Source organism: Ammospiza caudacuta, chromosome 16 (assembly GCF_027887145.1).
Source record: "Ammospiza caudacuta isolate bAmmCau1 chromosome 16, bAmmCau1.pri, whole genome shotgun sequence".
In the NCBI taxonomy this organism is placed as follows: domain Eukaryota; kingdom Metazoa; phylum Chordata; class Aves; order Passeriformes; family Passerellidae; genus Ammospiza; species Ammospiza caudacuta.
In genome coordinates this window covers 8972425-9115631 of record NC_080608.1, presented here as the reverse complement: position 1 = coordinate 9115631, position 143207 = coordinate 8972425, and the positions used below count along the sequence as shown (strand labels likewise).

The following is a 143207-nucleotide window of genomic DNA, read 5'->3' as shown; positions in this document are numbered from 1 at the left end:
AGTCCTGGTTCCTGCCTTTGAGCACAGTGAGACTGAGCTCTGCCTGCCCTCAGTGCCCGGGAGGGACTCATGGATACTCAGCTCAAGCTGAGTGTGCCCTTGGGCAGCCCAGTGCAAACCCAGCTTTTAACCTGAAATCTTTTAGGACTGCTTGTTTTGGGCATCCGACAGGCAGGTGTGAGTAGCACCTGCATGACCACCCTGCAATTCAATATGTGGTGATGGGGCTAACAGGGAATGTTCCTTTGCCAGTGAAAGAGCTCAGCAGTGGTAACTGATGCCACAATACATCACCAAGGATGCCAGGAGCTCCCTCAGTAAGTTCCCAGTGCCAGCTGAAATGCCAGGAATTTTGGCACTACCATTTACCAGTGAGATTAATGTGTCACTTCATGGCCATTTCTCATTCTTTTGCCAAACCTGAGATTTTTATTAGTCAAATTTATAACAGTGTATTTTTTATTTTCTATTATATTTATCTTATGCAGAACTCCAGGGAGAATAAACAGTTTAAAATTATATTTTCAGAGCTTATGAGGTATTGGATCATTTGGCTGATCCAATTCAGTGAAGCTGAAAAGGGGGAAGAAAGGAAGTTATGGACAGGAAAAGGGATAGAGGAGAAGAACAGTAATCAGGAAGAATAAATGCTAGCTTTGATGTGAAAAGGATGTTGATCAAGGAGAGATATCACAGGATGCAATGAAATAGACGATGAAAAAATAAAATTTATTGTTCAAATAGAATCAATCAGGTTTTGTTGTTACTGTGATCACATGGAGAGCAGGGGAGCTTGTTACAGCTGGAGGGAGGTATCTAATATTCACAGGATTGATCACCACCTCTTCCCAACATTTTTCATCCTTCCCAAGTCACATGTGTTTGATGGATTATGGTGAGGAAAGGTGACACAGCTCATGGCTGGAGGGATAAATGGTCTTAGCTACTAAAAATGGAGACAGTACTTTCTAAATGAACACAATGCTAATGTCACTAATGAGAAAGCTCAGGTTCATCAAGTTGAGGAAGCTCAGGTTTATCAAGTGCAGTTATATCCACCTGGAGTTATTCTCTTTCTAAGTAATTAACCATTTTGCATATATTTACTATTATTATATATTTACTATTATTACACTCACAAATATTTGGACTGTCATTGAGTTGGAATTACCAGCAGTTTCTGCTCAGGCAATTTACCTAAGGATGCTTGTGACTGACAACACAGGACTCTGTCATTCCAAAGCACAGGCAGTCTACACATTTTTATATTAATTAATATCTTTGTTTTGATTAATATTAAAATGGCCCATCAAAAAAAGAAGAGACAGTTCTATCCAGATTCTGGATAACTCAGCTACAGTATTGCCAATAATTTCAGGTTGCTACAGCATGTTCTTCCACTCCACACTTAAAATAAACTTTTTGGTGAGAACACTGTTATGTAAGGCTGCAAACAACATTTGGAACAATAAGAATTATCCAACTTGCCACCTATTTTTAATACCTAAGATGGATGGCACTGAAATTCTGAATGAGAATATGCAAAGAGCAAAGTACAGCAGTGAACCCACCTATTACAATTAGATCTGATTCAGTATTAGGTTAAAAATAAGGTCAGGTTCTTATTTGTAACTAGCTATTGCAAATAACCCAACTGTTAACCACCGTGAAGCAAAATCAGGATCTAAGTGTGCCTGTGCAGTGAACTTCTCCTTTGTCCTTTAGCACATACACAAAGAGATTTCACAAGAAAATTTCCTTCCCCAGGCTCTCTCTTCGGAGGAAGCATTGAATCAGCAGCCAGCACTGCTTGGAACTGGGCTTGAGAGCTGATGCTGAGATGGAGGCCAAGGCAGCAGTTCAGCCAGGCCATTCTCAACAGGTTGTGTGGACCTGTTTTGTCACACAAGACACTTGTGACATCTCCAAACCAACACGGATATCATATGAACATGCACTAGCAGTCATGGGTACTCCCCAGCTGAGTTTATGCTCCTTCACTACAAGGCAGAGGCAGTGCTATGAAAGGAACACACAGTCACTGGGCAGGAAAGTGAGGGAGCAATAACTCAAGTTTTCTTGCTGCAATTCTTTTGTGCAGCCTTTCTGTAGCTTAACTGCTTGGCCCAGCTCAAGGTCATTATGACAGTAACTGTAATGTAATATTAACTGATGAGTAAATATCAGGGAAAAAAAGCAAAAAGAAGCAACAGCTATAATATACAGAGAATCTCCTTCATTCACCCCAATAAACAGGTACAGAATGGCTCCAACAGTCAGATGTTGCCTGGCTGAAGTGCAGCAACCTCCAGGACCAGACACGAGGTGCAGAATAAAGGTAAGAATGGTCAAAGTGCACAATGAACTACTTTGCAAGGGCACAGTCAAAGAGTAGAAATGTTATGATAATCCTAAACAAAATGTCACTGGAATTTATAGACATTTAATAGGATAGCAGCCTCATTCTAAGGATAACTATCCTCATTATGGCCCTGAAGCCTCCCCAGCTACATTAGCCAGCTGCCTTCTTTTGGATTAATTGCTACATTTTGGCATAATTCTGTGGACCAAGATGAGGAGAGAAAATACATCCTGCGAGGTTATAGCCATAATTTGGATGTTGCATTGTATTTGAGATTTCACAGAAATTAGTTGTTCAGCCCCTTTTTAATATGTTGCAGCTTAAAAAACCCCACATCTTACAAGTCCTACATTTTTCATGTTCCTAAAGCCAGCCATCTGAAAGGCAGAAGCAGTGGTTTCTCCATTGGGTATTGGCATAAAAAGCAAAGATACATATCTGTCCCATATCTAACACAGGAAACATTATGTAGGAATTGTCCATACAAGGCATGTGGGATGTGCCAGGTTTGTGCCACTTACAAAAAACGCATTTGGGATCACATTATCTCCATGACAACTGCTTGTACGTATTAATAATTTGTTGTGCACTTAAACATAGCTTATGGAAAGGACTGAATAATGGGAGTTTTTCCAAAGAAAGCACTTGTAACACAAGCTGTGCTGATCAGAGCATTACACCAGCAATCAGCAAGCCTACAGCCTCGCAGCATGAGCTTAGCAGGACATTTCACAGATGCTTATGTTATCTGTTTAAAAGGAAGGAATTTAAGGATGGGCACAAGTATCTATTGAACTGGGGTCTCTACTCTCGACTCTCAGTGCTTCTGTCATGTTTGGAAAGTGAGTTGATTTCAGTATCTGTTTCCTGATCGGGCTGAAATCATGTATTTGTCCATCTGGTGATAAAGTGACAGTATTTGTCCTGGCAGAGGTAGTGTTTGTCAAGTATTCTAGAGATTAAAACTGGTAGATGATAGGTAGGAGGAACGTGGCCCTGTGCTGAGGTGCACAAGGATGTACCCACTGCCCCAGTGCTCCCACCCAGCCAGGCTGGACACAGAGTTCCTGCACTCACAGGGAGAGAGCAGGACATAAAATATTTGTAAAATATTAAGCCCCCAACATTCGAGAATCAGCACTCTATTCATAGCTTTTATAAGACTCTTGACTATGAAATATCTGTAACCATAGTGATTTGAAAATGTGATTTTCATGGTTACTCTGTAATTTCTCCTTTCAGTAAGGCACTGCACTTCCTGCTTTATCTACAGCATGAGGGTGAATGATGAACTAGCAGATTTCAGTACAATGTTTTGTGGTATACAAGGTGATTAATACTGAGATTCTATCTTTTACAGAAGCCATTCCATTGAAGTGAGTGGGCCACTGTTGATAGTGGTATTACTGATGTCACTGATTTTGTCACGTACTATTTGGACTCTGAAATTAGTCAAATACACAGAAATAGTATTTGTGATGATGTAACAAATATCTGATGTAAAAGTGTTCTGTTTTTCTTTCGGTCTTTTGCAATGGTTCTACTTAAGATGACAGGCTTATCTGATTTAATGGGACTATCAAGACACAAAACATATATTTTACCCAGTAGTGGCCAGTACCTGAATATGCAAGAGACTACATGGTGTGTACTTCTGAATTTATTTGATCAGAAGTCCCTTTTCTCATGGAGGCAGTTGACTTCCACACTAATGTACCAGTGTCTATATTCTTTGCTTGCAGAAATACATGTGTTAATCAAAGTTGGCAGCCCTACATCTAAAGGTGGCAGCTCATTGTTACACTACTGTATAGCTTTTAAATTGTAAAGTATAGTTTTATATTGTATTGCATAGCCCTTTAATTCTGCATTTAGTATTAAAAAACCATAGCAACAGACATTTTGGACATGCATTGATGGATAATTTAGAATCACTAAAATATTCAGAGAGAGTCAAGTGTGAAGAAACCAATTTACGTGTTCCTTACTCTACAATGCTAAGTTGACAATACGTTGTGTAGTTGGACGGTGTGATATAAATCTACATAAATCTGCATTTAAACACTGATGTCTCATAGTACAATGGAAATGTTGGTGTTACTGATAAGAGTATTGCAGTTGCTGACACCCTGGTCCATGAGTTTCAATTAATTTCAGACTAGTACAGAATGAGTTGGCACTATAGGCTAGCCTGAATAACCTAGAGCTGGATGTGTGCAAACACAAGCGCAGTCAGCCTGACCAGTTCACCTCTCCCCAGAATGCCACACATGTGACACATTGGTCCCTGACTCAGGTGTCAGCACAGCAGTGTGGCCTCCATACCCCTGACTCACCGGGGCAGCCTCACCCAGACAGCTCCCTAGGTACAAACCACACACATGCCTGGCATATATTCACATACTAAATACGATTTATTACTGCCATCACACAGGTTACAGTTTAATCTTACTGTGTATCTGAAGCCCTGACAAACACCCAATTTATGCAACACAGCACGTATCCTTTCATTATTACATTCTCCTTTGAAGGCTCAGATAAATATCTAAGAAGAGCAACTGTGATTCTCTAAACTATTGATTGTCATTCCCAAGTCAGAGAGATGAAGGAGATCTGATTTCTGATTCACATATAGACAATTCAAAAGAGTACGAGGATAAAAACAGAGCAAATGCTTGGAATGGAGATGGAAACCAAAGCTTTCCCCTTCTCTGTGAGTGTCTAGATAAATGGATCCTGAATTTCCTCTGCAGAGTCCTGAATTCTCCTGCAGTGAGTGGCACAGCTTCAGCTTTCAGCAGCAAGCAGGGAGCGCTGAATCACTGACCCCTTCCCAAGTGGAGTTTGTCTGAAAACGAGCTGTGACTGAGCCTTTTCAAACAAACGTTCCTTTCTTTACCACTACACTCCTGGGAACCAACAGTGGGGTTGGGAACCATCACAAGTGCTCTGAAGACAGCAGTGGTTGTTAATATGTGAGGTGTCCAGCCTGATCCACACTAGCTGGAAGAAACTTTAAACTTGGCTTGTTTGCCTACAAAACTGCAACTGAAATCCTGCCACATTTTACCTGGTAGGTGTGAGGAAAGCACAGCTTGTGTAGATGGTTTGCAGTGTGATCCTCAAACATGTAACTATGCCAGAAAGTCAACAGTTATTAAAGAAAATGAACTCTAGCTTAGCAAATTACACAAGAGTTGATGTTATTGTTTCATATTCTTTGCATATATTTGCTCAAGACCGTTTTGGGAAGATGTGCTACAGAATGAATTCTTGAAACCTATCACTTCTCAATGAATGGTACTTTTCCTTCTACAACTTTAAGCACAAAACTAAAGTCATCTGAAGATGGGAACCTGTGTAAGAATGGCCAAGTTATTTTGGAAGATAAACAAAACCTAAGTCAGGCAATTCAAACCAACTTGTCTAGCAGGAGAGTATGACATCAAGAAACCGAGACTGACCCATGAAAGCAAACATTCCTCACTCCTTGCTCACTATGGAATTCTTAATTTCCTTCAATAGTAGGCAAAGAATTTAACAAGTCAGACTCCGTATTAGGCAAGTGATGACCAGGACAATTAATACAAATTAACTAGGAAAAGTCATTGTGCCCTCTTGAAATTAACAAATCAATATTTTATCAACATTTTGACCCATTTAAGTGAAAAAATATTAAACTGATAATTTCATGCCTTTTGTAAGTTATTTAGGGGAAATCTTCCTCTATAATTTAAGATGCAGATTGCAATAAAATACGTAATTCATTAGAAATTGGTTCTGCATATTTCCTATATTCTTTTTTATTGCAAGTTATCAGTGTCTTACTGACATACTTTCCCTTAGGTAGCAAGTGTCTGAGCACAGTAAGATAGCTGAGGTCACCACTAGTTTCCTGAAAAAATACCATCTTCCTGAAAGTTTCCTGAAAGGTCCACCACTAATTTCCTTTACTGAACACTTACGCTGCACTTCATGCATTACTTCTGTCTAAAAAGGTCATAATAAACTGTGGACTTCCACAAACTCATTCAGTATAAATTGTTTAAAGAAATCCAGCACAGCCTTTTTAACCTCAGCACTACCTGGTGGTACAATTAAGATAATGTTTAATGCCCATGATTTAGAACTGAAAAGCTTTATTTCAAAGTACCCAACACCAGCAAGCACCCCCCACTTCTCTGACAGACACGGTAACCGGGCTCAGCATCACGGAACTGCTCGTGTTGGGATGGAGCTCTGAGACCCCCAGTCCGACCATCGGCCAGGGCCGGGTCCCCTGCAGCAATGACACAGGGACGTGTCCAGGGCGGTTCTGAAAGCCGCCAGAGAGGAAAACTCCACGTCCTCTCTGGGCAGCCCGTTCCAGTGCTTTGCTACCCACAATGTGAAGTTCTTTCTCGTGTGGTGGTGGAACTTTTTGTGTTTTACTTTACGGCGAGTGCTCCTCGTCCTGTCACTGCAAGGACCCCGGCACCAGCCTCGGGGACACCTATATGCATTAACTGCAAGGAGAATCACAAACACTGCGGAGCGACACAAAGCCCCTGCAAACATCGTCTCCCAACCCCACAGCAGGCAGTTCGCAGGCGAGGAGCCGGCGCTCAGCAGTCGGGCACAGGAGGGGCTGGCACCGCCATGCCGGCCACCCCTCACGGCAGAGCTCTGTTTCCCGCCTCACGGCTGCGACCGGGCGGGGCTGCGCCGCGCCCCTCAAACGGACACCGGCACGGGGAGAGCGCCAGCCCCCAGGGGTTCAGGAGAAGACCCGGAAAGGAGGACCGGGACGAAGCACAGCCACCCCGCGCTCCCGGGGCGGACAGGCAGGCGGGCATGGCGGGCGCGCTCGGCGCCCTCACCCGCCCCCTCCCCTCAGAGCGCACTCGCGGCCCCGCCCGGGCGCCGCGCAAGCGCCCTCAGCTCCCGCGGCGTCCTCCTCCCCGCGGTGGGGCCGGGGCGGTGACGTCAGCAGCGGCGGCCATTACACGGTGCGGAGCGAGGAGCGGCAGCGCTGCCGCAGCCGGAGTGCCCCGGGCCGCCCTCTCCCCGCGCCCGCCCGCCCGCCCGCCCTGACGCGTCGCGGCCGCCGCCGCTGTGGGGAGCGCGGATCGCAGGGGCCCGCAGGGCGGTGCGGCAGCAGCAGCCGGTGAGGACGAGGAGGAGGAGGGGGAGAGCGGGATGGAGGAGAAGGTCTTCACCAAGGAGCTCGACCAGTGGGTGGAGCAGCTCAACGAGTGCAAGCAGCTGTCCGAGGGGCAGGTGAAGAGCCTCTGCGAGAAGGTGAGGAGCGAGGGGCTGCGGGCGGCGGCGGGGCCGGGCAGGGCGCTGCGGGCGGGGCGGTGCCGCTCGGTCGGGCGGGCGCGGGGCCTCGGGCGGGCCGGGGGCTTGGCGCGGCCCGGCGGGGGGAGCGGGCCGGGAGCCGGGGCCGGGCGAGCCGCGGCCCCTCGGCTGTGCTGGAGCCTCGGCTCCGCCTCCCGCCTGCTCAGCGCCTCCTAAAATGGCGCCGCGGCCGCGATGGATCCTCGGGAGAGACCCCCGAGAGACCCCCCCCGGTTAAAATGTTAAATCAACCCCCCAAAGCCTGCGTTATTATAGTGAAAAGAAAGGCTTCTGTTAGGTGCTTGGAAATCACACGCGGTAAAGAGCTGCTGCTTTGATTTATTTCTTGTATTTTTCGTGATATGAATAAGCGCAGACGCGTTTATAGCTAATTGAAGGATAAATTAGCTTTGGGGCTTTGGTTTCTCTCAATAAGGTTCTGGGTTTCATGAAATTCACAGGATAAACATTCGAGTTCCTATATAACTGCATATTTTTATGGTGTTGGTTTGAGACGTGGATGTTACAGGGCAATGTGTTGCTTGAGACATTCATAGCTTAGAAAGGTTGTAAAGCCAACCTAGGACAGATTGTGGTTTGGAAATTCGGGAAAATTTTCTTCTGGTAGCATCCAGAGGCATTTTCCACTTGACTTTAATTCTGGATGTAGTCTCATAGCTGAGGGTTGTTGGTGGTAGTGGCTCTTTTTTTTTTTTTTTTTTTTAGTTACTGATGGTTTTATGTATTTCTTTCTAGACTGAAAGATGAAATATTTGTGAATTTCTTGGGAACTGGATATTAAGGAATACATGAAGTTATGGATGTCCTGGCTTCTAAAGAAGCCTATGTACTTGCCACAAAAAGTCCCTAGAATATTTTAAAATAGGACTCATGCTTTCAAATACTACATCAGGTTGTTTTGGAAGCAATTTTTTTAGAGGACTGTCTATGAACTTAATAAAGAACTTGCAGTGATTTTGGCCAGACTGGCTCTTGCTCCAATACAGATTTTAGTTCACTTGTATTCCAGCCACTCAACACTGTTTCCATTTGATCCAGGCTGTGTATTTTAAAGGCTGTTGCAAGCAGGCAGTGTCACCGCCTGGCTGTGTCCCCGTGCCTCTCCAATGATGGCAGTGCAGCTTCTTCCTTGTAGTGCTTTATGTGAGAGGCAGGTGCTTCACTTGCCATCGTTTGTGAACTGAAGGGTGCTGGGTCCTGAATCCCACAGGAGTGGGTGCATATGGGCCCATTTTGTGGGGCTGTATGGTAACGTGCAGGACCATGAGGGAGGTAGAATGTACAAAAAGCTTTCTGTATATTGGGGTTTTGGTTCAGTGAGAAGCAGGCATGCCACTAGAAATTCCTCACAGAAGATACGGTCCCAGTCATCAGTGTTGCACAAGATGACATTTTCATTTTTTCCCAGTGAAGAATAGAAATGAGCTGTATTTATGGATAAATGTGTAATGCTCATCAGGATAATGGTAAAGGAAAAAAGAAAAGAAAACTTTGTGTCTGACTACCGTGTGTTGAGATGAGAGACCATGAGAATGGCAGATTTCCACAATCCCAGTATTATTTAGCAGGAGCCTTCATGTTGGCTGGGCTGGCTCTGGGGGAGCTCTGGGTGGGGTGACAATTCTGTGTGCTGGGTGTATGGTCAGCACTGTGCAGAGTTCAGTCACAGGGTGCTGATGTTAGGGAAAGTTCATTTGTTGCTGATAACTACAGGTGGATTTACTTGGACTTTCTGCTAAGAGTAGTTCCGTTTCTTCATGCTTGGTGATGGAGGGCATTGGAAATAGGCCCTTGAACTCTTGAGTTTTCCATCTTCTTGTCTCTGTTGTGTTCATGGAAGTGAGGTGAGAGCTCAGCTCTGTACCTTTGTGCTGAGGGACAGCACTTGCTTTAATGGGTTTCCATGTTCCCAGCACTGACTTTGAGAAACCTCACTGGCTTGTTCTTTGTTTGGAATGTTTGAGTAGTTTTGTGGATGTAATCACATCATGATTAGCTTAAGGACGTGCTCAAATGCAGCTATTGTTCCAAAGGACAGATAAAGACCCTACTAGGTATAAAGTGTTGTTCTTCACCACATTGAATTGCAGCTAGGGCTAGTTAAAATAAACGATTTTTAAAAATTAAGGGCTTTTCCTGGTACCACTGTTTGATTGGATGATCTCCCTGACAAGTATTTCTTGATCTGCTGGGGCTTCATGTGTGCAGACTGGTGCCTGTCTAATAAGAATAAGCCTGAGGGCTCTCTTGTATTTCAGAATTGATACCTGAAGAACTCAACAGCTTTTTGTGAACATGATAATTGTGTGGCCAAAGCATCCCAGTTACTTTCTTGGTGTGTCTTTCAGTGAGCCTGGTTACCTGGGTGATGGTGGTGGTGGGAATTGGGCAGAAACATCTTCGATGTCTAGAAATAATTTGTAACCATGAATAATACATTATACTTTCACAAATGATTTGAAATAATCAACCTCTGAGTGGCAGTTAAATTATTCTGGGCTTGGTACGTGCTGTGTGTTTAATGCTCCATCAGTTGAGTGACCCATTGTGCTTTGCTTCAGCATTTGAGAAGTGCAGGTTCTAAAGAAGTGCTCAAAATATACCCAGTCCAGTTACTGGTACGTGTCAGCTGTGTTTGTCCTGTTAGTGCTGGATTGTTTATTGGCAGAGGTGAAAGGAAGTCCTTTATTGCCAGGTGAGAGTTTTTCCACTGGCCATATTGAGTGGAAGGATGCTGCTTTAGTTTCTTTCCCCTACTTTGTGACAGTGGAGGGAAATGTTCTTGTCTCCTCTGTATAGATGTCCTTTATCACAGGAACTGGGGGTGTGGCACATTGCTCAGCCTAAAATTGCACAGAGGAATGAGGTGAATTTTTGGGTAGAGTTTGCTTTGGTTGTTGCAGAAAGTATCTAGTGCAGGTGTAGGCAGAGGTGTCAGAGCCACTCCCTCAAGAACACTACTCTGTAATTTAGTGAGTTTGAGTGTGGCATCTCCAGTTTTTGGAGAGAAGGAAGAGTATTTGTTCTTATATACTGTATAAAGCATTTCAGGGTTCTTGAATTGCTTGTGAAATACTTTGAATAGATAGTGCTGCTAGCCAAAATATTTTAAACTAAGTGAAGGGCTGATGCTGGTAAAGGCATTCAAGAAACCTTGATTCAAGGTTTGACTCCTGCAGTTTTTGATCTGTAGCAATGGTGTTGGTTACATTTGCTTTTTGATTTGTCACCATTGCTAATTTTTGTAGTGTAAATGTGTTTCTGGGCCTGTTCTGTGCTGTTCTCTGGTATGTACCTTGTTCATGGTGTATTTTTCTAATTTTTTTTCCTGTTGTAGAATTTTCAATTTAACATCTGATCTGCCAAATTGGATGTTCTGTAACCAAAAGTTACCCGCTGCAGCTGTGTGAGTTATGCAAACTCATTTTGCTTATGTTGAGTGACTTAATTCTGAGAGGACATTTCTGATGAAGCTTTCTTTTGGGTCAAAAAATGCCTGTGCAGTCAAAGTTCAGTTCCTGTAATACATCAGACTTACATGTTCTGTGGATCTCACTCCTGTGTTTTAAGCTGAGCTGTCTGTCCAACCTCTTTTTCTGATGTCCCCTTCTGCTTCCTACATTCCGTTCTGTTCAGGAGTTCCCTTTCTAAGCTGATTATTTTGGCCAGAAGTGGATGTTTTAAACTGTTTCCAGCTGCATTTGCAGGGGCTTTTCCACTAGCTAGCTTTTGCATTCCTATATCCATCATGTATAACTAACTATTCTTCAGACTAAGATGGTTGTGAACATTATTATTCCTGTCTGAACTTGCTGTAAATCAGCCAAGAAACCTGCCCCAACAGAATTGCCAGGTGCTGAGAGTGTGCTGTGCCCTGTGTGGTGGGCTGTGCATTGGGCAGGTTCTGTGTTCCCCTGGCACAGGAGGAATGTGCAGCGTTGCAGTTGTGCCGTGCCAGTGCCCTGGCTTCTGGATTCTGTAGCCAGGGAGCTGCTGCCAGTGGCAGGAGGGCCCTCAGCAGCTGTTCCTGGGCTCTGGGAGACCAGAGGGGTTCAGGGCTCCTTTGCTGCTCTGTTGAACATCCCAAGGGATCAAGTCATTGGTGGTGCCATGTAGTTACTCCTTCTGTGTCTGAGAGTTCCAAGCGTAGTGTACAAAGCCTTTTGTAATGTTTAAATTACTGTTTTAGATTATTCTTGAACACTTTAAAAAAATTGTTTGATGGCCAGTGTTCTGATTTGTTGTGGGATTTTGTTTCCTAGTGGTTTGTTTTTTTGGTTGTTTCATTTTGTTTGTTTTCTGTTACAGTTGATAATGAAAAATGGAAATTGTCTCTTTCACAGAAGGCATTTGAAGAGTCAGCCTAGCCAGCCTTCTCACCTTGTCTGGATTCACATACAACATCTTGATGTACATATAGAAATTTAGTCTTGAATGTGCCAGTGATTGTACCATCAGCAGCTTTCTGGGTTTGCTTTTTTTTCAATTCTAGTAAATTCTGTAAAAATTGAGTTGTGCTAGCAGTGAGATGTTTGGCTTTGGGTTTTTGCTTTTTAGTTGCGATATTATTTGTGATTAAGTAGGAGTGAAAGATACTTGTGTTGTTCTAGGCATAGTTTAAGCTAACAGTAGGAAGCACTCCCAATTCAGAGCAAATTCCTACTTGAGTTCTGCCAGTTTGAGGCTGAAGACCTGGACAGGGCTGCAGGACTGATGTCCACTTCCAAATCTGCCTGTGCTGAGGCTGTTGCTTCCTCAGATGTGATGACAGTGCTGCTCTGTGACTGCTTCTGAGCCATTTCCAGTTACTCACCTGGGTTGCCTTCCCCAGCACAAAACCCAGACCTTTCTGGCTGTGTCTGACCTTGTACAGCAGATCTGTGTGAGGAGAATCACAGGAGCAGGGATTGAGTTTACACTCTGGTTAGGGACCCTTGAACACTACCCTGTATTCAGTAATGCTGTTCTTTTCTTTCAGGTAGTGTATATTACACTGGAAAAAGTTTATTCCTGACTAAGGAGTGAATACTAGATCTCAGTTACTCACTAGGTCTCCAATATTTCTGCTGAATATTTTGAAAATGCCTTCCAGTTTGGATGTTTCTGGTTTGCTGGTTGGTTCTAAACTCTTTTCTTGAGGTTTGACCTGCCATCCTCCAACTGGTGTCCTGAACTGTAGCATCACTGTGCCAAGCTGTGTTGGAGTTACTGGAACAAAAGGGTTGAGAATTTTCTGAGTTCATTGCATGCAGCTGGACTTGTTGATATCAGGCACAACTAGTTTGGGAATAGGTTTAGCCTATTTCTTTTTTTTTTTTTTAAAGTGAATGTAATGATTCAGAATGAATACAGCTTGTTCTACAAGGAGGACTGAAAAACACCCCTGTAAGTGGTCAGCTTCCTGCATTGCTGTCATTGCTGTGCTCCTTGGAGCTCCATGAGGCAGGGAAGGCATAAGGGTTCCTGAGTTATTTCACTTATGTTTTTTAAAGAAGTTTTTCCTAGATTATTTTTCTTCAATTTAAAGTTAAAGATACTAAGATCTTCTGTATGAATGAAAATAATGGCACTGAGTTCTTTCAGAAGACCCTCTTCCTATCCTCGCTGCTTTTGTCAACTACTGATTGATTAACAGCCTTTCCCCTTCTTCCAGCTTTGCCTCTGAGGGCAAGAATGCTGCTGAACTTTTCAGATGGAAATGGTGAGGGGACTATCAAGGTTTCAAATGCTGTCAGTCCTTTTGTAATACAAAGGAAGGGAGGGTTATTTGGCAGAAGTTTGTTGCTTGCTTGTTTTCTTGTAGGGCTTCTAGAATTTACAGGCAATAAAGGATTGTCTTATTTTAATCTTACAGCAGTCCTGGCATTGGGATTGCTCTTTTGGTTGGCTGATATCTTCTATTTAAACTGGTCTGTCTTCTCACTGAACAGAAGAGATTGGAAATGGAGGTGTAGGTGCTAGTCACAAATCCAGAGAGAAAGCAGATGCCTCAACTTCTGTCCTGGCAAGAGTATTTTGCTGCTCAGTATTTCTATGTGGATGGAAATCCTGGTTTTACTTTGGAATACTAAATAATTAAATGTTGATGGGGAGCTTTGTATTTTAATTTTGTTCCTGAACTGAACTCCTTAGTGGATTGCATAAATCGGTTTCCCATTTGTGTCATGTGTAATCTGACTGCCATGCCTCCTTCACAGCAGGGTGTTATTGGAGGCTTCATTTATCTAGTTTTGTTTAAAATGTCAGTGAATTAAAACACCTTTTGCTTTTAAAAAATAAGCCCATCTTTTGTCTGAACCTGCTCTTTCCTCCTCTTGTGAGGAGTGGGGAAATGTTTAAATTGAAAAGCATTGACTCTGCAGAAGAATTGCTGACTGTAATGGATGACTTTGCTTGGAACTGGAACCTTTTCCAGGTCATGATGGAACAGCTGAAGCCAGTATTCATCCCAATTAGCTGATCATTGTGCCTTTAGTCACATCCTGTGCACCTTGGTGACAGGAAATTATGGGTGTGGTTGAAGTCTTCAATCTCATCAAAATATCTTTATGGTAACTACAAACAACTATTGCTTGGTTCCAGTGGGTGCTTGTCATGACACACTTTGCTGGACAGCATGGTGGGCTCAGGTGTGAGCTCTGGTCTGCCAAGAATGACATTTTACCATCTGCAACCTGACTTTGGGGCTGTGGTGTCTAACCAAAATAATGGTTGTATTTTCTTTACTGAGTTAGTAGTGGTAATCTTTTAAAGACTGGTTCATAGTGCTGCTTCACGCATTGATTTACAATTCTACACAGATACAGTGATGTTTACTCTTTGGTTTGGGTCTTATTTACTGCTGTGTGCCCCAGAGTTTCTCATGGTAGATAATTGGGCTGACTTGTCAGAGCTCATGCTAGAATGTAGGGACCTAACAAGGGGTCAGAGTAATTAAGAAATATCTGGCATATTCTGGAAACACAGAGGAATTTGGGTACAGATTAATTCAGAGGATTTTGTAGAAGTGGATCACTGGAAATTATTTCTGTAGACAAAGTTGATGATGCACACTGCTCATGAGGGAAGCTTGCATGTCCTCAGCACAGAGTGAGTTGAGGAACTAAAATTGGTGGATCATGGCTTTTATGGCCCTCGACTCTGAGCCCTAATTTGGGGCATATAGGATAAAAAGATTTGGAGGGAGCAGGGGAGATAAGAGCTACATCTGCATGCATACAACCTGTGCATCTCATTAAATAAACTGAGGATCTGAAAATCATATGGTAGTGACTTTGTCATCTTTTTCAAAATTCTTATCTATGGCAGTTCATACACTTGGATCTTGTACTGTCTGAAAACAGTGAGGCTGATATTTGTGTTTTATGACCAACACCTTGCAGAGATATGCTTTGTAACAGAGCCACCAGAACAGCTTGGTGCTGTTCAGCTGGGCCTTTACATGATGTGCAGCAGGCCAGGAATGGTTTAATTCTTAAGTACTAGTTGAGTTTTTATGCAGTGCTGCTCTTTTTATAGTAAAGTGAAAATTGGTTGTTTTCTTGTGTGTTTAAACTAATATTGGTTTTATTCTTGTTAAGTTTTGGGATTGTACAAGTTTTCACTTTACAGAGAAATGACTGAGTAAGCCAGTATCAAGTCAGATGAATTCCAGTCATTATGACTAAGCTGAAATGTATTTGATACTTACTGCTTATTGTTTGAACTTTGTTCTGAGTAAAATATATGACTTTCCACCTCAGCAGTAGTGTTTGAGAGCATTGCACTTGGTTCTTCTTACACTCTTCTCATATAACTGTCTCAGAGCTGTTTGTTGTCTTTGACTTCATTGGTAATTGGCTGTAAAATTAGCATTTATCAGCTTGAAGTAATGTGTTCTTTGCAGTCTTATTCTGTATGTGTTTGCACTTTATTTTGAAATTTGAGAGTGTAGTGCTGAAAAAATAATTAAACTGATTCAGAGGCAGGGTTTTAGAACTGTAATCTGGTAGGTTGTTGATAACAAGTTTTTGCTTAAGTATCCTGCACCACAGAAGTTTGACTTGTGGTGGTATTCTATGTGAAAAAGTTTAAGTGTTGGAGGTGTAGAGAAGTTCAGGGCTGTCTTAATAGTAGGAATTGTTGAGAACTGAAAAAAGGCAGAGATACAAAAGAATTAATAGGTGCTCAGGAAAATCTGATGATGAATTTTATCATTGTTTTTCCTGATGATAGTCAGTGAAGCCTGGATGTTTCAAAATGTTGATGTCAAAACACTGCATTGTTGCACTATTGTCCTTTGAGGCAATAGGTCCCAGGGTGTTTGAAGTTCAGGCTGTGATGTGTGTGTGTGTTTCCTAGTTCTCCTCTGTCAGATGGTTGGATCAGGGAGTTTTCTGCCTTCTGCTGAAGAGCTCTGCTGCTCCTCTCCCTGAGGAAGTGTAGGAGAGCTGTTGATGGGAAGTCCATTTGTTGGAGAGGGAGTTGGGTAGGGGGAGTGAGCAGCACCTTTAAGAATCAATAAAAAGAGGGAGTGGAACCAGGTGGAGTTGCTGTGTGAGATCAGTGCAAGGTCAGGAGCACAGATCCTGCAGGAGTAGTATTAGTGATCACAATTTGATATTGTGAAATTGTAGTGTTAAATGTACTGTTGTCTTACCAACTTGTGTTTGTATTGTGTTATGGTATATTAAAATTGCTTTTTTTTTTACTTTACCTTTTAATAGGAATTTATTTGGGGGATAGTAGACTGCTTGTTGGTGGCTTGCTTTCAGGATGTTATTTTTTCTACCTTCAGCTTTGCTGAAGCTCTTTTATAGAGCTGAGTGTTTAAGCACTGTGCCACTTCCAATACTGTGGGACAGAAGACTGTAAATGAACTAAACAGTTCATAACACAGTGTTGCATGAAACTGCTTTTAAAACATGGAAATGTTGGAATCCCTGCACCAGCATTCCTCCACTGCAGGATTTAAACAGAGGTTGCTGTTCTGCAGATTGACCTGGAACAGTCTTTTCCCATCAGAGTAGCTGTCTGACTTCTCTGTGCTTGGTCATGTGTGTATCTGAGTGATTTAATATTTCAGAAACTGAGGATGCAACACCTCCATTGCTGAGAACTCTGCCATTCTCAGCACAAACACTGCATACCTTTGATGAAAAATGAATGCTGCATTCTTTGTGCAGTGCTTCAAGTGTGCTAAGAAAATCCAGTGATAGAAACATTCTCATTACAGAGTAAGTTTTATATATATATATATATATATATATATATATATATATTGAAGTGCTGTAAGCATCTCTGATGTTCTCTGTCTAAAGGAGAACTAAGCTGGCTAATGCTTCTGAATGTAGGAGAGTATTAGAAGAGGCTAAAGCTGTTAAAACACCTTCAAAACATCCGGTCAGTGTCACTGCATTAAAATTAACTCAAGTCAGGCTATCTTAAAATACATCTGCACTTTAGGCATTGACCACCAGCCAGGAAAGACCTATCTTTAGTACTGGGCACAGTGCAAGTGGAAACTGTCATATGAGACTGACTTTTATGTAAATGCAATGTCTGCAGAGTGACATCTAAAGCTTTGTGTTATGCAGGGTGCTTAGCCATGCTGTATTTTTGCATTTCTTTGCAGTGAAACATTGAATTTCATGAGTTTCCATCATTAAACTTAGGTGTTGCTTCTGTTTGAAGTGGTGACCATGGTGGTCAGCCAGGATGGTGTGTGGGACAGTGACACCACTTTTGGGTGGGAGTGTCAGCCACTTTCTTGTAGACAACTTGGGTTATAGAACAGAATATAATTTTTATGTATTTTCTTGTAATTGTGTTAATGAGGTAAAAAAGGATCCTGTTTGAATAGGAGCATTGACACTTGAAAAAGAGGGAAGTCTTGGTAGATGGTAACTAGTAAACTTGTTACTATTTATATTTCTAATAGCTTCTAGATTTAACAAATCATTGTGGCATGTGTCTGGTGACTGTTCTGAGAACAAACTGTAACCACTGTCTTGCATTATTTCAGAATTACCTTTCTGGTGCTATATTTAGCCTGTGCTTCTTCATACAAATTACCTTTGTCTGCAACTTTTATATACACAATGTTTTTTGGGAAAAAAAGTTGATTACAAACATCTTAGCCAGTTTTGGTTTATGAAGACACAGCTTGATGTTATTATTCTGTGTTTAATCACAAAACTTGTTGAGAGAACTCGCACAGGTAATGGCTCTGTAATTGCTGGTGCCTGTAGGTGTTTGTTCTCATTCTGCTTCATGCAGGAGCCCCTGCCTTTGCAGGTGGGTTGAAGATGTTTGTACAGGTGAGTGCCAATGTACTGAAGTGTTTTGGCTGTGTCTGAGTTTGGGCTGTTGGAAGTAAGATGTTGGCAGGATTTTTAGATTTCCATTTTTCAAAATACTTGAAAACTTTTAAAGTTCCAGCAGTGATGGTGATTGTTCTATGCTTCACAGAACCATTTCTGTAGAAAGTCTGAAGTTTTGCTTCAGATGCTGTCCTCAAGGAGGAAAAGCAGCCGTGCAACTACTAATCACTAATACAAGGTTTCATAAGGTGAAATGCTGTTTTAATGGCATTTAAGTAAAGATAAACTTCTCCCTCAAGTGCTTCAGAGAAGGAAGGGACAAAAGCTCCTAAAGAGAGCAGGTAGCAGAGTTGGAAGTGGTGGAGTGTGCCTTGAATAAAAAGCTCTTCATAGACAAACTCACAGTTTGTGCTTTTTTGCTTTACAGGCTAAAGAAATTTTGACAAAAGAATCCAACGTACAAGAAGTGCGATGTCCAGTCACAGTCTGTGGAGATGTCCATGGACAATTTCACGACCTCATGGAACTTTTCAGAATTGGAGGCAAATCACCAGACACAAACTATTTGTTTATGGGGGACTATGTTGACAGAGGATATTATTCAGTCGAAACAGTCACATTGCTTGTAGCTCTTAAGGTAACTTTTCTCAGCTTTACAGTCTTGTATGAAATATATCATTACTGTCCTGACTACGCTTAATATCTGTTATGTTTTTCACTGCATTGGTACTAGAGCTACTGAAACTGACTTCTTGGCTTTTGTTGTTTTCTAAGTCACTTCTTAAAATTATAAAAATGTTCAGGTGCAAGCCTGAGCTTTATCTAAAATGAGTGTTTATTTTTACTTACCCGAGTAGCAATCTTTAAGAATTTGCTTGGAGAGATCAGCTTAATGCACAGGTATAGCAAAGTTCCTTAGTAATAATAAATACAAATTGTAATTAATCTCAAAAGTAATTGGCAGTTGAAGATTGGAATGAATGAGTCCTTTTTTCCCTTAAAGGTTATTATATAATCTTCAGAATGGTTTATTGTGTGGCAGGGCTTGAGGATTGCAAATTCTGTTCTGGGGAAAATTGCTCATAGGTGTGCTAAAATCAGCTCTTCTGTTTAGGTCCGTTACCGTGAACGCATCACAATTCTTCGAGGGAACCATGAAAGCAGGCAAATCACACAAGTTTATGGCTTCTATGATGAATGTTTAAGGAAATATGGAAATGCAAATGTTTGGAAATACTTCACAGACCTTTTTGATTACCTGCCTCTAACTGCCTTGGTGGATGGCCAGGTATGTTGATATTTGACCAAGTTGAGTGGTTTTGATTGTAAAGGGAGTTCTTAACATTGCATTGTGTCAGTTCTCATCTTTAAGGGAATCTCATGCAGATTTTCTCATAATTTATTCAAAACTGTTCAAACTGCACTGATTAATGCAAATAAACCTAATGTTTCCTAACTCTTGCAGATTTTTTGTCTACATGGTGGCCTCTCTCCATCTATAGATACACTGGATCACATCAGAGCACTTGATCGTTTGCAGGAAGTTCCCCATGAGGTACTGAAAAATAATTTTCTAAGCCAATGAGATTGATGATTCAGCATGTATTGGGGGGTTAAGCTTGCAGGCTGAAAATGAAATTCAAATCAACTTAACAATATTAAAGGGCCTGTTGTCTTCCTGTTCTGGATTTTTTAAAAGGAAAAATGAGGGGCATGTCCTTGCTTAAAGAAACAAACGTATTTAGTGTCAAAGAGTTGTGCAGGGGTCATGCAAGTATTTTTGGGTTTTGTTTGCTTTTGGTTCTTTGCACTTCCCCTCTGAAACATCATCTACATCTCTTGCAGGGTCCAATGTGTGACTTGCTATGGTCAGATCCAGATGATCGTGGTGGTTGGGGAATTTCTCCTCGAGGTGCAGGTTACACATTTGGACAGGATATTTCAGAAACCTTTAACCATGCTAATGGCCTTACGTTGGTTTCAAGAGCTCATCAGTTGGTAATGGAGGTGAGCAGGACATCCTGTGTGTTCAGACTTTGGGCTGTGTCCTTGGTCCATTTATTCCATGCTCTGTGTGTCAGAGATGTGCATATGCTTCTGTGACAGGTGATGATCCAGCTAAGAGTATTCCAGAAACTTGACCTTGGCAGTATTCATATGCTACTAAAGGAATTTCACAGTGGAGTAACCTTTTTTTGGCCTTGTTTTCCTGAAAATTTACAGCAGTATCTCAAACCAGGCTTTGGTACTAGATGTGATTTCTGTGTAGATAAAAAGGTTTTTAAATATGTGTCTATTGGAAAAAAGTTGTAATTTTTCTTTTTAGATTGGATTTGTGCTTTTGTTCTTGGTCTCTGGTTATTCCTACCACTTCAGATTTTTAAATGTATGTCTGGAGTCTGGTTTTGGTGATCAAAGTTGAAGCTTGAGTGGATTGTGTACTTCAGAATTGCTGTTTTAACTATTTAATGCTAATGCAATGGAGAAATATTGCTAGGTGGTTTGTTGTTTTTTTTTTTAATACCTAGCTCATATTTGCTAGTAGGAAGCAAGCTATGAAAGCCAAAATTCCTTTTTACCCTTTTTCTCTAGAAGAGGAAAAAGATCCAGCCTTAATCTTATTTAAAGTAACCCTGCAAATGCCACTGAGGGCTGTGCACATTAACTTGCTTGTCTGAACTATTTTTTCCTTCCTCTCCAGGGGTACAACTGGTGCCATGATCGGAATGTAGTAACAATTTTCAGTGCTCCAAACTATTGTTACCGTTGTGGCAACCAGGCTGCAATTATGGAACTTGATGACACTCTAAAATACTCCTTGTAAGTATATCTAAAAATGAGAATTATGTTGCCTGTGATTTGAAGATCCCATTTAATTATGTTCAAGTATGGGGTTTTTTCCTCTCTCTAAGCTTTTGGGAGGTGGAGTGAGTGTGGAATTGTTGGGTTAGTCACATTTAAAGTCTTGGAGTTAAGCCTCAGTTGCTGTTGAGATCTTTTCTGTCAGATTAAAGTGAGACTCCTCAATTTTGCTTTGTATAACTACCTGGATTTTAATGACTTGCTGTGTAGGGATGTGATTTGAGAGCAGGAGTAGTCTGTGACATCTAAGGTAATGCTTTCCTGTCAGTCTTGGGCAGGAGACTTTTGGCACTTTTGAATTCTTCAGGTGTTGGGTGTCAGTCTTTAAATGACATTTCTAATTAACTACTGCAGCAGCAACTTCACTAGTAAATGGGCAAAAGCACTGTGCATAATAGTTGGAGACTTTAACTTTTTGATAGATATAAATGTTCAACCACTTTGAGTCTTAAAGCTAAAATTAATTTCATGCTAAGAAGAATTTAAAATGCGATGGTTAAAAGTACATACTAACAGGAGTGGAAGAGTAGACTTAACTTGGTTGATGAAACTTGCAGTGGCTCACTTGTGTTAAACCAGTGCTGTAACTCCTGGCTAGAGTACCTGAGTGAAGGCTGAGCTCTCACTGTGTCTGTGCTCTCAGTTTGCAGTTTGACCCGGCGCCGCGCAGAGGTGAACCGCATGTTACTCGTCGCACCCCAGACTACTTCCTGTAAAGAGATTTTAGACCTGTACAGTATTGCCATGAACCATATGTTGACCTAAAGGAAATGGGAAGAGCAACAGTAACTCCAAAGTGTCAGAAAATATTTAACATTCAAACTTTGTTTTCACATGGACCAAAAGACGTGCCATATTCAGTACAAAGCCTCTTGTCATCAACAACTGTGACCACTTTAGAATGAACCAGTTCATTGCATGCTGAAGCAACATTGTTGGTCAAGAAACCAGTTTCTGGCATAGCGCTATTTGTAGTTACTTTTGCTTTCTCTGAGAGACTGCAAATAATAAGATGTAGACATTAACACCTCGTGAATACATTTAACTTTCCATTTAGCTATAGCTTTATTCAGCATGACTGTAGATAAGGGTAGCAGCAAACAATCATTGAAGCTTAAAGAACATTTTTAAAATAAGTACCAAGGCCTCATATTTGTTCTGAAACTGTTTGTTTGTTTTATTTTCAGGGAATACTGTTTAATTTAATTGTATTGATTTTTTTTTTTTTTTTGTCTGCACTCAGTTCCCTTTTCCACTCTGCCCTACCATATTGTCCCTTGTAATTGTCCAAGGATAGTGAATTACTTTGAACAGAACTGTTTTTTTCTGTAAAACAATGTTACTGCAGGACAGAGCTGCAGTGTTTTTCATAATAAACTTGTGAACTAAGTATGGAAAAATGTCAAAATTCTAATTGCATCTCAGGTCAACTGTGGTTTAATTAAACTAACATGTAGCTGGATGGGTTTTATAAACTTGCATAGAAATTTCCACCTTATAACTAACTAAAACTGAGGTGATTTGGAGTGTGCTGGAAAACTCTGACCTTCTGAATCCTGTCCCAGGAAGGTGCCTGGGTCTGTGTCTCACTTGCTGGTTACTCACATGTTGCTCTTTCCCTCTTGGTGCTCTACTGAAATACTGAGAAATGGAAGAATATAAGTTCACTTAACTGATTGCGTTGTGGCTTTATTTCAAGTGTAAATCTAAGTTTGAGTCATTTACAATGTAGGTGCTAATACTTTAAACCATTTTTCTGAAAAACTAAGAATAAAACCAGTTTTGTAAATATTAAAGGAAACAACTTGAAGTTTAGTGCTACGTGTATTTGCCCAGGCTTCCATTCTGAAAAACAGTGGTATGTGGTTTATGTTAACTTCTGTTTAAGTATTTCCTTTCTACTAACTTCCTCAAAGTTTGAACCCAAATTTGATGATTTGGTTCAAAGCAGAAATTCAAATTTTATGCCTTCTTAAGGCTTGTGTGTGAAACTTCTTGGGTACATCTAAATAATGTACCTGGCTGTTGACTTAGTATAAGGTCTCTTAATATTCATATTGTTTGAGACTTTAAGTTTCTTGGGCACAGTGTAGATTCTGTAATAACATGGAGGCTTGTTTTGTAAACTGCTTGTTTCTAAGGGAACACACAGAAGTTTGCAAATGTCCAACTCACCTGGAGGTCTAGTCCTAGACATGATTTTCTGAAAAGCTGGAGGACCACTTAATTCTTTAACTTGCAAAGAAGATGCTGCATTTCATTGAGCATTACTTCATTCCCTTTCAGAAAGGCTCAAGTCATTGCTTTTCCTTCAGCAAAATCTGAGCCTTGTCCTGTAGGTTGGGTTCCAAGTGGCTCCTGGAGACCTCAGTGCTGTAGTTTGATCTCTTACAGGAAGAAGTGCATGCTAAAAATAAGTGCATCTGAAGTGGCTTTTTTTAGTATATTGGGAGCTTTTGCTTTGATCACTATTAAAAAATCCTTTGCTGAGAGTAGTTCACGTTCCATTCCTGTCGCTTGTCTTTCTCTGTGTTTGTGTAGATGAGACTTTGTGCTTTCATTGACACCATTCCTTCAAGAGGAATGACTTTGCCCTATTTTCTGCTTTCCTTGTTGCTTTAATTGGTGTGACTCATCTGCTCTGGCAGGGAGCAGTCCTTTCCTTGCTTCAGTTTCTGTACACAAATCCGAGTGGTTAGTAAAGTCCATGGACAATGTTGGAGTCACTCCAGTTTTTGTGCTTTCCTCTATAATTATGTTGTGATGGTCTGTGTGAAGATTCCAGTGCAAAAACCACATTGTGAAGAAAAGGTACGTTGCTGTGATGGAGCACTACCCAGCTGCACTCATGTTTAGAAGATGCAAGAGAAGAAACAAAGATACAGATAATTGGGGTTTGATTTATTCGTAGCTGATTGGTACTTGCAGAAAACTTCCTTTACTTCAGCCTGTGACCATGGTGGTTGCAGACAAATGAGCAGGTTTTGGAGCTCACTGGTAATTCCTCCCATCCCCACAATGCCTGCCATGCAATACAAACTAGAGGCACAGCTGGAACTCCTGTATTGTGGTGGTTCAATGTTGAAGGGGAAATGTCACACACAGTCCTTAGTGGGGAGGGCTGACATTGGGGTTTGGGTTTTCAGAAGGCAGTTGGGAATGAAAATACTTTTCTATGAGCTGTTCTTTCTCTTTTTACTTCTTTCTCAATACTTGAATAGAGCCAGGAGAATATTGATGGACAAAGGAGGAGGGTTTTGAGCTTCCCAAATTCCATTTTGCATAAGTCACTGGCCATGTCATATCAAAGTGAGCACCCTAAACTGCTGCAGGCCTGTGCTGAACTAAGGGACCGTTAAATCAAAAACAAAGAGGCAAAATATGTATTCTATACATACAGAGGTGTATCAATTTGCCAGATTTTCCCTCTTTCACCTTCTTTCTACACCTTCTGCCTATTTCCACCCTTGTTCCTCTATTTACGGCCCCCTCTTCACAGATCCCTGGAGTTTGGGGCTGGCTGCTGCCCCAGTCCCTGCTCTGTTGCTGCCCAAGCTGCTGCTGCAGGTGGATTTTTGTCCAAGGTAATGAACGTGTGTGACTCTCACCTGGGGCTCATTTTGGATTGTTTTAGCTGCTGATGCTGCTGTACACATTCCGTATCCCTGCCCCAAGTGCTTGGGCAATGTTACCTGGTTTAGGTCTTTGATGATACCCTGGCAGGATCCTGGATGTGTGGGGTAACGTTGCCTCCTTCCCCAGGTGTCTGTAACAGAACAAATTCTGCTCTGTGAAAAAGGTGCTGAGGGGACATCCTGCCAATGGAAGCTGTGACATTTCACCGGCCTCTGTCTTGGTCCAGTTCCTGTCCAAAGCTCCTCTAGTGACAAAAATCTGCTGAGAGGTGCCAATACTACCAATGCATGTTCCATGGGATTTATTTTGATTTTTATAGTAGTAAACTGAAGCACCGAGTCCTTTTTAGAAAGCAGCTGTGTTTCAAGGACCTTGGGACAAGTCTCTGCTCTGACAATTTAAAATTTTATCCTGACTCTTAAAGGGTTTCCTCCTGTACAAGAAAAAACCAAACTGCTATGATAGTACTGGGTTTATTTTGGGCCTTTTTTCATAGTTCAATAAACACATTCTTAGCAATACTGGAGTGCAGTCCCTGCTCTTGGAGGAGCTGTGACCTTGGGAGGGGGCTGAAGAATAAGTACTCAACACTCATTCAAGAAAAATGGTTGTAAGATGCAAGTGTGATCACAATTTTGAATTTCAATTTAAATGCTACTCCAAATTCAGTGAGTTGAAGATGTGCCTCCACTCTGATTACCTCCTTATGCACCTGTTCCACACTCATTTATTGCTTTAATTGCTGCTTGTTTTGTCTGGATTCAGAGCACTCCTGGAAACTCTTAATGTATTTTAAGGGTTGCTGTGTAGGTTAGAGCAAATTTTGCCTGAGAAATGGCTTTTTACATGTTCCATTTTTTGCAGTAATACTCATGGTTTGTATGAGCTTGGATTTTTGGAGTGAAATGTCTGCAAGCAGTGATTTTTGAATCCTTGTAGAAGGCATTGGGTGCCTTCTGTGTTCTGTGGCATCATGACACAGAGTATTGGTTTTCTGCAAGTTCTTCTGGGAGAAGGTTGGAAACAGGTAAAGGGTTTAGTAAAAATCACACTGGACTGTGTAGAAATCCTTCAGTACCCATGAACACACCAACAAAGCTCTGCAGAGTCAGCAGTTCATGAGTCAGCCTTCTGTGGTTTTACAAAAAGTTATTTTGGTGCTCTAATTCATTTGGCTGTACTCCTTTTGGATGGGAATAAAGGCAGGCTGCTTTCTTGAGCAAGGGACCAGAGTGCTTTGGCATATAGACAGGGAAAAAAGGCTGAAACAACACTTTTGGTTTTAAATTAAGCACTGCTGCAAGTTTTAGTCTTTTAAAACCTGTGCTGGAGTTTAAAAGCTTCAGTCTTTGAGATGAGTTGAACTGCTGATCTCTTAATTACTCTCTGGTGAACACAACTTTGAGATGGAGACTAAAATGATTGCTGCTGGTATAAATAATGTATAAAACATTAGTTGCTAGTAGTACTTGGGACTGCTAATTGGAGGAGGAGTAGCATGATCAGGGTGAGCATCCTACACGAGAACTTGGCAGGAAAGTGATTTTGAGAACACTCCATTTTGCATCTACTCATATCACTGCCCAAGGTTGTATAAATTAAACTAAGTCTTTGCTTTTGGTTGTCTTGATTTCTGTATACATCTTCCTCAGTAGATTCCCCCAAATACATCTGGGGTTTTTGAGGTTAGATCCTTTTGGTTTGTTTTTTAAATTTCAATAAATCTATAAGCTGTTTTCCAGATTATGCATTTATAACTGAAAATGTTGAACTGTAAAAGAGGAGTGTCCTGTTTACATTGATAATTGCATGATCGATTGGGCTGAAAGGCTTTAGCCTGCCTTTATTTTTCAGGAGTTTGAGAAAATATTCCCGTGCAGCCAGCCTAACCCTAAACCTTGCTGTGAAAAACCTTTATGGTGGCATCAGTGCAGGAATTGGCAGTGATGGCTGCTCTATTCTGCTTCTTTATTTTATAAGGAGAACGGGGGGTGGGGGGGATAAGCACACGGCTGGAGAAGCCCTGCCTGGGAGTATCCTGTGGTGGGTGTTTCATTCCACGCTTGACCCACTTTTCAGGCAGCTCTGCTCCTTTTCCGCCGCTGTGTTTGTCCTCGGGGAAGAGGAACACAGCCGGCTGCTGCTGGAGCAGGGACAATCCCAGGGGAGGGGGTGCCACGGCCTCCTGGGAGAGAGAAACGCTGGTGATGGGTTCTGATTGTCTGGTCATGAGTTTATCCAGCTTTAGCTCAGCCATCTCAAAATGTTATTGGACTGTCCCTTTTCTCCCCTGGAATCTCTTTTTGAAATGTTTTGAATGCATTTAAAAATGCTGACTTCTGAAACACACTGTATTTATTCCCATGGACTTTGAAACCTCAAAGCAGCTGCTCATTATCATCTGTGGCATCAGAACCAGCCCAGAATCTGCTTTTTGGACTTTGAACGGCTCCGGCGTTGGAGACCAGCGCAGGCAGCCCTGTAAAGCTAAGCCAGTTCCCTTCCCCTTGTGTTTATATCAAGGATTTTTACAGTTTTATACGGTACCACTGAAGGTCGTTCTCAAGGCCACCTACAGAAAGTCTGCGCTTTCCATTTTCCCGGGAATGCCCGGGAGCGCCTCTGCGGGGCTGAGCTCGCTGAGTTCCCGTCCCTCGGAGCGAGCCCCGGCGCCCCCGCGTGGCGCTGCCCCGCCCGGGCACCGGGCACCGTGACCCGCCTGAGCACCGTGACCCGCCCGGGCCGGGAGCCGCTCTGCAGTGAGCCAGGCTGACATGGACCGGCTCTAACGTGGGCAAGGCTGACATGGACCGGCTCTGACGCGGGCCAGGCTGACATGGACCGGCTCTGCAGTGGGCCAGGCTGACATGGACCGGCTCTGACGCGGGCCAGGCTGACATGGACCGGCTCTAACGGGCTGCAGGTGGGTGACTGTTGTCATCTCATGGTAGGGGCTCCATACTGTTGTCTCCTATCACAAAAGTTCCAAACCTTCTTGGTGTTTCTTGTGACCCGCTCCTCAGAGCACTGACTCTTTCTTCTTCACAAAGCACCCAACTGTTCCCCTCTCACCCAGCCACCCCACTCTTTTATAGCACTCTGCTTCTCATTGCTTACAGCTGTGGCCTGTTAAAGTCAGGCCTGCTCCTAATCTTTGATAATTGGCCCAGCTGCAATGCCTTAGGGGTAAGATTACTTTCTACACTCTCTTTATTTTCTTATGTTCTATCCCCCTACAGGTCGCCCTTGCCCTCGGCAGCCAGAGGATGCAGGCTTGGCTCCTCCACAGTGCTCCCAATGATTTCAGAGGATGCCAAGGCAGAACTGGTACAGAAATCACTGTTTAAATATGGGGAGGTGGAGTGAGGGTGAGATTAGGAAAGAGGTGTTGCAAATAAGTTTGAGGTAGGTATTTCTATTTTCAGTCTTCCTCCTCTTCATCTTCAGTTTTTTAAACTATCTCAAATCCCCATTGTTATATAAGGGGAATAGGAGTGCTGTTAGAGGAAGGAATAGAAGCTGATAAAAAAATCTCACTTGGTGTGTGCCTGACAGGATTTGGTTATTGGGTTTTGTCAGTCTGGGATCCCCAATATCAGAAGGACATGGAGCTGCTGGAGCAACACCAGAGGAGGCCCTGGAGATGCTCTGAGGGCTGGAGCCCCTCTGCTCTGCAGCCAGACTGGGAGAGTTGGGGATGCTCACCTGGAGAAGGGAAGGCTCTGGACAGACCTGAGAGGCCAAGTCTCAGTCCTGTGCCTAAAAGGGCTACAAAAGAACTGGAGGGGGCCTTGGGACAGGGGCCTGCAGTGACAGGACAAGGGGGAATGGCTTTAAACTGAGAGAGAGCAGGACTAGATTGGATGTTGGGAAGAAATTCTTCCCTGTGAGGGTGGTGGGGCCCTGGCACAGGCTGCCCAGAGAAGCTGTGGCTGCCCCATCCCTGAAGTGCTCAAGGCCAGGCTGGATGGGACCTTGAGCAACCTGGTCTAGTCCACAGCAGAGGGCTGGAACTGGGTGAGCTCTAAGGTCCCTCCCAACCCAAACCATCCGAGGATTCTCTGATTCTCTAGGCTGGACTCTCACCCAGGTGCAGGGCTCTGCCACCCACCATTCTGCATTGCTGGGTACAACTTCTGTGAAAAGTGACTCTGTCTCAAGGATGCTGCTTTAATGCAAGTTTTGATGAAGTGGAAATGCAATAATTAGCTTTTTATATAATTAGCTTTTTCAGACTTGTACTGAGAACAAGAATTTTCCTCTTCTGTTGCTGTATTGTTCCAAGACTGCTTTAAAAACAGTGGCCCAGGCCTTTGAGCTCAGCAGTGTCCTTCTACCATCTCTCTCACATGAATAATTCTGATGTTTTCTGGTTTTACACTGAACCAATCAGTTCAATTATTTTCAAACTTGATGTGGCTGCTTGTTTTAAAAAATGCTCCTCATCTTTTGTAATCCTGAAAAAAAAGGATGATTTTTGCAGCAAGTCTTATTCTCCCCTACATGTAGATTAGGTAATTTTTCAGATTCTGTAGTCATACCTGGCTCTCTCCCTGGCTCACTCTCCCTCAGTGAATTCAGGATGAGTTTTGTGGATTTTTTCCTGTGGATTTTCCCAACTTGTTGATGGAGCAAAGCTGAACTCTTTCAAGCCTGATTGTCATTAGATTTTTGACAATGCCACATCACATTTGTATTGAAAAATAATCAGTGTGTTATCTCCATAGTCTCTAAATTACTACCAGCAGCTAAAAAAATCCTGTTTCTCTGTCAAAGTGGAATGTGAGGTGCTCTGAAGAGTGGGGGGCACATTAATTTTTGCCTGAAAGAAGCATCCAAGAAGGGAACATGAGGCTGTGGAGCAGATGCCGTGCCCAGGAGGCTGCTCCTTCACGTTCAGCATGTTAAACTCCCTCCCCCTGCAGCTGCATGGCTGCTCAATCCCTGCTGTGCCTGCAGCCCAGGGATGCTGTGAATATGTAGGTCAGGGCTCTTCTGGATCTGATTAAGCATTAAATCAAGCTCAGTTGCTCCAATCTTTTCAGGTATTTGCTTTGCTGTTAAGCTGCTCCCTTCCTCCTCCATGTTCTCAGTGGCCAAAGGCCCTTAATTGTAACTTACCCTGGCTGGTGCTGGTGTGATTGTCTGCACTCAGGGGAGCAATGCTCAGCTTTAGGATTATTTGCAGTGCAATCATTACCTGTGTGCAGAACAATTGAAATTGGGCCACCCCTTTTTGAAGCAATCTTGTTTTTGCCTTGCAGATTAACCAGGGCTGGGGTTTGTGCCACTGCCACTGGCTGGCCCACAGGAGCTGGGCTATCACTGCTGCAGCAGCTGCTTGCCCCAGCAGATAAGGGGAGCAGCTGCAGGGGCTGGCCAGGGTGGTTGTGTAGGGCACAGTGGGAGGTGCTGTGTGTGATTATTGCATATCTGGCACGGCTATCTGCCTCTTTTGGGGCTGTGGGGTGTTTTTGCTGTTTTAACTTTCCCAAACTTCTAATTCAACAGTAGATTTCAAAGTTCACTGAGGATGGAATTTTCTCCTTTGGAAAGCTGTAGAGAGCTGTACCAAGTATAATCAGCAGTATAATTTTGAATTAAATTTATCCACAATTATAATTAACATGGAATTTAGCTTTCTGCCTGTTCCTAGATTCCATTAGATTTGTCTTGTGTTGAGAGCAAACCCCATCCCCCCTTTGCTGAGCTTGATTTGCAGTCTGTGAGCTTGTGCTTGCTGGTCACCAGCCAAATCAGAAACCTTGCTCTTTGGCCACATGGGGAAAGGGGATTTAGGATTTGTAGACAGGTTTTCCACTGGCCACCTTCTCTTATTGTCTGATTCTCTAAACCAAGGAGTTTTAATATAAATAAAAATTAATAATTTAAGGAAAATAAAGGCAGTGGTTTTTAGTGCACTGAATGTGGTTTTCAGCACTGGAGTATGAGATGGTGTGATTGAGGAAGAAAGAGGTAAATGTGATGGTGGTACAATAAGAAAGTCATGTTAGATGTAGTCTGGAGGTTTCACACTCTACACATGAGATAAATATAAATTAAGAATGAAAATTAGATCCCATTCAATGGTGAACACAGAGCTTATGTGGTTATCAATACCAGGATCTCTGAGGAACTTCTGTTAGTGTCCAAGTCTGCTGCTGAGCATCACCTGGCTGCTCCCTCAGCTCTAAGGATGAGTTCCAGGGGAGCACACAGTAATCCAGGCTGGAAGGGACCGCAGAGGTGACCTGGATCCACCTGCAAAGAGAGATCAGGTTGCTCAGAGTTGTATCCAAATCTGCTCTAGCAAGCTGCTCAGCATCCTAAAGCCCCTGGAATAAACTTCTCAAGTCAGGCAGTCACCTCAACAGTTCTTTGGAATTTACAGAGAGGCCTCTTCTAAGTGATATGCTCTGATGCAGAACTCCCAGGCTATCAGCTGAGCTCTAGGAGCTCCTTTCTGGCTGAGAATTTGAGTGTTCCATCTCTCCAGAGAAACAGCCCCAAAGAACAAGGTACTTAACATTTTAACATTGAATATTTTCTAATTGTAGTCTCACTTGTTATGTGAGATAGACACTGGCACAGGGTGCCCAGAGAAGCTGTGGCTGCCCCACTCCTGGAAGTGTCCAAGGCCAGGCTTGGCTACTGAACTGGGCAAAACAAGATTCTAAACCAAGAAATTCTGAGTCCTGGGGAAATTATTCATGTTAGAAAATATTTTCCAGTGTGTCTAGAAAATAAGGATTTGTTCCCTAACGTGTGGGGTGCACAGCTTGGGACTCTCTGGGACCCCAAGAGATAGGAAACTGACTAGGCACAGAAACATTGGTTTGGAATGGTTGGTTGGTTTCCAACATAAGGTTGGAAAACATCTCTGAGATTGCCAAGTCCAACCCTTGACTGATCAGCACCCTGTGAACCAGAGCAGAGCACTCAGGGCTATGTTCAGCTGTTTCTTGCACAGCTCCATGGATGGTGACTCCACCACTGTTAACAACCCTTCCAGGGAAGAAATCCTTCCTGATGTCCAAGCTGAACCTCCTCTGAACCTCCTGAGGCTGTAAATGATGCTGCACTCTGCAGTGTTGTGCTGCTGCAGGTATCAGTGTGCTTCCAGGCACCCTGGCTGTGTCTGCATTGGAGTGATGTGAAAACATGCTTTTTGCTTCCTAAACATTTTTGTTTAGGATTGGAAGTAAAGCAAATTGTCAGAATCCTGTGTTGGCACTGTATAAATACCTTGCCTACTTGAAAGCCATTTTGCCATGGAGAGCTGACACAAGGCTGGGCTCAGCAGCAGAGCATGGAGCGTGTGCTGTAACAACAATGTGAGGGCTCTTAACCTGCCCTTCCTCACAATGCAAAACCCTTCACATGCCCTTTTTATTTCCCTCAAAACCCTGTACCTGGTGCTTTCCAGCACCCACAGGTGACCTATCAGCTGTCACCCGTGCTGGGGGCAGTGCTCAGGTGGGGCTGTGGTAATACAAAGGCCTGGGCTGTGTTTGGGTGCCCAGCTCTGCTCTGCTGCTCGGCCCGGGGCTCCTTGCAGAGCCGGTGTCCGGAGATGCTTTCAAGGGCTGAGCCAGAGCTGTCTGAATTCCCGGCGGCACCTGGGGCAGGTGTTCTGTGAGCAGCGCTGAGCTCTGCGAGCACCGCTCGGAGCTCAATCCATTCCCGGCTCCATGAAAGCTCCCGCACTTATTTCCACTGGGGGAACGCTGTCTGATGTTGGAAGAATTTTAAACTAGCCGGTGCTTCCATGTTGTTTTTCGGCTAAAATGCCTTCCGCGTCTGGAGCAGCACCTGGCGATGGCATTTTACCGTGTTTACCTGCGGGAAGCCTTCAGAGACATTGGCAGCATCACCCCGCCTTTCCCCCCCGAAGGAAAAGCACCGTGGGCGTTGTGGGGCGAGCCCGGGTTACCGCGAATGACGATTTCCCCACAGGACCGGCCAGCCGGGCCCGCCACCCCGGGATCCCCGCGGTGCCCTCAGGGCCGGGCCGGACCCGCTCCCCTCAGCCCGCGGGGAGGGGCCTTGGCCTCTCTATTGTGCGGCTTCTAGCGCGGCTCCGTCGCTGCCTGAAAAACCCTCCACCGGCGGTACCTTCCCCTCGAACTCATTCCGGCTCCGCTCCCCGCTCCGCACTGGCGGAAGGCGGCGCGAGTACCGGATTTCGCCGTTTGGGAGCCGCGGTGCGGTGTTTTGCTCAGGCGTTCGCGGCGGGCAGCCCGGGCGTTGCGAGGCGGCGGGAGGCGGGTCCTTCCCCCTCCCCCGCTCGCTATAAGAGCGCCGCCGCAGTCGGGCCCGAGCGCCGCCACCGCCTCCTCACGGTCCGTCCGCGGAGCCGCCGCCGCCTCACGGTGAGGCCCGAGCGGGCCGGGGGGGCGCGGGGGCAGCGCTGGGAGCTGTGCGGGCGCGGCGGGCCCGGCTTGCCGCAGACGGAGGGTCGGCAGGCCGTGGCGTGATGGCGGGGGCAGGGGCGGGCGGAAAGATGAGCGCTCCTGGGCCGTGCGGGGATGGAGCGCCCGGGGTGCGCTGGGCCCGGGCCGTGCGGGGATGGAGCTCCCGCGGGGGCGGCGTGGGCAGCGCTGCCCGCGGGGGCGGTGAGCGAAGCCTCCGAGCAGACCGAGCCTCCCCCGGGCGGTTGTGCCTCCCCCTCCCCGCCCCCCTGAGGCCGCGCCTAAGGTACGGGTTCGTTACCTGGCTCCTGGTTACCGGGAGCGGGGGGGGAAGCGGCGGGCATCCACCCGGAATGGCGCTGGGAGGCGCGGCTGGAGGCGGCTGAGCTCGGCGGTTCAGACTTAGCCGAGTAAATTACTGCTGTAATTCAGGTTTGGCTTGAGCTCGGCTCCCAGCCTGTTGTGCTGTTGTCAAATAAAGCTTTTAGGACTGGTTTGCTTAGTCACCCAGTGGTGCTGCTGCCCAGGGACTGTCATCTGGCGGAGCCGTACTGCAGCTTGCTAAAAATTAGCTCCGTTTTTTTCTTGTTTTCTAGGAAATCGAGTTCAGTGGTGTTAAAAAAAAAAATCGATGAAATTCTGATGTGTTGTCAATGACAAAGCAGTAGTTTAACTTCATTCTACTTGTTTCAGACCCTCAGCAATAACTGAAGGTGTTGTTGTAAATAAGCAGGTTTGGCTGATAGGAGGGGAATATCCTTGCTGGGGCTCCCCTGGCTAAGGCAGCATCCCTGCCTGGCTCTGCTGTGCAGCATTATGTAAGCTCAGGCTCGGGGAGGCTGCCGATGGAGCTGGGTTTGTTCTGGAGTGCTCCCAGGCAGCCACTGCAAGAACAGATGCATTAAATTTAAAATGTGTGCCTACAGCACTTTTCCCAAACATCATTCAAACTGCTAACACAGAGCTGTGCTGTAGCCCAGATTCTCTGTGTGTGTGTGTATATATATGTATTTATATATATATTTATATATGTGCACACACTTGTACCTTTGGAATAGTCATGAGTGTGTTCCTCCAGAACACCCATCTTAATTAGAAGTAGCACTGTCATATAGGGTTACATTGCTGTGTAAACATTAACTGCCTGCTCCCTGCCAAATGGAAATTAAAGCAATGAGGACTCGGGACTGGTGTGAGCTGCTTAATAACACGTGTTGGCTGAGCCTGCCGTGGCCGGGGTTTGCACGGGGCTGTCAGGCTCAGGCACACTGCACCCCGAGCTTTCAGAAAGAGGCAGTGCAAGTTTGCTTCAAGTGGTCCAGTTAATTAACTGTTGATAGCTCAGGTGCTACTGTGAGGCACTGGTGTGTGCAGCTGGTAAGTTTGGTTTGGTTGCCAGTTTAACTGCAATTGAAATTCTTTGTTCCCAGAGCTGTTCACAGCAGTTGCAGGCTGTGCAAACACATGCTTCAGTGATCCTGAAGCAGGTAACTCGAGGACCAAAAAAAAAGGAAACTGTTGCAATGGTTTGCTGCTGACAAATATTTTGTGTGGTAAAGGAACTTACAACACATCCTACTAGCTGGTTGAGAACAAATTTGTAAATTTTACGTGGCCAGATAGTTGTGTTTTTATTGTCCTTTGGTTGGCTCAAGTGCACTGGTACCCCACAGTCTGCATGTGTACTTCCAGCCAGAAGTTGTAATCTCCTGGTGCTTTGTCATGTGCTTCACTTCTGGGTTTCAGTTGTTTCATATCTGGAATGATGCATTTTTGTAAAATTTGATTGTGTTTTTGCTAATGACATCTTTCAAGCCTGCTGCCTCTTTATTGTAGGTCTTACTAGAGTTTGTTTCAGAAACTTTGTTAAAATGCATGGTTGTCTCAGATGCTAACAAAGTACTGGTCTTGCTTCCTGCTTTGCAAGGGCAGTAGTGAGTGCTGAAGGCCTTCCTTGTAGGAGTTTGTTGCTTTTTAATCTCCTCAGAAAACCAAACACTTTTCTAGAGGAAAGCCTTTGATCCTGAGTAACCTGGTCTGTTTAACTCTGTTTGGAGCAAGGGAGGCTGGACTGGCCCATCTAGAGGAATTCCTCCCAACCTCAGTGTAATGATTCTGTTCCAGAGGCTATCATTTGAAAACTGCTGTTGAGATCTGACATTGTTTGAGCAGTTGAAGTGAGTAGCACTTGTTTGGATTTGGAGGCAAGTGGTGTTTTGGAAGTGTTGAAGTTTTTTTCGAGAGAAAAGATAGCTGTAGTGTTATACTGGGAAAAAAACCACTATTGACTAATCTGTGTGTTTTATGCTTTCAAGTTAAAAAAAGAAATGAGTTTGTGTTAGACTTCAGTCAGTCCTTGTTTCTTGAACATGAGGATTAATGAATTGAGGGCTGTTGATTCAAGGAGTGAATAATCTGAATGCACCTTAAGTAGCACTGGGCTGTCTGCTGTTGGGAAGAAACAATTTCAGCAGTAAATGTGATGCACATCTTTGAGTCAGCTGAGCATGTAACATCTGAATGTTGTGTGGAAATAACTGTCCTTGTCTTGTAGATGCCTTCAATTAAACTGCAGAGCTCAGATGGAGAAATCTTTGAAGTTGATGTGGAAATTGCAAAGCAGTCTGTGACTATAAAGACCATGCTGGAAGGTAAGAGTGTGAGACCCTGAGGAAACCTCTTGGACAGGAGCTGAGACAAACTGGTGCTGTGCTGAAAAGGGATTCCCAGGTCTATGGAGCAGCTTCTGTCTCCTGCCTGAACAGCTGTAACTCCTGCTGTTGTAGCTGAAACTGTTCAGGGTGGATGTGCTCTTGGAAAAAGCCCTGGTTTTGAGCACTTGTAGGGAGGGCAGTAAAATACAAGCATCCCACAATCTGCTTCAGTTTTGTGAGAGTTAAGCAAACAGAACATTAATATTTAAAACTTCAGTTTATTTAATCACACAAACCAGTCTTAGAACGTAAATATCACTTGTATGGAGTGGGAGATACTACATCAATGCAATAAAGAGCTGAAGTTAAACCTGTATTGTGAGTTGTGAATGCTGGTAAATTATTTGGGATAAATACTTAGGTCTGATCTCCTGCTGACATAAATTTGAAACAAAAGAACTCGTGGCGGGGGAGGGGAAATGTGCCAGATGGCTGGGATACAGAGCAAACTGGCTGATCCCTCCAGTGCAGATCCTCATTGTTTACTGGTGGCTTTTCCTAGTTTTTGGATGTATTCATGAATTAACTTGGGAGCAATTATTTCTGTACATGTAGTTAGTATTATGCTCTTGCATGTAAATGTTTGGTTGTGACACCTTATGAGAACAGTAAAAATAAGGTTCAATGTCAGGCATTGAATGCTTCTATTCTGTTAATAAGATGCTGTTGAACATGGCTGGCAACACAAACAGGAAATGGAATGCATTAGGGTGCACAATTCTCAGTTTTCTCCTGCAGGAGTTGTGCCAGTGTTGGAGATAGAGGGAAGTTATTCATGGGAAGAGTGTAAGCTGGGCACCATAAACTTGCCCCTTTCTAACCTGGGAGAGAACCAGTCTGCTAGCACAGCTGAAATGCATTTTCAGTGCAGCTGGCTAAGCATCAGGTAATGTTTTGTGTGTTGGGTGCTGCAGCTGAGAGACGAGGAGCTGAAAGTTTGGGTTGTACTGAGCACCATGGGACCACCATTGAAATGCCCATTTTCTGCTAACAGATAAAATTGCTGGTTCAGAGGTGATGGTGACAAGTCAGTCAGAGTTGACTAAAGTTCAGATATTGCTTGAATTATTTCAGTGTCTTTTAATGGCAGTGTTTCAGTTCTGCATCTGTGGAGTAATTTCAAACAGAAAAGCAATGTTAATTAGCATCCCACTGATAGCAGCAGTAGCAGACTTGTCTAAATACAGAAGTACATGATTTTATCACGTACAGATTTGAGGCGTGATGATGGTCGTATGTTCTTGAAAATTTGGTTCCTTGGTGATGTAGAATTGGCTCATCTGTGCATGTCATGAGTGAAGGTCTGCATTGTTAGTCAGTTACATAACTCATTCCAAGATGTCTTTGACAGCTAGGGTGTCATCCAACTGTTAGCATTTGGGTAATAAAAAAAGCACATTCTTTAACCAAAGATGGCTAATGTGGTGTTTGTTCTGTGTATCAAGCTGAAACTTTAATTATCTTTTTCTCCTTCTTTTTACATTGATTCCTTGGTCATATCAAGGGGACAAATCCAAATCTCCCTGGAGTGTGCTGACAAGCTTTTAAAACAAGGAGTGTTGGAAACATGCTTTATAAATGCTTTTTTGATGGAAGGATTTGTGCTGCTGTCTTACCGTGTGAACTTCTTCAGCTGGTACAGGATCAATATGAGTGATTCAGAGCCTGGGAGCAGCACTTCTGTGGCTACAGTATTTCCTGCTCATGCAGAGGACAAGATGCTGTGTCTATTTACCACAGTAGATTGAATTCTTATTAAATCATTAATGGAATGGGAGCCCTCAGTTAAAACTTCTGGGTTGAAACTGTGTAAGTGGTAAAAATACACAAATGTTTGTCAGATTGTTCAGCATCTGAGCTCAGATTCAGAACACTTGAGTTAGCAAGTGACAGCTTAGCTGATGGTGTGTAGATACTGTCATTGGGTGAGGCAGCCTTATCAGCCACTTAACCTCTGCTTGGTACAACCATAGCTCCATACAGCCTTCCAAAAGCTCCTTACCTCACAGTTTAGAGGTCTTTTGTTACCAATCTTCAGCCTCAGTGTTGTCAAAATAGTGAAGAACTGATGAAGCATCCCAGTTCAGTAAATGCTTTTGTCTGCCAATTGCTCAGTTGTCTTTTCCATTTTAGATTTGGGAATGGATGATGAAGGTGATGATGACCCAGTCCCTCTTCCAAATGTTAATGCAGCCATCTTAAAAAAGGTAAGATGGTGAAAGCTGTTGTGCTCCATGGCAGTAAAGAAATGTAAAATTCATCTTGGAGTTGGGTATTATGAACTACTAGTTAGAAATTATTTTTCATGTGTTGCAAGCTTAGCCAAATCAAGGTGCATGAACGTGGGTGTGTGGGCTGAGGCAGGTGGGTGATGGCAGAGTGTGTGCAGGGATGACCTGGAACAGCAGCTGTAAGGCAGACAGGCTTCCTAAGGAAGTGGTGCTGGACATCTCTGCACACTGGCATTTCATGGTGTTAAAGCACTGGCTTTAATTGGATTCTGTGAACTGAGGTGGCTGTTCATGAGATGCAAATGTTTGGAGAAAGGATTAAGCAACAGGCAGTGGGTGAGAGTGACTGACACTGATGGTGCTTAAGAGACACTGTGTGCCCTTGGTGGTGTTAAATTCATGAACAGACCATGGTCATTGGGTTAAGGGAGAAAGGTGTAGTTGTGTGGTGTCCAAGATTCTTTACGCTTTCAAATAGAAAGGGTAGTGCCAAAGTAAGCACCAAACTACTGTGCCTGTTTTGGGGTAAATACAGGGTTAGGAATTGTTTCCCAGTGAACAGACACATAAATAACTTAAATTTGTGAAGTCTTTTGGGTTGGTGAAATGGAACAGGATTTTGTTTGCAGTAGATCCCTGCTTCTTTTCTATGTCTGGGTCATGAGATTGCATGTTCCCAAACTAAAAAAAAATCCAACAAAACAAACCCCAAACCAACACTAATGGCAAACTTGCTGGCTGAACTTTGTACTGGGGTGAATGTGACCTGCTGGTAGCTGTTACCACTCTGCTCTCTTTCCCTGTGCAGTGTCTGCTTAATACAAAGTATGTTTCTGCAAACACATTAAATACAGCAAAATGAGGATTAGGTTTTCTTTGTACAGCCCATATATGTTAGCACAGGGACCTATAACTTCATAGCACCAGCTGCTGGCTTTTAAGATTAAGTAATTAACATGCTACTAAATCAGTTGGGATTTCTGAAAGCTGTTGTATTCTGGGATTGGGGATCTATTGTTCTGATTTCTTCCAAAATGAAGTTAAGTTATAGTTGGGGTTTCATGAAAGAATCACTTGGATAAAACTTTAATATCAAAACCATAATTAGGTGATTCAGTGGTGCACCCATCACAAGGATGATCCACCTCCTCCTGAGGATGATGAGAACAAAGAGAAGAGAACAGATGACATCCCTGTGTGGGATCAAGAGTTTCTGAAAGTAGACCAAGGAACACTTTTTGAACTTATCCTGGTGAGTGTCCTCAAGAAGGGCAAAGCCTGTGCCTGTGAAGTTATGCTATGCACCTGAGAAATAAAGCCTTTATGCTTCTTGAGTTACTTCTTCATTGGAAAGGGGGGATGTGGGGAGGGAGATGGTTCTGGTGAGTGTTGGCTGAAATTGGTGAGGATGTTGGAGTGCTTTTAGCCTAACGCTCATATACTGTACTTGCTCATCAATCAAAATACTTTACTAAATAGCACTGTCTTTGATTGTTGCTCTCAAGTCCGAGTTGAGGGCTTATTGCTAGTTACAGAGTTCTGGAGATCTGCATGAAAATGAAAATCTGACTTTGACTGTTAAATTTGTACTGTGAATGGACCTGTGAGCCAACATTACCTGCCTTGGCTAGTTAACAGTACTGCAACACTGAAGATCTTGGATGTTTGCAGACTTCTGAAAGCTGTTTGTAAAGGGTGGAGCAGGAGGAGTGTTTTTCATGGTACAAATGACTACCTTCTATTTGGCAAGCAAGTTTTAGGTACTGTCCTGAAGGTTTTAGCTAGAAGCTTCTCAAAGTGAGGATGATCTGTTTGCATACAGTATTCTAAAATTTCGGTGTAAACTTCTGTAGTGCATCTAATGACACAGAATATTGATATGGAGGCTTTAAATCTGAAAACTCTTTCACAGGCTGCAAATTATTTGGACATCAAAGGTTTGCTGGATGTCACGTGCAAGACAGTGGCAAACATGATCAAGGGTAAAACTCCAGAAGAAATTCGCAAGACATTCAATATTAAGAATGACTTCACTGAAGAGGAAGAAGCACAGGTACTTGGTCTGGGTTTAATTATAATTTTGATGGCTGTTTGTGCTGAATTACTGTGTGCTGCTTCATAACTCAATTTGTGATGCAGCAGACTTGTTACCAATCAATGTAAACTAATGCATGAACTCCTCATTATTGGGGTGCTGCTAGCAGGAGACTTTTTGGTGTCTACCATGCTTGCATCCCATTACCTGAAAAGGTCAAAACAAGATGTACTGATTTTTCTAACTCCAGCATGTTTAATAAGAAAGCAGGTAGGATTGTGTGTGGCAGTCTTAGTTTTTTGGTTTGGGGCTATCATGGGAATGCTGAAGGTGTATTGCTGCATGTGGCTGGAGAGGTAAGTTTGGGTTCTCTAAGTATCAAACGCATTGATCTTAAAACTTGATCAGCAAACCAACTGCAAAATGGCAGAGTTGGGGAGAAAGCAGAACATGATGCCTGGTTTCAATACAGGGCAATGAGTTGTAGATTTTTGAGGGTATTTTTCAATGCTGTGTCATAAACAGCTTAGACTTCAGATATTCCATTTGCTTTGTTTGGTCAGAAAATTTCAGATTTGATCAAACCTAGGCATGAAAAACCTGGCTTACACTGTTAAACAGGCCAGTTTGGAAGACAGATTTTATAATTGCAAAATCTGTGTGAAAAACATAAAGCTGCTCCCAGTTTATCTCTGTGCAGTAAATAAATAATCTTGAATACTTGTGGGTATTTACAGCCAAAGGCTTAGAATTTCACTGCTACATACTGACAGTTCAACTGCTCTTGCAGGTACGTAAAGAGAACCAGTGGTGTGAAGAGAAATGAAGTTTTGTGCCTGACACTCGAACACTGTAAGGATTGTTCCAAATACTAGTTGCACTGCCCTGTTCATAATTGTTAATATTAGACAAATGCAGCAGCAAATGAAGTTGTGTTAGCAGGATGTTGTTCCCTTTGCATGTGTAGTGTTTTTTTGAGTACAGATCTAGATCTCTGAGTTTTTACTAGTGTAATTTGATGTCTTTTTACTTTGCAATGAATAAAACTGAACTAAGTGTGGATTCTGTATGGGAAGTAGCACTTAAGGTTGTCATTTTCATTACACTTTTAAACTGTTGAAGTCCAGATATAGTGCTAAGGATTGACTCTGTTGTAAATAAAAACATCTATAACTTCTTCCTCAAGAAGAGCAAAACACATGTATTTACAGGGTATTGATAACTTCAGAAAGAAAAATAGAATGTGTCTTGGGGAACTAGATAATATAAAAAACTTACTGGATTTCTTACAAAAGCATTGTGGAAAAAGTTAAGTGTTACTTAAAGCTATATAATTTTCAAGATGGTTCTTGTCCTGCATTTAAAAAAAAATTAAATATTTGACCACTTTCTTGTCCTTTTAGTCTTGCCTTATAGACTAGTGAAAATGTGATTTAGAACTAAACAAGCTCCTGACAGTTAAATTTGAATACTTCAGCCATGTCTTGAAGACCTGCCTCTAGGTGATAGCAAATAAAGTGTGTTGCTTTGTGCACAGGATGGGTGTGTTTTTATACATATTACTGTTTAAAGTGGAATCCAGATTTGACCAAAAATGACTGACATTACCAAAGTTAATATTATTGACCTGTGCATGCCATTAGTGGCTGGTTTTTAGGCAGTTTTAAAGACCCTTGTGATGTAGCTCTTGGAAACATGGTTTCATGTGTCCACAGGAAATCTTTTGCCTCTGTATGTGATACTTCAGCTTGTAGAGACTTAATTATTGCATACAAAGCTAATGCAATATCAAGCTTAACTTCTTTGGACAAAGCCACTTGCAACTAGTTGAACAGTAACTGGTTTTCTGATTTACTTTTTTTTTTTACAGTTCCCTTATAGGGAGTAGGGGATGGTTGTGTGGTAGATCTTTGAGGTGTGCTCTTAGCTTGTATTGCATTCCATTCTCTGTATAAACCTTAGAGTAGAATGAACCTTAATAAACATACTTATCTCACTTGAAATATTGGTGTTTCACTTCTGAATTAATAAAGGGCTTTTAAACTTTTGTTTGCAAATGGTTCTAGTTATTTGGAACTAGACAGTTTTTACTGTCACTTGTTACTGAGTGTAGAAATAATAGCACTGAGGCAGTGGTTAATTGAAACAAAACAGATGTCAAGTTTGTAAGGGACTAATGCAGGGTCAGACACAGTGGGCAACTTTGAGATCAAGTTGTTTGATGGTTAAATATCCAGAGAGAGATTTTTTTGATGGCTTACCAAGATTGCCTACAGTTGGATGTAACCATTATGAAAGCATTCAGAATTTGCTCTAAAGCAGCATTCAAACCCATGCTTTGGGTAGAACTGCTCCTCACATCTGGTTTCTCAGGAGGTTGTGGGGCCTGCCTTTGTGCTGCTGTGCATTATATTGGGTGTATTAGACATTGTCAGTGGACATAAAATACTGCACTGCTGACTTGGACATGCTGAAGCCTTTCGAGCAGCCTGTATTGCAAACAATGCACCTCAGTTTAGAAGTGCTACTAGAGGAAAATGTGATGGAAAATGTCCTTTCTGTGGCTGTTTGTAATTAACATTCAGAAGCCTGGTGTAATTGTGCTTGGTGGCAGCTGCCTGTGTAAATTCCTTTGGGTGCTTGTCACAAGCCCATTGTCGATGTTTGTCAGCCTTGCAGGATGCCTCATGCTGCTTCAGGGTGAGGGAGGGACAAAGACACAGTTTATCTTCCTCATTGCACTGCTCCAGCTGTGCTGTGCCTGCATAACCTCACCTGGGATTAAAGCTGGTACTTGTGAGAGCAGCTGGCCCAAGCCTGAGCTGGGCAGGTGTGCGGGGTTGGAGCCTGTGCTGGAGCCCCAGGTTGTGACACGTGGCTGTTGGCACTGAGGCACCTGTGTGGAGGTGCAGGAGGGCTGCTCTGTGTGCTCAAGGCATTGTGTGGCTCTGTCAGATCTGTAATTCTCTCACTGGTCTTGGTAGTTAGGGTTGCATACAACTTGCTCTAATTGACATTCCCCTGCAGTAGTGACTCAGACTTCAGCCAGATTCAGATTCTGTGGCTGCCTGGCAGGGATGTCAGCAGGAAAAGCCTGGTTTTGTGAATCTCTCAGTTGTCTTACCCACTCCAGTAATACTAGTGCTCAGCTCTAGAGAAGGACACTGGGGAGGTGCTGAGGGTTTGGGCTGTCCTGTGGCTGCTGCCTGTGTTCTGTGCTTCAGCTGAACCTGCTCCTTGCTGCTCTAACAGGCACTGGCTGTGTGCTCTGAGACTGATTCCCACTGGTAAACTTTCTGTTGATGTTTAACTTGTATTAAAGCTGGTTTTTTTTTCCCTAAATTTTTTTTTTGTTTAAGTCAGTGCATGATCAGGGATCAGGCTTTTCAAGGGATTGACTGTGGGGGTAGGGAGAAGCAAGGCTGGGTGTCAGTAGGAATTGTAGGAAAAAAGTATTTTCTTTGTAGCCTTGGCTTAGTATTTCAGTCTGACCCATTGAAGCTTATTGGCAGTTATTCTAAAAACTATTCAAACATACAAATGCTGAAGGGAAAAAACAAAAGCAAGCAGGAATCCTCTTGAATGCTAAGAAATAGTTACTTGAGAGCTTGATAGCATTATAACTTCCAGTGGCCTCTTTTGAACAGCCAGTCTGGCAATTACTTTATTTATAAAGCTATAAACATACTTTGAACATAAAAGCCAAAAAATACAAACTCAGTGAAGTAAAAAAATTACAACAAATGATGGATAGTCATTGGACAAATGAAGGTACAGCTGCAAAACATTTATCCCTGCTACATACATACAGTGGTTTTACTTGATTTAATGAAGTGGTACTTCCATGACTTCTACATTCAGACTGATTCCAGGAATTCAAATATGTATTTCAGGAAGAGTTAAAACTGCTGTAAAAGAACTAAAAAAAAAATTCTTGTTGAGATAAAAACTTCAGGGCAAAGTCTTCCTTTTATTAAAAAAGAGTATTAACACAAAATAGCAACACTTCATATGGCAGTTTGAAAGACACTTTTTTTGGTATTTATAACTTTGTTTTGGCATTGGTTATCAGCCATGGGGCCATGGAACAGAAGTCAGTCATGCTCTTTTGTCTTGGAAAGGAGTGGCCAAACAGTAACTTTTCTGTGTTTTGGAATAAAGATAATGACATTTTCTCAGTTTCCCCAGGTTTAACTGGGTGCAGTTTATCACAAGTGGGTGTTGTGAGTTTATCCTGCAGCAGTGGAAGCACAGGGTGAGCTCTGGCCTGGATGTATAGAGCAGAGCACACAATGCTGAGTGTGGCTGCTCCAGCTCTGGGGCTCTGGAAATGCTGCTGTGCCACGGGGCAGGGGCTCCTGGAGAGGGGGTGTTCAGTGTCACTGAGGAGCTCTGGCAGGAATCAGTGGAATTACAGTGGTGAGAGGAGGCTGTAATGCAGGAGAGCCTTTTGCTGGTCCAGGCAGGGACTCCACACCATGGAGGGGCCAGAGGAGCCTTGAAATAAATGGGAGAAAGTCCCGGGGGTGAAATGAACGAGGGCTGGTCTGGGTGCCTCGGCCAGTTTAATACTGATGAGGACTTGCCCTGAAATTTCCTCTGGTGTTATTTAGACACATCTGCCTTTCCTTTTCTACCTGCCTTTGCTTTGCTGCTAAGTTCCATCTGTCATCCAACCATGCAGTAGCAGTTGGGTGTTGAGTTGCACCAGCCTTACACCCAGGATGGGGCACACCAGGCTGTGGTGGCTGCTCTGTCATCTCTGGTGTTTCCAGGAGGTGACACTTACAGCACCTTACAGCAGAGGGTCTCAGAGTGACAAATGATGAGCTGAGACGACCATTTTTAAAGCTGTTTCTTTTGTTTGAAAATCACATGATTAAAGAGACCATATCAGGTCTGGCAAGTCTACTGAGTTCCTCTGTTCAGCACCAGAACATGCTGTTGGCTAAGCTTGCTAAAATAATTTAAAATGAGCAGATTGCATATTGATCTAGTGCTATGTAATTAACCCTCTGAGTGCAGTCAGTACAAAAGTGTACAGTTGGCATTGCATCAGGTAATGCTACTTCTCCAAGGGTTAAAATGATTCAAACTTCAAAATGACTCTGCAAACTTGTCAGGTTTGTGCACATAGCTTTCTGTCAGTGCTTCTGAAGTTACATTTATACAGGAGAGGAATAAAGAAACAGGTTTAGATCTTCAAAATTAAAACCAGAAATAAAAAAATCTACAATACTAGAAGCAAAACCATCTAAATAAAGGGACTAAAGCCAAAGCTGCTCTACAGACTAGTTAGGTTTGGCTTTTTTTTTTTTTTTTTTTAATTTTTAAATCTTTGAGGCATAAACTTGGTTAAAAAGTTATGTTTAATCCAATGTAAAAAATTATGGTTTGTGTTTTTGCATTAAGAAAAAATATAAAAATAGTTTGTACATTATAAAGGTCATCTTAAATTTCTTGCAGTTCTACAATAATATTACTACATAATTTGTATTCAGTACTCCAAAACCCATCTATCAAGTAGGAAAAAAATAGTGCCCCCTCTACCTCTGTGTGGTGTCATTTTTCTCTTCAACAGTCTGGAATAGATTTCTTTCAAACAGGAAAAAAAGTCTGCTCTGGACTAGACTGTGGTCTCTGAGAAGACTGTAAACCTGAAGTAAATCCAGAACTTGGAATTATTTGGGATTTACATCAGTTCATGGAGATCATAATCCATCCACGGTGTTTTTTGTTTATCAAACTCAAAATATAAATACAGTACTAGAAACGGGGAAACATTTTAAAGCTGGAGAGAATATATGAACATTTGGCATCATCATCGGGGTGGAGGGAGAATCTTTTAGAAAAAGCTAGAATAACGTTTTTTAAAAAGTTCTTCACTGAATCATGACAAAGAGGGTTCTTATCTCACCAAGGGTATGTACAGACAGATGCCTGCAGAGTAGGGCAGTGAGTGCTGCTGTGCTGCCAGGAGAGCTCACGCCTCCCCGAGGGACCTGATGGGCCACTGTGGGTCTCTGCCCTGGGCCAGTGAGATCCTGCACCAGTGGCCAGTGTGATCCTGGGGCTGCTGGCTCCCACATGCCCCGCCCTGCTCACTGCTGTGCAGGTGCAGAGCTCGATCAGAGCCCACAAAAGCAACAGACTGATTTCTGAGGCTGTGGCCAGTCTGTCTGGTGGGATTTCTGACCATCCACATGTGCAGAGGACAGATGCTGCACCTGCCCAATGTCCTGAGCAACCAGCAGGCAGTCCATGCTCCTTTGCCTGGCTGGTGCTCCCTTTTCCTCTGCCTTGCTGTACAACCATGGAAGGGGACATGTCTGCACAGAGACCTGTTACCTGCAAACAACATCTTCCCGTTCTCAAACAAGAAGTTCAAAAAATTCACCTCATTGCTTTAAATATTTAATTTCTGTTTTACCCTGTCAGATCAGAATGCTGGCATCGCTTAGTTTCCTTTTCAGACATCTGGGCTTTTAAAAAAATTCTCCTATTCCAGCTTTTCTAGCTCCTTGGTGTAAGGGCTATGGGACATCTGTGAGTGACTACACTTTGAAGCAGCTCAGAGGGCAGGGAGTGGAAGCCGGGGTTAGACTGACAGCACCTACCACCTACAGCAGCAAGCTAGGGATGTGGCTCTGCTCTCTGCCACGCTTGGAGATAATACAGTAAAAAAGAAACCAAAACAAAACCCGAAACAAAAAAAAAGCATCAGAGGGCAGGGACAAAAGGCTTGTTTACTCATCAGCACTTTAACTTTTGGCAAGTACTTATTTTTTACCTTTTTTTTTTTGAAATTGCTTTTCTATCTTTATCATCCCTCCCCTCCAAAAAAACCCCAACCAAATGAGTTTTCCATCATCCTTAAGTCATCCTGTGGCCAAACTTTGCATGTTTTACAGTGAGATGGGGATTTGGCTGTGCCTCTGGTCCTCGTCCGGGGGCAGCAGGGACTATGTCCCCGAGGAGGCGCGGCTGTAGGCGGGGGGCGCCGAGCAGCGCCGGGCGCCGGGTCTGGAGGGGCCGGAGGCGGGCGGGAGGTGCGCGGACACGGGGCAGGGGTCGGGCTGGTCGCGGTGCGCGGGGTCGGCGGGGGCTGCGAGCTGCTCTGACGGGAAGGCGGAGGGGATGCATCGGAGTGCGTCCGGTGGGGATGGAGGGGAGTCTATAGCACTTCCATCGGAAGAAACTGGGCTGGCACAGCGTCCTTCTCCTTGTAGGTACCGAATGCACTTCTTTTTCCTCCTGGAACAGCAGAGAGAGGTCTGTGTCAGTAACGGGAGGGTCCCGGCAGCCCCGCCGCCCCCTGATCCCCGCGGGGCCGGGGCGGCGCTGCAGCGCTGCGGGGACACCGCCAGGCGGCGCCCGCGGGCCGGGAGCGGCGCCCGCGGGAAGGGGCTCGGCCGCCAAGGGAGAGGAGGAGGAGGAGGAGGAAGGCATGGAACACGAGTAAACATCACAATGCCGTGATTAAAATGAAAACACAAAAAAAAAGAAAAAAAAAAGAAGAAGAAAAAAGCGCCCCCCGCCCCAATTAATAGTTATCAAAGCCATGAAAGGAAAAAAATAATAAAAAAGCAAACCAATACAATTTAAAAATAATAATATAAGTAATAATAAATACCCCAAAAATAAAATTTAAAAAATCAAAATAATAATAAAAATGCAACCCATGAGGTCATTCCTCACCAGCCACCACCCCAAGTGCTCGGATTCTGTGTGGGTGCCTGGCTCTCACAAATTTAGGATTAAAGCATTCCCCCTTGGATCCCCTCCTGAGCTGCCACGGAGCCCAGGCAGGGCCCACGGGACAGTGGTGTGCACTGGTGTCACAGGGCACGTCAGCACCACTGTGCTTGGCAGCTCTAGGCTGTGCTCTGCCAGGACAATGCTCCTCACACCAGTCTTGGCTTTTCTCATCCCAAAATCGCAAGCTTCCAAGAGCTCATTTCCCAGCACTTTCCTAGCCTTGTGCACAGTACCATCTACTTAGAACCACAGACTGGTTTGGACTGGAAGGGATTAATGCTCATCCCATTTCAACCTCCCTGTCACAGGCAGGAACACCTTGCACTAGAGCAGAGGTTGCTCCAAGTACCATCCAACCTGGCCTTTGCTCTCAGCTCTTCTCTTCTGCTCTGAGTTATCTCTGCATGTGAGTGTACTTCCCATTCCTCCCCACCTCCAAGGACAACTCAGTGATACAGCTGGGCAGAAATGTGCTCAGCTACCATTCAGGAAAAGGGAAGGAAATGGCCTGGGATTGGCTGGAGGGAGATGGTCTGAGGGTGTCTGAGGTCCTGCTTTGAAAAGTGGAACAGTCCTGAGGCCTTCAGAGGACTTGTTGCTCCTTGGCAGGCAGATCACCTTTAACCTGCTCACTGGGCTGAAGGAAAATCAGCCCTGACAGAGCCACCAATGACACTTCAGCCCATGGGGATCCTGGAGAGGAATGCTGGCTGTGACCTCCCCTTGGGAAGTGACCTCCCCTTGGGATGTGGAGTACAGGTACAAAATGCAACATGGGCAGACACCAGGGACGGAGACTGGCAGAATGGCCCTGCAGTGGTGACAGACTCAGTTCCATGCTCCCACTCTGTGGAGTGTGACAGAGCTCATCAGCTGGGGATGGCTTTACTGACCCAAAGGGGTTTTTACAGGACAAGGTTTTTACCCACTGAGGGCAGCTCTCCTCCCCCAGCCCTGCTCTTCCAGTAAGAAATCTGCTGGGACTGGGAAGGTCCCTAAGGCAGCAGCACCTGCCTTAGGGAGCAGGGACCAGCATCCCTTAGTCCCTCCTGGAAGAAACACTCAGGTTCCCCACGTTTGTGTGTTACAATTTGGGGGTATCAAAAATACAAGTCACACATCATTCTTGCTGTAGCTGTGTTTGGCCATGATTCCTTCAGATCCTGTAACAATTTTGCCAGTATTTATCCTGAGTTCCAGGTGTCACCTTGTACATCCAGATTGTTTTAACTACCCCTGGTTGTCCGGATTCAGTTCCTCACACTATCTTGCCTTCACTGTGCTGGTTTTCCTTCTCTCCATGTGACAAATCCCTCATGTCACCTGCCTTGGGTCCTTGAGCACCTCAGAATAGATCCTCAAACAAAAGAGCTCTCAAGATGTCACCTTAACAGTACTGAAGGGACAATTCCTCTGCTGGAGCCTTTACAGCTAGAACAGGTGAAAGAACATCTCCCAGCCAGCTCCTGCCTCACTGTCTCAGCTGAGGAAAATGGATCCAATGGAGAACTGGCTAATGTGGGCACACAGCTGTCTTTGATCTGCCTAATGAAAAACCAAACTGTGAGGATGAGCATTAACTAGTCCGCTATCAAACATGACTTGCACTGGAAGTGAACAAGAGCAGTGCTGTTACTGCTGTCAGTGCCATGTTAGCCCTGCTGACCCAATTAATGCAATAGGGAACACGAATTATTTAACTCCAGGGTATTTTCCATGGGCAGTAATTCCCCAGACAAGCCTGAGGATGAGCTGTTTCCCAGAGATATCTTAGGAGCAGCTGCAGGATAGAGTTTCAGTGTTTAAGATTACAGGAATGTGCCCATTGATTCATTGGATTTAAAGTTACAGGGGGAAAAAAACATGTGATACTACCGACTACTGATAACAGCCCAGTCCATGGGTTATGCTGAGGTGGGCATTACACAGCTAAAGGCATTTATCCCTCTCACTTTGGAAACTACAGCACCCTGGAGTGTTTGTCCAGGCTGTGGGGCAGGAGTGTGAACAGGAACACCCAGTTTTAGCCAGTTAACCTCTCTCTTGGAGTGGAGATCCTCCTGGGGAGGTTGTTCTGCACAGGTGAGCAGAGCCCGTTGGGCAGGAGCCCCCGAGTGGCAGCAGCACAGTTAGTACAGAATTGCAGAGCAGCTCTGGCTGGCCAGGGCTGGGTTACAGGGGCACACAGAGGAGCATGCCAAGGTGCCCAGGCACTCCAGCAGCCTGTGTTAATCAGGAAGCCGTGCAGAGGAGAAGCTGAGCTCAGAGCTGGAATGGAGGCAGAGGGAAGGGGGAAGGAGTGTCCGTGGCAGAGTGGGCACTCAGCCTGGCAGCACAGCTGCAGGGGGCACAGGGCACTCCAGCAGCCCCCTCTGGCATTCAGGCATTAATGAGACACTAAGGGAGCTCTGCCTGGATTCTTAATTAAAAATGGTGCTTGATGACACTTCCCAGGGAATGAAAGGCAAACAGGGAGCTTTGCTGTTGTGGTACGCTGAGGTGCAGGAGGGGACTCAGCCACAAGGACTGGAGCTTGGAGTGCAGCAAGGTATGGGTCAACTAAATGATTTTAGTCACTTCAAGATGAAGTGAACACATCAACCAGTACTTTACTTCCACCCTTTCCCTCATGCATTGGTGTAAAACTACAAATTGCAGATGTCTATCTAAGCTAGAGTGTCTCTCTGCTTTGGCACCCAGATCCAGAGGCTCCCAGGAGCTTTCTTTGCCGGCCTTTGCAGCCCCTCTGAGCCCAGCAGCACTTGGCTGACGTGAACTTTACTATTTCTTTACCAAATCCATCTCTGGGAGCCTGAGGAGCACAGCACTGCTCTGTTTTGCTGCTTGAGGCTGTCCCACCCCACCCATGGTGGGTACTGCTAAATTTAAGGCTCAGAAAGAGATGGATCTTGAAATACATGGTTAGCCCAGTATAAATAGCAAAAAATACCCCATTAAATCCTCACTTGCTGACCCTAGGGTGCCACTAATGTGACTGGAAAAAAACCCCCTCATGTAAGGATCACAGAGGTCTCCATCCTGGAAATAAATTTAAAGACCAGGGAAGTCTATCAGCTGAGGAATATGTACAGCACTAAACCAACACTGCCCCGGGAGGGATAAAAACCCCAGAGTACAGCCTGTCGCTGCAGCTCAGAAAAGTCCTGAGGACGCCCAGAGCATTCCCTGCCCTGCCTGATGCTGGGATGGCTGCAGGGGGACACCTGGAGCTGACCCCCTGTCCCAGGAACACCCAGCAGCGAGGAGGAGATGCCATACACACCTGCACGGGCCGCACCAGTCCGTTTGTTGGTTGAGGCCAAAGCGAGCTCTGCATTTCTTAGGAGAGGCAGGATCTGAACACAGAAGCATGCGCGGCGAGAATGGGCAAGGCAGAGGCACAAAGAGGAGGAGGAGCACGAGGAAGAAAAGAGGCAACATCATTTTAGCCACTGTGACACACGACTAACACACTACAATCCCATTATTTTCTGCTACAGAATGGCGCTGGCACCACCTGGAAGAAAGTGATCGTTAGGCAAATACCAGTGATCACTGCTGGCAGCTGGAGGTGGTTTGGGAAACAGCTTTGAGGAACGTGGGCAATTACTGGGAAATTCACAGCTCTTCCAATTTCTTAAGTCTGGAAAAGCTGCCAAGTCCCGAGGCAATGCCTGGCTCCTGTATCTGCATCCTTGCCGGCTCCCTGCCCTTCCAGCAGACACCACCGGGCTGCGCACCGAGAGAAGAGGAGGAAACGTTGCAGAAGCAGGCTGAAAGCAGAGTTAGCACCACGGAGACCTGGCCCAGCTATCCCACTCTGCCCCCATCACACCCCTTCCCGTTTAAATGGAAAACCTGCTCTCCACGGCCTGCCCTAAAACGCTGCTGTTGTGCTGTGTAATTACAGCACTCATTAGGGTGAAGCCCTGTTTGCTTTCAGGCACATCGTGTTTCTCTCTGGTGTTGTGAATGAGATTAACAGCACGTTTCTGTGCTGGATTCAGCCTCTCTCTTTCAACCACCATCAATGAATGTCTCCTTGTGTACAACCAGTAGTTGGTTTTCAATCTGTAACAGGTGAAATTATAATTTTTGTATCACACAGATAAGACATATTTATGGATATATAAAAATATACAATGCACTCTACATAAAGGCCTAAAACCTTGTATTCTTCTTATCAAACTCAGCACTGAATGAGATCAACAGTGTTAATTAAACTGAACGTATTACTGGGACACATCTCTTGATAATGACTCCCTTTTAAACTAATATTTATTGGTACAGATAATATTTATTCCTGCTATGGCAGAAATACTTTAGAAATCAGCACATGAATAGCCTTGGATGATGGGAATGTGTCTGTGACCAGCTGCAATCTGTCAAAAGGGCCTTTTCCAATGGCAGGGTGGTACAGGGAGGTGGGGTTTAGTATGACTTTGCTTCAACTCTACATTACTTTGAAACTACAACCAAAGCTGGAGTAGTCCCATGAATGATCTTCAGTCCTGCCACTACATTTCATCCCACACACAATATGGATGCATTTGAGAGGAGTTTTCTTTAGCTAATATCATCTGTAGGTTTGATGGGGATGTTCCCCTTGGATGTTTTCAAGAGATGAAGTTTAGTGATAGTTTATATGAAATTATTATACATTTGCCAAAATCCAGTCTTTTCAGCTTTCTCACACTACCCCTGTTCTAAATCAAACATGCCTATTAAAAAGTCACAGAAATGTTAATTTACCACGGCTTAAAAAAATAATGAGTGTGTATTTCTCTAGTTAAGCTCCAGAGAATAAAAGAAAACACAGTAAAACACAACAACTGCTTTGGATTCTCCCATCTGAGCAGGAACAGCTGCCAGGCTGCAGGCACTTACCTGAGCTGGAATCTTGCTGCTTTTCTCGTGTTCGTCTCTTCTTCTTTCCCTAGGAAATCAAAGGAAAGGCTGTTACCTGTGCTCCAGAAAACTGAGGGTCCTGTGCAGGGCTTTTGGGCTGGACTGGGTGCTGGGGATGGCTGCTGGCTCAGCCCATTCCAGGAGCAGATGAGCTGGAAAAGGCTGCAAAGAGACTGCTCAGGTTTATCTATGAGGGTGTCTCTTCCTTCTCCCTCTTCCCATTCCAACTCTCCTAAGAAGAAACTCAGGAGGAACTCTCAAAGTGAAACCCAAACCCAAAGTGGTTTTGGGCACTTGCTATGGCTTCTGCACAGCACAAATTCATTCTGGGCTTGTGCCTTTTCTCAGGGATTAACCCTCATTTCCAATATCCCCAGATCCAGCACCACAGGCAGTTTGGCTCAGCACTTTGAGTGAGATCAACAGAATTGAACAAGATTTGCTGCATGCAATGGAGAGATCAATAGCTGATGCTCCTGTCATATTCTTATTCCCGCTCCTTATGTTTCTAAAAAGCACTTGGTTCATTTTAGAACCTTCCCTATTTCCAAAACATGCTTTAATGTGGTGCCTTATACCCAAACTGAAACTGGTTCTTGATATTCCCTGGTTGCAAATGGGAAATAAAGTTTTAGGAAATCCTCAGAAATTTATTTTTAAATAATACTAATCTATTTCAGTGCTTTTGCAGTTCTGGACCCATCTCTCATTCTTCTTTCACGAATAAAAAAGTCCTGTTTTATCCCCAGACTGCCTCTCTGATTCACAAGATGCAGCACCTCTCCTTGCCCCTAGAGAGCTGATTAATGAGGGCACAGCAGCACGGAAGCAAATCTGGCTGTGTGGCACATGCAGCTCCCAGGGCTGCCTTTGACCTGTGACTTTTTATATGACTTCTTGTGGTTTGAGTGAAGGTGGAAAGCTCTGAGCTGTGGTGAGCTTTTCCTTCAGAGGGGGAGCAGCTGTATTTCCTGCCTGATTTCTGCATCATGTGCTGCACCAGTGACCTACATTCCCCCTCCTCCTCCTCCTCCTCGTCCCTGCTCAACTTCAGAGAGAGAAGCATCTCTTCCAACAAGCACAACACCCAAACCAGCTGCTTCACAGTGCTGGAAGCACCAATATGCACTTTTGGAGCCCAACATCTGTCCTCTGTAGAAGGGAACCAGCCTGGGTTCCCCAAGGAACCAGATGAAGATGATACAGGACTGGGATTTCCATGGAGGATGTGCTTGGCCTTGGAGGAAGATGGTGCCATGCTCTCAGCAATGCTGATGCCCTCCAGATGTGCATCCACCAAAATGTGGGCTGGGGGATTCCCATCACCTCTGCCCTCTGTTTCTGGGGGGAGTTTGGGGTGGTTTGGGTCTGTTTTCAGGTGTTTTCTTGCCCTTGGTGGAGTTCTGTTATTCTGGAAGGAGGGCTGGAGTCAGTGTGGGAAGGATGCGCACTCACTGTGCAGTTCCCAGGGGTAAGAAAGTGTCTGAGGGAAATGATGGAGTGTGCGGATGGACAGACATCTGAAGATTTATGTGTGCTTTGCTTCAGTTCTCTAATGACCTTGTTAGGCATGTAATGTCAAAACAGTCGTGAAAGTCACAAGAAAAGGCCCCCTACAAAAAGGGCCACTATTTTAAATCACAGAATCATAGAATTATTTGGGTTGACAGTGACCTCAAAGACATCCTGTTCCAACCCCCTGACATGAGTAGGGACACTTTCCACTACCCCAGGTTGCTCCAATCCCTGTCCAACTTGACCTTGAACACTTCCAGGGATGGGGCGGCCACAGCTTCTCTGGGTGACCTGTGCCAGAGCCTCACCACACTCACAGATACCTCAGCTGCTGTCCAAGATGCACAAAGCTGTTTGCTTCCAAAAAATTACATTTCCAAAGATATATCCACAGCACTTAAAGGTTTATCTTCCTTTCTATTTGTATTTGCTTGGACAATAAGCCAAAAAATGCTTATGGTTGCTGGGGGCTGCATCATTCATCCTTTAGACAGGCAATAAGGCAATAAGGTGTTCAAAATACTCCTGAAATGTGAATTTCTATGGCTCTTATGCTGCCAGGAATGGCATTTCCAGGCCCAGGTGTTTGGTTAACACCAGCCAGCCCTCCAGACCATTGTGGGGCATGCCCAGGGTGGGGGTCCCAGCACGGGGCACTCAGGGGGCACTCAGGGGGCACTCACGTAGTTGTCTCTGGCAGACCAGCCAGGGTAGAGCTGCATGTGGAGCTGCCGTTCCTTGCGAGCCAGTTCGTAGTACTTGGCCTGTTCCTCCCGGGACAGAGCGTGCCACTGCAGGGACAAACAGCACTGAAACATGGCCCTGCTGTCCCCTGCCAGCCCAGCCCACCACTACCACCCCACCTCAGGGCATACCTAGCCCCTGTGTCTGTGGAATAAGAGCAGATGCTTGTTATGTACTTAACAGCAGCTTTAAGGGACAGGGATGTGGCACCAGGTGATGACAGTGGCCCCATGAGCTCTTACCCTCCTGCCCAAGATCTGGTTGATGGCAGCACTCTCCTTCAGGGTGCACTCGGCGATGACTTTCGCCCGCATTTCTTTCATATACAACATGAAAGCGTTCAGGGGCTTCTTAATAGTGGGCTTCTTGGCTTCCTTCTCTCTCTTTGGTTCTGGCTGAGGTTTCCTTGGTGGGACAAAAGAGGGGGTTTCAGCATCAGAGCCAGCAGAAGACTCGACCCCAAAACAACCCAACAGCACGAGCAGGTGGGTGGGGGGGGCTGAGATTTGCTCCTCAGATGCACAGCTCAGTGTCCATCCATCCTCCCCCTGTGTGAGAACTGAGAGTGACAGATGAAATGTGTGCTGAGGAGCTGCTGCTGCTGAGCCAGCACTTCCCACTCACATGTTTCTGTCGTAGTGCTCCAACTCTTGCTTGCCGGAGTGGGGCACGATGGCGGGGTGCGGGATGCCGGTGGTGTGCATGCCAGAGCCCAGCATCAGAGGGTGAGTGAACCTGCAACAGAGAGCAGGTGAGCTGTGCTGGGAGGCTCCAAGAGAGAGCAGGTGAGCTGTGCCAGAGGGCTGTGCCAGGTGGGGACACGGCGGGGGCCAGGCAGCCAGGATGTCCCTTGGAGTGCCAGGGCATCCCTTGGGGCACTGGGCAGCCAGGGCATCCCTCAGAGTGCCAGGGCATCCCTCAGGCAGCCACGCTGTCCCTCGGAGCGCGCTCTGACGTGGCGAAGCAGACGGAAAGCGAGGACATGGAAAGCACACAGTGCTGCCAGGCTGGAGGGGGGCAGGCAGTGCCCACCACCCCTGGGTCACCGTTATGGCATGGCTGGTCAAGATGTGGGCACGTGGATGGAAAGGATCCAGTGCCACAGTGAGGGAAGCCACCTGCAGCAGGAGCCAGCCTGGCCGAGATCAAGGGTGCTTTCACCCAGCAGTTTCAGCTGCTCAGGTCTCTATTGTTGCACTATCTCATTAGCACTGCAGAAAGGAACAACAAACTCCTTTGGGAGTCTGGGTTTGGATGGGAGAGATTAGGACCACCCCACACCTTTCTTTTAACAGAAATAGACTAAGTCTGAACATGAACCCAACTGCAACTCTAGGAGGTGCACCTTGCCTAAGCAATGCTCTCCACAACATGGGCTGAGATCATGAGAGGTCTCATTAGCTCTCAGGCTTCATTAGCTCTCTCCTGAGTTCTGGAGGATAAAGCCAGCAAAGTCAGCTTTGCCAAGCTTGCCACTTTATGACTGCAGCTTGAGATGGCAGAATTGCCCATGGGAGATGAACTGTTCATTAGATATGCTGGCACGAAAAGAAAAGCTGTTTAATTTAATCCACCAGCACAGTCTGATCCTTATCTGGCCAGGTGTACTTTCTCGGCTGCAGCAGCAGTGCTGCAAAATCCACCCCAAAATCCTGCAGGCAGGAGCTCAGGGAGGCTGCTGGGGCTCCACAGGGAACCGTTAGCTCCTCTTGCCTTCACTTCTGAAGCTGTGCATGGGTCATACGTCATGAGAAAGGAGGGCTGGCAGCCCTCCCTTCCCTCTTCTGCAAGGCTAAGGGGCTGCATGGATCAAGGCATGCATGGATCAAGTGTTGTATGGATCGAGGGTTGCATAGATCCAGGTTTCTGTGTGGCTAAGGGCTCACCTGAGCAAGGGTTGCATGGTTTTCCTGTGGGAAATCTCCACTAACAGCCCTTCAGGACAACATGAAGCAGAAGCAGAAGCTGATATGGCCCTGGTGAACCTATGGGACCAGGAGGGCTTTGCCCAGCAGCACGCCTGGAAGAGCTGGGCTCAGTGATTCCCATCCACAGGGGATGCATTTTGCTCACCCAAAGGCAGAAGCTGTGTTTGTATCTCACAGAAATGACTTGTTCTGATGGGAGGGCAGCAAATCACTGCCCCCTCCTGTCCTGCTTTTAAAGCTAAGACCAGGTAAACCAGATCCATCTCTGCAGAGCAAAGCGCTGGTGGCAGCAGGGACACATTCAGGGTTAGTGACACGGAGCAAAGTCCTGAGCCATGGATTCCACCCCGTTTCCCAGTGCTGAGCTGAAGGCTGGAGTTTTTGACTCTCTTTAGAGCTCTGCTGAATAAAACCCAACCCTTGTGCACCCTTCATCCTCAATACTCCCCTGAGCACCCCTTGGACCAGACACTGCCTAAAAGTGCCTTCTGTCCCCGTGGCTGTCCCTGGGTGGCTGTGGTCTGCTGCAAGCTCCTGCTGCACAAACTGCAAGCTGCACGACCAGCTGAGCTGCCCTGTCTGCCACAGCTGATACTCACCTGGAGAAAGAAGCCCCAGCAGAAAGCGCTGACGAGTACGGCTGTCTAAATCCACATGACGGGAGCGGATAGACAGACTGGCTCTGCCTGGGATCAGGAAGAAAGAGTCTATAAAGCATCCACAGCCACGGGTGTTTCCTAAAGATACCCTTTGCTAATGGGTTCAGAGCACTGATGCTCCTGGCTGGGTGGATGGACACTCAGTGTCCCTTAGGCTTGAGGGGCAGTGTGGGCTTTGGGGGTTATTTTGAGAGAACCTGGGCCTTCCTACAAAGGATCCAGTTCTGAACCCCTCTGCCCCTGGTACTGACTAATGCTGCAGCTCTGAGTTTACCTGGTAACAATGCAAAGTGCAGAGGCATGCTGAAAAATCAGGAGATGTTGCTATTGTACAGAAGAAGTTGCTCAAAAGAGCACAGTGTGACAAAAAAAAAAAAAAAAAAGAAAAAAAAAATTAAAGCTTGCTCAGATTCTTTGTATGGTGCATAAGAAGCTGCACCAGGAGGATAAATATAAGTAAAAATTCCTTACTGTGCAGTGACCAAGCACTGGAGGATGTGGAACCTCCCTCACTGAAGATATCTCAGGATTGCCTGGATGCAATCCTGTGCCATGTGCTCTGGAACAACTCTGCTTGAGCAGGGAGGCTGGGCCAGGTCACCCACTGTGGTCACTTCCAACTTTATCTACTCTGTGATGCTGTGATGCCCCAAGCACAGGAGACTCCTGGAGCCTGGAGAGAAGGTGGCTACCCTGCCTTTGCGCTTCAGGAATGCTCTGATTTCCTCAGCACACCCTTTTAAGGACACCCGTCAGTTTTAAAGAAGCCAAAATCTCAGTCCTGCGTTCTTTTTGAAAGCTGTTTCATACTGGGGACCAGACATGTATCAGACCTGCGGCTGGAAATGATTTTTGAGATAGTAAAATAACTATGCAGGAAGTTCCTTGTTGTTCCCAGCAAGGGAACCCCCGCATTTTCATATGGAAATAGCTCAAAAATACCTTGGATTGTTCTGCAAACCTGCCAAAAGATGCTTCTTGCCTAAAACTGCACATGGAGATCACAGAATTACAGAATGGTTTAGGTTGGAAGGGAGCTTAAAGCTCATCTCATTCCAACCCACCCTGCCATGAGCAGGGACATCTCCCACTAGACCAGGTTGCTCCAAGCCCCATCCCACCTAGCCTTGAACACTTCCAGGGATGGGCACAATGGGGTGCTCACAACTGTGCTGGTACTTGTGCTCCTCTGGCCAGGCTGCACAGAGCTGTACCTAAACCCAGGACCTAAACCACCTATTTTCAGCTCTAATGATGAAAAAAAATCCATAAAAAGTCCCTTATCATTAAGTGGGGTGCACTGTGAAGGACCCAAGCTCCTGGATGCCTGGGATTTTTCAGGGCTAAAGAGAAGTTTCTGCCCTGAAGAGGAATAATGGCAGCAGGGCAGCATCAGAGCCCTGAGCTGTGCTAGGCAGGAAGGAGGCTCACGCTCCTGCTGCTGTCTGAAATCCTCCTGGCTGGACTGAAATCTGTGGGATGTGTCTGCAGGAAAGGCAGCCAGGGCTGTTTACACCCTGGCAGGCAGGAGCCCTCTCCGACCCCTCAGATGTCGGGGGTATAAACACACCAACAAACAGCGAGCACCGGGAAACCCAAACAGCCTTTGAAGGTGGAGGCGGCTGCCCCAGGGGCGAGAAAACACTTGGAGCTCATCCAGGAGAGACCTGGGTTACTCCAGGGGCTGGGGTATTGGGATGGGAATGGAGTCAGGCACTTGCAGGTTCATCCAAAGTCCCTCTGACATGAAAATTAAAGCAATTGCAAAATCAGTCCCTGATGGTTGGGAGTGCACGATTGCAGCCCATACCATGGAATTACTGGTCTGGGTTGGAAGGGACCTTAAAGCTCATCCCATTCCAAGCTCCTGACAAGGGCAGGGACACCTTCCACTAGATCCAGCTGCTCCAAGCCCTGTCCAACCTGACCATGAACATCTTCAGGGATGGGGTAGCTGCAATGTCTCTGGACAACCTGTGCCAGGGCCTCACCACCCTCTGTGTAAAAAACTTCCCAACATCTGATCCAACTTTCCTCTTTTATTTCAAAACTGTTCTCCCTTGTCCTATCTGCCCATATAAAAAGTGCCTCTCCCTCTTTTTTTAAGCTACTTTTAGGTACAGGAAGGGGCTCTCAGGCCTCCCTGGAAACCTCTCCAGGCTGAACAACCCCAGCTCTCAGCCTGTTTGCAGAGGATCAGCTGGTGATGGGAGGGTGGCTCAGGAAAGGGCTGTGGGATGGTGGAGGCGAGGCTGCCCTGGCACCACTGAGCTTGGCCCCGGGCACAGGTGAGTGACACGATTTGCAGGTTCCTGGCTGATGTTTACTGCCAGGCTCCCATAAGCAAAACTCACTTGACTGGACTCTTGGAAGCTTTTATCTGACTGTCATCCCAGCTTAATTACAGAGAGAGTGATTGCAGCTCCTCCTCCTGAAGCGCTCGGTGAGAGCAAAACCAGTTTGTGCCCAGCTCCTGCCTGCCAGCTTGTGGAGGAAAAGTTGCTTCCCATGTGTGGCTGCCCTGGCCTGGCAGCTCCCTGGTGGCACCAGCACAACCACAGAATCCTGGAATGGTTTGGGTTGGGAGGAACCTTAAAGATCATCCAGTTCCAACGCCTTGCCGTGGGCAGGGACACCTTCCTCTAGCCCAGGTTGTTCAAGATCCCATCCAGCCTGGTCTGAACACTTCCAGGGATGGGGCAGCCACAGCTTCTCTGGGGTGCATCCCTGGCATGACCATCCCCAGCACACCCATCCCTGGCACACAGTCCCTGGATGCTGCCATGAACCTGCCAGGCTTCAGTGTTCCTGCAGCCACCCACAGCAGTGCTGAGCCTCAGCTGAGCACTGGGCACTCCACAGGGGGGGCTGGGGCTCTTCCACACATTCCAGGCAAGGAAAAGAACGAGCCAAACTCTGTTAGACACACATGCCTCAAGGTGCTGCTCTCTGCATGTCAGGCCCTTTGCTGCTTTACCATATCTGCTCCATTAATGAAGCCATTAATGAAGCCATCTGATGAGGCTGCAGGAGGATGCCAAACCCCAAGGATGCTGGAGCAGCTCTCAGCCATGAAAGCTCTCTCTACCCTCAACTGCCCCACAAAATCTCCATAAAAAACCAGACTGCTCTCCCTTCATGAGCCCAGGGCTGTCTGAACAGCACCATCCTAACCCAGATGGACCTTCCATTTGACAAACAGGCTCCTTTCTCCCCACTCCCACTGTTCCTTTCATGTTACAGCAGAGTCACCCAGTCCTTGTTTTTCCTGAGGATGAATCACATCATATGAGGAGTTAAATCATCACCCAAGAGTAGCAGATTTAGCACAGAAGGCAAAATGTAATCTCTTTGAAGCCAGACTCTGTATCAAAGGCCTCATTCTCTGTTTCCTTGTGGTTAAATATCTGGAACATGAAATTCATAAACAAAACAAAGCAAAAGCTAACATTTTACTTTGTGCTTTAAGAAGCTTCCCCTTTCCCACTCTGTAATAGGTTCTTGTACCTGAAGCTCTCTGCTGGGCTTTGCCAGAGTTTTATCCACTGGCACTGGGGGAATCTGGCCACTGTCCCTGCACCCTCTCCTCATCCCAGCAACCCTGAATTGCCACCTGCAGCCACCAGTCTCCCTGCCAGCCTCTGCCATGTCCCTACATCATCAGCAGGGAATAAACATTAACCTGAGGAGTGATGATGCCCACATGGCAGCACCTGCCAGACCCGCTCTCTCAGTGTGCTCATGGTCATGGGGACAAAAGCCAGTGGCAATGACCACAGAGAACACACTGGTGTATTTTTAACTTGTGTCCCCAGGGCAGGTTTACCAGCAGGCTGTGCTTTGCAGGATAATCTGCAGGGCTGGCCCATGCAGGGGGTACGTTTTGGGAGTGCTCCAGCTCATGGTCTCTCCTTTCCCATGCCAGCTGGGGCAGTGGTTACCAGCTGGCCACGCTGTGGGTATCAGGGTTGCTTCCTGGCAGGTCTCTGCCATGATGTGCTTTTTCCCAGTGTGTCAGATCCCAAGAAACACCAGGGCCTGGCAGATGGAGCATCCCACGGGATTACTCCATACTGGTGGTGTGCTCAGGGAAAGCACTGTTTGTGCAGAAAAGTCCAGTGAGGGAGAAAATTACCTCCTACTCAAAAAAGAGACTTCTGCTGTGATCAGGAGGGATGGGTAGGAAGCTCTCTCTGGGTTCCCTAATCCACACAGACAGATGTAAAGCAGGAGGCAGTTTTGGATTGGGCAGCTTGTAACCCCTCTCCAGGGATGCCTCAGCCAGGATGAAACCTTCAGCCTCTCCACGGGTCTGCTCCCACCTCCAGGACAGACAGGGCTGGATTCTCCTCCCTCTTCACACAGCACACAGGAGGGGAGAAGCTGGGGAAGGCCCCGTGGAGGTCACAGGGAGCAGCAGCAGAGGTGGGCGGGCTCAGTGAGCCGTCCCTCACTCACCATCCCATCGACGGCGTGATCTGCCCCACTCCTCCGGGGGGCAGGGGGTAGAAACCAGGGATGTCTGAGGTCTGCGAAGGACGGTGCACTCCTGCAAGAAGGAGAAGGAGAGGAGTTGAACGTGGCACTGCACTCCCTGGGTGACCCAGCTCGCTCCCAGCCCCCTGGCTGCTCCATCTCTGGGCACTTGTGGACAGCCCCATGAAATAACCATCTGCAGGGTGGTGTTCCCTGTGCTTCCCTCTGTGGGGATGTGGTGGGGCATCCACATTGCTGCAAAATCACAGACATAAGGGGGGGTTGGAGGAGACATCTTGCTCTTGCACAAGCATCACAGCTGCTCCATGCCACCCTGAGGCCAAGGAGCTTTGCTAAGGATTTGGCTGACTCCAGGCATCCCTCTGCCTTTCCCAGAGAGCCCACTCAGGTGTTCAGTGGATGGTCAAAGCCGTTCCTGGGCTCCCTCTCCATCAGTCATCTGCAGGACCCCCCGTGAGCAGTGGGGATGTTCCAGCAGGCATCACTTCCAACTTAATTTTAGGCAATTTAAGTTCAAAACAACTGTTCTGCAGCTCTGTGGATGCCAAGGAGCTATGGAGGTGGGTATGGTGCCAGCTGGGAATTCACCCTTTGCATGGGGAATCCCTGTGTGATCTTCAAAGCCTCTGGCACAGCAGCATGGCCAGGGGACAGGGCTGCAGCACTGCTCCTTTCCTAGCTGGGCTGGAAAACATCCTGTGCTGCCTGGGGCTGTGGGTGGGACTCAGACAACCACGGTGCTGCTGGCAGAGCTGGCCCCCAGCTGACCCCTGGACTGGGAACTGGAGGGGTGCAGGGACTGAGCTCTGGTAGCAGCCCAGGGTAGTGATGGCTGCTACTGAACCTCAGACAAAACGTGGGAACAGGGATTATCCAGTGGCCATCCTGGATGACAAACACATGGACTAAATTGGTTAGAGTTACAAGCAGCTGCAACTGGGTTTTTCTCCTAGGTGTTTGAATGATCCCTTATTAATTAGGAATGATACCAAGTGCATTTTATTAGGAGTCAGCTAAAATAAATATATAACTGACCTGACAGGAATCTTTAACCTAGTACAAGATTTCCTTCAAGTGGGACTCAGTGGCCCATGGAGGGTCAAACAAAACGAGGCCTGCCCAAGGCAGCTGATGGAATGTCCTCAGATCTGCACCCCCAACAACAGGAGTTGCATAAGCCAGAGCACAAGTTATTCTTGCTGGCCCAGTGGTTGGGCCACCAGCCACTTACTCAGAATTCCTGCTTGTATTTCCTGGTCTGTGTGTCCTTGGGCTACTGTGAGAAACTTTAAAGGGATGCTGGGAGAATGAGTATGAGAGTGCCTCTCAAGCACTTACACTGGGTGGTGGTGGGGGTAGTGATGAAAACACAGATGGGGCACATCTGCATGAACACAGGAGAAGACCCTCACCCAGCAGTGCAGGCATGGGGCATGTTGATCACAGCTGCACCACAAAGGCAGGACCCAGCTGAGCATTGTGGGCTGAACCTTGCCTTGACTTGCACAAGGTGGGTCTCTGGGACAAACAGACTCCCTGTGTCTGTAGAAGCACAGGACAAATGGGAATGTGGACAGTGCCTGCACTGAGGGCCAGGTGGGCAGCCCAAGGACAGTGTCCAGGAATGACTGACCCACTGCAGAGCTGAATGCTCAGGGACTGCTCCAGTGCCAGCTGTAGCCTCCACAGAGGGGTACAACCAGCTCTGCCCTTGGGTGAGCTGCTCTTCTTGTACCACTTAAGGTTTCCCAGGCTGACAGTGAGTGCCAGGAGGCAGCTCCTGGAGGGGCAGAGCTCTGCCGGGTGCAGCAAAGGCAGCAAGAGGGAAGGTGCTGGGCTGCCTTCCTGCACACCTTCTGTCAGACTCAACTCATTGCCTGAGCTTTCAGTAGGTTCATTTTGTGAACTCTTTCTATTTTTCTGCTGAGTTTATTGTGCCCTGATGGTTGACAAGCAGTGTGCTGCCTGGAAGACACCCAGGATGTGCCTGAGTATCCCTTACACCAGACCTAAACCCTACCATCAGCATCCCTGATGAGTCCAGAATGTGACCTCCAGACCTAAACCCCACCATCAGCATCCCTGATGAGTCCAGAATGTGACCTCCAGACCTAAACCCCACCATCAGCATCCCTGATGAGTCCAGAGTGTGGCCTCTAGGTTCAGACCAGGGATTATTCAGTGGGTCCTCCTGCCAAGAGCATCCTCAATAACCCATTGTTTTATCAGTGATGTTAACTTGGTGAAGCTGATGCCTCTGGGACCACTTGGATCACTCCTGGATGGAGGCTTTTGCCCTCATCACAACAATTGGTTTTGTGCCTCTGTTTTGGCACTGTCCTCCTTCCTGAATGCAGCTTGACAAAAAACTGTCAGATTTTTTTTGCTTTCCTGTGAAATCAAGCTCAGGTTTGTGTAAAAAACTGGGTAATCTGAACAGATGTTCTTCACTAAGGTAAGGTTGAGAAAAGTTTGATTTTACACTCAGTTTGCCAGGAACCCATGAAGAATGATGGAATGATGGGCTGGGGTGAATTCCTCAACACATACTTGTATTTACAGTTTATTTCAGAGGGTTTAACCTCAGCATACTGTACTTTCCTCTGTAGCCTCATGAGCCAATTGACACAGCCTGGGCTCACACAGGAACACAAAAAGCCAAACCAGGTGACAACCACATAACATGTGGCTAGGGGGACACACATGTCACAGTCCAGTCAACTATCAGACACCAATCCCATTTAGTCAAAATATTTCCTGTTTCAAGCATTTATTTTCTCAAAATGACAACCTGACAGCAGTTTGGGTATGAGTCAAAGGAAAGATTACTTTCCATTTTCTGGTTGACTCTTGTGCATTATCGTGCAGGCTCTGGTGTGGTCTCAAGGTGCAGGACAGCTTGTACAGAGAACTGAGCACACTCCATCAGCAGGGCTGGCACTTTTGGTATCAAACTGCTCACAGCCAGATCACAAAGCATTGCCAATAAACTAAAAACAAGCTTCTCCTGCTAAGCTGACCAAAGGTGCTGATTTTTCTCATTGATTTGGGAGCAGGAGGGTGCCAGCCTCAGTGGTCTCCAGCTGAGCCCCCTCCCAGCAGAGAGGTCCTGGTGGTGGCCTTACCTTGTTTCTGGTTGATGTCAGCAGGCAGGTGGGGGGAGTGGGAGCCGTGGCTGAAGTGCTCGTTGCTGTAGGGGATGAGCGGGGTGAGCGGGTGCACTCCGTGCGACGGCTGCACCACGGGAACTTTGTTGGACTGCAAGACACAACCATGGACAGGACTCAGAAACCATCAGGATCCACCAGCAAGGACAGCCAGTGCCCTCTGCAGTCCTGCTGTTTGCCAGCAAGGCTGGGAATAGCTAAAAACACTACACAAACACTAAACAAATTACTAAACAAACACTGCAGCATCCTGCAAAAAAAACCCACCAAAACCTAATCCATAAACTGAGCAGGGAAAACAGCTGGAGATGTTTTCTTGGATAAGTGGAAAACAGATCAAACCAGCTTGGAGTTTTCAGAGTTCAGAACTTTTTTTTCCATTCATTTCCAGTATCTTTTACTCCAGGATGAACACTACAAGTTACCCAATGCAAAGCTCTTGTTCTCTGTCCTGGACTACCACAGGGTCTAAATCTGAACTTTCACAGTGAATCCTTCATATTCACTGTGGAAGTCATGTTTAGGCTTTCTTAATCAGGGCTGTCATGCAAGGACAGACACAAGATCACAGAATCATTTAGGTTGGAAAAGACTTTATAGAGATCAAGTCCAGCCACTAACCCAGCACTGCCAAGGCCACCATTAAACACTGAGGGTAATGTCTTTGAAAACAGGACATGGTCATCAGTTAGCCCTTGGGCTGAAATCCCTGTTGGACTGAGCTCCAGTACTGGTTTAGGACCAGAGGGAGCTGAGGTAATGCTGGAGATGCAAAAAATCCAGGAAAAGTAAGTAAATAAAAATCTGTCTCCTCTTGTAGCTGCTCCTGGTTATGTGCAGCACACTGTCAGAGCCCAACACCTTGGAAAATGCCCTTTTTGGTGAACACAACAGGAAGTCCTCCTATGTGTTGGAGAAGAGAGAGGGGAACCTGTTTGGAAGAGCTGCACAGCAGCAAGGAGCACACACAGACACACAGACACACAGACACTCTGCCTTCTACGCAGCCTCCTCGCCTCGAGCGTCTCGTGCTGTTTCCTACATGCCCAGTTTCGCCCATGGCTGCCTTTAAATCCAAACTGACTTCATCCTGGTGGTGGAATGTTAGGTAGATAAATCCACAAAAGAAACCAGGACTAACAGCACTCCAGAACAGGGTCAGTTTGGGAATGGAGCACACAGACAGCTCTCCAGGGGCTAGGAGCTGGGCATGCCAGCCAGTTTTCAGCAGTCTCACTGGGATGTCTACAGATGATTTGCTGTGTGACTTTTGACAAGTCATTTAGGATCTCTGGACTTAATTCACTGGTGCCTTCCACTTTGGTAATGATTTTGCTCAGGCAGAATGAGCACAAAGCTCTGGCTGGCTTTGGTGAGGGAGGCACAGAAATACACAGTGGCTCTGATCAACTTATCCTAGATCCATTCTGGCTGCTCCAAGTGCACTGAGAACCCTGGGCAAGTCCTGTGTTTTGCATCCCTGCTCTGAGGAGGAAACCCATGAAGCGGAAAAGAAAACAGACTGATGGAGACGCTGCTTTACATCTGCCTTTCCCACAAAGGTTTGCTCATGCAAATAAAAACCAAGAGGCACGCAGGTTTGCATTTGAGAATGAATGAAAACCCTAATTCCTGGTGCTTAACAGGTGTAGATTTACTGCATTCAGTGGGGTACTGGGAATGTAATCCCCCTTCCCAGCACAAACTGGTGTGGCACATCCCTGTCCTGCAGCAGGGCCATGGGTTATGTGGTTTTCCCATCAAGAGCAGCACTGGGCTGGTTCCTGCTTAGTTAAACACATGTTTGGAGCTCTGAGCTTTTTCTATTCTCAGCCATGAAATGAGATGAAGAAGAGCTTTTCAGTGATATTTCTAAAATTAGCTATGGTTTAGCTTATTTAAGAGCCACAAAGCCTAAATGAGGGATATGCAGTTCTACATGTACATTCTAACATGACACTGGAGCAGAACAATCTCAATGTTGAGCTGTTTGGAAAACCTCAACTCAAGCATTTCTTCTGTTCAAAGTAGGGCAGATCTTTCTTTCCCATTTGCCTCATGCCTGATCCAAAGCACAGCACCATTCAGCAGCCAGCCTGGCTGCCTGATGACTGTGAACAGCTTTCAGAGCAATGGCAGGAGACAAGGGATTGGAAGGTTTGATTTTTAAGGTCCCTTCCAACTCAAACCATTCTGAGATTCAACAGTCCAGGGGTAACCTGGTGGTACAACAAGCAGCTCAATTATTCAGTTTTTCCATCAGTTCAGAGGGCAAACAACATGCTGCACCAGTAAGAAGAGCTGCCTTCCCCATGACCCTTTTACATTTGCCCTTGCCTCACTCAAAAACTTCTCTACTCTCTAAAGCCATAAAGATCTGGTGGAGAAGGATGGCCAGCAAGGAGACAAAAATTTCTGCAAGGGGTTATTTATCCCCCTATCCACATCCTCCATTAGGGAGTTTGTTACTGGAACCGATCTCCCAGAATTAAGGGAAGAAGGAAATGCTGCACAAAAATATGGAGAAATAGAGAAAAACTCCATGTTGATCCTGGTTCAAAGGCTGCAGCTGCCAATGGTTGTGGCCCATGGCCATGACTGCAACTCCTGGTCTCCCCCAGCTGCACTATGAAACCATACCTGGCTTACAGAAATCCACATGCCAGAGAAACAGGATCAATTCCCCATTTTTTGCAAGGTCTAGATTGTGCTCCTGCAAATCAGCTGCAGCATGTGAACATTGAAGAGGCTTTTCAAAGCCAGGACTTAGCAACTGACAATGTTTCATGCCATAAAGTTGCCCTGATGTAAATGTTTTGTCCCAGGAGGATTGAAATGACACAGGGCAGTGGTTTGGTGTTCCCTCAGAAGGTCCCCAGGGAGGACAGAGGGTGCTGCTGCTCAGGACATCACAGGGGCTGTGCTGCGGTTTGGTAAAGCATCTCATTTTGTCTCTTGGGTTTCAACACAGCCCAGAGCTGCAGTGACAGAGCTGCTCACTACCCAACCACCAAAAATAACGCTGCTGGTGCCAAACATCATGGCCCCAACACCAATGTGTCACCTCCTGTCCTTCAGCAGCTATGGGGGGACCTGAAGGGGCTCCAGGGACAGCTTTGCCTCACCTCTTCCAGCACAGCCCCTTGAGGACAGGTTGGGGAACGAGCTGTGCAGCCACGACCTTGTGCAGAAACGAGGAGACACATTTACAGCAACTGCAGAATGGCATTTCCAGAGGGGATGGAGCAGCAGGATGGGGTTTGCAACCCTGGAGGGCTTTTTCCCCCCTCTCTCAAATTTGTTAAATTGCAGCTCTTCTGAGTGCTCAGCTCCCATGTGAGCACTGCCCCCTCCTCCCCTGTGTGCTGAGCCAGGCACTGATGTTTCAGTGCATCCCCCTCCCAGCACCAACCATCCCACCAACCTCCCTGAAAATGACTGAAAAACCCAATGCTATGAGGGAAGAAGATCCCTTCTTGAAGCCAAGATGTGACTTTAATAACCAGAGGTAATTGGAGGAGCAAAGAGAAAAGACAGTAGCAATAATTATTAAGAAAGATTAATTGTTGGCAAGGCAAAATTAGATCTCCCCAGTCAAGCTTGGGTGTGTGATTGTGATGCGATCTCAAGGCCAGACAGAAAACTCTCTGTCCTCTGAGCACATGCAAACCCAGTGGATCTTGCATGTGAGGATCACCCTCACCACTGGGGTTTCAGTGTATTTGGGCTCCAAGGAGCCTGATCAGGCTCAGCATCCTTTGCCTTTGCTCCCAATTTCCATCACACATGCTCTGGCCACACGAAGCAGTGGGGTTATAGTTGCTGGGATGCTGCTGGGTTGATCAGAACTATCAATGATTTTAATCAAAATGTGGGTTTTTCACTAGAGAATGGTATGAGATTATAATCAAACATTTTCTGGAAAGCACCTTGTGTTAGCAAGTATTTTAATTAATGTTTTAAAGACTTACCTATTTAGTCATGACACGCTAAAAATGAGTAGTTTTACTTTGCTGGTTTGATGGAGAATTTTTCTGTTAAACTTTAAAGCTAACCTTAAAAAAATGTAGCATAGAAGGCCAAAAGTCAAAATTTGAGTGAAATGATCAAACTAAAAAATTTCCATGGCTGATAAAACTCTTTGACTTTTAAACTCTGAAAATATTGTAGGGAAAAAAAAAAATTTTTTTTCTTTTTTTTTGCTTGGATCAGTTTAGGAAAAGAAGCAAACGGAAAAAAAAGAGGATGTTTTGTAACCTGTGAGAAGCATTCCTTGCTACAACTGAACGCAGCTGTTAAAAGCAGAGGTGGTCACACCACACTGCCTGGGGGCTGCTGAGGATCCCAACATCCCACCAATGCTGGGCTCCACTGCTGCTTTTATGGATGGGAATGACTTTAAGTAATCTTCTAGTAGAAGACAATTCAGAACTAAAAAGAAGCAGTTTAACTCTACTGCCCCTTCCAATAGTGAAAAATGTTAAATTTCACGCGGTAAAATTTCCTTTGGGGATGTGACTTCAAGGGGTGCTGTGCTCCCCATGCAGGATACCGGAGTGCTGACTGCCTTGCACAAACCACAGCTCCCAGAACATCAGCCAACATCCCAAGAGCTCAAACTGCTGGAAAACTCTGCACTGGGGGAGCCACTGTCCATCCATGGGTGCACAGGAGCCTGCAGGGAGAGGAAGGTCCCATCTGTGACCCTTGGAGCTGGTGGCCCCGTCCATGACCCTGAGGAGAAGCTGGAGCAGGCTGCAGGGAGCAGGAGCAGCAGGAGCAGCAGGAGCAGCAGGAGCAGCAGGAGCTGGTGGCCCATGACCCTGGCTGTGCTGAGGGAGGCTGGAGCAGGCTGCAGGGAGCAGGAGCAGCAGGAGCAGCAGGAGCTGGTGGCCAGGGTGAGCGCTGTGGTTTCCAGCGTCACTGGGGAACCGAGCCGCAGTCAAGTGAAATTACTCACATCACTTTCAAATTTTCCCACGTTGCCAGCCCCAAAGACAGAGAAATGAAGAGCTGAGGACCAGCCCAGAAGTGGCCTGTGTGTAGCAAAGGGCCTGGCCAAGGGAAGGGAGCTGGGGCTGGCAGCTGTGCCATGCTGGTGGCCATCACCACCATGGCAGAGCAGGGTTTTGGCAGTCCCAGAGCCCTGTGTGTCACTGGATGAGCTCTGTGTCTGGCTGCTGGGAGCATCCCCTAAGGCTGTTCTCAGCTCAGATGTCAGGCTGAGCTCTGAGCAGGTCCCTGTGCTCCCTTGCCCTGTGTGGGTGCCTGGGTGCAGCACAGGAGCTGCAGGCTGCAGTCCAGCCCCAAGTTGCCCCATCCGTGTTTGCTTTGACATCACTTCTCAGAGAGAGTGAGATGAGTCGATGTGCTGGCTGTGAAAAACAAAACCTACCAAGGTTTGCTGCTGCTGATTCAATGAGGAATTAATTCCTCTTCGCTGCAAAATTAGTCATCGTGCCACAGAAAGAGGTATAAGGTCAAGCAGGCTGCACCAAGCATGCACTGCTGCTGGGGAAGCTACCTGTGACCACGGGCACTGTGCCTTTTGCTCTTTATCCTCCAATCAATCCAAATTAGCAAATCATCAGGGATGGATCAGGGACATGAGTCCAGCTTGGATGAGGCCCTGGGCAGCCTGGTCCAGTGGAAGGTGTCTCTGCCCATGGCAGGTGGGTTAGAACTGGATGATCTCTAAGGTTCCTTCCAACCCAAACCACCCTGTGACTGATGATTAAGGATATTATTAGGCACATGCCACAGCACCAGATGCCAGGAGGGCTTCCAGGGGAAGGTTGTCACTTGGGGCACTGGGGACCCACAAGAGCCCATGACTCAAAGCCAGCTCTGCACACTAAGTTCTGGTAACACCTCCAGGCTCAGGGCCCCAGACTGTCAGCAGACACCTTGGCCCCTCGTTTCCCCGTGGTCCTACAGCAGGAGATGCTGTGATGAAATTCCCCCCCAGGACCCACTGCAAGCCATTTGTGGCACTGGCTGTGATCAGAGATCCCTCCGGACCCAGTGCAGGCCGTTTGTGGCACTGGCTGTGATGGAAGACCCCCTCAGGACCCACTGGAGGCTGTTGGTGTCACTGGCTGTGATGGAATATCCCCCCAGGACCCACTGCAGGCCGTTTGTGGCACTGGCTGTGATGAAGGATCCCCTCAGGACCCTCTGCAGGCTGTTTTTGGTGCTGGCTGCACGCGCCGGGCCCGGAGCCCTCACAGCCCGCAGGCAAAGGCAGCACTGACTCATTTCTCAGCTCAGCACACTTTTTTCTCTTTTCTCACTTTTGCTGCAGTCCCAGCGCCCCAGCCCGCTGCCGCAGAGGAAACAGGGAAAGTTAAAGCCACCCATGCTCAGGCACTGCCCTCATCCAGCCCTGCACCCCTCCAGCAGAGACACATTTTGGCTGCAGCAGCAGCAGCAGCAGCATCTTCCTGGCCACTGCCCAGGTCAATCAGTTTGGCTGTGGCACAGAGAGATGAATCTGGTTCTTATCCTCAGCACAACCAAGGGTTCCTCCACAGACCCCATCCCCAAGACCAGAAGAGTCCCACTGCCATGTGCACCCCACCTCTGGCTGGCCCTGACATGCTTATGAGCAGCAGTCAGATGGAGAGGAAAGGAATAATTTCCAGTTATTAATTCTTGCATCAATTCTGCATATGAATTGCAACAAGGAGCTGATTGGTTTAAGAGACATATCACACAGGCAAATGGTGTCTTGGCTCAGGTTTTTATCCAAACATTGCCCTCACTCTGGTTTTTACCCCTGCACTATACATTTTGTGGTTGATGGAGCATTAATTCTCTCAATTCTTCCCTTTCTCCCTGATTTCTTTCAGGTTCTTTAAAATCCAGCTCTGCTTTGTAAATGCTGATGAGGCACCTGGGTAGCCCTGATCTTCCTTGCACATTCCAGGGGATGTGCTTGCCTCAGTGGCCAAACTCATCTCCCTTGATCCTGATTCCCTTGTGAGTGGGATGTGCATCAGAGAACAACTTCCCTGGCATTTCACACCTCCTGTGTCCCAGCTCTCAGACAGGTGACCAAGTTTCAGACAGGTTGGGGACAAATCACAGAATCACAGAACAGTTTGGCTTGGAAAGGATCTTACAGATAATACAGTTACAACTCCCTGCCACAGGCAGATAGATACCACCCAGTAGCCCATGCTGCTCAGGGCCCCATCCAACCTGCCCTTGAACACTTACAGCAATGGGGGAAATACAGGGAAAGAACTTAAAAACCTTCCAAAATTTCTCAGTGCCGCTGCTGGTTTCTGGTTTTAAGCAATAATGATTATTATTTTTCAGTCAAACTCTGCAGGGGAAATAAGCTGAGTTTTTCACCATTTACGGGCACAGGAAGAGCCGTTTCACTTCTCAAGTATTTATCTTCTAAGAGAAAGATGTAGGTGGCTCTTCCTGAAAATTTAAAAAATTTAAAAAGGCATGGAAAAATAAAGATGAAAAGTCCCTCTCAGAGGTTGCTCTCTTAGGGTGACAGAGGACAAGTGTGGAGGCAGCTACACCACATACCAGAGAGGTGGAAGCCTCAAAAAAAAGAAATTTAGACATCACTACACAATGTTTACAGTTTCACTCAGCAGAACAGCCACCCCACTTCAGATGCCTCCTCAAACCTGCAGAAAGTATCCCCATGCAATTCTTGCCTTGCTTGGGAAATGCTCCTGCTGTGATGTTCAAAGCATCTGCTCAGGAGGGAATAGCAACACCCCTCCAGTCCCAGTGTGCCAGAGCCACAAAAGGCAGAGGTGCCATTTGGCTTCATGGAACCAAAATGCTGGGGCAATATAACCCAGAGGCTGCACTGCACCACCAAACCCCTGCTATTGCCCAAAAATTGCCCAAAAAACAGAGCAATTTCATTCTGGGGCTGCATCAACCCCCAGCTTGTTCTGAAACATCCATCCCTGGTTAATGGCTCTCTGGTGTTCTGGGCTACACAGAAAAAAAAAAAAAATCTCTGTCCCCATCATGCCCTGTGGTTCTGAGAATTTGAATCAGAACTTGCAAACCCTGGAGTTACCGGTAATGCTTGAGGCTGTGAATGCAAAGGCTCCCATTTGACCTGTGGAGGCTGATAGTATCTGACCTCCTTTATTTCACTCCACTTCTCAAAGGCAAGCAGCTGGTCCAGTACCCAGAATTAATCAGGAAAATGTCCAAGAGGGCAAGGGAGGAAAGCAGAACAAAAATGTGTCACAGAGGCAAGGCTTGCCCTGTGGGCAGGCTTGAGACATCATTTCCCAAAGGAGCAGGGGTGTCCACTGCCTGGCAGCACCAGGGCCAGCCAAACCTCAGGGTGCAAAGGTTTGGTGAAACACTGATGGTCTGCACTGTGAGAGCTGTGTTGTGACCCCTGTTGCTGCTCGTTTCAAGGATTTTCTCCTGTTTTGAAAAGCCATTTGCAAACCCCATCCACAGCTCTGTGCTGGATCTGAACTCAGCAGGCTTTGGCACCTGGCTGTCACATCCCTAGATATTGGGAAGAAATTATTCCCTCTGAGGGTGATGAGGTACTGGCACCAGTTTCCCAGAGAAATTGTGGCTGCCCCTCACCCCAGATATGTTCCAGGCCAGTTTGGATGGGGCTTGCAGCAACCTGGTCCAGTGGGTGGTGTCCCTGCCCATGGGAGTGGAGGTGGAATGAGATGGTCTTTAAGGTCCCTTCCAGCCCAAACCATTCTGTGATTCTAAGATCCCTCCTCTCCAGGGATGTGCTTGCAGCAGCAGATGGAAAAACCTGCAAGATTTCTGGGGCCATCTGCCAGCAACAAGAACCCTCCAGGTGCCAGTGTTGTGCAGTTTTCTGGAGGCAAATGTTTGCTTAAAGAATCCCTGGGCATGAGGAGAGGGGTCCTGGCTGCTGGCTGTGTTTTCCCTTTCCATTTATAACAAATACAAAACCAGCCCATGTACTTGAAAGTGTGTGGGGGAGTTTACAAAACACAACCCCTCAAAAACAGTGATGTGATTTAAGACGTTTCGATTAACCAAACATCAGAGGGGTGAAACCTGCCCCTCCACATCACAGCAGTGCCAGGATGCAAGGCCACCATAGCTGACACCATCCTGCTGGTGCCAGGAGACCTATCACAGGATGTTTGCCCCTTGTCTATAGGCTTGCGAAGGGACAGTTGTCATCCCTTCCTGGCAAGCACTGTAGTCCCTATTTTCTTTTCACCTTTTTCCTCTCCTCTCCTCTCCTCTCCTCTCCTCTCCTCTCCTCTCCTCTCCTCTCCTCTCCTCTCCTCTCCTCTCCTCTCCTCTCCTCTCCTCTCCTCTCCCTCTCCCTCTCCCTCTCCCTCTCCCTCTCCCTCTCCCTCTCCCTCTTCCTCTTCCTCTTCCCTCATTTTTTAAATCTGCTAGTCTCACAGCTCATCTTCAGGGGAGATCTCACTATCTGACAACATCACTGGCTGAAAGAAGCAGAGAACAAACCCAAGTTTCTCACACTGCCTGAAATCCCCAATTTGCTGACAATGCTGTGAAAAAATAATAGTAATAACAGGAATAATAAATAAAAGCAAAAATAAAAATGATACTGTAATGCTGCTGACTTGTCCAGAGGGAGCTTTCTCCCATGGCATCCATGGCCAAGGCCACACACTCACAGTGTGAGATGACACCAAAGGAAAGTGTTTTACCATGTCAAAGGTGGCCATGTCCAAGCCCATGCCACAATCCAGTAACAGACAAGTCAAAACAACCAGGGATGGCAATATGTAAGATTATCATCCTCCTTGAGTGCGCATTTCTCTACTCTGGCGAAATCCCTTCAAATTTATATAAATGTCAAGCTCATTTCCAACATGGATGGCCAGGAAGGAATGAACCATGGCTGCTCTGAGCCTTCCCCAGGGTCTGTCCCTCTAGAGCATCATTCCAGCCCAGTGTGGGGATACATGTCAGACCCCTCCCCAGCAGTGGTGCTGCCAACCATCCCTCCCCACAGGGACCCCAAACCCCCCTGGTGATGCTGGCACGGAGAGAGGCGAGCTGCCCGCTGCCACTCCCACATTATCCTAATCTAACTCACATTTAGCTCCCAGTTTTCAGATAAATGGCTCTGTGGGGGCCATGGAGGGAAGATAATCCCCCTCTGGAGCCAAAGGGATGCTCTGTGGACACCCTGCAGCAGCGAGGCGATAGCAGCTTTCCTTGTTGCTCACTTTCAAGGGTGACATGTTTACAAAGAATGCTACAGCCGCTAATCCTGGATGATACCCTGTGTCTGCCTGGGAGAAATCCTAATTTTCTTGATAGGAGGAATTAGTTCCTTTAATGCTTAATACCCTTTTTTTCCTCTGAAAGCAAGCAAGCATTATTGTGCAGAGCGGAATAAACATTTTAATTAAAATGTGGAATTTATCTTGCAGTCAAATTCGTACGAGCCCCCGATGACACGTCAAACTCTGCTTTCCCATTTTGAATCTTCCTCTGATCTCTTAATGCGAGCAGCTGAATTAAAACCTGGGCTTGGTGGATTTGCATATAATTAGAGAGCAAGGGAAATTAATAGGGAATTGAATGGGTTTCTCCTCTGCCCATCTGATGTTTTTACCAGATTAAAAAGAGTTGATTTTTTTAATGACTGCAAAAACATATTAAATATTATTTAACCTTTTTTTTTGTCGGGGAGAGGGAAGCAGACAGACTAAAGAAACAAACTTATACATATGATAATGAACAACTCCTATCGTGGGAAGCAAATATCATTGTAATTAGGATTAGAAAGGAATCCTAATTAATCTTGTCCTGCCACTTGACTTCTAGAAGTTCCTTAAATGTTACCTCCTATGAGATGTAAAACAAGGAGCAGTTTAAATGCTCGACAGCTAATCCTGGTAGCCTCAGCAGCATGGGGAAGAGGCTCCTGGATGAAATTTAGGATGGAGAGGTCTGACCCTGTGAGCTGGACTCAGACTGAAGGGGAACATACAGCTTTGCTGCCTCAATCTCCTAATTGCTCACAACAAGCCAGGAGAGATGTGATGCACTAAGCACCACAGGAACCCCTGACTCCATACAAAGTGTCCTTACAGATCTTTTCCCATTAAAATAAAAAAATTGTCTGTTCAGAAATACTTCTGGGGCTCATTTTCAGAACTGAAGTTCAGCTGAGGGATGGGAATATATGAGGTAACTCTGGTGCTGTGCATCCCCACCCCATGCCTTGATTTCATCTTCTCCACACTCGTGATGATAAAGATTACCCACTGTGCTGGTACTAAGTCATACATATTTTAACTCAGCTCTTGTCATGTGTCATCAAATCCTGTTTTTCAGGTATTGAGATTCATAGATTTAATTGCACAAGATTTTACTACAGGAGTGGATGGTCATGAGATTATTTTCATCTTTGTGTCTCAGTATGGAAAGCAGCTTGGAGGGAGCTGGTTTCCAAACTTCAGGGCCTGGATGAAAGTCTCATTTTCCAGCTACAGCCAAATACAGTAGGAGGTGCCATAATGGGAGATTATGACTTGGCCTATTAATAAAAGCAGCAAACTTTGTTTTTTATGCTAAAATAAAAATAATAAATGAATCCTGCTATGGCTAGGCTGGCTTCTCAACATATTTTTACCAAGAGTTCCCATCAGTTATTGGCTATGGTGTTATGAAAGTGACTGTCAGCAATGACCCAGGGATAACCTGGTTAGGTCAGATGTGAAAAACTGTCACTTCAGAACCAGAGACCACCCAAAATGTTCCCAGTCTTGGATTTCATTTTAACACTGGCTAATCATCCTTTCACAAGGCAGGACTGATGAAAGACTTCACACCAAAAAAATAAGGAAGTCAAAATTTCATATGGTTTTGATGAGAAAAATAATTGATGAAACTTTTCTCTTTCACCTTGGTTTTGCTTTGAGTTTGGGGTTCATGGGAATACAAGCAGCAACAGGAGCAAACCTGTGAGGGCTTGGTAGGGTTCTAATGAAGCAGTTCTTCCTGGGGAGCTTATCACCTGCTCCAGGACTGCATGGGGCCAGGAATTTTAAGGCCCCATTTACTTTTCTTAGAAAATCCACAACTCTTCATAGGCTGCACCAAACTTCACCACAGTTTTGTTGGGAGAAGTTTCAGTGCATGACAGAGTCCTGGTGGATGCACTCACCTTCCCAGGAGGCAGAAGACCCAGACATAAGCCACGTTCATCCCAAACCTTTCTTTGATTCTCATCTCTGGTGACATTTGCAAGAGCAATCTTCTGCTGGGCTGTCCCCCTGGCTGACCACAGAGAGGGTCCTTGTGGCCAGACCCTGACTGGGGAAAGCAGCCCCAGGGAAGTGTCTGCTCCCATCACCCCAGAGGGAGCTATCACCATTGCACAGAGGTGGAGAAGGGCAGAAATGTTAAAGTACCAACTCTGCTGGCTGAGGTCAGACTTGTTTTCCGACACAGCCTGCCCTGGGAGCTCGCCCTGCCCTGAGGTCAGCCGCGACACGGCGCTCCATGGAAAAGGTTTTCCAGAAAAGTTAAACAAAGCAGAACTGAGCAAACACAAGGGTGTGTATGGAGTCAGTCCCACGGGAGGCAGGGACCAGGGTGGCTGATAGGCAAGCAGCTGCTGTGTCCCAGCACATCCCAGTACGTCAGGTGCCAGGTCTGCCTGCACCAGCAGCCCCCAGCGATGCCACCACAGTGCCACCAAAACCCCAGCTGCTTCCATGAAATGCAGACAGATCCACAACTGCCCCAGTATTTGCACCCATCTAGATGAAAAGAAGAAAAAAATTTCAAGAAGGAAGAATGGCTGATAACATGAAGCTTCTGCCATAGATTTTTTCCCAACCAGATAATTGACTAACTCAACCAGCACCAGAGATCAGCTATTTAACTGCAGGTCATTTTGTAACACAGATTTTTTTTTTTAAACTTGTCATGGTCTCTGATCTATTACAGTAACTGACAGCTGTATTTGCTGAACGATGGAACAGAGATTACAGAGAACATTGATTGTACTAAAAAAACCCAAACCATCTACCACACCTGTATGCATACAACCTCCACATGCCCATAGTGACATTTTTAAGCTTAGGTATTATTTAGAGCTTGAGCAGGAAGTCCATGTGTCCCACATCTGCTTTTGAAAGAATCTGGGAATGGAAAGCTTTTCTTGCCACCAGGACAATGATACACAGGCAGAAGAGTCCTTGCTTCAGGACACTGTCACATGATTAAATCCTATATTAGTATTGCATTTTTTATAGTAAAAGTTCTTTTCATTACCCGTGGATTGCTGAAAAAAAAAACAATTAAAACACTATTGCCATTGGGTTAGGATTTACATTCTTCCCAGTGAAGTTTGCATTAAAAAATAAGCCCATCTATCTTCTGGCCAGCATCTAAGCTCCTTAGAAATCAAAAGGTAAAATTCCTATGGATTACAGAGAATTACACTTTTTTATAACTCTCAGTTTTAAGTGAGGTGCTTCACAGATAAAGAAATTTCTTCTTAAAACACATTCTTAACATAACATCTTCCCTTTAATTCTCTGGCTGGCTCTCTCCTCTATTTCAGGACATAAAGCAACTTGGGACTTTCTGAAGAAATAAATCCCCAAGCTGAGCCGAGACCCAGCTGATGGGATTCATAAGGAAACACCATCTCAGAACAGGTGACTCTGTGTGTCCCCAGCTGAAGTGTTTGGGGCACCTCCAAACCTCCAAACACTTTTAGCAAAAGATTAACAATTTAGATTCATGGAACTGAAAGTAAGATACAGCCTGTGCCAAAGTCAATGAAGTTTCCCCACTGATTTATCTCATCTAAGGCCAAGAACACAACATTATCTCCAGTGCTGGCAGGTGTTCATTTGGGTCTTGAATCACAGAATCGTTTAGGCTGGAAAAGCCTCCTAAGATCATCGAGTCCAAATGTTAACCCAGCACTGCCAAGGCCACCACTAAACCATGTCCCCAAGAGCTACATTTACATGCTTGTTAAATCCCTCCAGGGATGGTGGCTCCACCCTGAGTGCCTTGGGCAGCCTCTTCCAGGGCTTGACAACCATTTTGGTGGATATTTTTTCCAATATTAAATATAACTTTCCCTTCTACAACTTGAGGCTGCTTCCTCTTGTCCTATCACTTGTTTATTGAGAGAAGAGATGGATCCCTACCTGGCTCCACCCGCCTGTCAGTGAGCTGTAGAAAGCAAGAAGGTGCCTCCTTTTGTACAGGATCAGCCTCCCTAGCCCCTCTCCTCATCAGAATTGTGCTCTGGACCCTTCCCCACTCCACTGCCCTTTTCTGCAAACTCTCCAGCATCTCAATGTCTGTCTTGGAGTGAGCGCCCCAAACTCAACACAAAACAGAATCTGAGGCGCAGCCTCACCAGTGACAGTAGAAAAGCCAGAGTTTCCCACAGACTGTAGAAGTAGGAAGAGCCAGAGTTTCCCACAAGATAAATACTTGTTCATTGTGTTGCGAGGAGACCAGCCATAAAACCCTGCCTTTAGTCCATCTCTCTTACCATCACATCCATCTGCCTTGGCTTGACTGTCTTTTATGTGTACAAGGCTATATCTGGATCAGTAGTTTAACAGAAATTGCATTTCTTAACTGTGAAGTGTATTTTAGGGTAGAGAATTGTTATCTCCTGAATCTGAAAAAGATGGAACTCAGCAGACTCAGTTCTGCTTGTGGTCTTCACCAAGCAAACAGTAAATATTGCATGTAACAGTAAATTTTACATAAAATATTTCTATAGATTTGGTGCAAGGGCATTATAATAACTACCAGTGACTGACCAAGGTCTTACAGGCAGCTCAGGCATTTTCTCTACCTGTTTGCTCGCTGACCCCTGAGAAAGAAGGGGAGTGGGGAAATTACTCAGATACAGAGGCTAATGAGCATTTTTTCATTATTTTGTCTTTATGACAGAAAAGTTTGCCACTGATTTAAAGAGGAGTATTGTCTGCCATCCTGTAGCCACTAGCACAGAAACCCATGAGCATTAAAAACTTAGGTTAGCAAGGGCAGAAATACGTGCACACACACGAACATCTAGGCAAACACGTGCCCAGACATGCATGCCAAGGCTCTCCTGCACCAAGGAATCACAAAATCAAAGGATCTTGGGATGGTTTGGGTGGGAAGGGACCTCAAAGCTCACCCAGTTTCAACCTCTCCTCAGAGAGCCCAGCATGGGAGGCAGCACTGGAGCATGGGGTGGATCAGCCCCTCACCAGCCCTCCTCATTAATCCTCAGGCTCGTTAGGTTATCAGGACCCAACTACTCCCACTAAATAAAATCCACATGCATGTTCCATTAAAAAAAAAGTATTAGTATTTTAAATTACTATAATTGGTGCTTGGGACTAATAAATCTTAATTATTCAGCAGAAAACAAATTGTAGTGTGGGATTTAATTCCTCACGTCTATCTACTACAAATGAGCTACCAGAGATCTAAGAATGAGCTACCTAGCAATCAGCAATTACATGATTTATTTTCTTATTTTCATTCTCCACTGGGTATTATTTGAATACCTGCAGTGCCTCTGTTCTCACCTGACATGTACCATGCTGTGCTGGCTGCAATGACATCTGCTGGTGGCTACAAACCTTCTCAGCTGGCCTAGGTGATTTTATTCACCATAATAAAAGAAGCAGCTATGTGCTCCTGCACTTTTGGAATTTTTTCCTCCAACTCAGTACAGAGCTATGGAACGGTAATTAGGTGAAAAGGAGTAATTCTGCTACATCTGGGCAAACTCAGGAGGTAAAACCCACCCCAGCAGCCCATGGAGCTGCTCTGCAAGTCTCAGTGGTTTCTCCAAAAATCCCATGTGCCATGGGTATAAAAGGAAGGGGCGGGTTTCATTGGAATGGAAGAGTTAGTGTAATTATAAGTTACGGGATCATGGCAAAATCCAGATCAAAGAAAGGCATTTCCCATGGCAGATCTCCAGCAGTTTCAAGGAAAGAAGATAACCTCAGTTCTGTCTGGGTGGCAAAGAAAGGCATTGGCCACTGCAGCAAATGACCACACGACTGGAGTACTGCAGGACTCTGAGCCCACAAACTGGCAAATGTTTCCCTTTTCCTTGCCCTGGGGGTGGGCTGGCACACATTCCTCGCGTCCCAGCAGGGCTGCCACTGCTGGATGCTGTCTCCCATGGAGCCCACAAGCTGTTCCATGGAGGAGAGGCTGTGCCACATCATGCCAATGCCAGGTGGGATGGGGCTTGGAGCAAGCTGCTCTAGTGGAAGGTGTTTTTGCCCATGGCAGGAGAGCTGAAATCAGATGGTTTTTAGATCCCTTCCTACCCAAATCATTTTGTGTTCTGTGACCATTATGGACTGTGGGCTATCAGGGCTGCAGGACAGTCCCAGGTGCCCTGAGGTGCCATGCTGCTCATTGGGTGCCCTTTAAAATAATAAGCATCTTTAAAATAACTCCTCATGGGTCTCCCTGAAAGCTATTATCTTTATGCTAATGGATAATTCAGAGTCCTAGTTCCCTTTGTGATGGGATTCCCACTACCAAACCTGAGGTGTGAGGAGACACACCACCAAAGCCAATGCATTTCAAAATCCAGAGGCATGCTGCAGATGCCAATAGGTAAAAGAATTTGCCATAAACAATCCATAAACAAATGTGCCAGCACTCATCTTTCTGCTGAGACAGAATTCCTTGTGCTCCTGCACCACAGACTTGAACTCTGATTACAGTCATCTCTGCTGCTTGGGATTTTTTCTTAGAAGGTACATTACTACAAGAGAAATGCTGCAAAATAATTTTAAAGATTTCAAAGAAAAAGTTATTGCCCTGAGTAGAAAGAAGAGAGCATAGCCTGATACCACAACTACTTTACATAAGGGAACTACTTCTCATCACCACTTACACCTGAAGGGATCTCTATTCTGTCATATTGAAACAAGGTGAGAGTTAATTTAAATTCTGGAGATAGTCTCTTAATGATTTTAGCAGGAGGGGGCTACAGGCAGATTCCTTGCAGGGAGAAACCTCCAAGCCAGCAGCCATCCCAAGCCACAGCACAACCCAGCCACAGTCTGAGGGCTTCCAGGCAATGCAAGAAGTGAGATGATAGGTGAGATCGGGGCAGGATGGAGACTGAGGGACATGAAAAGGCTGCTAAATTTTTCATGTCACCAAAGAGTACCAGTCTATGAGCTTAAAAGCTTTGAAGAGTCTGATTTGTAAAATTGAAAGAAATGAAAATAAAATAATTAAATAAGTCAGATGGCAGCTAACAGACTGCTCACCTAGCATTTTCCCACCTCGGGCAGGAGCTCTGATTAATGCTAATTAGCTTATCTTCACATTAGATCCTGATGATTCATCACTTACTACCCCAGGAATTATGACGCACTGGGGAGAGATATATTTGTAGGTTCCATGGGTGTATGCCATGTCTGGAACACTTAAATGATTTTGGCATGAAAAGGGACCAACCACAAGCCCAGCTAATCAAACCAGCATTTCTCAACCTACACCTTCCAGTAGTTATAAAAAAGATTCAGAGCAAAGACAAGACTATGGCACTGAAGACAAATTTATCTGCCTCATCAGTGGTGTAGAATCCTTGCAGAACAAAGGGCTTTATCGGCAACCTGCCAGCAGCCTGTGGCTGCTCCTCGTTTGCATATAAATTTAAAAAGAATTTTAATAAGTGTTAAATGCACACGATTATTTCTTATTTATAGCTGAAAGTAGGTGTATGCAGTGCTTTATAAAACACAGAGAAAAGAAAAAGTACCTCTGGAAGCCTGAATGGAAATCAACAGAAAAACCTGTGACTGCTTCACTGAACTAACTTTGGGGTATGCGGCTTTGCTCCCCTGTGGTCACAGGCACAGTGGGGCCAGCTTGGAATTCCAGCCTCCTCCTTTCACATGTGATGCATCAAATGAGAAAAGATGCGCTCACAGCTGTGTGCTCCTCCCTGGAGAGGTGCACAGATGGCCAGCTGTCCCCGTGCCACCCGGTGACTGTCACTCAGCACGGGGCTGCAATGGAGCAGCTCATCCTCACACAGCTTTGGCAGGGGTGGTCTGCAACACAGGGGGATGCATTTGGGGTGGACTTTGGACTCAAGCTGCTTTGCATTCAGTTGTGAGCAAGCATGCAAACAGCCTGGAACTTCTCTCCTGAAAACTTTTGAACTGTTGATCACATAAATCCCAAGCCCTCTTGTTATATGTAAAACAGGAGTAGCTGTCAATACTCCTCCCAACTGAAATGTCTGTTCTATTCTATTCTATTCTATTCTATTCTATTCTATTCTATTCTATTCTATTCTATTCCTCTCTTTCTCTCATTTGTCGCTGAGCTGCAATGAAGGGAAGGTCATTCCCTCACACTCATCACACCACAGGGACCTGCCACCTGCCTGTGTTTGTTGTAAACAAGATAAAACAAAAAAAAAGCTGAATTTTACTGTGGGGGTTGAAGTTTCAGCTGTCTTTCAAAAGCAATGTGGAGTCATGAAACAGAAGAGATCAAAGACTTATTTGTGAACTTGAGAGTTATTATTGGATACAGTCCCTTCTCAGTCAAAGTATCTTGATCTCTTCTGGAATTCAGAAGACTTTCCTCAGAAATAGATCCTTGCACCACTGTGGAAGGAGCTGCTGTCAAATAAAATGTCAAACATTATATTTAACATTTTATTTACAGGTGAACTGAAGAAACTGTTCCAGCCCAGTCATCTCTCAGTGATGACATCAGATACTCTTCCTTGAAGTCTGTTTTTTCCAAGGAAGACTTCTGTCACACCATGCACCTACAGTACCTGTGTTTGTTTTACCCCTGTGAGAGCCAGCAGGGAAATCTGGGACAGGACACTCCTGACCTACTCACTTGTGAAACCAGCACTAGGGACTGGAGATATGACACTGAAAGTGCCATCACTTTCCCATTTTTTCCTAGCTCATGGCTCCTGTGAAACATGAGCCTAAACTAAATCCTAAAGTTCATTTGGGGAACAGTATTAGCCTCGGCCCCAACCCCATTCCCAGCTGATGGGACTCTGGATCTCAGTGTAGTTTCTACACAAAAAAAGCAGGTCCATCTGGATCTAAGGCAGGTTGTATATAGCCTCCATCTTTATGACTTGGGTGAGAGTTTTGGTTAGGATTAGTAGGATTAGTATTAGGCAAGGGAGAACAATGGCACTGAGGCTGAAGTAGGTGTTAGGATCATAAGTTAGGTCAGGAAGAACAGACAAATTTGGGTCATGAGAAGATTCAGTGGAGGCAGATGAGCAAAGTATGGGGAGAGAAGAGCCTGCACCAATTCCAGAAAAAAATTATCTCTTGGAGATAATTTTTTTTGGAACTGGTGCAGGCTGTGTGACTTTGGAAGGTCCAAAAGACACGGATGGGCTAGGATAATAAAGGGATTTGGGGGAGACAGCACCAAAATGGAAAGTTCATGGTGAGTGAATCCTGTGAAATCTGGGGTCACCAGGAGTCACTGGAGCAGTGAATAGGCTGAGGTTGAGGTCAGGGTTAGAGTTTGAATCCAGCAGATTATATGGTGGGCTCTGCTGCCACATCTGCAGCCATTTCATTTAGCCTGGGAACTGGGAGAGGTTTCTAGGGCTGGGCTAACATTGAATGGAGGGTTAGGGCCTGAACCAGGAGAAACCACTAAGATTGTACTAAGGCATCAGTAAAACATCATGAGAACTGCTGAGTGCCCCTGGGCCATGCTTCCAAGCACAGCCAGCAAGGCACTGATGGCCAAGGCTCAAGGCAGTAGGTACAGCTCAGTTGGTAAGTGCCAGTCTTGTCCAGATCATAAGCGCCTAAGCAGCTACACTGTCTCAGGGTTTTCTCAGCCAAATCTTAGTAGTAAAATTTTCCCTTCCTCTCCCAAAAGCCCTAGCCCCCATGCAGGTCATTGCTCTGCCCTTGTTCCCAGGCTCACTGCCAGCTTTTGGTCTCCACCAACCCAAACCTTCACTCTTAACACATATCCTGCTCCAACTCAAAAACCAGATCTCACTTTTTTGCTAAACTGTACATTTAAGTCAAATCCTCACAAAATTGTCAGCATGGGAAAGATGGTCACATCCTGGCTTTCCCTTCCCAGCTGGTGTTCTGCAGCCAGTTCATTCTGGGCCTTAGTGCTAATGAAGAATATGAGGAGTAAATGAGAATGAGAAACTACACCCAAAATCTGTTTCCTCCAGGGCAGGAACCTGTGAAACCCACATGTTTTGTGTTACAGACTGTAAACCTTCAACACTGCAGGAGAAATCAAAAGTAAAAGGAATTAGGGATGTGGGAGGGAGTTCCCTCACCCACCCCATTAATTCATGATGATAAACACATACAAGGGTCCTTAGCATTGATCTGTAGTGGGAGGTCTCTTTTTTACCCCAGTCTAAAGGTGGAAATGATCCATTTCAGATGATGCATTATAAATGTGGTGTACCATACTTTTCCCCGACTTACTGGGCAGCAAACAAATAAACCCATGAAGATTCACATCCTGGCTTTCCTTTCACAGGCACGAGTCACTGGAAAACAGGCAACAGCTGTAACTGTGCTGCCAAGAAACAAGGCATGAAAGGACTCCTGAGCCTCTTTGTATTTTTGGGTGTTGCTACTTGCATCTTAATCCTCAGCCTGCTTGGAAGCAGAGCAGGGCCAGCCTCAATGAGTTCTGTGCACAAGTAATCCTTCCTGTCTCACTCAGCTCCAGTGAAGGGCCATGCCCTGCCACCACCAAGCTGGGAAGATGTGTCATCCATAAGAGATGGGTCTTGTATGAGCAAAAGCAAGGAAGATTTTAATGCACTTACAAATAAAAGAAAGACTTGAACGCGCTTACAAATATTTGTAGAATCCTAGAAAAATTTGGGTTGGAAGACACCTTAAAACTCAACCAGTCCTTGACCAGTCTAGGGGACACCTTCCCCTAGATCAGGTTACTCCAAGCCCCATCCAACCTGGCCTTGAACACTTCCAGGGATGAGGCAGCCACAGCTCCTGTGGACAGCCTGTGCCAGTGCCTGCATCCTGAGGGCTAAACAGATGCTGAACATGTGTCCAGGTATGCATGGAATATTGCTGAGGTCACGTCCGTGAGGGCTGACTCCCTCCCAGCACAGCGTCCTTCCCAGCAATAATCTTCCTTCCATGGCTCGGGGGGCTGGAGCTCTGCTCAGCCTCTGCTGACACACACACAGCTGCTCACTGCAACCTGACTGCTCTGCAAGCCAAAATGGCACCAGCCCATCACCCTACAGCAGCCTGGGCAGGTGTGTGTGTCTATCTGTATTTGTGTGCACAACGAGGAAGTTAATTTTGGTTTCACATCTGAAATTCTTCACTGCTTCAGCTACACGGTCTCCTCTGTCTCTGGTCTGTGTGTAGCCAAGTTCAGGTGAAAAACACCATGTCTGTATTTTCCATGGTAAACCACACAGGGTTTAAACTCACAGCACTGTATTTGCCAACATGCAACTTCTGCATGAGCTGAATCCTGTTTCATTTGAAACCCTCAGCCCCAAAGTGTCTGACGTTAGAAAAAGAAAGTTCTTGACCACAAACAAATAAAACCTCATGCTGGCCCCGCTGTATCCTGTGTACACCATTAGAGAAACAGGAGCCTGTGTTTTGATTTCCATGCCATGTTGTCTTTCTGGTCTGGCTAGGGTTGGTCTAAACTGTATTCTGAGCAGAAGGAGAAGCTCATCCTTCACCACCCTCCCTCTGTGCCTCCTGTGATACAGGACAAGCCCAGGTGTTCTCAGGCATGGGAGCAGGGATAATCACCCTCCAGGACCTCACATTAATTTATTCTGCTCTGTTCCTAAATTCAGTCTCTCTGATTCAATTATCACTCTTTTCCATGCAACCAGCAGCACAAGATTCTGCAGGCTGGGTATTTCAGGCTGTCCAGATCCTAATTCCTTATTTCTTTTCCTGGTTTCCCATGTTATGGGAGCCTTTTCTTTGCTCTATACATTACCTGAAGAATGAGAAGCAAACCCAGGGCTCTAAGACCACTTTTTACCACCCAGACTCTTCATTGTATGGCTCCCTTTATAGCAGGTGCCTTAAACAAGCATTTCACTGGGGGAAAAGAAGATTAATCCAGTTGTGAATGATCAGATACTCTCATTAACACTGGCTGACAGGCTTTTCTTTGGAAAGTTGCACCACCAAATCTTGCCTGCCTGCATTCTTTGTAGGCAATGTAATCCTCATTTAAAAGTTTGTGGCTGTCCAACGTCACTTGTTACCTCCCTTCCACAAACAGCAGGGGAAGGCAGAAGATGCAGAAATTAGACTTCATCATTGGCTTGTACTCCATGACATGTCACAGGTTTAGTTTACCTCAACAGAAATGAACTAAAAAATTAGGAGAAAATGAGCTGAATTCCTTGTCCCAGCTTCTGCAGCATCAGCAGTGTGGCAGCTCCAGGCAACAATACCCAGCATCCAGGGACAGGATGAATTTGGGATTCACCCAGCCCTTGCCCCTGCTCCAAGTACCTCCCTGCGTACTCACTGAGTAATGAGCATTATACCCTGCTGACTCATCCATTATTCACAAGTAAATCCATGTGTGGTAGCTTGGAAATGAAACATGAAGAGAGATTTTTATATAAATTTCTTTCTAAACGTGTCCTGAGTATATTAGCCAGACTGAAAAAGAAAGTACTGTCCAAGTCCAGATCAGCACACATTTGCTGAGAGGGGACAGGAATCATTCCCAGCCTTTCCAAGGAGTGGCCCACTGCTCACTGATGGATCAGTTCCAGACATTTCCACTCCTACCTGTGATTACAGCAGCTCAAGCTTCTCCCCTCCCTCTCTCTGAGCATGTTTTTGGGTGACCCAGCAGCTCTCTGGATCTCCACTGCTGCTGGTGGCCCCAGCACCCGAGGACACCACCCGTGCTCCTCCACCAGGCAGCAGAGCTGACTCCCTCCTTTTCAGCTCATTCCATCCATCCTTGTTGCAAGGGAAAATCCAAATCTCTGTGAGCCTGCTAAGGGGGCAGGAAAGTAGAGATCAACATCCAGCAGCTCTTGGCGTGCTCTGTTCATCATTTAAGGAGCTGAATTTAAAAAAAAAAAAACGTATCAGAGCAGCAACCCTTTGCTGCTTTTCTGTTCTCTCCTGATCCAGTGTTCCCAGAATGTGTCATGTCCTAACCAAATGCCCCAAGGGGCAGAGCAGTGCACCCCAGTGAGTCACCCTAAATGGCACCCTCCACGCTACAGCTGCAGTGATGAACCCAACAGCCACTTGTGCTGCAAATGGGAGTGAGGACATTTCCACACATGTGAAACAGAGATTGACACAGTTGATACAGAACAGCCTTTTCCTTAAAGCTGATCAAGAATTTGCTGAGTTACAAGGCAGGACAACAGGAGGTACTGTGGGAATAATGGAGCCCCAGAGTGGTACCCAAGGATGCCGCTGTGTCCTGAGGCACCACCCTCATGGGCTCCTGTGGCAGTTTCATACCCAGAGGTCTCTGGATTGACTCCCTGTTCCACAAGCACTCACTGTACTGCTGCACCTCCTCCCTCCATGTGTGATCTGTCTGCTGTCAGTGAGCAAAAAAGGGGAAAATGGAGAGGACAGAGTGGCCCAGAGATGTTCCCAGGGAATGAGGACTCAGCACCCAGGTGGCACAGAGAAAGATGCAGTGGAGATACAGTCCTGTGCCCCAGGAAGATTCAAACACCCACACTGCCACTCTGACCTCTACCTTCCCCCAAGGAGGGAATTCCTTTGAGGACTGGGGAAATCCCACAGCATCACTAGATTTTCTGGGAAGGCTGGAGGATAAAAAAGGCACCTGCCTCCATTCAAGTCTCTAAAGCCTTAGAGGCCTCTTTGCCAGCAGAACATCAATGAAATAATACTGAGTGGTTTGTGGGATTGGGATAATTTTATGTAGAGGCATTTTGAAAAGGCTGGATCACCACCACCTGGCAAGTGTGAGAACATCTGAAATCCTCCTCAGCTGCAGAAGGGGTGCTCTTAACATGGCAAAGTGCTTAAGAGGAGAGCTGCTTTCCAAAAGAAAGTAATTAACTCTTTTGTCTTAATTCAGGTGGATGAGCATCAGGAAGTGACTCTGGAAAATGCCCATATTGGGTTCCATGGTTGTCAGCCTGTGAGTTCATGATGCAATTCCAAGACTGAAATTATATGGCTGTTTTTTCAGTATTAGTCATGCAACCTTTCTCTGGGATCTGAATGTCAAGCTGGGTCAAGCTCTCTCCTTCCTCCACATGGTCACCAATTCTAAGGAATATATAGGTCAGATTCTATGCAGACACTCCTGCAAAGCTATTACTTCAAATTATACATCAATTATATGTGTTGAATTTAGCAACTCTTCCTTTTAAATGCAAGCTTGTTTCATGACTTTAAAACTCTTGGTATCTGCAGTAAAATATTTTGCCTTACATTTGTTGTCCTGAAATCAGACAGGACCAGCAGAGCACGGAAGTTGTCTTCTTCAAGGAATTGTGTGGTGGCCTTCAGAGTCAAATTCTGATTGCCAGAATTGGCCAGAGAAATCTCAGAGAATCTCAGGCCCACCAGTGCCCCTAACACCAAGGGAAGAGCAGAGAATTGAATTGACAGAAAATATATTTCACTGTATTTCCTTTCCTTTCCTGACTTTTCATTTCACTTAATTCCTCAATTTCTCCTTTCATGACTTTTCATGAAATAAAAATTCTTCATTCAATGAAAGGAAACGAAATCTCAAGATTTCAATGAAAATGATTTCATTAAGTTTTGGCTCATTTCACTGCACTCCAATTCATTTTATTGCATTTAATTGTTTTCACTTCCTTTCAGAATTTTCTTTTTTGTTCACACCAAACTTTCAGCAAGCTTAGGGCTGCAGCTGAGATGCCCAGCCCCGTGCATGGCCCTAATCTCAAAGGTGTGGAGGCAGCAATGCTGTGCCTTTGCTGTGATCCTCCTGGCATGAGTTTTCCAGGCCAAATATCCAAGGAGTTCGAGGCTATTTCCCTCTCTCAGCCCTACCTCTAGCCCTGATGGCAGCTTGTCCTGGGCCTGAGGTCCCCATCACCATGGCTGGTCCAGAAGGTCAGAAGATGCAGCAGCTGCAATGTTGTGGCCCTGCTGTGATCTCCCAGGCAGGCCTTTTCCAGCCCCACTGTCCCTGGAGCTGTTGACTCTTGGACTCTCTCAACCCCAACCCTAACAGTGACCCCAACCCTAACTCTTACCACACGAATACTGTGGGTTTTCCAGATCAGAAGGGTGTAGGAGCTGCAATGTTGTGGTCATGCTGTGATGTCCCAGGAAGGCCTTTTCCAGCCCCAGTGCTCCTGGAACTGTCGCTCTTGGACTCCCTCAATCCCAACCCTAACACGGACTGTAACCCTAACCCTAATCTTCGCCCAAACCAATTTTATGGGTTTTGCAGATCAGAAGGATGTAGCAGCAGCAATGTGGCCCTGCTGTGATCTTCCTTGCAGGCTTTTTCCAGCCCCACTGTTCCTGGAGCTGTTGGCTCTTGGACTCTCTCAACCCCAACCCCAACCATAACCCCAATTCGTACCCCAATGGCAGCCTGGCACTGAGCTAGAACTCCTCATGTGCCCAAGTAGCACAGATTAAAAAGTGTGGAGTTGGCAATGATAGCACCCTGCTGTGATGCCCTTGCAAAGCCTTTTCAAGTGCCATTGTCCCTGGAAGTGTGGGCTCTGTAATCCTAACAGCAGCTTGTTGCTGGGGCTGAGGTCCTCATCACTATGGCTGGCCTGGATTCAAAAAATGTACAGTGAGCAACCAAAAAAAAAGGATACACTGATCTAGAACTGTCCACCTCTTTAGCAAGAAACTTTTCCTTCAACAAAGAAGAAAAAAATGTACGCTGAAGAAAGCTAGTTCACATGGAATTCAGGTGGAACTAGGGAGACTGGATTAGAGTCAGGATTAAAGAAAACATTAAAGAATTATATTGCTTGTTTTGCATAGGGCAGTGCTCATAAAAAAACACATAACACACAGAAATAAGCATAACTCATTTTCCTCCACCTAATCTGGTCATCTGCAAAGAGACATGGGTAGCATTATACACATGACAAAACTAAAATGTAGGAAGCCAAGTGCAGCCAATGATTTCAACAAGTAAATGAAGAAATTAAAGCAGAATAAGATGAAGATGCAAGATTTTCTGAATGAAGCTGTCGAGAGTCGCTTGCAGGCCTTTGCAGCAGCCTGGTTGGCTCCAACAGCAGGAGACATGAGACATGAGATTTTACCAGTTCCATGAGGTTTTACCAGTTCCATGAGATTTCACCAGTTCCTTCATGACCTAGAGATTATAGATTTGGGAGTTGATTAAGCAGAACTAATTTGCTTTTATTGTTGAAGCTCAATACTGACCAAATGACAGAAATCCATGAGTGATCAAGCAAGAAAAGCCTCATGTGAAATGCAGATGGAGTCAAACTGGGGGACACAGGTGTCTCCGACTTTCCAAAGCAAGATTTCACTTGGTGTGATGACCTAACTGCCCACACTCAGTGCACAGCACATTCCAGGCTCCTGGTGCATCTGCACTGCAAGCCCTGCCAGCTCCCAGACCACATGAATCATGCCTTAGGATTCTCAAATTCAAAACATGCAAGAAAAATGCTCCCTTTTGATACCACAAAGGTCCTAAAATGTCTTTGGGACTGGGATTTAGCTTTCACCACTCTGTCTGTGGATGAGGTCCCCTCCCAAGGGCCAGTCTGCAATGTCTGGAAAACCATGTCCTGTCACAGCAATGGAGTGCACCAGGGTCACTGCCTGGGAACATTTTGGATGTGTAATGATAAAAGGCTTTTTCCACATCTGTCAGAGGTGGAGGTGTTGAGCATGTTAGGAAGCCGAGAATTCACAAGCTAATTTAGCAAAGAAAAGGAAGTTTGAGAGGCTTTGTGGTAAAGTCAGTTAAAGCAATGGTATAGTACTGAGGTAAAATAACTGAAGATACAAACCCCACATCATCCTAATCTCTGTTTAATCAATGCCATTCAAAGAGGCTGAGAAAAAAAAAGTGTATTTCATTCTGTCAAAAGCAGACATTTTTGGGCCTTGATTGCTGGTAACACATCACTGGAAATGTGGCATCCTACAGTGAGATGACCTAATGAATTATCCTTCAGTTTATCATCAATTTGAAAATTTTAAAGTACCTAGGTCTGCTCAAGAAAGGCATACAAGAGCTTTTTATTGAAATTCAAAAGGATTTATGCAGCAGAGACCTCTGGGTACGCAGTCAGCAAAGCTTTCATGTAGCAAAACAAAAAAAATTTACAAATTAAGTCCTTGATCTTGCATGTATAAACCCAACACTTGCAAATACAAATATATACAAATAATTTTATGCACCAATTGTTAGGCTGGTTTTGACAAGACCATCCATATATGTGAAATCATTTCCCTACGTGAGCATCTGCAGGTCCAAGCCTAACACCCAGTAAAGACTTTGGGAACGCTGCCCATGGAAGAGGCAGTAACCATGAATTTAGCAAAGCAAAGCATTTATGGCCACAAATCCTTGGTATCCATACAAATCAGATGAGACACAAGTTTTTAATAATTAATAAGTTTGCTGCGCTGTTTGGCCCTGGCACAGGCTGCCCAGGGATGCTGTGGATGCCCCTTCCCTGGAAGTTTGGATGGGTTGGACGGGGCTTGGAGCAGCCTGGTCTGGAGGAAGGTGTCCCTGCCATGGCAAAGGCTTGGATTGAGATGAGCTTTAAGGTCCCTTCCAGCCCAAACCATTCTGTGATTCTGTGACTTTGGTACTCTCTCTTTTGGACTCTGATAGCCTGCATTCCTTTAAGATAATTACAGAACTGAGAAGGGATTAAACCAATGTAATATGCAGATATTAAACAGCTGCCTGCAGAATTTTATGTAGAAACCTACACAACTTTTAGAGAATGATTCATTTAGTCATAAGCACACTGATCATGGTCGGGAAAGCAGTGAAGAATTCTATCTGTGATCTTTATTCGAGAATTACACTCCCTAAAACAAAAATGCATAGGAAAAAACCCACCCTAAAATGATCTTACACCCTCTGGGAGTCTTGCACATGGGTACACAATACCTGGAAGTTTCCTAGGAATCTGAGGACATGGCTGTTTTTTGGGAATAGTTCATAAGCAACAAGAATAGTCAAAAAGTAGGAAGACTTGCTGCTGGAGAGAGAGCACAATAATGGATCAGACAAACCAGAGGAAAACGCAGAGCCCCAGGAAAACAAAAGCTTCAGGGCTTTCCCAGCTGCTGACAGCACACAGAGCATGGCCCTGCCAACTCACCAGCTGAACATCCAGCCCTAGCTACAAAGGCAGCTCCCCAACATTGTCATATTCCACCTTCAGAGCTAAAGAAAACAAATTACCCACCAGCAAAGAGATAATTTTTGCTACTAGCGTGTTCTGCAAGTGTAGGATACAGCACTCCCAGCTTCTGCCTTTACTTGTCATTTTGTGTGGAGAGATAAAGCATTTCTGCACAGCCCTTATAGCAAAAGCAAATTGTAAATGCAGGGTTATAATTTATTTATGTACATTAGAAACTAGCTAATTTGCACTAGTGACTAGATTCCCTATTGGAGCTTTTCATATTTTATGAATCAGCAAGCGAGCTAATGAACTAACAATTAAAGAGTGAACAAAGAAATGTACTTTGTTACTTTTAGAGAGCTCTAGTAATATATCATATTAGTGAATTCATTTGGTTCAAGTGATGCAGTCTAGACAGTAACCCACACCATGTGCTGCTATATTTTAGAAAAGAAGGGAAATGTTTGTGCAGGGCATGATGATGAGAAAGAAAAGCAGGGTTGTGCACAGTGGTGGGCAAACCCAAGGCAGGCAGGGAAGGTCTGTCTGATGGGATGGGAAGACGACCAAAAAGGAGCAATGCTGCTCTGAAAGATCTGCATTGATATCATAGAATCATAGAATGGTTTGGGTTGGGAGGGACCTTAAAACTCTTGCTCAAACCCTCCTGACATGGGCAGGGACACCTTCCACAAGACAAGATTGCTTCAAGCCCCATCCAACCTGATCTCGAACATTTCCAGGGGTGGGAATCCTTAAATACAGCTGTGGGTCAATAAACATGCAGCTGTTATTTGCACATAGAAAATCAATGTATTTGGAGGAGGTAGAAATTAAAGCAATCAGCGCTGCCCAAGTAAATGAAAATGCTGCCATCAGTTGAGGAGGTGCAGGCTGTGGGAGGGCTGCAGCTCTCAGCTGCCAGAAAAGAGAAGTGAGGTGCTCCAGTAGCACATTCCCCATTTTCAGACCAGCCTGGCCCTCTCCATCCCTGGCAGGAAGTTTGCCTTTGCACCCCACCATGCACCCCATGGCAAGGGGAGTCTGGCCTCCTGGTGCAGTGTCACAGTGTGCAGGTGTCACAGGAGATGTGTCTGCAGCCATGGGCTGGCTGCTGAGGGGGCACCCCGGCCACCCCAACCCTGCTGCCACAAACGGGGACCATGGCTGCGTACTGACAGCTCTGCTGCCACTTTCTGCACCCCAGCTCTCCTGCCATCAAACAAGCCCAGCAGCTCCACCAGGGACCAGCAGCTCCAGCTCTGGCTGGCTCTTTCTAGGCCAGCTATAAAGCTGGTAAACACTTGGACTTGTCTGACAAAACATTTGAGCAGGAGGAAATGGGGTGTGTGCAGAAATACTCCATTACATATTGTAATGGCAGACATTAATTCAATGTTAATAACACTTTGCACTTTTCAATCACATATTCTAAAGACCTATAGATAGGTGGGGAAGCATTTAGCTGATGATTACTGGGCAGAGCCCAAAGGTGTATTTTTCCCTTAGGCACGAGGAGATGAAGTGACTTGTCAAAGTGGCAGAGCTGGGAAGGGAATCTACATTTACCCATTTCCAGACCTGCATTCCCATCTAGTTGCCAGAAAGAGGAGTTAATTTAAATATTACCGTTTGCTGACCTACTTACAACGCTACCATCAAAACTTCCAAGCCGTGATCAAGTACATTCCCCTCTCTACTTGGGCTTTTTTAGGATAACAGAATCTTTGAAGTTCGCCTTTCAGCTGCATTAAACATATGGATCATTATTATTTGCTCCAGTTTCTTAACGAGTCCCTGTTTGCTGCGATTCAGCTGCTGCAGACTCTGAATAGACTCCAGCTCAGCTTCACAGCCTTGAAAAACACCTTCCCATTGCAAGGACTGCCCTCTGCTACTGTCACCCCATGGCCATCGTCACCCTCTGCCCAATGAGCCTGTGCAGAAAGAGCAGGTAGTGTGACCGTCCCTGTACCTGCTCCTGTTTGTGCTCTTCTTGGTTCTTTCTAAACAACTTTCTCTTTCCTCAGCCAGCCAGCTTGGGTACTCAGTGGGACATTTTGTCACCTTTTACTGTCAGCCTTCCTCCCCTCACCGAAACCCCAAACCCTTTCCTGCTTGCAGAGAGAACTACAGGCATAGCCGAGTGTCAACAACCACAGCATGCAACGTGAAAGACAGACTCACAACACCCTGGGACTCCTTCCCAACAGGCACAGCACCCTTCATCACCCTTCACATCACCCACCACAGCTCTGCTCCTGCAGCTCCCTGTGCTCCAGCCCCCACAGCTCACCAGGCACCTCAGTGCCAGGCAAGACAAACTCTCAACGGAAGCATAAGCCACTGTGCTAGATTAAAAACGCTGATAAGCACAAATTTGATGTAAGAGGACAGAGGAAATGGTCAGCAGAGTGCCCAGTTTTGAGGGCTGACCTTCCCAAGTGGGTCACACTGTGTGGAGGTGAAATCACGGCTGCCTGACCCCGCTCAGTGAGAGCCTCTGGGTACAGTCACCCTGCCACACTCTGCTTGTCCCACACACTGCCAGGAAAGCCGGCCTGCAAAGCTGCCTACGGCCATGAAAGGGCAAAATCCCCATTTTAATCCCCTGGGCAATTCCACCCCAACCAAAACACCATCCCCAAGCCTCGGTGTACCTCTCCCTGCATCTCCTGGAGCCGTTAGCTGTCCTCAGCCCCGCTGTAACCTCACTCCATCCAGACTGTTTACAGACATTTTATCGAGATGCACCAGGTGTGGATGCGGTTACCCGGCTTTGAGACTGTTTACCTCATCCTCCCTTCTGCATCACATTGTCACCAGCTGTATGTAAAAATCAGATAATGATGGTGCTTTGGTCACAGCCAGCTCAGCCTCTGCACCTTCCCCTCACACATGCACTGGAGGACGCGATGAATTTACAATCCTCGCAGCAAACCACACACAAGCTGCTGCAATCAAATATCTGCCTTATCTATTTTTTTGCTGAAGTAAATTACACTGAATTTTATTTTTACCCTTTTCAAAACTGATACATAAATGACAGGATGTTGTTGAAGGAAAATATGAGCTTTCATAAGCTATTATTATTAGCACATGTGCACCTCTCTGCTGCTTTGATCTTACTGTAGGTTTGTGTTTATTCCTCCTGACTCTGTACTGAGTGAACTCAAACCCGATGTCTGCTCCGATAGAGATCACCAACAATTAAAGTTGGATTTGTTAGCCACAACATTGTGGAGCCAGAGCTATGGGATAATTACCAGGGTGACATTCGCCCCAATACACTATATATAGTTTTCCCAAGGTCTCTGGGCTGTGACAAGGTGTTTGCTGTGAAACGGAAGGGCGGTGATGTGTACTGAATAAGGGCTCTTTGATATTTCACATGTAAGTTAGAGCATGTTCAGGTTTTGTTTGCAGCGGAACTCTGCTGCTTCTATTGTTTTCTGAGCAGAAAAAAAAAAAAAGCAATGTTCAAAAAACCATTACAGGCCTCCTTAAGAATGGTGACAAGGATTCACAGCCATCTCAGCTGGGTTACTGATCAAAATAAGTGAATATATTATTACATATAGGGTTTTTAATACTTCAGCTGGCAGCATGGAGTCAACATTGCTGCAGATAAGGAATTCCCAGGAGGGCTCTCATTCGATCATCAGGGAATCCTCTGCTGAGCTCCAACCCATAACACAACCCCAGTCTCTCTGAAGGCAAAGGAGTTGTACAGAGCAGTTGGATGGGGCACTGAGCAACCTCATCTCGGGTGCCACCTCTCCCCATGGCAGGAGGATGGAATGAGAAGGTCTTTAAGGTCCTTTCTGACCCAAAACATACTGTGATTCTGGGATTCTGTGACTCCAATCAGGCAGGTTCCATTTGTGCTTGGTACTGTGCAGGCTTCAGCTGTAAAGGCAGCTGAAAACAATCACATTTACCAGGGCAAATGGAGGGAATGACTTAAAGAGAATAAAGTAACAAGAATGGGACTAGTGTTCCTAGACATTGGCTTCATGCACAATTAAACCAAGACTTAAGCCCAGCCATGCTCTAACACATCAACAGGCCATGGGAGGCAGCATGTGGGGACAAGCACTGCAGTGGTGGGACACTCACGTTTGGAGGCTGGACTAGTCTGTCCATCCTTCCCTGCATCTGTGGTGGTACAATCCCCTTCTTTGTCCCCATGGGGCACACAGAAATGCATTAAAAACACCCCTGCAAAATGGGGATTTCTAGAACCCTGCTCAATGACCTCCACAGTGCCCCACCAGTGCCTGTAGCCCCAGCCATGCTGGTGGCATGTCAGGGCTTGTGCAGAGTGATGCCACCAAAGTCTCAGGGAATGCCACCATGTTTGGTGGTGACACACAAGTGGTAGGTGGCTTGCAGTGCTGGCACAGGTCCACTGCAGGACCAGATGTTGTTTGTGTTGAAGGGCAATGGCAAACAGTGTGACAGCAGGAGGCTGGAGAGAGCCACGGGAGAAATACATGAGGGAAAAAAGAACATCAAGGAACAAAGATGAGGAATGTGTCTGTGAAAATTCTAACCTGGTGAAAAATGTTACTTATTCAACCAAGGGAGTGAAAAATAACCACAGAGCCCAGACAGTCTTTGTAAAAGACAAGAAGTTTGCAGAACTCTGAAAATCAGCCTTAACAACTGTGGAAAAGGAATTGGGAATGGCAGCAATCACAGGAGACAGCGGCTGCCAGCACTGCTGAGTGATATTTACATCAATGTCCTGCCAACAATACCATTACTGGATTATCAGGGTGGATTAAGCCTTTAGCCAATTACCCCGACTGGTAAATGGTAGATTGTCTAGACTTTTTCATGTTCAACAATATGCATGAAGTTTCTCTTTATCGCTACAGCATCACCCAATGTTCCTGTGGGATGTAATCCTGTGCCTCCCCGGGACGTTCAGGTGAGCCCTGCCTCCAGCTCCAGGTTGCCTTAGTGTGGCCCTGTGCACAGACAGATTTATTTCAGACAGGATTCTCATAAATTCAGAACGACTTCCAAATTTCTTGACTAGGAGATCAAAGAGGCAGGCATTTGCTTCATGCCATCTGGGGAGCTGCTCGACAGGGCAACGCAGTCTGGGGAGGGGGGAGGAGAAGGGAAAAAAGAAAGTCTTGGAGATTATGCCCTCAAAAACAAACTCAAATGCCACCCTCACATTAAAAAGCACTGGTTGGCAGTAACAATTAATTTCTTAACTGAAACCCGCCCAACTGTGTCCAAGTGTTTTAATTTGCCTATTGCTACAATATGCAAGGGAGCTGGCAGTAATGGATTTGCAATTAAAACTAAAACTGGCAAAGAAATCGCAAAGCTGGCAAAAGAGCTAATCTGCAAGCCATGATCACAAGATTACAAAGTGTTTATGAACATGTTAATTACCGAGCACATCGCTGAGAATGGCTTGTAGCAGAGAACACTGGGTTTGCGTGATCTAAATCCCTGGATCTGCACGGCCAGCGCAGTCGGTGCTCTACCTACTTCCCACAGCTCCCAGCAGCTGGGGAACACAGGGAATTGCTGTGGTCCTGTCTGGAAGCAGGAAAAGGGACAAGGGACTGAGAGACAGAGGGTCCCTGTCCCCTCCTGCATCCCAGCAGGGGAAGCACAGATGGCAATTGCCTCTCGAGCAGGTAAATGCTGGTGGTCACTGGGACTCAACCGGGATATGGAGACCATCAGTGTGAAATTAAAATCAGCCTGAATAAAATAGTGCCCCATTTACTTTCATCCTGCTATCTCTTGGCTTTTTAAATAGTTATTCCAGCAGGTCCTGGATATCGCCAGTTGCAGAGCACACGGCCCATGCTGCAACCTCTGAGAGCAAACGGGCATCTACTGCCATGGGCATGAAACCTTCACAAATTACCTGCAAGGGACAGGATGGGAAGGGAAAAGGGCTTAAAAAGTGATCAAACATCCGTGCAAATAGCTCATAGCAGCAAGTGACAGTGGTCAGGGGCACCGTGAAGAGCAATTTTGAACCACCGGAGAGCATTTCAAGGAGAAAACAGAGTGGAAGAGCAGTCCCAGAATAAAGGGCTGCTGGGAAAACTGAGATTCTTTAATATATAGGATTAAGGATTGCCAGTATCCTCAGGGAGGAAATGCAAATGGGGTTCAGACCATTTTTTCCATAAAAATTAGGAATGAGAAAGAATAGACTTTGAAGTTCAACATGTTAGCAAATGAAAGCAACAGCAAAGGAGACACAAAGAGAAAGCAAGCCCTGGACGCCTGGAATTATGTCTTAAACACTTGGTACCGAAAGACAGAACCTGAGGTGATGAGGAGACTTCCCTTAATGCCATGCACAGATCCCAGAAAATCTCTAGATTAGGAACTGCCTGAGAAAGAAATTATTGCACAACCAAGGCAGGATGGAGTACAGCACCCAAATGGATTCTTGTTTTATTCAACCACACTGGGATGGATGATGAGGCTGCATGGAGCACAGCAAGGAAGACATGGTGGGTGTGCCAGGCTGCTCTTGGGTGCACGGAGCAGGGAAAGGATTTCTGGAAAGTTCTCTCTGCTCCATGAAATGGTGGCTAAAGTTGGCATAGGAGGAGCTGACAGACATCTATGGAGATGTCAGAACTCCAACAGGCGCCTCTGCAGAGATCTGTAGGGTTGGCTGCACTGATGGGCACCGACCATTCCCAACACCCCCATGAAAGCCAGGCAGTCAGTCCAGGCTGCAGAGAGGTGGGGAAGGACCAGGAGGACACTGTGAGGACACACAGCAATTGTCATTGCTGCCTCTGCCCCAGGATGGTCTTTGTGGTGACTCCTCAGACACAACAAGGGTCTCACTCATATCTGGGAGCTGGCTAGGATGGGCACTTTGTATTTGGCTGATGGACATTTCAACCTGAGTACTTGGGTAAGGCAATTACAGAGTGAGTTCAGCCCATGGTTACTGGTGGCCATGGAATGCCATGTGTCAGGAAATGGCACCCGACCATCGCTGATGCTGATTAGCGCTGAGGAGTTAATTGGTGCTACGGAAAGGGTGGTTCAAGGGAGAAGTGCTTGGAAATTAATTTATCCATGCCTGCCACTGTCAAGCAGTTAATGTATGTTCAGATGGGGTAACTGAGTGCAACTTGGGAGTCCATGGCCTAGAGGAGATGGTGCATCAGGAAAAAGCAGAGGTGAGATCAGTTGGGTCCCTCAGACTATGAACACTGCGGCTCTACAGCTGCTTGCTCCTTCTCCTTCCTCAAAGTGAGATGGGTGGGCTCTAAAAGTCCAAAAATTATAACACATTCACAAAGTCTTCAGTTGTGCCTTTTTTTTTTCTTTAAAAATATATACTTGGGAGAAATGTTTCCTAACATTGAGAAATTAGGTTAGCTCCTGTGTGCTTTTTATCCAGCATCTAAGCCAGATTCTGCTTCTGCTGGGGTCTGCCATTCTGCCTCTTACAAGGAAAGCCCCAGATACAACTGTTGCCTATTTAAAGTCATCTACAAACCAGTTTAATAAAAGCTGACTGCATCTGCTTCCATGATATTAGTTCTGCCCCAAAACTCTGTTCCTGGCAACACAATGTTCCACGCTAATGAGCCAAATCTTCCCCTCCCATGGCAGTACTCCTAAACCTCCACACCATTCAGTTCACAAAGTTACCACCCTGTTTTTCCCTCGGGGGAGGGAAGGATTGCAGCTGCAGAGGGGGTTCTTCAAATAATATGAAGGCCAAAGATCTGTGGGAAAATCTGCTCTCAGACAAATAGCACTTGGGGGCATCTGCAGAGAGAACCAGCCCCTCTTTACTTCTGTCTGGGTCCCACGTCCTTCTGGCAGCGGAGTTTTTTATGAACCAGGCTGCCATTAATCCCCTGCCAGTTCCTACACCCTACCATCCTCTGTGGGCAGACAGCACTGAGTGGGAGATAATGCTGCAGGGATGTGGCATCGACTTCAGCTGGATTTTGCGGCCTCTTGGGAGAATTTAGACTCGGGGCAGTTATTTCTCACCCACACCTGCTGCAAAAAGGAGGAATTTGGTGCAGACCAGGGCAACTTTTCTGAGCTCCTTTTCCAGTGAATTTTTCCCTATTCTTGCCAATTTTCCTCCTGCAGCACTGAGCGTGAGATAAAGAGCGATTCGAGGTGATCACGCTGGAGTGATGCTGCCCAGATTAAAGGGAAATCAGATAACTCATTACCTAACTGAAACTCGCTGCTAGACTTTTAGAGAGAAGAGATAACATCTGAGAGCTGGAGGACTCTGCTGCCCTGGCAGACACCCTGCAGCACCCCAGCTGAGCAGGGGGGGCTGTGCCCTGGCTCTCCTGCCTGGCTGCCTCCGCACCTGGGATTGGGGGATGCCTAAGGATGTGGAGATACCAAGATGCAGGGATGCAGATGCCCAGGGTGGTGAGATGCAGAGATGCCCAGAATGCAAAGATGTCCAGGACACATATTCAGGATGCAGAGACACAGAGATACCCGGGATACAGAGATGCAGAAATGCCTGGGATGCAAAGAAGCGAGACAGAGCCCCAGCCACCACAAACACACGTGGTTTTGGCCTCCCCACACTCACACCTGGAGCCTCCAGTAAGGAAAATTTCAGCTTAGAAGCTGACATGGGTGCAATTGATGGCATTCACATTCTACACATGATGTGCTTGCAAAAGCTGTCTTTGCCCTGTTGTGCTGAGTTTCCTCATGATTGTAAAAGTTGGACTGAACTCATCTGTCCGCCTCCTCTCTTGCTTTCTGCTGTAAACCTTTCTGCACCCCGCGCAACTGCAGCATCGCTGGAAAAGTTTTCATCTGCTTCAGCGTTTGCCTCAAGCCATTAACTGACAAACTGGCAGCAAACTACTGTTAAATGATTTCCTAGAGATTACTGTTTAAGTAAAAAAGGTTCCAAGATAAATAGACTGATTCTTCATGACAAAGAATTTGAATTATGCATCCAGAGGTTTGGTACGTGTGTCCAAAAGCTACTCTGTGTGATCCTGGAGGTTGTTCTCATCACCATATTACAAGTGGGTAAATAAATCACATTTGTTCCTGGTTTAATAATGAGGATTTGTGTATCATGTGTGTTTCAGACAATGTGTTGGACCATGCCATCATTGTTGCAATCCAGCTAATGCCACTCTGTGAAATTATCATTTAGCCTGAGAAGGTTATTTGTTTTTAAAGCAAGATGCCTCATGCCTTAAAGGAGTTGTGGTCCTAGGGCCACCTGCAACTTCCTAAAAGATTATGAAATTGCAATTTGTTTAATATGTTGAAGTAAGTGGTCTAATAAGCAGCACAGCTTACTCTTTTAGGCTAGTTCTTCTCTGATCACTTCTGAAACATCCCCTCTTGCAGCAGCCTGTGTGGGATTTTATGCTTTGTTTCAGTATCGACATTGCCGTGCTCTCCAAGCATCGCTTACACATGAAATGATAAAGCTGCTAATGCTCCTGGGGGAAACTGAGTGACAGAAAAACAAGCTCCTGTGGGACTGGGAGCTTGGGATAAAACCCTGCTTCCTCTGCTGTGGCTGTGCGCGGCAGTTACAAGACTATCCAGTTCCTCTGCTATAAAACTTGGTAACATGCCTCACTTCTTACCTGATTTTGAGAACATCCTGTGTTAACACATAAACAACTGGTGCTACTCATGTCTGTTTATTTGGCTATTTACACCGTCTGCCACAGCACCTGGTGCTCTCTGGTAAGAGGATCACTCGGCTCCCATATCAAACGAGCAGCTCCTGCCCACGGAAACAGCAACGCGCCCACCCCACAGCCAGGCATTCACCACTGGTTTCAGCAGGAAATCTGGATGAAGAGTGATGCTTTTGGATATGGGAGCTGATCTTTCAGAGATTCACTGCAGCCTGCCTCATCCATCGCTATGCATTTATAAGCAGATCCACGTGCTAGATCTGTACAAACAGCGTATTGCAATTTGAAAACATTCTATTTTGCATGTATATAACTACATGCACGCAGTTATATACTAGTTCCAGTAAATATCAATAACCAAACAATTATCACTAACATATCACGTAATTTTCTGTACTCTTGAGTCAAGAAATTAAATTTTCTGTACTTGCATTCCAGCATTGTCAGAAGTCCCAGCCAGGAACATTTGGTGCTTTTACCTGAGTTCTGCTCCTAGCAGAAAAACCTGAGCTCACCAAAATAGTAAAAAACTGACGTTGCCAGATATAACCTCATTTTCAGACACCCAATTAATTATGGAAAAAAGGGCTTAAGCATGACACCAGCTTCAAGCCAGAAGCATTAAAACTTTTTAGCTTTTTCTAAACACCGCTGTCTGTTGCATCGTAAAAAGCAGGATGCTAAAATGAGCCAAAATTTCTCAGCCCTCAGATGGAAAGATATCCTTCAATTACTGATGATTTCACATAGAAATTAAGTCATTTACACTATAAAACTATTGCCTTGTCAAGGTGTTCCCATGTCCCCTAGTCCAGCTGTTCTAGGGAGCTAAATTAGCAACAATAAACCCACTTCCTTAATGTCATTTAACAGCGTTTGATTCTTCAGAATTGTTAACAGCCTGTACGAAATCAACTGACCAAGGTAAAAACAGGACTCCCACCCAGGACAAGGGACAAGAAATGCCCTGCAGTTAAAACAACCTGGAACAACTGCACACCTCCCTGTAAATCTCTTGGAGCTGCATTGCTGGGTGAATTCGTGTCCTGCCCCACAACAACCAGAGCTACATCTGATTTGAATGAAACTTCAGACTTCATAATTTTCATGCCAACTATTTCAGAAGCAATGTCATTTTCTTCAACACCCTGTTATTTCACTTGCCATCTCCACAGATTCTGCTCCAGTTCCAGAAGCAAATTTATTTTGAGGATACAGACTGCTTCCAAAGTGATTTTAGAAGGGCCACACACTTAAAATCCAGGACAGGCTTAAACCACAGACTTCAGGAACCCTCAAGTGAAGGTGTGCACCCCCAGCACCGTCATATTTCTTATAAAAGAAAAATGCAAACAAGAGATCAGGCTGAAGATTCCGATGTTTTTCAGAAAACGATCCCTATAGTAATGCTTTCAAACAAATAACAAGCGAAAACCGAAACACAACAGCAATAAAACCAAATCTGATGAGCTCTTCAAAAAGATCTCGAGCGATATCAGCTGGCAGGACTCTGTTGTCTGTCCCAGAGCTACGGCAGCTGATCCCAGCCAGGGCTTTGCTGCGAGCACACCGAAGGCAGGAGGCTGCAGCCTTTCATATTCCAGAACAAAAGCCAAGTTCGGATCACTGGGACAAGGAAGAAATTTTTTTGTTGTGGATACATTACTGTGTAATTACTGCAGATTTCATTTACTTTCTTTTGAGTGCTACACCAGATACAAAGGCTGTATAGATGTGGCAGCTTCTTGTGTTATTATCTAATGGTATGGTTTACATTTTAACAGTTAGTTCCCCAAAATACTGGGGATGTGTGTGTCTGTTGAAGGAAAGAAAACATATATTTCCCTGGTGGGAGACAGGGAAATACAACTGATATTGCCAACCACTGTCAAACTGATAGCAAGGAAAGAGTTTCACATAAAATCTAAAAAGAAAAGAAAAGAGTAATGATCTACCCATTTTCTCAATAAAATCAGGGTTAGAAAAATGGGAATAAGATCAGAAATGAATGCTGCTGGGTAAAGGACTATCCATGGGATGAGATGTAAAATTCCATAAAGCACAAATGTAGCTAATATTCAAAAGTCAAAGCTTTCTGTGGGTGTACACGCATAGAGATGTCAACACAACTATTTCATGATCACCGAAATTGCTAGTAGCCTGCATCCTCTTGAAATGGCTATTTTTAGGACCTAGCCTTTCATGTGGTATAATGATGTGGATTTTACAAGAGCATTTATAATATGTTTCATATGGTGTGCAGTCCTGGAGGAATTGCTTTGTATCAGAGAAAGTCAAACAAAAAGGTCTGGACGTTTATTTAATTTTTCTAAAATTTTATTTCTTATTTTATGTTATGACTTCTGGTTTCAATTTTGGGTTATTATGCATACTTAATTTATCTATTTATTTAATTTATCTAAGCACTCCAAGGAATACTCAGCACAGCATGATGCAATCTTGCAAAAAATCACTTGTATTTCTAAATCCATATATTTTTTTGGATGGTGAGATTCCAAATCTGACAGTGCCAGTCCATAAGTTATAGCAAGAAGCCAGAGCTCAAAGGCCAATTTTTAACCTGGGGTTTGGTGGTGTCAGGGGTTGTGCTGTGTCTCCCACATAGAATCCAAAAACAGCAATTCCTCCTCACTATCCTGACTCCCACACCAGTAATTCCAGGGCAGCAGCACGTAAGGAGAATCACCTCATCAGCCTCTCCATGCTAAGAACAACAAATTTTCATGTGGTAGATCTTACAATGGTTTATTTCCTAAACATGAAAGCAATCTCCGCAGTGCCATATCCTCAACATCAGAATACAAATCTCACATTTCTGATCCTTTCTGAGCATTTTGCTGCAAAGAGCTTCTTCCTGGTGACTCAAAAAGTATTTTCCCAAGTGCCTTTATAATCACAGCCCCCTTGCACCCAGCCAAACGCCTTTATAACCTTGGGATTTCATATTTTATTTTTGTGTGGGTTCCACCAGAGCAGCACCTCAGTTTATGCTCACATAGGCTACTCCTCAGAGCAAACTACAGTAGAAAACAAATTCAACATAGACCAGACAAGCTGAATCACTTTAAAAAAAAAAAAAAAAAAGAAGTCTTATTTTGGTCAGTCTGTGATTACTATGTAGCTCCTCAAGGCAGACATGTACTTTGTGTATTACCGTTCCAGATTTTTCAATGGAACAAAGGAGATACTTTTGAGACTTTTTTTCGCCTATCATTTAATCAAATGCAAAGTTGTTATAACCAGAGGGGAAAAGTGCTCTAGATTCTAGTATCCAGTTTTACTTTGGTTTCAAAAACTTACCACAGCATTGTTGAGTTTATTGTTTTCTTTCACAAAACACTAATTTCGGGACCCCGTGAAACACAATGAAGCAGATTCCTCTCGTGGCAGCTGAGCTGTGTTTAGCACAGAGGTGGTGAATGGGAGAGGAGCAGTGGTTTGAAGCCACTTTGGTGACCTCCTGCCCAGCACCTCCAGCCAGCAGGATGCTCTGGGTGGGGACAGCTGATTTTATCAGGTTCTGCTAACCCTTTTACTGACCAAGTGTCCTACTTTGTCCATGAAGCACTTCACAGAGGGGACGGTGGTGGAAGAGTTCTTCACTGGGAATGGCCATAAGCAGCATGTCCAGAGAAAGGCAACGGAGCAGATGAAGGGCCTGGAGCACAAACCTGATGAGGAACAGCTGAGGGACATGGGGGGGCTCAGCCGGGAGAAAAGGATGCTCAGGGTGAGCTCCTAAAACCACCTGAAAGGAGGGTACAGCCAGGTGTGAGGGGCTTCAGTCTTTCCTCCCAAGTAAGAGGCAACAGGACGAGGCAATGGCCTCAAGTTGCACCAGGGGGACGTTCAGATTGGATGGCAGGGAAAATTTCTTCACTGAAGAAGCTGACAAGCCCTGGCATAGGCTGTTCAGGGAAGTGGTGGAGTCACTGCTCCTGAAGAGATTTAGAAGATGTGTAGATGTGGTACTTGGGGACGTGCTTTAGTGGTAGCCTTGTCAGTGCTGGGTTAAAGACTGGACTCAATGATCTTAGAGGGCTTTTCCAGCACAAATGACTTTATGATCCTAAATTATAAAGACTCAAAGACAAAAACCAGTGACAGAGCAGTGCTAAGTTGCTCTGTAAGGAGGTATAAAGGTAAGAGCTCTTTGTCCAAGATAACCCACCAAGAAGATCCTGCTGTAACCAAGCCTTAGAGGCACATGGTGCTGCAAACCCTTTCTTTATGAAACAGGCAGTGGGTTTGTGAGCCACCAGCATGTGCTGAACTGTCAGTCTTATGGTGAGAACAAGACCTTGGATGATGTTCACAGAGGGTTTGGTCCAGACTTTGCAGGTTCTCTGGACATTCACCCCATGAAACACACGCACTGCCTGGGGCCTGGACAGAGCTGTGCCCTCTCAGACAGATCACTGGACACACCAGCAAACAGAACAGGCACCTGGTCTTTACTGATTCAGCTGGATTAAAACTGGAAACTAGGAAGTGAACAGCTCTGTATCCTGTATCCAACCCTCTGAGTCACCTGTTTGCCTACCAAACCTTTGTTTCATCCGCCAGACACGGAGACTAATGAGCAAGTATCTTGTTGTAGCCTTTTTTAAAAAAGAGAGATTCCAAGTACAGCAATGAAAGAGCCTAGAGGGGGGAGTCACACATCCCTGCTTGGCACCAGCCTGGGATTTGATCAGGCTGAGAAGCTTTCCCTGCTGCAAAGAGTTCAGGAAGCAATTTGTACCTACTCTCCTATTGCTGTGCCCTCCACCCACCACTGGCAAATGATGAGGTAAGAGCATGTGTACATCAGGCTGGCAGAGATGCTGACATAAGCCCTCTCCTGGCTCCTTGAGCAGTGGGGTGGAATGGCAAAGGCATGGGAAACCAAGGGCCCTGAGCTACCTGGAACAGTGGCTGGTATCCCTGCCCACAGCAGGGGCTTGGGATGTGATGATCATTAAGGTCCCTTCCAACTCAAGCCATTTTGTGTTTCTGTGAAATAAGGAGCAAACAGGAAAGGGATGCAGCAGCTGTGGCAAAAGCCTCGGAGGGGTGGGATAAAGAGAAGCTCCCACAGTGGCCATGCCTTCAAAAAACAGTTTTGGCACCTAGTCCCTGTTCAAATCAATGGAACAGACAGAGAAAGACAATCTTTGAGGATTTGTTGAGGAAACTGTGGCTTACACATGTTGCAGGAGATTTTAGTAAGTGAAGAGCAGCACGTGTCTGACTATGGCTCACCCAAACCCCCTCTGCCCAGCACAGCCTCCCTGAGAGAGGAACGACTCTCACAAGTGCTCAGGTCCTTCCTCACCTGCTCTGTGGTGAACTGGCAAGGGGGCTCAAAGGCCAAGCCATAGGAAACAAAGACTAAATTTGGTCTTGATGAATCATGGCCAAAAGGCAGATAAAGAACTGCAGATGTGAAGTTAATGGCACGCTGTAAATGCTTCCTCAGGAGTGTTGATGTTTCTCAGGAGGAGGCTCTGCTCTGCCCATAGCCACCATGCCATGTACACACACACACTCAGTCCACACCAGATTGCCATCTTAGGTGTGCAGCTCACACCAGCCCATATCCCAAAATCCTGCTTCCCTTGCAGATCACGCTGCAGATAGGGAGGGTTCAGCCTGTGATTAAGATCTGGCCCTGTGCAGAAGATCTCTGACAATGGGCAGGGGAGTCACCCCTCGAGCCAGCAAGGGCTGTTTAGTCACAGGAACACACGCCGTGCTACTGGCCTGGGGACCTGGCAGAGCCAATGCTGCATGGATCAGGATCAGCCAGGGTTTCACCCCAGTGCAGGAATTTAATGGTGCCAATGGAGTCATAGCATGAGAGGGACCACAAGCTGTGAGGCAACACACGGGTGAGCACATTGCAGAGCTCCTCCTGCTCCCCCTTCTCTCAATTACAGCTTTGGGTACCAGACCAGCTCTGCACTTTTCATCCCGGACATGCCGTGTGCCACTCAAACCCAAATCACTTTGTTCTTCACAGCTAAAATTTCAAAACCACTAATCATTAACATGGATGAGCTTCGGGAACTCGAGTTGATATTAAGTTTTTGCTTTTCTCCTCAGATTCTCAACCAGTCAAGCCCATAAAATTTCTCACACAGCAATGGTTGGAAGTTTGCAGGAACAGTGCCTTTACCATACATATCTCATAGCAACTCCCTGCCAACAAAGCATCCCATGCCTGGGAAGCCAGTTCCAGGGTAGCCTGTGAAGGAATCCCAGTGGGAGACCAGATATTGTTGAACTGTCTGGATCACGTGCACACTTATTCACATGCACAGATTTACATAAAACTTGCTTTTGTTTCCCTGTGACATTTTGCTTTCTCTTTTTTTCATTCCAAACAATTTAAAAATAAGGTTTATTGGACCACACACATCCAGTGCTGTATCATGTCGCTGCTTCTTAAGCAGAACTCTCTAATTTATTTCAAAGGGAAGTTCTGCTTCAAAATTGAGGGTGTGATATGAACTCAGAAATTAACACAAGAATTTTCCTTGGGGGAAACCAAGACTGAATCAGACATGCAATAAATGACCTCGTAAGCCCTGTGCCTTGGTACATCCACATATCCAAAACTGTGCTTTAACACAAAACATTATTTTCAATATTGTCTTATTTCAAGCTAGGTAGAAGAGCTGAAAGAAGTGGATTTTCTTTGGTCAGGAGGGAACAAATCATTCATCTGTCTGTCTGCCAGGAGGTCCATCAGCAGCACTCCTAAAGGCTGTGTGCCGGGAATGTAACAATTCCTGGGGACAGGGAACCCTCCTGGAGAGGTGTGAGCCCTGCTGCCAGGGAACCTGGCTGGGAGGCTGCTCTCCCAGAGCAGCAGGCACGGCTGGGAACACACAGAGCTCCTGTGGGCTCCCAGCTGCCTCCCTCCCTCCACACACCACATCTGGAGGGGGATGCAGCCGCCCTCTCCCCATGGCACGGAGACGCCGGGGAGCTTTCCCACTGGTTTCAACAAGATCAGAACCCAACACAGGAAAAAGCAACACTAAACTATTGCCCTGACAGTGCAAGTCAGGACAGAGAGGCAGAAGAACAGCTGAGCTGCAGATTTCCTTCCGCCAGCTGCTGTGGGGGCCACAGTGTCCTCCTGCAGGGGATGGAGCAGCCCTGGGGAGGGGATGCAGCAGAAGCAGCCGAGTCCTGAGCCTCAGCTGCTGCTGCTGCTGCTGCTTCAGCTTCTGTCCAGTGAAGAGCAGTCCCAGACTGCAGCTCCATGCTTTTCTGACCTCGTGTTAGGCATTTGGGCCCTGTGGCCCCAGGCCAGCAGTAACTGCACTTTGATCTTGCCCTGCCCAAGGGGACATTTCATACCCTCTGAACAAGCCCAAGGAGCCCAGCGGACCACAGGGACCAGGCTCTGAAAAGCCACATTATTGTGAGCTCTGCTGTCTTATTTGGGGACTTCAGCTGTGCAGAGCTTGGGGAGGTACCCCAACTCTTCTGCTCCCATGTAAGCTCTGGTTTGACAACTTTGTAATTAAGAAAATGAGGTAGTGTCTGTTTTCCAAAGAAAAAGAAGCTCTTGAACTTCTGTTTCTCAGACAGAAAGTCCAGCGCCTCAGCTTAACATGCAGAATATTTTCATCCTGCCTTTACACTCCTCACACACTCACCACACACATCTGAAGTACACAGAAAATGTGAGGAGCTCCCCTGAAATCTCTCCCATCAATAGGAGCAGGGAGACCTCGTGCTCTATATACAGGGCAGCATGGCTCATTCCCCTATTTTATAAACCTATTTACGAAAAGAACTTAAAGGAACTTACAAGAGCTCCTTTTACCATTTAACTACCACACAGTACAAGATATAACAATGTTCAGAAAACCCCCTCAGGTCTAAACTCAATTATATAACTGTAGCAAGAAAAATATTTTAATCTGATCAAAGTGTTAACATGTTTGACCATGTCTGACCTCTAATGTTTGTAACCACCTAAAAGGCTGCTCTTCTTACTAAGGATGTACCTTAATTTGATTTAAAGTCATTTGTACTATTTAAAAAAAGGATATAGTTTTATGATTTTATATTTAATTTAGAAAAAAGGTTCCTCAACTTGTTCATATTCTTTGGAAGTTTCTTGCAGATTTTTAACCCGTAAGTATTATATATTTCACTCAGGGAAAAGCTGGACCTTGCACAAGATGGGATAAAGTGGAGCCTTGAACGACCACACACACAACACCTGAGAGCCAGGTGAGAGATGGCTCTCCTGGAGCCTTGCAGAGGATTTCAGATGCACACACAGGCTGTGCCAAGATGCTCTTAAACACCCTTGACTGCCTGTGCCCTCCCCAGCCTGGCAGCTCCCCGAACAAGGGACCCTGGGCTCAGCCCTCTGCCTGGTCCTCAGCTCCAAAGCACGTTCACCCTGCCCACGCCCCCAGCAACAGCTCCACTGCCAGTCCAGGAAAGCTTTGCCTGCCCAAACCAGCAGCTCTGCAGCTGAATCATCCCACACTGGCATGCGCCACCTTCAGCCCAGGAGGGCCACCCTGCTGCGGGCAGCTCCTGCCAACCCTCTGCTGCTGGCCCTCCAGGGAGCATCAGCCAGGCTGAGGGCAGCTCCCCAGCATCTTCAGAGCATGTCAATAACGTGGCTGGGTGTGTTTTGGTGAAAAGAGGCAATTTTGGCTGGGAGATGTGGGGACCTGAGCAGGATGCTCGGGTGAGCAGCGTAACAGTTAGTGGCTACAAACACCTAGAGGGAAACAAAGCAAAAGTGGTGCTGCTGACAAAATCAGAGAGAAAATAGGAGAGAGGAGAGCAGCACCCCGCCACTGCTGGTAGCAACACACCCAGCCAGGCAGGCGCTGGACCCCGTCCAGAGCCACTCACAGCTCCCCCACAGGGCTCGTGGGGAGCCCACCGAAAAAAATGTGGTTTTACAGAGCGTTGCAGGGCAGAGGTTCAGCCCAGCCTCAGAGCCAGCTGCTCTGTGTATTTCAGGGAGTTAGACTCTGTTTTCAATCAGGTAAATTACTGTTTTCAGTGTAAAGCCCTGACAGTTTGCCAAAGTACTCCTGGTTTAATTTTTTAATTGATTTTTTTTAAGATTCTAAAATTAATCCTACTTGCAAACAACTGTTTCCAGGAAGCCTCATTAACCAAAATACAATCTCCACTATCAAGTGCATGCATGATTGTGATACCTAATCCTATTCACTCACACAACCCTCCTCCCTGACTCGTGCTAAAGTGTTAATTAAACACACTTTTATGGATGGTTAAGTATCCGCAATCTTCGGTCACAGATCTGACCTCCTCGATTATTGGAAGCAGCCACCAGATTATAGCCCACACTTTATATAATGTACACAGCAGCAATAAATCTATATGAGAGCAATCCATAATTTACCATGATAATCTTTGCCCAGTCAATAGAAATGTAAGACAAAATTGCCCAGAGTAATATATTGAAATAGTTATTGTAGTAAGTTGAAAAAAACGCAAGACCAGCCTTCTTCATGAAGAAGAAATCTTCCCCTGTCTGCCAGGTTTTTAACTGAAAACATCAAATCAGCTCTTCATAAACCATGGCAGGATCCAAACTGGCCTAAAGGAAGCTGTGTGAGGCACTGGATGATTTTGATGGCCCTCAAGGGGATGGGATCATGCCTTCTCTGCCACATGTATCTTCTCCCCTTCCAGTTCTGCACAGTTCATTTGCTCCTGTCGGCTGCTCTGACAGCAACCGCTCGGATTTTACTCTGTTATCAAGGGAAAAGGTGATTCCTAAACCACAATCTACTCTATAGCCTAGCTGCTGATAAATAGGCTATTGCACTTTGCTGCCCATCTAGGAAGAGTTTAAGATTAAAAGAAATATCCCACCATAGCAAAAAGATGCTGCACTGATGGAACTCTGGACTTACCCAAATTCTATCTCAGGGAGCAAATTAAGTGTGTTTACATAAGACAAATTTAAAAACATTTAAAGTTTATCAGGAAGAGAACAGCTTAATATTTTGGGGAATGAGGGGGACACCTGGTACCTGGATAAGGTGGGAAGCACCAGAAGAAATGCTTATTTGGGTTACAACAACATAAGCGTGCCCTGCCCTGCAAACACATCTTCTCTTGCTGTAAACTGAAGGAAGACTTAAAAATTTAGGGATAGATCCTTGATGTCTGCAAACTTCAGCAAAGTTCCAGCCAGGAAAAGTGAATCTCCTAGGAAAAGCTGTGTGGGGTCCAGGCAGGCTCATGCAGGGACCTGTCTCCTGCTACCCAGGCCAGGCGTGAGGGTACGGCACCGATTTCCACAAATAATTCTAAGTTTGATACTCCACAATCCATCCATTTTCCATAACACCAGTTTGACATCCTACCCCTCTTGCGAGCAAATGACCAGAATTAAGGACACGTTTACATACTCTTTTAAACTTTATCCCTTTAAAGGTTAAAACCTGAAACTGAAATAAACCAGATTACGTTCTGTCCTCAGTTTCTGACGGCTAATGGGGAGCAATGTCTGAAACAAACGCAGCGTGCTGGCTCCCAGGAGTGACACCAGCACTGACTGTCTGCTGCAATGTCAGGACATTATTTTCTTAAGGTCTGATCGAGAGGGTGGTGGGAAAAGACAGCTTTTGTAAAGAAGACTTTAGTTTAATCATTCAGATGGCAAAACTTAGAAACATGAGAACGTACAGAATTACTAAAGCTGATTTAAACTTTCCTGGAGAAAGATGGGAATAGTCCTCCAGCAGCACAAAGCCTTTTCCTGAAAACCTCTATTGCCATTTTAGAAGCACAAGATCCATTTTCTGGGCCATCATCCACAAAAGAGCCCTAACACACAAGCTCAGCTGCGGGACATATCCCTGAACACAACCACAAAGACCAGGAGCTGCTCCCTCCAAAGCCCACGACCCAGAAAAAGGAACGTACACTCTTCCATGAGATATTAGGAGTTGACTGCTGGAAGAGTAAAGCCAAACCTAGAGGATGAGCAGACTGGAAAAGCAGCTCCTCCAGCAAACTCAGAGCGAAGCAGGCGCTTCCTGCCGAGCATCTCTCCCCATTCCCACTGCTTTTCCTTTTGGCTTGGACAGAACAGTGTCCAGCTATTTCAGAAACTGGGCTCCAATTTGTCAGGCAAAAAGCATGTGTAGGTGCCCGCACAATACCTGCAACATACTTCAGCAGTGAAAGAGGCCACAAGACTCCTCCATACGGAGAGGAGGAACTCACCAGAGGTGACATAGATCCATTGGGCAGATACGGATCTGAGAGCATCAGGAAAGGGTAACCAGAATAGGCAGATCCTTTATACATCCCTGGGTCCTGATGTTTCATACCTGCTGAAATCAATGTTCCCTGTTAAAATTTGTCTTATGACAGGTGACTCCTCCACCTGTCAGGGGTCCCCAAAGAGGTCACAGCATGTTGTGGGCATCTTTTTGTCCCATACTCCTGAGAGAAGGTGATGGGGAGTGCCAGGGTCCCCCATGGGTGCAGACTCTCACAGTGGGGACACTGGGGAGCCTCGGTGCTGTCAGGAGTAGCTTTCCCGCTGGGGGCTGTGCTGACCAGGCTAGCATCCCTGACTCCCAGGGGTGTCAGGGCGATGGGCTGGGGAACCGGGGGACCACGCACCAGACAAGGCGCACTGGGGAAAACCAGCAGGAACCGGGAATGGGGAGAGGGGGACACACAGAGAAACACGCGGAGGTTGCCGTGACTAACCATCATCCATGTGGTCCGGGAGCTTCTCCTGGTACACCCTCTGCGGATCCTGCACTCGCCGGAGGGCCTGCACGGGGAGGAGAGAGAGGGGCAGCGCGGGGGCGTGGGGCGGGGGCCGCGCGGGGCGGGGGGCGCGGGGCCGCCGTGCGGGGCCGCTCCGGCCCGGCTCACCTCGGCATCGGCGGCGGCCGCGGCCGGGCTGCCGCTGCCCTCCGACTCGTTCACCAGCGAGGACTTGAGGTCGGCCAGGTCGCGCTCGGTGAAGGCGTTCTCGGGGATCTTCTCCTCCTGCTCGCCCTCGTCCTTGAAGGCCAGCATCTCGTCCGTGGCGCCCAGGTCGTCCCCGCCGCCGCTGCCCAGCTGCGGCATTTTCCTCCCGCCGCTCCCTCCCCGCCGCGCAGCAACTTTCCCGGCGAGTATTGTTCTCCCGGATCAAGCCCTTCGCAATTAGTATTTTTTTTTCTCTCCCTCAATTATTTTTTTTTCCTCCTCTTAAAAAAAAAAATTAAAAATAAAAACTAGCTCCCTCTTCAATTTTTCTCTTTAAAGCTTTCTCCTCCTTTCCCTTAACTTTTAAACTTTTTTCCTCCTTTAATTTTGTTCCCCCTTTCCAAATTCCTTTTAAATCTCTCCTGAAAAAAACAAAACAAAACAAAACAAAACAAAACAAAACTACAATTGCTTTTCCCTCGTCACTCTGTTCTTTCCTCCCCCCCGTTCCCTCCCCGCTCGGGCGGCCCGCGGGGGGCTCGGCAGGCTGCGGGCGGGCAGGCGTCGCGGGATGCCGGGCTCCACGGGCCCCCCCGAGCCGCCGCCGCCCCCCCGCCCTCCGAGCCCCGGCAAGTTTGGCTGGAGCAGCGGGCGCCGGCGGCTGGCGGAGCACGGAGCGCCCGGTCCGACTGCGAGCGCGGCGGCGCGGCGGGCGAGCGCTGCGACATCAAAGCGGCCGCCGGGTGATTGGCAGCGCCGGGGCGGGGCCGGGGGCGGGCGCACGCAGGGACACACGGACACACGGACGCGCAGACACACAGCGAGAGGCGCGCACACGCGGGCGGGCACACGGGGACACACGCGGGCGCGCTCGCTGGCACACACGCTGCCGCGCCAAGTCGCTGCGTTAAAGGCGCGGCCAGCCCGACACGGCGCTGCGGCGGGGTGATCCCCATCCCGGCCCAGGGGGGCTGTGCGGGTGCGGGGTGGGCAGCACCGGGGGCTTGGTGCAGCCCCGGGTGTGTGTGTGCGCACGTCTGTGACACACACGCACCTCTGCCCGCACATCTGCACACGCGCCTGTGCCTGCCTGTGTGCACACACGGACGTGCCTGCACGCACACCTGAGCACACACGCGCACGGCCCGTGCACATCTGTGCCCATCCACATCCGGCCCGTGCACATCTGTGCCCATCCACATCCCTGCACACGCACATCTGCGCACTCACCGTGGCACAAGCTCTGCTGCAGCCACTCCTGCGTGCCCACGGCTGAACATGCACCTGCACCAGTCAGTGCTGCCTCACACACGGCTGCAGGCAAACACCTCACACACGTCCACATTTATGTGTGTGCACACATCAGCACGTGTCGGGGTCTGCACGGCCCACACAGGTCCCTACAGGGGTATGTGTACAGCCTCACACACACCTGTGCACACACACAGCACACACAGCTGCACATCTGGCACACACGAGCACTCACACAGCAGCACACGGCAGAGGGATCCACACACAGCACAAAAGAACATGTAACATGAAAAACAACATGTAACTGCACAAATCAGCACACACACAGCTGCACATCTGGCACTCACAGGCATCTGTACACACACAGCTGCACACACAAACACATCTGCATGCTCACATGCACCTATGAATCTACAAGCACTGATCAGCAGCACATGATAAACGCAGAGGACAGAAGGCCAGACATGGTACTGCTGACACATCAGTGCACGTGTGTGCACACAGCTCACATGAGAACACATCAACATGTGTGTGCACACACTGAGACATCAGGACATGTATGTTTGCAGAGGCACATGCATGAACAGGCACACGTACCCAGCAGGACATCAGGATGTGTATGTGTGCACAGACATGCATGAACAGACACACGTGTACACAGCAGGGCATCAGGACATGTATGTGTGTACACAGACACACCTCAGCATGTGTAAGTGTGCACTGAAACTTGTTGGGATGTGTGTACAAACACACACTGCAACACCAGCACTCGTGTATGTGCACAGACAGATGTGAACACACACACACAGACACATGAGGGCATGGATACCTGAGCTCAGGCACACACAGCACATGTGTGTACACACACACACACACAGACACACACAGACACACACAGACACACACAGACACACACACACAGACACAGACACACATCAGGGCACGGATACCTGAGCACAGTTACACTCAGCACATGTGTGTACCCACACACACACACACACACACACACAGACACATACAGACACACAGACACACACACAGACACAGACACATCAGACACGGATATCTGAGCTCAGGCACACACAGCACACGTGTGTGCACACACTGACACACACACACACATCAGGGCACGGATACCTGAGCTCAGGCACACGCAGCACACGTGTGTACTTACACTGACGCACACACACAAACACACACACAGACACACACACAGACACAGACACACACACAGACACACTGCCCATTGCCAGCCGTGTGCTGACACACCCATGCCACACGCGTGTGTCCCTGGCCACCCTCCGTGCACACCCAGCACGGGCGGCGCTGCCGCCACAGCGCCCTCGGCCCCTTCGCGGCACAGACGTGACGTGGGGTGGCAGAAAATTATTAGTTTTCCTGCCTGGCCCCGAGGGTCAGGAAACAAGAAATTACCATCTTCGCAGCCCATTTCGAAGGCACTAGACACTTGTGTGTCGGCGTCGGAGGGATTTTTAAGCAGTTCCCATGGAAAAGGAAACTCCCCATCTCTTCTGATCACACACGACAGGTCCTGTGCATGTCTCCAGTAGCTTAAAACAACACACCGATATTTATTTTCCTTAATTAAGATTGCACAAGATAGCCCTGGGTCCTGGAGACTTTGCTACAGACTGTAATGACGCCATGTAAATTGTTTTTTATGACCCAATATACAACATATTGTCACATTCAGCCCTTGAATAGGAAGCTAAAAATCTTGGTCGCTATTTCTCTTGTTAATTAGGGTATTATTACTTGGGATATAATCTTATTATTTTTTGGGGAGGAGAAGAACTAGTTGGAGCCACTTTGAAAAGTACTTGAATATATTTAAATGGAGAAAAATCTGTCTTTTTGCTAATTGCGGATTTTGCATGACATAGAATTATTGTTCTGATTTTGGGGCACAGTTGATGCCTGGCTGAAGAAGATGGGAAGGATGCTGTTTGCTTTTTTCCTGCTTAGTTTTCTCCTCCAAATGAATAAACTGCCCCATAGGAAACTCCGTTGGCAAATTTCCATTCTTTTAAACATCCCAAAAATAAAACAAGATGCAGCCACTTTGAGGAATAATCATTTGAATGAAATATTTGCTACTTTAAGATTTTTTTTCCTTCTTCTTTCAGATGATCCTCTTGTTTTGCATGTGAAAAAAATCGTCTGAGATTTACAGCCCTCCCAAATGGAGATAAAGCCTTGGCAATGAGTTGGAAACCTGTTGTAATCTGTGATCCAGGAAACAAAGAGCCTCATTAATGCAGAGACTTTGGTGAGCCTTTGATGTTAGCTAGCATAGCATTCACTCTCAGTTCCATTTGCATTTAAACATTCATAAAAACATCATCTCTGCTTCCTTTGCCTTAAGCAATTTAGGAGTAAAGTATAGCTTCTATTTAAAGAAACCCACTGTGGTGAGGCTTAGAATACAAATATCACATAATCTTCAAGCAGAGCAAATATTTTATCCTACATTTCTGGTGGGCACATTTAATAATATTATATGTAAGACCCAAAATAAAACATCCATCTTATTTTCATTAACCTTACACCACATACTCAAGTCAAAAGAGAAAACGGGCCCTGTTAATTCTAAATATACTACATACCAATTTGTGGAAGGAAGAGAATCCACAGGATTTTACATTATTGACAAGAGCTGAATTTTTGAAAACTGCATGCCTACAGCAAGGTGCCTAAATCTGTATTTAGGCACACAGCACTGAAAACTGTGAACAAGTTCAGGTTTATATATATATATTTCTGGACTGCAGAATCTACGTCTTGGTTTGAAACGGAATAGAAAAAAAGATTATTTTAAATTTTTGTTTTTAACAGAATCAGAGAAGTAAAATACAACAACCCCAAAACAACAACAACAACCAAACAAACAAAAAACACCCAAAAAACCAAAAACCCAAAAAACCCCAACAACCAAACAAATGAAAAAAACAACCCAAAAAAGCCCAACCAACCTTCCCCCCTCCCCAAAAAAACCAAACAAAAAACCAAACAAAAAACTTTAACACATGAAAATTTTCTTCCAAGAGAAGGCAGTGTTGCTCCCAGATGGCATCTTGAGGGAATGGCAATATGTGGGGAATTTGGAGAATCATTAGAAAGCAAAAGCCTGTCCATCTTATCTTCGTAAGTATTATTCCCCAGCACACCTAGGGGAAGTGGAACAGCACAAAAAATACTGTAATTGGCTTGTCTTGCTATTTGAAAATATTCAGCTGGGGTTGTCCACGTTTGCTGTACCCTTAAAAATAACCAAGCAATGGAAATTGATCCCGTGGCACATTGGGAGTTCTTGATATTCCCCCTCTTACGAGCAAATACAAGAAAATCTTTAGGTTTGGTGCTGTGAGTCAGTGCAGCCTGCTAATTTTGAAGCATTATAAGCAAGTTTCCTATATGATGAATATCCAAAATTAAAAACTGAAATGGAAAACACTTAAAACCAACTTTACCTTGGATAAAATATTTCTGGAGCTGGATCAAAGGAAAACAAAAAGCCTGGCTTACTTGTCAGATCATATCTGCACTGAACTTCAAGGTTTGATTTGTATTATTTACATGGAAAAAGTCCCAAGAAACCAATTTGGCACTAAATATCTTCATTACGTTTTTTCGCTTGTATGGGTGATTAAATCAATCTAGGGTTCCTGTTTTAATTTTTTTTGAAAGGTGCAGCCATCTGTGAATTGAAGAACTTCTCTGATGTCATCTTTGTGCTAGAGACATGCTTTCCCCCCTCCTTTTTAATTTTTTTTTTTAATAAGGAAACTTTTAAAGGAGCATGTTTTCTTTACTATTAGAATTTCTAGCTGTCCTTCCAGTAACTATTTAGAATTAAGGGTATGTAGTAACTTTTTAGAACATTTTAACTGTAACACCTGCAGGTAACAGTAAACCAGATTAAAATATAACCAAGTCTGTCTCTTGGTCTGCCTGTTCCTCATCTTGCATTTATCAACAGGTTCCCTGAATGCTGTGTGTGAAACTCAGCACATGTATTTTGTATTTTGTACCATGTATTTTGTACCATGCTTTGCACAGCAGTGCTGTGTGGTTTTACACCTTGGAGTAAGTGAAGCCTCTCCTTTAAAGTCAATGTAAATGTTGCCTCTGACTTCTCCTAGTCCAGGGTTCCACCTTCTGTGCTTTAAAAGGGCCATCCTTGGATTTATTTTATTTAGGGGATATTTTCTCTAATTTTTTTTTTGTTGTTGTTCATTTGAATTGATCAGTTTGCAGTAGCTCCCACTTTACTGTTGGGACACATTTTATCCTCACACACAAGTTCATTTAATGAGGGTGAGGAACACATCTACCCCTGTCAGGTTAAACATCCTACATCAGCTTTCCTATTTCATTCTATTTGCAGCAAACATATTTCCCTGATATGCATATACAAATCCAAATATGCTTTAATTAAACCCAGATTTATTTCAGCTTTTTTTTTTTTTTTTTTTTTCCCTTTTTTATAGTCTATTAATCAGTTCTCCACTAGCAGATGAACCTTCTAAATATTTACCATCCTTTTGGAGAAAAACATGAGCACAACCATCCCACAAGGATGGCTTGACTGATAGATTGGCAGCGCCAACGTTTCAGATGAGACGGATGAAAACTTGTGTGCGGGATTCCAGCTGGGAGCAGGAGCTCCTGGAGGACAGGCTGCTACCAGCTGAACTAATCCTGGCAAGTGACCAGCCTAAATCAGGCCACTGAAAGCTCTGTTTTGCCCAAAGGGGTTTACACTGGTGTAATTACCTCAGCAGAGTCATAGCAGGAACATTTCCTTAGTCTAGACAAGCTCTAATACATGAAATAGATCTATCGTTTGCAGCTGAAACATCCCAACCCAGCTGGGGCAGGGACAGGGCTCTGCTCTCCTCTCCTTGGCTGCTCTGTGCCCAGGTACAGCAGGATTTGGGCTGCAGCATCCTCCAGGTTGGTTGGTCTGTGACAGAAAAAAGGGTCATGCCGTGGCTCAGCCATTTCCTGACTGGATTCACTCTTAATCTTGAGGGATTTTAAGTGTTTATTTGACTTCGTGCATTGATCTAAATGTACTTAAAGGATTCCCTGACAGACGTTTGCTTTTAAACTACCAACAGAAAATTGACTCCCTGACACTGCAATATTTAGGTTGCTTTTGAATATCTACAAGCTTTTCTGGAAATGCTTCTAGCTGCTAGGACTGAAGACTCCATTTTTCCCCTTTGGGATCAAGCAGCAAAGGTAGTGCAGACTCTGACTGGGGCCAGCATCCTGCTTTCTCCAGGAACAGAGGATAATCTCTCAAAAACTTCATCAGATGTCAAAAGCCATAGTGTGAAATCCATTTTGGAGCCTGTGATCATTGGATCACTCCCTGTGTGTATGGCACAACATGGCACAAGTCACCATCAACTTTACCAATTTTTGGTTTTTTACCCCCTGTTCTGATTTTGTCAGGTTATAAGACCATCTCTTCAGGCAATTTTCACTTAACAAGTCTTTTCTTTGCTCCTGATACCCATAACACTTCAGATTATTAAAGGATTTTAAAAGACTAATCTATTTTTCACTCAGTGTGTTTTGTTCACCTCTTGCTGTTGGAACTGGACCAAGCAACTGGCATTGCATTTAATATTTCTTGTTACTCTCACTGTCAGGTTCTCAGGCACTTGCCCAATGCTGAAAGATCTGAGTTTCAAACAGGAAGGAACATGTTTATTTGTTTACAAAAACACTTTTCCAGGGCTGCATCCTGTGGTCACACATTCATCCAAGGAGTCCCTGCTCCAATGACTCATGCCTCTAAATTAAAAGGATCCATGAAGACGGATTTGCAGAATCATACTCATTTCTTCCACAACAATTTTTACGTAAACTATAGGGAAAAGTATGTTAATTTTTCGGGTCCATAAAATTTGATTTTTTTACCAAACCAAGGTACAGGGCTGCTTTTTTCTCTGAAAGTGTTCTTTACATTTTAAGCAAACCTTACAACCCATTGGAAGTAGCCTCTTCCTGTGCATTTGCTACAATTCACATAAAGTACACTTTGTCCTGGGATTCCTGTTTGAACACTGGCTGGGACAAAGTACAGGGGAAATCCAAATATTGTCCTTTTAGCTCAGGCTCTGCTCAGACATGCTGTCCAGGCTGCAGCTGAGCCTGGTAAAGAGGTGGAGATCCAGAACCATCTTCCAACTGCTCCTTCCCTTGTGGATCTCCCACCAAAGGTGTTCCATCATACATGGCAGCATAATTTCCCACAGAGGCTCTCCCCAGCATGCTTTTGTCTAAATGAGCTCATTTCTAAAGGAAAACTCCGGACTTAAAAGAGTCAGTGGAGGGAAGTGGTGGAGCCACCATTCCTGGCACCTCCTGTTCAAAAACTAAGTTAATGTGACACTTTGGAATATGATTTAGTGTGCATGGCAGCATTCAGCTGAAAGTTGTTCTCGATGATCTTGGAAGTATTTTCCAACATTAATGATTCTGTGATTCTGTAATTAATTTTGAAATTTTAGGAATTATTTGGTAAAATCTAGGTTAGGTAGATCAGAAAGTGACAATAGGGCTGGATGGCAACAGTGCACTGCTGAGGTGAGTGGCAGACAGTGAAACTGGTTTTAGTTTTATTTGGTGACCTGGTTTAGTTGTGGTGACCTGGGACATCTGAATGGAAAACTCTCTCTCTGGATGCTTGAGAGGGCAGTAAAAGGAACAAGACCCAAACCAGAGGCTGCTTCAGCAAGAGGTCCCTGCAGGGGCTGGTGCTCCTGAGGAAGAGGGGAAAGGTTTGGCTGCAGCTCTCTCTGTGACCCCACATTAGCACATCAAACCTCTGCAGAGCAGGGCTGGAGGCTCTGGCAGCTCCTGCCTTGCACCCATTTGAGTCCCAGGCAGGAAACCCTCCCTGAGCCTCTGCAGCCTGACCCACTCCTCCCAGAGCCAGAGCCCTGCAGAAAGAAAGGGGGAGTGAAATGGAAGCAGCTGCTAGGAAGTGAGAATAAAGGGAAATTGTCAGGATAATGGTGGTGGGACAGAGTGGCCAGATCAGAAACTGAAGGAAAATTATTCCAAAGTCTGAAATTGACCCATATGAAGTGGGGTGTATTGGTCACTTCTGATACATCCAGCATCACTCCAGACCCACACCAAAAGATGAGGTTTTTCTGCCCTATTTTTTTTTAATGATTGTTAGTGATTGTTTGTGACAAAAAATAAAATTATTGAAGAGATGAAGGGTCAAATGAAGCAGGAAAAAGAAGAGGGGATTAGGGGAATGCTGAATTTATAAATGTTCGCACCAAAATTATTGAAAGAAAAAGTAGGAAAGAACAGAATCCTTTATTTTAAAATCTGAAATCATCAAGGCAGAGCTTTCTGTTACTGTATGCAGAACACTTCATTTCGGACTTGGAATATATTTTTATTTATTTTGCAGAGATCATTTCTTTCAGATCTTTCCTGATGACTTTCTCAAGGCACACTGACTGTGAACCAGGGTGAGCTTGTCATCATTGTGCTTTTCTGTACTTCAGACTGAAAAATGAAAGGAAGGTGAGGACATGGGAAAGCAGAAGAGAGGATTATATTCCTGTATCACTTATGACACCCCCTCTATCCTTGATATTTCCCTCCTGCCAACAGGTTTGTCACTTCCCCCAGCTCCAATGGATGTGGAGGAGCTTGAGCAAAGCACAGCAGGGCTGCTCCTACCAACTTGTGAGCGCTTCCAAAGTGGCTATAAAGAAACCAGATTAAAGCAGCATTAAAAGCTGTGCTACAAATCCTACCATATTAAACAATACAATTCTAATAGCTGTTTTGGGCTAACTGAACAGAAGGGGTACCTTGGAGTTGAACTGCATGTTTCAACAGTATGTTGTTCTGAAAAGTGTTGTATATGTGCCGACATCCGCTGCTGGCATGTGTACAGACTGGAGCTTGCCAGCTCCTCCTAATCTGGAAAGAGGAGACATGCAGTGTTAAATACATGTGTCATCACCAGCCATTCCCTCCCTCCCCCCAAATTTTATCATTTGGTTGTGCAACACATTTGAACCAAGTCAGCCCATTTAGTTTAGATGAACTCAGGCCAAGTAACTGTACTGGAGCTGATTTCAGAGGCTTGAGAGGAACTGCTGGTGTAGCTCTTCCATGAGTAAATGCAAACACTGTGTGTTATGCTCCTTATTCTACTCCTTAGACAAAGGCCTTTTGGTAGGGCTGCTGTTGGAAGGAGGGAGAGCCCCTGAGAAAACAAACTGCAGCTCGTTGCATCAGATGGCTTTTGACTCCCATCTTGTTAAACCTTACAGGCAAAACAGGGTCAGGTTCTACGCAGGGCTGACAAAGAGAACTCCAAGGAAATCCATGCTGCAAGGGGTGGTTTTGGTGACTCAGTAGGTGACATGGGTTTTTCTGAGTCAGGATTGAACCAGTGTTCTCTCATGACGTTAGTGCACCCGAGCTTGGGATGTGTTTTGGACTGACAGCCTGCTACTCATGCCAGTAAGGGTTCTGGGAGTCTTCTGTGCTCATACAGAGGGTGATTTTAGTCTCCTGGTTGAAATCCAGGTGTATGAATTGTGTTTTTCCCAGAATCCACTTTGTATGGTGTTAGTCATTACCCCATCTAAGGCTGTGACCATGGTGCTCACCACAGCCCATAAGTACAGGTGGAGCTGCACTTTTAACTCATCAGGTGGAATGACCACCTGGCACCTACAGCATCAGCTGCACAGTATTTCAGGAGGGGTCTCAGGGCTCCCTCCCTTCCCTCTGACGATGCTGAGTGCCAGTGGTGAGTGAGCTCAGTGGTTTGAACAGGGTTGGGTGCTGTCCCCAGGGGCTGGGCACTCCCTGGGGCTCTTGGGGTGACCGGAGCTGTCGTGCATGGCTCTGAACTGCACCACCAGCACTTCACTGTCTGTGGGGTGTGCTCAGGAGATATCCACAGCTCTCCTCTGGTTTATTTAAATGCCTTTGTTGATCTTTATATAGTCCAATAAGTGGGCCTGAATACAGTCAGGAATACAGAGTATATTTTGGTGGACCCAGACTTTATATACTAGAGTATATTTTGGTCCAGACTTTAGCTCTTGAGACCTTCAGTTTTAATCTGTATGTGATTTTATTTTGTTAATTCAGTGGTGAATCTGTCCTGATCCAGAATGCTGCAGCAGCATCAGATGGTGCCTTTCTGAAGGCTATGGAGATGTGGAAGGTGTGCAGTTGCCATAGGCAGTTTGCTAACAAAGAGAAGCTGTGAAAAGTTTTGATGATTGGAGAAGAAAGCACAGAAGCAGAGACTTTAGAAGGACAAGAAGAAAAAGTATGTAAAAATGTGATCCCCCATTTTAATGGCTAAACATGAATTATATTATGAGATGCTTTCATCTTAGTATAGGTTAGCATTCCCCAGCTTTTTATATTTGTATATAAATATTTTTTCTTGAAGTAAAGTCAGCCTAATTGGACGTAAGAGCCATTCTATGTCGTTTATTTTAATACTCTAATATATTTCCCCTAGTTAATCATTGCTATTTCTAAATATACATTTCCTTTCCTTTTCTTTCAAGTCACTTAAAATGAAAGGGCCTGCTTTACTCTTTGACCTTCTCTAACAAGCAGACCCTTGAAATGCAGAATTTCCAGAAAGCAAGCTGTAGGAACAACAGATGGATTTAGTAAATTACAGCCTGCAGATGAATTGTATGAGGAGTCAGTTTGGGATGGAGGCTTAAAATACACAGAAATTTTCTGTGCTGTAGCTTTTTTCTTGCTGTCAAACACTGCCTGGTAAATGCATAACTCGTGTGATGTTGGCTTTCTGCACGGATTGATTTGTAAAAGCTATTCCATCCCAAATTACCAGCTCTTTGGGTCTCAGCCTACAGCCCCACTCAGCCAGGAGACTCTGTCCTCTAGGTATGTTTCGGTATTTTGCATTTCTTTTATTTGCTAAAGCTATTCTGACAGACTACTTACCCTGATCAGCAGATTCTAAAACCTGTTTGTGGTTTCCCAGGGATTTCATAGACAAACTATTAGTGCATGTGTATTTGCAGGACAGGTGACTCCTAAATGATAAAAATGTAGTTTATAATCAAAGTGCCTAGCTTGTAACAATAATCTTGAGCTAGGCATTTGCTTATCTCCTAATGTGTTAATCCGTTTCAGGCTTAACAACTCATTTTTCAAAAGCCTGATCTTGGCTCTGCAGCCCTTGTTGACATAACTGAGTCTTTGTGAGTTCATGAGATGCAGTTGTGTGCAAGGACTGCAGGAATGGATGGTCACCTCTGTAGGTTTGCTCGATGTGATTTAGCTCCTGCTCTGGGCTGTGAAGCTCCATAATGTATGTGATGCAGAGCAGAAGCAGTAAGTTGTCATTGTGATCAAACACAAAGCTTCTGTGGGGAAGAATAAATTATTTGCATGGGTGTGATGAATGCTTGAAGGGAATTTGATAAGTGGCATGTTGAGCACTGGGAAAATTTCTGAATATGATCCACGTTGTTCTTTGCAGTGTCAGAAACTTAACATGGGCTGTCATCCCTAGCTCTGGTTATTGCACAGTTTTATTAAAGGTCTTACGAAATGAATCTAAGATAGAATGGCCATCAATATGAGATCAGATAGGCTTAGGGGTTTTTGCATAAATAAGGATTTATTTCTATCTACTCCTGCCTTCATAGGATGGTCAATAATTTTCCTTTTACAACAATTTCCTGTGATACATTTGAGTGCAGTCCTTGAAGTCACTTGCATTTAAATCAGCCTGTGACAGACTTCAGTGAGTCTCTGCATTGAGGTTTTTGCATGTAGCCTATATTTTTCAGTATGGGACTCTCAGGAATCCTTTCTGCTTGAGCTAAAATATAATTCCCTTGTGTAAGGAAAAGCTGCATATGGTAATAACAATCTCATCAACACTTGGTAAGCTCATGGAAAATACCGTCAGAGCTGCTTTCTTCTTGCCCTCTGAAAGCAGATAATGGTATCAGGGGCTGCAGTTCAGTACTGCCCTGCTTCCACCACAAACCCACTGGGGTGCAGCCCAGCTCCCATCCCCAGGCATGGCCTGCCAAAGGAAATTTATTATAAAATGTGGAGGTGGCTGTCCATGCCCATCCTGCCTGGAAGTGCAGCAGCACAGGGCTGGGAGTGTGCCCAGGGACATGGGAGGAAGGGAGGGAACCTCTGCCCAGCCATGCAGCTCTGCCTCTGGGGAATCCTCCCATGTACCTGTGTCTGGAGCTGTAAATGCTCTGCTGGCAGTGCAGCCTCAGTGCCACAGCTCTTGATGTGCTGGTAGCATCCACAGCCAGCCTCTGATTCCATGAGAAATAGTGACACCGTGCAAACCTGAACAATTCCAGTACAACAGCAGCCCTCACCTGTCTCCATGAGCTTCTTCCAGAGCAGGGCACTGTGAGTGAAGGTACAATATTTTTTCCTTTCCAGGAGGTCTGTCCCACAAAAGCCATGTGTATATTGTAGGTTTCATGGCATTCCTGGGGCTGCTAGGGTGTAAAAGGGCTGCAGTGATGCACAGTAACCCAATGCCATGATTTGCTGCCACTCCAGGGCTTGCATCTCCAGAACACAAGTTGACACAGAATATTGTTGGGTTGCACAGTCCTTTTCTGGAGGCACTCACAGCAAGGCTGTAACGGTCCAAGGGCTGAAATGTCCAGCTGGAGCTCTGCAGAGAGCTGCTCAGGGAGGCAGAATGTAATTATCTGTGCTGGAGTCTGGCCAGGCTTCTAAGGTTAACACCTTTCATCTTGACATCAAATCTCTAATGACCACATGTGGTAAAGACATTTGTTCAACAACTCACTTGGGAATGTGGCATTGTCACTGAGCCTCTGTTGTCTTGAATTGGTTCAGGATTGGTTTAAAGGAAAATTGCTCTCAAAGTCCTTCATGGACAACCACACATTTCCTCTGGAAATTCCTGTTTGAGTATAACCAGGACCTACTGGTTTGATTTTTTCCTTCCTCCACATCATCTAGTCTTCTGTCCTCCTTACAAGCTAATAGAGAACACTGTAATTACCCTTATTTTCAGGCTGCCAAATAAAGTAATTAGAGAAATAGGCATTATGATTTTGGAAAGATACATCAGAGAATGAAGGGGAGTGATGAGAGCATGTTCTCACAGAGCCAATTAAAACACTGCTGAGGAGATTCAGTGCTTCTTCCTGGCAATCCAAGCAGACAAAAGAGATTCACAGGGATTTACTCAAACAGAAGGATGGCAGAAACGCTCCTTTCTGTTTCTGAGCATATGACATATGGGAATCCAGCTGGGGAAATAACTTATGGAGTGACTTTGAGCAGTACCTACCACTGAAAAATGGTGGAATTATATGATACATCTTTCTTAAAGGCATTTTTTGTGATATCTGAGATGGCCTAGCTGAAGTAAAGAATCTTGAGTTGCATTTACTTGTTAATTAGCCTTGTTTAGACTTTGTAAAATACTTCTCTATATGATCATTAAAAATATTAAACTTTTCATGCTTTTATTAATCTCTGTTTAACTGAAACTTTTGCTTAGAAAGCATTAAAAATATCTAGGCTATGAGGGTTTGAAGCACAAACAGAATGGGGGTCAAGGAGATCTGGAACACCTCATATTATGCTGACTGCAAACTCTGTGCATGTTTGGTTTTGGAGAAATGCCTCTTCCTCAGCAGCAATTTTAATTGCAGAATGAGCAACTGGATCCCAGTTTTTGCCACTTTTACAAATGAACTACACAAACTTCTCCATGTACCTAGGTGGTGCATGAGGCTTCGGCCTAAGTCTGGGTTTTTTTCCTTGATTGCACATTCATGAAGCTCCTCCTACCCACTGCTCTTTAGGTACTGTACAGTGAAGGGTTTTCATTTCACATATTAGAAAAATGAGCTTAGATATTGCTTGTACAAAGAGAGAAAATAAAAATTTCTTAGCCTCTCTCTCAATACTGACATTGGATCACACCACTGTAAAGCAAGGAAAAGTTTAACTTATCCATTTCTAATGCCACAGGATTTCCTGAGCTCAGTGTGAACCTTCCTGGGTTCTGTACAAGGTATTTTTGTTCATATGAAGTAGTATTTGAAGTACAATAAAATTCTAACCTGTGAACTGAAGCTAGAATTTAACTTGAGCTAAATTCTCCCCTTCCAGAGGCCATTTTTCCCCCCAGATTATTGACATATATATGTTTACCAGTAAAATTTGTGGTCTTCAAACAAACCAGTCCACTTTGTGCCTGGCATCTGTCACACTGGAACTTGTATCTGCTATAGTGAGCTCATGTGCTCACAGGTGTTAATGCTTGTGCCATTTTGCTCTGCCCCTGTTTAGCTGCTCCTCTGGACTCGGTCTGGGCTGGTGACTCTCCCTCCTCATGGCTGTAAAGCAGTAGGAGTTTGGTGCTTTCTTGTCTAGAGAGTGACTGTGCACCGTGGCAATTTTCATAGAAAGAAGTGTTGTAAGCCAAGACAGAGGTTTGTAGAAGCTTTGGCTGTTTTCCCTTGAGGTGTGTGCATCCCAGGCAGCCAAAGGAGCTGCAGCAGGAGCTGTGAGCACTCTGTGCCTCACCTCTTGGTGGGCTGCTCCCCTGCTTAAAAGGAGCAAAAAGATTTTCTGTGTTCTGAGAAGGTCTTGCTGTGGATGTCAGCACTGTTCTGTCTTGGTGCATTTTTTAGCAATATGCCTTATTCTTTAAAATATGAGCATGATGGCTTTCCAGTATTAAATACAGAGGTGAAAAGAACAGAGGCTATAGCATCCAGACAATATTGATGATAGGTCACATACACTGAACCCTCTAGAGACCACATCAAGATCAACTAATTACCATAGAAATATCCATATAAAAGTTTTCTTTTCTGGTGGTTAAACAGCGCACATCTGAATCCAGAAAAGGTTTGGGATGGGGCCCCTTCCAGCTTTCACCAGAACCCGGTTATCTGCTTTGTGTCTCATCTTTCTGTCAGTGGTATTTCAGCATTCTAAAATATTGGTACATTTATGGCTTTCTCTAGAAGTAAGAGCAAGGGGCAAGTGCTCTTCTCCAGCTGCTGTTCCTGCTGTAGCTCTGTCTGAACTCTTGAATGTGCTTCTGATGTGAGGCAAACGTGGGACCACTCCTTGCAGATCTCTAGAAAAGGGGAAAATCTTACAAATCCTTTTTGTTTTAAGGTATTGGAAAGCACAGAGTTTCCACCCAGCTGTCACTCCTGATGCCACAAGCCTCTCTCAGTGGGGAGGCAGTGGGAATGCCAAGTCCTATCCCATTCCCCTGCACTCCTGCCCCTCTTCCCCTCGGGCACTGAATGTTTGGGACATATCTGTTTGCTCTTTACAGGCAGCCTTTGTCTTGGTGGATGAGGAGCCTCCTGCCAGGGCCTGAGCAGGTTAAGTGCACAGAATCAAATGTTTCTCTCAGGTTTTGATGCTTTGGGGTTGGCAGGACTGTGGGTGCTCCCCAGGCACCTGGCCCTGGCCAAGGAGCCGCCTGTGCCTGCAGTGCTGACAGAGGACATCTCTGCCCCTCCATCCTGCTGCAGATGAGCTGAGCCAGCCTTTCCCTCCTCCTGCCCCTGCTGTGCTCAGGCTGCCCCCCTCTACATCCAGCCATTGGATCTCTGTGTGACCATGCCCTGGCAGGGGCTGAGCCTCACTCCCAGCAGCCTCTGCCCACCCCTGCACTGCTCCAGCATCCCAAATTTTATCCTACCCATGTGAGAAGCTGTAGAGTCCTTCCTCATTCCTCCAGCCCCAAGACTTGGCTTGCTCTCTATCTCATTTAAAAAATCATAGTAAAAACTCCGTTTTTCATTACTCCACAGAAAAGCTGGGATAAAAGGTCTCTGTTGTCTGAACGAGATAGAGAGAGAATGCCTGAACATCTTTATCCATTTTGGGGCTCTTTTATAATCTCATGATTTCTTAAAAATCAAACCTCTCTATTACTTCATTTTATGAGCAGTCTGACTAATGACTTTCGTAAACTTGTGTTGGCAGAACTAACAACTGCTTAAATAAAATGAGTAATTGTTTTCATTCATCAGTGGCAAGAGCAATTATAGTTTCGGTGTTCTGCCCCCAAATGGGGGCTGAATCCTCCAGCCATGGATTATTTATGTTACCTGTCTCCCTGTTTACATTCTCCAGCCCACTGATGGCTCTATTCAGTATCCAGGCCCCTTCTTGTAAAATCTGGTTGCTTCAGATTTGAGTAATCCAGGTAACTGCTTCTCCTTTTGATTTCAAGCATGAAATAATTATAACGAATTCTTGTAGCTGGATTTGTTCATTTGGTGCTAAGTGGCTACTAAAATGTTAAGATATTCAATGTTAAGAAGCCTTCACATAATTTTCTGACATGTAAGGTACAAGGGTATCACTATAGGACACGAAAAAACACAAACACCCTACTGTTCTCAAGGTTAAGGAACAAAGGGAAGTTTATTTTCTGACTCTAACATTTATAGTTTTTTTAAAAGTGACAGCAGATTGGAGGGTGACAGTGACATTTCTCCAATGACACTGGTCAAACCAACAGTCTATCAACTTTCTCTTCTTCCATAAAGGAATGCAAAACAATGAGTTATTTACAGAAAGTGTGTGAGAAAATTCACTACAAGAATTTCAACATCAGAAGGTTTAGAAAATCTTAAAAAACCAGAGTGACACAAGGGAAAAAACCCCATTGAATCACAGAATGGTTTGGGTGGGAAGGGACCATTAAAGATTGTTTTGTTCCAAACCCCAGCTATGGGCAGGGACACCACAGCAAACCTCAGGTTTCCCTGATCACACACCCATTGAAAGAACCAGAAATAGTTCAGTGTGAGAGGGTTAAAGAGCAGACTAATCTGTCATGTGCCTGTTGGACACGAGCTGTGGCACAGCTGCTCTGGGAATGGAGCTGGAGATACCCAGGGCAGGGCTGAAGGATGAGTCTCATTGTCTGGGATTTTGTCGTGGTGCTGTGGTTGGAAATCATAGCAGGACGGAACAGCTCAGCAGGGATTCAAGGGCTCTCTCCTCCAAAGGTCCACTTGTGGTCAGGTACAAGGCCTGGAGCACAGGGAGTGTCCAACCCACGGGAGCAGTGGGAGAGATGTGTAGGAATGGAGTCATATTGCTGCAGGCACCTCCATCCCTGAATCTTTATTGCTTTTTGTGCCACTTCACTGCAACGTGGAAAAGGCACAGAAATTATCTGCTTTGGCTCTATCTCAGAGCTGAAATTGAGCCAAAAGCCCAAGAAAAGACAGCTTTGCTGGGTTCTGCAGTATTCTGGGCATGGATTGAAAGTTTGTAATGTTCCCTTGTCTTTCTAGTGGGAAGAAGTAAAACTGATGCCTTGAAAATCATTGAAGTCTAAATAGCGATTTTCTCATCTAATCCAAATTTCATAGCTTTATGCCTGTTTCTGCTATTGCAAACTCCATTTCTGTGGATGACACCCTGAAAGTCACAGTGCTCATTCCTAACCCCCTGATCTGCTTCTTGTCCACAGAGCAGCTGGAGTTGATAGCAAATAATGAATGGAGAGGGGGAAAAAACAAATCAAAGTGAGAGTGGTAATGTTAACAGTCTGCTTTGTACTTGGCAGATCTCAAAACACTTCCCAAAGTGAAGGTGCCTAATTTTAAGTCCTTCAGCCACCCAGTGTGCTTGTTAAGAGGAGGGAGTGGAAGCATTTGTTTGTGACAGAGCTATTAAATGTAGGATTTGTGTCTTGTAAAGTGGCAGTGTTGCTTTTGCAGGCTGATTAGAAATGGTGAATAGATTTGGTTCCTGTGGCCCTTGGAACAAATGCAAAACTCACTCCACTCCAGTAGGAGATGGATAGGGAAAATGATTCCTATTCCAGTGTCTTCCTCTGTGAATGTCACAGTAATGTTTTCTTGAATTGCACAAACATTGTTGGCAGGTTTTGAATGTTCTGGAAGCAACCTTTAATGCTAATGGGTAGTAAAGCGATACTAGAGGTATGAATCTCCAAGAATTTAATTTTAAACAGTGTATCTGAAAGCAATGCAATTCTATTACAACATCACTCCTGCTTTGCATATATATATATATTTCTCTTTTCCAGAGCTCTCAATATGATTTATGAGCAGCAATTAACTCAACCTTTTAACAGCGTGTGACAGGTGTTGCTGGGCCATTTATGAACCAGGCAAGCTGAGGCACAGAGGTGTCAAGCATAGTTTGGCAGCAAGAGTATTGCAAAATGAAGACCAGAACCCAAGAATCCTGAATCACAGCCCCTATTCTATGAGCTCTCCATTTATTGCTAGGAGAGAAGATCATTAAAATCCACTGGGCTTGTCTGGCAGACTTTATAAACTTATGCATGCTTTTAAATGCAGTGGGGGATATCGTTATTAAATGATGAATGTAGGAGGGTTTTTACATAATGCTGAAGAAACACATTAAACCATGATTGAATGAGAATCAATACAGGTCATTAAAAAGAAGCATTCTGCTGAAACGGATTTTGCCTGACATTCAGCAATGTTTATATACTGTGCTTGCTTTATGCTGCTCTACCTATGCAACAGAAAATACTTTTTTCAGGTGTAAATGACAGGAGGCTTTTAGAATATTGTACTTTAGTGCTCACAGGCCTTGGGCTTCCTTCCCCTGCTTAGAAGGACTGAGGCTCTGTATCACAGCCTGCAGCACTGGGGGAGGTGTGGACTCTGTATTTTACAGAGATAGTCTGGGGTTTCAAATCCATCCTGGAACAGTGACCTTGGTGCTCTCACTGGCAACCTTATAGCATGGAATAATGCTCCTGACTGGGGAAAGGTGCTCCAGCCAAGATAAAACTTGCCCCTCCTTAGCTGAGACCACAGCAGTGCACAGACCTTGCAGTGTCCCTTGGGGACAGTGCTCACCCTCAAATGCATCACCACTGAGGCAGAGCTGGAATCAGAGATAAAAATCTTCTTCCAGTCATGGTCCTCAGGGATCTGCAAAGTTCTGGATCAATAGAAGAGGGGCACTTCAGCTGAAACCTGGTTATAGCATGTGTTTTGCAATAGAAAAAGGGGGTCTGAGCCTCTGTTTTTCAGCTCTATGTGCAAAAGAAGAAGACATTTATAACATATCTTGCAGCTCCTACCTGCAAGTGCATTCATATCAGTAATACAGTAAGAATTCCAGAAGTTCTACCTTGCTAACTTGGGTGGGATAGAAACATGCAAAAACTTGATAAATGCGGCATGGGGATTTGCCATGTGCTTAAGTCTTGAAAGGGAAATGCTTTATTCTTGTTAATCTGAAATTAACAGCTAAGCAGTAGCGGAAATAGGACCTTTTTTGTGTGTTGTATGGAGTTTTTTGCTGTATGGTAGATGATTTAATCAGGGGATTTTTTTTTAATGAAAAAGAAAAGCAGAATACAGATGTGGGCAATTGAATATAGAAGATCCTGTTTCTGGTTTTAGTATAAATGCATTTATTATTTGTAAACCTGACTCATTTGTAAAATCACTCACCAGAAAGTGGACACACATTCAGAATTATCCAAGCCCCTTATGAGTGTGAGCAGCACTTCATGAGCTGGTGTCAAAATGTTCCCCAATAATGGTCTGGGCTACCAAAATGTTTATTGCTGTCACTGAATAAATCTTCTATATGTTTATTTTCACGTGCAACGGTATTAACCCCTGGGCAGTATTTTGCCCTTTGCAGATAAGTACTAACAGAGAATCAAGTAAGCAGTCAATATTGCTGAAAATAACCTCAAAAATGTAAAACCCATTCCCAAAATCCAAGCCAAAGGCAAAACCAGTGGCCGTCCAAGACCCTGAAACCCAACAAAAACTTCTCAGCCCATGAGACTGGATGGTCTAATGATCCTTATGTTGGTCTGGACTCTTGATTCAAACCCCAAATCCTGTGAAAGGGCAAGGCAATCCCTGCCTATTGTTTGTTTGGTATGTTGGTTGTTTTTTTTCCTCTAGCTGAAGGTGCAAAGCAAAATAGGTCTGTGGTCCCACTGCCATTACAGACTGTGAGAGTTTGCTTACACTGAAGTCACTGACAAAACCCTCAATAGCTTTAATGGGGGCAAGAACAGGCTCACCGTGATTTAATCTAAAGTGCTCAGCTCAAGGCAGAAAGACGGGGGCTCTTTGAAAATGACAACTTGTGGGTTTTGGAGAGGTCATTAACATATTTGTCATGGGGGAAAGAGGGTAAATAAGGAACTTGAAAAGAAAGACAGATATTAATTACGCTTCAGACAACATTGTTGTGTGCTGATGACATGCTGCAGCTCTCCAGACGACTATAATTTGCAAGGGAACCCAACGAGTAGGAGACTTTACAACAAGCCAAGCAATTAGTTCTTCCTGAGTTGCAAGAGTGACATCATGTGTGCAAAACATGCCTTCGCCTTCAGCTAACAACACACACTCATTTATTCTTCCTGCAGGGTCACTGTTGGCTGTGAAGGCCATTAAATCACTCCTCTGATGGATGTGTTAACTTTCAGAGCTGAGTGAATAAGGGTCCCTGAAGTGCAGATAAAGGAACACGTGTCCAAAGCTACAACTATCAACAAAAGCAACTCCAATATCTATTTTTGTGTGCTATAGCTGGCTTACAAAACTCTTGTATTCTTTTAAATATCTTAAATAATTCTCCATGGTCTTGAAAATTTGTCCCTGTTGTAGGGTCTGACATGATAAGTGAGTGGGTTTTCTTTGCTTGGCTTTGTTTGTTTGTTTAGGTTTCGGTTTTTTGGTGTAGGATTATTTTGTGTGTCTGAAATTTGTCAAGACGTTGTTGGACAAGCTGAGGCTTGCTTTTATGAGCTCTTTGTATACAGTTCTGAGCAAAAAAAAAAAAAAAAAGCAAGGATTTTATTTGACTTACACAGCAATGTTAATATATATCTGGGTACAGGTTTCCAGCAGTGTGTGCTTGGTTTCCTAAGTTGCATCCCTTAGTGCTTTGCACTGCATGAGTTTATTGAAGAGACAATAAAGATCTATCTGATACTCATTGAGGAGTAAATGATGGCATTGATCTGGAGAGACAATTACATTTATTCTTTAATCAGATACATAGTCCCACTGGAGCCATATACTACTTACCTGCAGTAAATTAAGCTCCTGCTTAAGTGCTTTGTAGAATCAAAATCCAAAAACCTAACTTGTGAAGATATTTCAGATCTTCTGTCTGTTAGAAGTGTGATGCAAATTGTCATGTAGGTTTTTTCTTTCCTCTGGACTAATGAAAAAGAAGAATGCGGTGTGAACAAGCTTGACTTTAGAGATCCACTTTAGCGTGTGAAAAGCTGTTTTATCTTTTGAAGAAAGCTGTTACTACAAATGCAAAACGAACATTTTACCACTACAATTTTTTTTTTCTAAACATAGCAGTGGGCACAAAGATTTGGCAGAGCAGATGCAGAGCAGGGCCACAACCAGCTTGGCACAGAGAGCTGAGGAGCTTTGCATCAAACGAGGGCAGATGAGGTTCTAGACAGAGGTTCTCTGCTCACTCTCATTGCCTTTCCCTGCCTGGCAGTGTTTGCCCAGTGTTGCTGGCTTTCAGTACATCTTTATCTGTTCCAGATTTGCCTTTTCCCAATGAAGCAGAAGGAAAAGCTCCTCTTTGAGCAGTAGCCCTGTGCTGCACTCTTCTGTGGCAGCCCAGGGCAGTGGCTTCACTTCAGCAGGGTACTTGGATCTGACAACCCACCCCAAGCTTTCAGCAAATAATCTATATGGTTATTTTGCTTGTTTTCAGCTCACATGTTTACATAGTCCCCAGAAGCTTCTAAAATTAGAACCTGAGGAAAACAGAAACCTGTTCTCCAGAGCCAGCAGGATGTTTTAATAGGAACTGTTATTGCTATTATTAAGAACAGTAATAATCTCATGTCAACCAAAGGCAGGGATGAATCTTGCTGGACTGTGCCTGGATGTGTGCCACGTCTTTATATCCTTGCAAAGCTGTGGCAAAGAGCTATCCCAGAGAAATGGTAAAGCTGATGGTGGCTGTTCTGTAACAGGTAACACAAAGGGGAACTGTGCAGCCTTTTAGTGCCTGAGACACTGAAGTTTCCTGGTGTTTCTTCCATTTGTGGCAGTTCATCCAAGCAGAGAGAGGCAGATCATGCAGAGCACTCAGCTGAGTTTTCTGCAGTAAAGTTCCTGTTTTGGTCACAGCACTGCAGGCAGGCAGACATCTGAGAAGGTGACAGTAAAAGTGCCAAGCGGAGCTGAAGGGGAGGAAGAGAATTCTGACTTCTGTGAAAAAGCTCTGAGCCCTGCTCCTCAGCTACAACTGCAGGGACTTTCCTCCCAACTGAACCCTGAGGATCCCTTCACATGAGCCTGCTCATTTAACTCCTTTATCTGCAGCTGCCAGCATGGCCACAGATGTGATAGGGGAAGCCACTGGTTTTGGTGGTGTGGTCAAAAGAAGAGTGAGGCATGTGTGCATGAACTTTCTTGGCTACAAGCTCTGCACAGCCTGAAGAACTGAACCTCCCACAGAGCCAGAGCTGCCTGCTTTGTGGGCCATTCTGATTGAATTATTCCTCTGGCAATGCACCCCCTGAACTAAACTTAAATAATATGAAGCTGGTGACAGGCTGGTTTAGGTTTTAAGGGAATGTTTTTGATTAATTTGCTGTATTTCAAGAGAAAAAAGATGTGTAAACTTGGTCTTTATTAAATACTACACTGTTGTGGGTCTACAAATATCACATGCCTTTTTTGCTTACCTAACGCACATTTTCACATATGGGAGAGGCAGAATTGGGATGCTCCACATTTAAATAAATACTTAGCAAAAGGATGTAGAGGAAACTGAGGTTCTGTAAGGATTAGGGCAAAGCTTTCAGTGTAATAAGAAAAAGAAGCACAAAATGCAACTATTAAACCCATACATTCTTGTGCTCTGTTCACTTGGCCACACTGACACATGGGGTATAGAAGAGGTGAAATTCACTCTTCTGTACCCACACATTCATATGTGCCTGTGTGCCCATGTTCATACCCACCAAGCTCCCACACAGCATGTAAGAGAGAGCCTATTTAGTGGTTTTAATAAAACTACAGTTTCGTAGCTCTAATAATCCACAGCTAAGAAAATACATGTTTTCTTCCTTCATCTTTAGATTTATTTGAGAGATTTTTGTTTTGCGGTTTTACTGGGTGACTTTTCCAATGGAGTGACTTAAAATAATTTCATTTCTTCGAAGACCATAGTGGTTACCATAGAAATACGTTAGCTGCAAAACAAGGAAGAATTAGTTTATGTCTTCCTTTGTGTCCCCTAATTTCTTCCATTCAGGATTTTTAAGCATATAATTATAGGGATTATTCAGCTTCATGATCTTTTTTCCCCTCTCTATAAATTCATTTAAAGACAAAACTCTGATGTCTGTAGAGCATAAATAATAATGATTATGTGTGGTAATTAGTCCAACCCGTTTGTCCACATAGCAGAAACAATGTGTTTTCTGTCAGAGGCTGCAATGCTGACTAGTGGCCACTCTGAGCTTCCAGCGTGGCATCTGCAGTTATCTCTCTTATCCCTTATGGCTGCTCAGCCAGTGACCCTGGAGAGTTAGAAATGGGACTCTTGGGACCCTTGTGCAGTTCAGGTTCTGGGGCAGGCCAAGTTTGACAGGAAAGGCATCAGCAGGCTCAGGAGTCCCTAAGGCTGGGTGGCAGTTGAGCAAGGACAGGAGTGTTGCGACACTGGGGCTGCTCTTTAACACCTCTGCCCTGGCTGGATTTGCAGAGTTGGCAAAGTTCTGCCTCCGTGGAAGGGCTGAGACTTGTAGGACTCCTCCAACAGCACTTGTGACAGATCAGGCTTTTTGCAAAATGGCAGTTTTTCCTGAACACGGGGAAGGGTGCTGGAGCCCTTCAGAGTAGTTCAGAGGTTAAATCACTTTTCAACAATTGTCCCTTGGGAGAGATATTCTTTCTCTAAAGCTCCAAGATGAATAAACAGGAATAAGAAAGAGTCTTATCCTACACTTGTTCCTCTTTTCCAGTCCAATCTGTCTGGAAATGTTCCATACAGTAAAAGCATCAGGAGCAGGATTTAGGCACAGCCTTTTGTTGCCCACAGCCTGCTGCTTGGGAGCCAGGATGCTGCCTATGGAGGGGGCTCTATGTGGCCCTGGAATCCTGAACCTGGGGAGAGATACCACCCTTTGCTCCTGGAGCCCCAAACCATGTCCTAACTCTGAATTCTTTGGACAAGAGAGGAACACTGGCACTACCTGTTCTAGTAAATATATTCCAATGATTCTCCTGGATCAAGCCTTTTAGGAAAAATAATAATCAGTGTCATGTTGCTTTCAAGGGCTGTGGTCCGAGCTCAGTTAAAATCGTGGAATGATTTTTATTGGAGGGGACCTTAAAGCCCATCTCATCCCAGCCCCCTGCCGAGGGCAGGGACACCTTCCAGCACACCAGGCTGGTCTAAGCCCCATCCAGCCTGTACTTGAGCGCCTCCAGAGATGGGCCAGCCGCAGTTGCTCTGGGCAGGGCGCTGATCCCGGCGATCCCATCCCTCCTGGTGTTCCCATCCCTCCTGGTGTTTCCATCCCTCCTGGTGTTTGTTTTCATCATTCCTGTTGTTCCCAATTCCCGATGTTTCCATCATTCCCAGTGTTTCCCTTATTCCCGGTGTTTGTTCCCAATTCCCGGTGTTTCCATAATTCCCGGTGTTCTCAATGCTCCCAGTGTTTCTATCATTCCCAGAGTTCCCAGTTCCTGGTGTTTGTTTCCATCGTTCCTGCTGTTTCCATCATTCCCGGTGTTCCCAATTCCCAGTGTTTCCATCATTCCCGGTGCTTGTTTCCATCATTTGTGGTGTTCCCATCCCTCCCGGTGTTTCCATCATTCCCAATAGTCCCAGTTCCCGGTATTTCCATCATTCCCGGTGCTTGTTTCCATCATTCCCGGTGTTCCCATCCCTCCCGGTGTTTCCATCATTCCCGGTAGTCCCAGTTCCTGGTATTTCCATCATTCCCGCTGTTTCCATCCATAATTCGCGGTGTTCATTTCCATCATTCCCGGTGTTTATTTCCATCATTCCCGGTGTTCCCACCCATAATTCCCGGTGTTTATTTCCATCATTCCCGGTGTTCCCACCCATAATTCCCGGTGTTTATTTCCATCATTCCCGGTGTTCCCATCCCTCTCTCCCTCCCTCCCTCTCGCGTTCGCGCCCGCCGTTCCGGGCCGCTCCCGGCAGCGCCCCCTGGCGGCCGCGGGCGGGCGCTGCTCGGTGCGCTCGGGGAGCGCTCCCGGCGCCGCTCCCGGCCCGGCCCCGCGGGCTGCGCATCCCGAAGCACGGGCTCCAGCGGCTGCTCAGTCACCACTAGCCTGGAATAAAACTCTTATTCCTGTTAATTCCGATGCTGCTTTCAACGAATTCAGGTCTTGTGCAAACCTAATTCACACTTTACCATAATCTCTGATACTCAGAACACAATTTCTAGGTTTTTTTTTTTTTTTTATGTTTTTCATAGATGGACTGTCAGCTTTAGTTTATTGAAATATAAAATTAATTTCCTAGTGCAAGGATGACTTTTGGTAATAGAACATAATATCCGGCATGGACGCTCAGGATAGAGCATTCCACTTAACGCAATACTTGCACAATTAGGAGTTGCTTACCTTCAGAATTATTCTGAGGAGTAATAAAAAAAGAGTAAGAAAATTCCAGTTAATAACCTGGGCAAAACAATTATCCTTCTAAGAGTCTTTATTGAATCATGTATGCAAAGCAGAGGAGGTTTTCATAACAGATGTATTTAATCTTGATGCAATAATAGTTTTAACCCCACAGTGTCTCACAGTTCAGTCAGAGCTTAGACTAGTTCTGATGTGCTTGAATAGAGCCTCTGGGATCACAAACAAGACTCCACTATTGTGGAAGCCCCTCAAAGTCTTGTTATTTTCCAGCACTAACCATAATAATGAATGCCTGGAAGATCATTTATATAATGGCTCAATGGTTAGTTTTCATAACTGCCTCCAACAGCCTCTGGAAGCTCTCCCAGTGTTTATTGAAATAAATGTTGGGGTGAGACCATGGTGTTTGTGTCAGAGATGTAAACTCTGGAACAAGGAGAACAACCCCATGGCATGCCCTGCTCTGGAGTTTCACCCTTCCAGGGCGAGAGCAGCCCCTGGCAGCTCTCCCTGCTCTGATTGCCATTCAGGCTGACACCTTTGTGCTTGGCTCCTGCTGGCCTTGGTGGCCATGGTGTGGAGAACAACAAAAGCTCAGCTCTGTGGAGCTGCATTAAACAGAGATACCAAGAAAAACCTCTTCTAAAAACCAGGGTGTTGATTTTTACCTCATTGCATCCCATCAGGTTTAAGTAGAGCATTGGATCTTACAGTTGGCAAGCATTAGTGGGTCACCAAGACAATTTCCCTCCTTCACAAAGGATGATTCTCCTTGCTGAATATTTGCTTTATTGTGCTGGCTTTTGAATTCTCCAGTGAAGAAGTTTCTGCAAATTACCCTTTTACCCCCAAAGTACTTAATATTCTAATTTTCTCCTTTGATTTTCTTTCCTCATGTTGAGTCTAAATTTCTCTTTATTAAGTTTCCTGTAATTGCTCCCAGATATCCATCCTATCCCACCCCACCTGCTTCCCCCCTCTGTGTGAAGCAGGTACCTCTCACATGCTTCTGGACTATTTCTTTGGTCAAAGACATACATATGTAATTCCTCTAATCTTCCCTCTACCACCTGTTCCCTCAGGCTCTTCATTATTTTCCTAGCCTTGCTCTGAACAGCTTCCCATTTATAAATATTTTATGATGGGTTCTGAATGGCTCATTCTGCCATCACTCTCTCCCCTTCCCAAATCCACACAATGGAGCTCGTGTTTTGGGCGTACAGACTTGGCTGATCCCACTCTCTTAGCCAAGGGAAGCTTCACTACCAGAGTTCCTTGTCTCAGGAGCAGGAGTATGGCACACCAAATGTTTCTTGCAGTTAAATATCTACCCAGAATAAATCATTGATGGCGAGCATGACTGATGAGGGAAGAGGACATTTGTTTCTGATGACTTAAAAATCCTTTTCTGAGGACTTCTCTAATGTCTGAGATCTTTCCCTGCCTGGCTTTTCTTACAGGCAGGAACAGACAGTGAGACACAGTTGTAAGATATGTAACTTGCTTTTTAAATCACTATTTAAAAAGTGTCAATATTATCTGTTGAGTGCAGAACACCAGAATCTGCGCTTGCAGTGTCCCTCTCCTGTGCTCTGGGATTCCTGCTGCCATGGAATTTCTTGTGACAGGAATGGAATGGAATTCAATGCTGGGGAGAGACTTCTTACAGTGACTCGTGGTGACAGGACAAGGGGGGAATGGCTTCAAATGAAATGCAGTAAGTGTAGATTGGATCTTAGGAAGAAATTCTGTGTGAGGGTGGTGATGCCCTGGCACAGGGTGCCCAGAGAAGCTGTGGCTGGAAGTGTTCAAGGCCAGGTTGGATGGGGCTTGGACCAGCCTGGGACAGTGAAAGGTGTCCCTGCCCATGGCAGGGGTTTGCCATGAGATGGGCTTTGAGGTCCCTTCCAATGCAAACCATTCTGTGACTCTGTGATTTCTGACTGGGTGTGACATATGAGCCTGTGTTGCTGTTCTAAAGACTTTTATATCTATCTAGAAAATAAGCAGTTAAAGTCTGCAAGTGGAGTTAGATTTGGGTAAGGATATTTTAAGACTTGACTTCACCTTAACTTCTTTGATACAACATTCAGATTTCATTCTGTAATGGAGAAGTTTGGAGAAGTATA

The 143207-nt window shown here is 45.5% G+C and overlaps 3 protein-coding genes and 1 long non-coding RNA gene across 4 annotated transcripts; 2 read left to right on the top strand and 2 right to left on the bottom strand.

Annotated features, from left to right (window-relative positions):
- Positions 1-7346: 7346 nt before the first annotated feature.
- On the top strand, positions 7347-23360 carry PPP2CA (protein phosphatase 2 catalytic subunit alpha). Its single transcript, XM_058815607.1, has 7 exons — positions 7347-7642; positions 18431-18640; positions 19118-19291; positions 19469-19558; positions 19849-20010; positions 20705-20823; positions 21509-23360. Exons 1-7 carry the CDS (start codon positions 7541-7543, stop codon positions 21579-21581), a joined length of 930 nt encoding a protein of 309 aa, XP_058671590.1. The 5' UTR covers positions 7347-7540; the 3' UTR covers positions 21582-23360.
- Positions 23361-30493: 7133 nt separating this feature from the next.
- On the bottom strand, positions 30494-32632 carry LOC131564577 (uncharacterized). The gene is made up of 2 exons (XR_009275399.1): positions 32341-32632; positions 30494-30762 (listed from the first exon to the last, which is right to left on the bottom strand). It is a non-coding gene; the product is annotated as an uncharacterized LOC131564577 (long non-coding RNA).
- Positions 32633-32788: 156 nt separating this feature from the next.
- Positions 32789-41895, top strand: SKP1 (S-phase kinase associated protein 1). Its single transcript, XM_058815047.1, has 6 exons — positions 32789-32873; positions 35467-35563; positions 37760-37833; positions 38966-39109; positions 39770-39910; positions 40683-41895. The coding sequence occupies exons 2-6, from the start codon at positions 35467-35469 to the stop codon at positions 40716-40718; spliced, it is 492 nt and encodes a 163-aa protein (XP_058671030.1). The 5' UTR covers positions 32789-32873; the 3' UTR covers positions 40719-41895.
- Positions 41896-46906: 5011 nt separating this feature from the next.
- Positions 46907-115388, bottom strand: TCF7 (transcription factor 7). The gene is made up of 12 exons (XM_058815073.1): positions 115049-115388; positions 114878-114944; positions 114383-114489; positions 108886-108897; positions 65027-65159; positions 61863-61953; positions 57345-57431; positions 55442-55552; positions 55060-55222; positions 54757-54864; positions 52538-52586; positions 46907-47146 (listed from the first exon to the last, which is right to left on the bottom strand). Exons 1-12 carry the CDS (start codon positions 115244-115246, stop codon positions 47067-47069), a joined length of 1206 nt encoding a protein of 401 aa, XP_058671056.1. The 5' UTR covers positions 115247-115388; the 3' UTR covers positions 46907-47066.
- Between the last annotated feature and the right edge of the window lie 27819 nt (positions 115389-143207).

Bases quoted from the DNA above. Each gene is read 5' to 3' on its own strand.
- PPP2CA (XM_058815607.1), top strand. From the start codon at position 7,541: ATGGAGGAGAAGGTCTTCACCAAGGAGCTCGACCAGTGGGTGGAGCAG. The intron at 7,643-18,430 runs GTGAGGAGCGAG...TTTGCTTTACAG, and splicing joins TGAAGAGCCTCTGCGAGAAG to GCTAAAGAAATTTTGACAAA. The intron at 19,292-19,468 runs GTATGTTGATAT...TAACTCTTGCAG, and splicing joins CTGCCTTGGTGGATGGCCAG to ATTTTTTGTCTACATGGTGG.
- TCF7 (XM_058815073.1), bottom strand. From the start codon at position 115,246: ATGCCGCAGCTGGGCAGCGGCGGCGGGGACGACCTGGGCGCCACGGAC. The intron at 61,954-65,026 runs GTAAGGCCACCA...TCCTTCTTGCAG, and splicing joins TGACATCAACCAGAAACAAG to GAGTGCACCGTCCTTCGCAG. The intron at 55,223-55,441 runs GTGAGTGGGAAG...TGTCCCACCAAG, and splicing joins GAGCACTACGACAGAAACAT to GAAACCTCAGCCAGAACCAA.
- SKP1 (XM_058815047.1), top strand. From the start codon at position 35,467: ATGCCTTCAATTAAACTGCAGAGCTCAGATGGAGAAATCTTTGAAGTT. The intron at 35,564-37,759 runs GTAAGAGTGTGA...TTTCCATTTTAG, and splicing joins TATAAAGACCATGCTGGAAG to ATTTGGGAATGGATGATGAA. The intron at 39,911-40,682 runs GTACTTGGTCTG...CTGCTCTTGCAG, and splicing joins CTGAAGAGGAAGAAGCACAG to GTACGTAAAGAGAACCAGTG.